Consider the following 125,624-nt stretch of genomic DNA (forward strand, 5'->3'; position numbering starts at 1 on the left):
AACGCCCTGGAAGTGCTCTCCTGCCCCCCCTTCCAGCGTACTGTCAGAACGTTGCTTCAGTGCAGCCGGTGGAGTCGTCACTGAGAAGTGATCTCGTCTGTCTCACAAGTCTGCGGACAGACTGACGTTTCTCAAAATGAACCAGGCTTGGGTGGAAGGCGAATTCCTGGCCCCTGTTGTCGGCGAGAGGGGGACATGAAGTGGCATACACACATTACACCTGCTGCTGCTGCTGTATTTCTTCCTGCTATCTGTGTTTCCACTGCCAGGGAACACATGAAAAGGTGCTTCTGCCCATGCGCCACCAGCTATTTACGCTCACAAATAGCTGCATTTCTGAAAAAAATATTTAATAATTTTTTGTGTTATTATTTTAGAGGTGTCCGGGTTGAAAACTGGGCTGTCCCAATTTTGTATTGGACACAATGTGGGCTTCACGACCGCTGTCTGGAACCTCAAGGTGTTTATTTATGGCCCTGGTACCACCGCTAGGACCCAGGGCCTATTATGTCTCGCTGCCTGCCCTCCTGCTGCCTGCTGCCAGTCTGCCACACACTCCTCCTCCTCACGCTGCCTGCTACTGTATTTCCTCCTGCTGTCTGTGTCTCCACTGCCAGGGAACACATTACAAGGTGCTGCTGCCCATGCACCACCAGCTATTTACGATCAAAAATAGCTGCATTATTTTGAAAAAAAAAACATTTAATTATTTTAGAGGTGTCCGGGTTGAAAACTGTGCTGTCCCAATTGTGTATTGGACACAATGTGGGCTTCACGACCGCTGTCTGGAACCTCATGCTGTTTATTTATGGCCCTGGTACCACCGCTAGGAACCAGGGCCTATTATGTCAGCAGTCACATCACACTGCCTGACACACACTACTCCTCCTCCTGTAGCTGCATTGAACTTCTGCTGTCTGTGTGCTGCTACCACTGCCAGGGAGAACAGAAGAAGAAGTATTTTCTGCTGCCACCCACTCTCCTACCAGCTATTACCACACTACAATAGCTGCAACTACTTCCTCTTCCTGCTGATGTCTGTGTTTTACCACCGCCAGGGTACACAGAAAAAGGCGCTGTGGCTTGCAATGTGCCACTACCTATTATGCCATCAACACAAATATAACTATGGTATTAAAATAAAATATTTCCACAAATGAAGTAAAAAAAAAATATTACAAAAGAAAGGAAAACCAAGACACATAATATAATGATAGAGAAGAAGAAGAAGAAGAAGAAGATACAGAAGAAGAAGAAGAAGATATAGAAGAAGGAGAAGAAGAAGATATAGAAGAAGAAGAAGATATAGAAGAAGAAGACGAAGAAGATATAGAAGAAGAAGAAGAAGAAAATACAGAAGAAGAAGAAGATATAGAAGAAGAAGAAGAAGATATAGAAGAAGAAGATATAGAAGAAGAAAAAGATAATTGAAGAAGATACAAGAAGTAGAAGATGAAGAAGATTCGAGTAGAAGAAGATATAGAAGAAGAAGAAGAAGAAGATATAGAAGAAGAAGATGAAGACTTCCAACTTACAACCATTTTGGACACACCTTCTCATGCAAACACTTTTCATGAAGTTAATTTACTATTTTTGATACCTTTTTTATAACTACTACATCACCACATAATCACTTGATGTTTTTCTTCATAAAAAAGGTGGTTTCATGCATCATTGACCTCCAATACAAGTTTTAAAAGCTATTTAAGGCCAGCTCGAATATTTTACTCGAATACAGACTTGGATGGTGACGTCGGATATTCGCGGTCGAATCGGATATTCGATTAACTCGAATATCGAACTTCGAGTGAATTCGGATAGTTTACTATCCGAATTCGACCAAACTCGAATAGGATAATGAGGTATCCGATCAACACTGATTCAGTGATTCACATGCAGGCATATGATGCTGGCATGCGTAGCCCTGAACCCTGTGTTGTTAAAGTGCAAAGCACACCTACCTACAGGGAGGTAGCCATTTTTTGAGCAAGTATGGAGGTAGTAGCATTGGCAAACATTGGTCAGAGGGTACAAAAAACAGGACTTCTAGCAGAGCTGGTTGTGAGCAATGAAGTTCTAGGTGAGTAAAAACGCAAATGACTAAGCATTGTAAGCTCAGCTGAAAAGCAGTCTGCAGGTAGCAGCTACATGTGTGGGGCATCCTTACTCAGTACATACTGCGGCCGAGTATGTACAGGAGGGGATGAGGTAAGAGTTTTCAGTGAGGTAAGAGCTTCCAAAGATGCAGTCCATAGGAGCATATTTTAAAAAGGTAAGTACTTATTACATTGTACATTAGGTAGTGGAAAAGAGTTTAGCTCCACTCTACCAAAAAGAGTAAACAGAGTTCAGGAGAACTATGAAAAAACGAGATTAATTACGGTATATATTGATCAATCTGAGGTGTACAGAGTACAAGCCGCATGACGAAACCCAAATCATTAATAAACCCAAATCATTAATAAGAATTGATTTGTTTCAGAATCAGAATCAGAATCTGCTTTATTCGCCAAGTGCGACCGTACTCGGAATTATTTGTGGTTCACATAGCATATGCAGGTACAAAGACAGGCACATAGGTGCGCAGGCAGACAAAAACAGACATCTACAAATGTTCAAGCTACATAGACATTAACAGAGTTTGACAGATAAGAACGGCCCCATGGGGCCTGCGTAAAGTCATTTAGATCAAAGAGTCCCAAAGCTGTGTGAGGATCACTCAAAAACAGCTGAGAGGTTTCCTGGCCAAGGTAATTACTGTACTGCTCCACTAGCTTAGCAGCAGAACTGCTTGGGGGAAGAAGGAGTTCTTGCGCCTGGTGGTTTTGGATGGGATAGTTCTATAGCGGCGACCCGATGGGAGGAGATCAAAGTAGCGACTGCCAGGGTGGGAGGGGTCGCAAGAGATCCTGGTGGCCCTCTTCTTCATTCTGGCAGAGTGGAGGAGATCAAGAGATGGCAGTGGTGATCCAATGATTCTCTCTGCCACAGTGATGACTCTCTGCAGATTATACCTGTCACTAGCCGTCATACTAGCATACCAGACGATGACTGAGGAACAGAGGATGGACTCATGGGTTGCAGTGTAGAAGCTGGTCAGCAGTTCCCGTGGCATGCCAAATTTTTTAAGTTGTCGCAGGAAGAATAGCCTCTGCTGAGATTTTTTCTGAATTGTGGTGGTGTTCTTTCCCCATTTCAGGTCGTTGGTAAGGGTTGTTCCAAGGAACCGCACCAATGGTACCCTAGTGACTTCGGTATCGCCTATGCGGACTGGTGGGAGGGGAGGGGGGTGCCTCCTGAAGTCAACAGTCAATTCAACAGTCTTTGCTGTGTTGAGTACTAGATTGTTTTCCTTGCACCAGTTGCAGATTCTTTCGACTTCGCTGCGGTACTCGTGCTCTCCGTTGCTACCAATTAGGCCGATGATGGTGGTGTCATCTGCAAATTTGATGACCTTCACAGAGCCAACGGTTGAGGTACAGTTGTTGGTGTACAAGGAGAACAGGAGTGGGGACAGTACACATCCTTGCGGAGCACCAGTGTTTGTAGTTCTCACGCTGGAGGAGCAGTTGCCGAGCTTGACCTGTTGCGTTCTCTCAGACAAGAAGTCTTTGACCCATGCACAGAGAGTGGGGTCAACTCCGAGCCGCACCAGGTTGGCAAGCAGGATGTCTGGGCAGATCATATTGAATGCAGAGCTAACATCCAGGAACAGGATTCTAGCGTAGGAGTCAGGCCTGTCCAGGTGTTCTGTGATGTATGCCAGGCTGACGTTGATGGCATCCTCCACAGACCTGTTTGCCCTATATGCGAATTGGTGCGGGTCAAGGAGGGTGTTGGTGTAGTTCTTGAGGTGGGCAAGGACCAGTCTCTCCAGGATCTTCATAATGTTGGAAGGTAGGGCCACAGGTCTGAAGTTGTTAAGATCCGTGCTGCCTGTTTTTTTGGGGACTGGTATAATTGTCGACCTCTTGAAACAGGAGGGGACTGTACCTTCTGATAGCGACCGCTTGAAAAGGGAGGTGAGTACAGGAGATAACTGAACTGCGCAGGTTCTTAGGCATACCGATGACACACCATCCGGGCCTGAAGCCTTCCTGGGGTTCAGTTTGCGGAGGTGCCGGAGAACTTCTGCTTCTTGGATGCCAACTGGAGCCGAGGCGCAGAGTTCCCCCTGCACCTTAGCCATGGTTGCAGGGGCCTTGAGTTGCTTGGACTGGAGTTCGAATCTGCAGTAGAATTTGTTGAGCTCCTCGGCCAGCTGGAGGCTGGGGGTCACAGGTTGAGGGGGAGGTTTGAAGTTCGTGGCAGCCCTAAGGCCTTTCCATACTTCTCGTGTATTGTTGGACTGGAGGCAGAGTCCCACCCTTTCAGAGAATGCGCAGTTCACATTTTAGGGCGTTCCTTGCTTTTCTAAACTCCTCAGGGGAGCCAAACTTGTGTGCCGCCTCCTTATTCTCCCGGAGCCGGCGCAGTTTGTCATTAAACCAGGGCTTGTTGTTGGGGAAGACCTTGAAGGTTTTGGATGGTATACATGCTTCTTCACAGAAGCTGATGTAGGAGGTAACATTCTCTGCCCATTCATCCAGAGTGGGTGCCTCCAGGATCCTCCAGTCGGTGGAATCAAAACAAGCTTGCAGCTCCATTTTGGCTTCAACAGTCCATTTTTTTACAGTTCTGATGGTGGGATTCACAGACTCCAGAAGTCTCCTGTAAGTGGGGATCAGATGGATTGTGTTGTGGTCGGAACTTGCCAGGGCAGCTCCCTGGATGGCCTTGTAAGCGTTCTTGTGGACCGTGTAGCAGTGGTCCAGGATGTTGCGATTCCTGGTGGGGCAGGTAATGTGTTGTTTGTAGTGAGGCATCTCTTGACGTAGGTTTGCACTGTTGAAGTCCCCCAGGATGATGAAGAGGGCCTCCGGGAGGGCAGTTTCCCACCGCGAGATGCTGTCGGTAAGTGCCTGCAGAGCAGTCTTGGTGCAAGCGTTTGGGAGAATGTAGACCCCAACGAGAATGAGGGAAGAGAACTCTCTGGGGGAATACTGAGGCCTGCAGTTTATGGCAAAGAATGCAACATCTGGGGTGCAGGTCTTGCTGAGAATGCTGGTGTTTGTGCACCAGGCAGTGTTGACGTAGAAGCAGATTCCCCCCCTCCCCCCCGCTCTTTTTCCCAGAGAGAGCTAGGTCCTGGTCTGCACGTAGGAGGTCGTAGCCTGGCAGTTGCAAGGGGTTGTCGGGGATGCTGTCGCTCAGCCAGGTCTCAGTAAAGCAGAGAACTGGGGTGTTATTGCCAATAAAGGGTTTGCTGCTGAGTAAAAGGAGCAGCTCCTCCACTTTTCTTGGGAGTGAGCAAACATTTGCTAGCAGGATGGCAGGGACAGGAGAGCGTAGGCTTTTTCTCTTGAGCCGCACCTGGGCACCCACCCTTCTCCCTCTGTGGCGGCGTTTTCTCTGAGCTCACTCGGTGGTCAGATGTCGGATGTGGGCTGTGACTGCGTCCCACAGAGGGGTTCTCGCAGGCGGCTGGGGGCTACCCGGGGGTTCCCATTTGAGGAGGTCCTCCCTCGACAGGGTGGTGATGAGGTGTGTTGCCCGTTCCGCACCAATAGCAAGAGTCCCGCGTTAGAAGGAGGAGGGACGTTAGACGTTGACCGGGTTGAGGTGGTACAGGGGTCACACTGGCAGGGGTCAGAGCACATCTTCCGAGACTGAAGCAGGGGTGGTCTGCAGTGACCTTGATGGCAAGGCAGGTATGGTAGCAGGCGGGCAGATAGTAGGCAACTGCCGGCTACTGATCAGGTTGGAGCAGCAAACAGGGCACAGTACAGTGAGCGGCCCAGCTGGTATGCAGCATAGGCAGCGGTGGGACCCAGTTTTAGGTCTCACAGTGTATGGACGTGGGGTACAGAGCAGAGTCCTAGGGTCCCGCAGAACCCGGTATGGTGGATGGCAGGCCAGACTAGAGTGACCAGGTCACAGTGCAGTACAGTGAGTGGCGCTATGGAACACAGCAGCAAGCAGAGCAGTAGCAGGCAGAGTACACTGTGTCAACAGAGACAGGATCTCACTATGTGGGCTCAGCAGATGCTTGAGGAAGCTGGTCTTCTCGATCGCAGGTTCTGAGGGCTGCTGTAGCTGCTGGAGGTGAGCCTGGAGGAGAGGTGTCCAATTTGTCAGGCCCCCCTGGGCCGCATCAGGAGGAGAAGCAGAAGCAGTCCCGATGTGTGCGGACCACGTGGAGCGATGGCTGATGTCAGAGGCCCCTTTAAGCCTAGGCTAATCGGCGGCGAGTGAGCCGGAAGTGTTTTCCGGTAGCCAGAGGAGCTGTCCGCCCCCACCGAGAACTGGGCTGGCTGCAGACGGGTCCCCAAGAGCGGTTTCAGGAGTTTGGCGATACGGAATCGAGAAAGCTGAGGTGCTGGCAGCAGAGACAGAGACAGACATGTCAGTCAGATAAGCAAAAGTTTCCAGAGGCCAATCCTGGTTTGGAGAAAAGCGAGATTTCCAAGATCGGAAAGAGACTAAAAAACTGACTGAGCAAGGCATAATGCAAATTGCTAATGTTTTTCTTTCCCAAGGAGGTGCTCTCATAATGAAGAGTACCGTGCTGATTGTGATCGTAGGCTGCCATTTCACTCTAGGAGACCGAGTAGAGGACATTCTTATGAACAATAAGGGGTTAAGGAGACCACAAGGTCCAAGCATGTTAATGTTTGGAGAAAAAGGTACTGATCCTTTTGCACTTCCCTCTGATTGGCCCGACTGGACCGAACAGGGAAGGAGGAAAAGATCACTTGTGCCAGGTGGAAACAAATTTCATCGCAAAATGTTGGTGAAAGGTATGAAGGGTCAAGTGTGCTGGAAGTGTGATGTGAACGGCAGCTTAAATCTGCTCTGGAATGTCACACTCCCGGAACCAACGCACCGATCCAAAGTTTTGTTAAAAGGTACATTGCAGTACAATGGGTACATGCAAAAGTTGGAGTGTGTTGTTCAGGATTACCTTGTCTTGGTTCTCTGGAGTGAGATGGTTCTAGATTGGAGAGGAACGAGCAGTAAGCGCCACTTCTCCTCGAGGAGAGAAGCAGTGAACAATATCACACTCTGGAGCAACCGACAGAGCGTCTCTGAGACAACTATACACACGTAAAGGCTGGAAAGCAGAAGGGTTTTGGTTCTCGGAACGAGAAGTAAAAATCAAGATCCAGCCACATGTTCAGGTGACAAAGAGGATGTGGAGAGTGATTCCAGGAAAGGGAGAGCCAACACAGGTAACACCATCCTCACTACACGGGTCACAGTATGAGTCAATATTGCACAGTCCATATTTAGCCACTTATTCTCATGCTAGATGGGTAAGTGAGGAGGTACTCTTAACTGAAAGATTGCAGAGAGTACATTCTTCCCGACCTAAGGTACGCATTTTGCCTCAGGACATAAGGGGGGAAAAGGTCCAATCTGGACAGTTGGGAACATCTTTTGTCATTGAGATGCTAATCAATTTCCCAAAGGAAAGAGTACCAACAGGATTCTTCTGGAGAGGGCCACAAGGGTTAGCATGAGTTTAATGGATCAGGGGACTTTTTGGAGTAGAGAGGTAGAATCCTGGGATACATCAGGTAGCACCCAGGGGACTCTCTATGATGGAAGGGTGATGGGACTAAAACGAGGGAGTTTAAAAATAGCGCCCTTAGTCCGGGAGGATGAAGGACCATGGACACACGTTTTTTGCATCCCACAGTCCCTAGAATTTAAAGGTCCAAATAGATCTTGCATAATGAAAAGGGGAACCGTAACAGTAAAAGTAGGGGTTCCCATGACTCCTAAAGCTCAGGTAGTCACACTGCCAGTGACTACCCAGGAACCATACCTACCGTCATGTGATACACATCAAGTTGTAAAAAGTGGCCCTTTTCAGTTAAATCAACTGAGGGCAACTCCAGTTATCATGGAGGCCCAGCTTCAATTGATCACTTGGCAGGTTAACTTAGAAGAGTGGGTAATATCTAATATCTACCCTAACTGCAGCATGCCACCCTGGTACAGGCTTTTATGTCATGGGCACATTCCACAGGGAATAGTGTAGCCAGAAGAAGGTCCCGGGATTTAGCAGATACAATCTTGGGAGGCATGGGCGCTGGAATGGGGGTAGCAAACAGTGTAGACATAGAAGGTAGGTCCGAGGCCATTCAACAATTAGGCACATTGGGACAACAGAATGTGGGTACCCAACATCATCTGAACTTGGTTTTGGAACAGTTAACGCACAACACATATAAAGTTCAGGGGTACACTCAAAGGCACATTCAAATAATTCTTCAGAAGATGATTGCACATGCTAGGGGTAATGCATGGGAAATCGCATGCTTGTCTATGCAGACCGAGTTAACAGCGGATTTTTAGATAATGGCTCAAGCCTTATTAAAAAGGTAAAACTCCTTTAGTGAGACTTGACAAGGAGCGATTTATCGATTTTCCTGGGGAAGGATCTTTTGCATGGAGGCACCGAGATGTCTGGGTAAACAGGTGGAAAGAGTGCGACAATTCTTTATGCACCGCTACTTCCTTAGTTCCTACCGATGGAAAAACACAGGTAGTTTTTCCAGTAGTATCACTGGGGACACCTGTTTCTTCCACACATGTCTTACACCATGACCTGAGAGGTCAACATTTTTTGGTGCTAGACAGGGAGGTGAAACAAGTAGATTTGTCGTTATGCTGGCAATTCTCAGAGAAGTACCTGTGTTTGCCAGGGCAAGTCAGATTTAGAAATTTAGAAAGGCATACAACCTGTTTTGCGATCCCACCTCTCAAGCAACTCTACCAAGTGCAATCCAGTACTTCAGTGCCATGCATTTTCAGTGTACAGTTCCTTTCCTGATTGTAGCACTGGTTGCGGCAGTATAAACAATGGATGACCACCTTGTAAGCGATGTACACGCAGAGGCTCTCTCCAGCCTAGATGCAAACTCTCCTCACAGAGCAGGCTTCCTCATCACAGCCCCCTGCTAGCCATCCATGTACTGCCGCGTGGGAGTCGCTTGTAGGGATCCAGAACGCATGCCTGCAGCGGCTGTTAATGCATTTCGGCCCCCGCCATCTTGGGCCTTCATCGGAACATGCTGCATGCTAACGTCTGTGCTGCATTTCCTTATATCCAAATCTTTTCTCCTGGTCATGTGGTATTCCCTCTGCAGTCTCCTCAGTGACATCATGTGGCCGTTTTTTGTATAACACCACCTTTTTACCAGGATTTTTTTAAACGATAGTTTCATTGAAAAATCTTTTTCCATTATACATAGCTTCTAGTGCCATCTTGTAGACGTATTTTACATTACACTCCATTTAATTTCTCACACAGTTATTCTAATTACTACCTTTCAAAGGGCCATATCTCCACCACAAAGCATGCAAAAACGAGAGGAAGAACACCCACTTTGCAGTAATGTAATATATATATATTTATTTTTAGGTGTCTGGGATGCAAACTGTGCTGTCTGAGTTGTGGGGAGAACTCAACTGCGGCTGTACCGCCATGTCCTGGAACCTCACGGTTGTTTATTTTTGTTTGTGCCGTGGTACCACCGCTAGGTGCCATGGCCTATGCCGTCTGCTGCCACACATCACTACTCCTCCTCCTGCTGCTGCATTTAACCTCCTGCTGTCTGTGCTCACACCACCAGGGTCCACAGAATTGTGTGCTGCTGCTATGCACCACTAGCTATTACGCCACTATAATAGCTAATATTGTGTTGTTGTACACGAAAAAAAGACAACATATTTTTCTCATGCAATTATTATATTATGCGTGAATAGGGTTGTATCGTGGGTGTGATTAGGGGTGTGGCAGGGGCATGGCTTAAGTGTTCCTCTTTTTGATCTCAAAAAATTGGGAGGTAGGCAAAAGTATGCAAGGATGCACTCTTCACAAAGTCTTTCTCCAAAACAGACTTTATTCAAAATCTTCACACGCAAAGCAGTAAAAACATAGCAGGGCCAGGAGAGATCCACAGCAATTAGACAATCATCAGAAATAGCCACTGTCAATCAAAAAGATTACTCTCCCAGATCCAAAAGGCTATAAAAGTGGACAAATGGGTAAACACCAAAGTCACAGCATTATATGTCCCAAACAGATTTGTTTTAGGATTAACGTCCATGTGCAGGTTTCTTGGCTTGAGGATGGGCATTAGGCCCGAAACAGTGATGCTGTGAATGTGTTGTCTACCTGCTTTTCCATTATTGTACCTATTGGATCTGGGAGAGTAAGCTTTTTGATGGACATTGACCATGATTATCCAATTGCTGTGGATCTCTCCTGGTCCTCTGATGTTTTTAGTGCTTTGTATGTGAAGATTTTAAATAAAGAAAGTCTGTTTTGGAGAAAGTCTTTGTGGAGACTGTTGGTCCTTGCATACTTTTGGATCTTTGTCCTGCCTGGTTTTCTGGCGGACTGACCTTGCACCTCTGGTAAGCTGCGGGGGAGCGCGACCTGGAGAACACACTACATCTTAGCCTCTGATTGGCTAGTCTTGATTATAAGCTAAAGCAGATTATAAGCTAAAGCAAGATGTGATCACAGTAAATCAGAGCTTTGCAAATCTATCAGAGAGGCGGCCTCCAATTATTATACACAACACTCTGAGGTACTAAAAATAGTTAACTTATCAGACAAACCCTTGAGTGAGGATGAAGCCTCTGTCCTTCAGAAAGGTCTTTATTTTGCCCCAACTAATCATTTTGATTATTTTGAAGTGTTCAAGGATGTATATCTCTTTTGCAGGTGTCTGGCCCTGAAAAAGATGTTTGACAAACCTACTCATGTTGCTGAACAACTTGAGAATGATTTCCCGGACATACAGGACAGACAGGCTATACAAGATCTGGTGGAACTATTGGAAGAAAATAAAAAAAAACAGGCAGGTGTGACCCCCTTTAATCCGGCCCCTAAATTTATATCAGCCCTTAGTGTGTGCCCCGAGGTAAGATTTTTTTTTTTATTATTATTTAGTGAGTAGAGATTTAGAATCCCTGGATCACCAAAACATCAGGGGAATACAAAATCTAATCTTACGGGAAAGAATGGCTTTCATGCACTGTGGGTGTCTGTGATGCGTACGTTAAAAAGGGGCGATGGGAAAAAAGGGCGCCGGGTTTTTAACGATAAACATGGATTACGTTTAAAAATGTATTTCGTTTAAAAGTAATGTTTTTAAACGTTATAAATCATTAAATAATGTGTATTAAATCGGCAATTGTAAAAACGTTAATCTTTCGTTTAAATAATGAAACGCATAATAACGTTTAAAAAAAAAATTACTAAGTAACCCTCCCTGTACCTACCCCTAACCCCTAGACCCCCCTGTTGATGCCTAAACCTAAGACCCCCCCTGTTGGTGCCTAAGTAACCCTCCCTGTACCTACCCCTAACCCCTAGACCCCCCTGTTAGTGCCTAAACCTAAGACCCCCCTGTTGGTGCCTAACCCCTAGACCCCCCTGTTAGTGCCTAAACCTAAGACCCCCCTGTTGGTGCCTAAACCTAAGACCCCCCTGTTGGTGCCTAAACCTAAGACCCCCTGTTGGTGCCTAAACCTAAGACCCCCCTGTTGGTGCCTAAACCTAAGACCCCCCTTTTGGTGCCTAAACCTAAGACCCCCTGTTGGTGCCTAAACCTAAGACCCCCCTGTTGGTGCCTAAACCTAAGACCCCCCTGTTGGTGCCTAAACCTAAGACGCCCTGTTATTTTTTTCGTTTAAAAATAATGTAAAAAAAAAAAAAAAAAAGTAATGTTTTTCGTTTAAAAATAATGTTTGGAAAAAATATTGTACTGGTTTTCGTTTAAAAATAATATTTAAAACATGTATAAATCATTAAATAATGTGTAATCATGAGAAACAGTAATAAAACATTAAGTCTCCGGGCGCCGCTTTTAAAACGTTAGTTTTCTCCGGCGCCCTTTTTTCCTACCGGGCGCCCATTAAACGATATTTATTATAGAAGTGAATGGCGGCGCCCGATTTGTCCACTAGCCTCAGGCGCCCGAATTTACTGTTTCCGTCTGTGATGCCTATCTATTGCAGTTTGCTGGCCCTTCTCTGACACACAATTTCTTGTATGGATATCGTTTTTCATTCAAAAGAGCTATACATTTTGCAATATATCCTTTGAGTGTGCTGATCCTTTTGGAATACATAGACTTCATTGCCACCTTGTGCTCTGGTGGCCTGATCGTGTGCACTTCAGTTGTGGGAAGGAAAGTGCGGCCATGTATTCCCTCTAGTTGACAACAGGAGTGGTGGTCACACTGGAGGTCTGTGTGGAACCAGTGGCCTCCTGCTTCACCATCAGCTCCATGACAGCCTCTGCCTGCCTCTCCTCAATGGCCCACTGACCCTGGCCAAAGATGGGTGCAAATTTCTGCACCGCCCCTCTCAGCTGCTCCCTCCTGACAGCTGAGCACCTAGCGGCTGGCGGCGGACCAGCCATAGACCTGCCAGCGGCGGCGATGGTGCTGCCTCTGCCCCTGCTCCTGGTGGCAGACATTGCACAATTTAATAAAGATAAATTTTAAAAAAAGGTGAACGCCATTTTTTTTTTCATTAAATGTGTCTGATGACGGTCGGACAAATTTAAATGTGTAAAAGTAACAGTAAGTCAGTATGAACACCAGAACACTAGAGTGTGAGACAACAAGAGAGTGACAGTGAGTGACACTAACACTGTCTGTCACACTTACACTACAGGCAGCAGCTGCAGAATCAGTGACAGACACAGATGCTGCTCTAGTACTGTCTGCTAGTCTAACACTATATTAACTAACAGTACAGATGATAAATCAACAACCCTAATCTACCTACAGGCTAGTAGGGCTACCTAGCTAGCAGTCCTGGCCTGCACACAGACCCCAGATAAGCTAATCTAACTCAGCTTCAATTCTAAGCTAGCCCACAGTATACACACTATACACTACACTGACTGTAAATGACTAGCTAACACTAAATCAATACAATATTTGTGTTGTACAGGTGTAAATGAGGTAAAACGCACTGTTTTCACAGTAAAACCATTGCTCACAGCTAGATAGCACAGAGAAGCTATCAGTTCTACCAGAGTTGAGCAAGGACGAGATTCTCAACATGGCTGCCACCTTATATAGAGGAGGGGAAGGCAGAGGCTCCCCTCCTCTGATTGGTTGCTAGGGCCTCGACTGGGGGCCCTCTAGTTGGCCCAACAACGTAATTTCCATTTTCGAGCTCGTGATCACAGCTAACCCGTGATCATGAGTCTGATTCGGAATGCAATCACGAGTGCATTCAAAACCAGCATTCGTGATCAGGGATGCCAATTTCGACCTCATGATCGCAAAAATCAGCTGGTTATCATGGGGTAGCGGTGATTATGAGCTTGTGGTGAGCACCCTGCTCCAGTTGCGCTTGTTCAACTGTTAACAGTTAACACTTCATATTGCTACTCTGAGCAATTGTGTCTGCCAAACCCAAATCCGGGCACGACCCAGTCTTGCTTGGCCATTAAAAAGAAACCGTAACCAAGAACTGAACTTCATGCCACTAGAACTGAACTTCCCACTAGAAATCAATTCCTTTTCACAAACGGATCATCAGGGACTGTGTATGGCTGATATTGTAGTAAAACCCCTCCCACTGTGGGAGCCTTGTTTCATTGTGGGAAATAACAGCTGTTTCCAACTGCCAAAAAAGCAAGCAGCATCCCCTTCCACTGACATCGCCTGCTAGCAGTAAAAAGGTCACCATGTGATAAATGTCAGAATGTAAATCAGGGAGAGGAAAGATTTTACAATGGGCAAACACTGACTAAATCATTTATACATAATTATTGTAAAAATGAAGTACCTTTTTTATTACATTATTTTTACTGGAGTTCCCCTTTAAAATGATTCTGATTCAGCCTGCATTGGTTGGCTGCCCATTTGCAACATCACTTTGTGAGTACCAAATTCTACTAATTGCTTTGTGAATGTCGCCTTGTGACATTCTACCCCATCGGGGGTCCCGTTTTCTCTGTGAGTTTTTTCTTTTCGGGGTACCCTTTTATCACCCTCCACACCAGTATCTAAATGTGGGGACACCTAGGAATTACCTTTCCTTGCTAAACCAGCCAAGCATCCAGGCCCGGATTTACATCACAGGAGCCTATAGGCACAAATATCCTGGCACCCTAGACTTTGTCCTCCATTTACCTACAAGTGTACTGGTTGGCCCAGCTGTCACTTCTCCCTTAGTTCACTTGCCTGTCATAGGTAAATACAGGTTCCCCTTATTATTAGACAGCCAGAGCTATCCTCCGTATTAAGTAACTAGAGGTGCCCCCAAGCATTAGGTAGCTAGAGGTGCCCCCAAGAATTAGGTAGCTAGAGGTGCCCCCAACTGAATGGAGCAGTGATGCTCGGATGTCTCGATCTACGAATTCGGCAACCACGGCCGTTGTTTTAAAAAAAAAATCCGCCTCCGGCGTGATTGGTTCCGTATTATGAAATGCGTCCACGCCACAACGCCGATTTTCGATCGTGAATGAGGCAATCACGGCCAGATCCATGGCCGGATTCGGATTTTCTTTTAACGTTAATAGCAAAGCCCCCATACACGCTACAATCCCCCAAATTGTATGGATTATCAAGGTGATAGGGGGCTATAACTTAAACAAAAAAAAATCCAAAAATAATTTTTTGTTTTTGAAAAAATGGATTTTAAACTGAAATCAGCATTTTAAATGGGGCTATTAATTGGTAATAAGTGATTTTAAACAGGGAAATACACGTTAAGCAATCACAGAGGTGAAGGTGAGTCCCAATGGCACTTGGCGGTGATGGTACCACTGGAGGAGGATGAGTGGTTGACGCCAAAAAGACCCAGAGAGGTTTTTGTAATTTTTGGGGGTTTTTTTTGCAGCGATTAGCAATGACATAACAGCAGAGTTGTCAGTGGACCCGGGCAGTGTGAACGCAGACTTTAGTAGCGACTGAGTCAGGAGGTCAAAGAGGCCGGTCAGTGCGGCAGCACAGAAGGACCATGGACCATGGCAACTCACTGGTAGTATCATAGTGTAATAGTGCTGCATAGGGATGCTCAAATTTGGCTTCGGGAGATATCCGGATTTTTGCTATCCGGATATCTCCCAGTAATGCTGTGCGGGCTGGGCGGGGGGGTCAAGCTTACCTCTCTGACGTCTTCTTCGGTCGTCCCTCGGCGCCTCCCACGATGCGCTCCATGCACGTCACGTGAGTACAAACACTTCCTCCTTCAACCCGGAAGGAGGAAGTGTTTGTAATCAGGTGACCGCCGCTTGGAGCGCATCGTGGGAGGCGCCGAGGGACGACCGATGAAGATGTCAGAGAGGTAAGCTTGACCACCCCGCCCAGCCCGCACAGCATTACTGGGAGATATCCGGATAGCAAAAATCCGGATATCTCCCGAAGCCGAATTTGAGCATCCCTGGTGCTGCACAAAAAATTTCATGCGTCCGGTGACCCGGGCAGTGTGAACACAGAGTGTAGTAGCGACTGAGTCAGGAGGACAAAGCGGACGGTCAGTTCGGCAGCACAGAAGGACCATGGCAACTCACTGGTAGTACAACAGCCAAAAAATGAACCAAGGTATGCAGGTAGTAACTTTCTTTAGAAAGGCAGGCATGGTTAACACATTGCAGCAGCCACTTCATGTCCCCCTGTGTCCTACAATAGGGGCCAGGAAGGCAGCGTAACATGTGCACACCCATGGGAAACAAGTGGGCCTTGGCAACAAGATATTCATCGTCCTCATAGTCCCATATCACATGCCTGTCCTCTTCCTGTGCCATGTCGTCCTCCCCAAGCCGCAATCCCCATACAGTGCCTGCGGCGCTCTGCTCCTCCTCCTCAGCATTCAGGTTAGGGACCTCCAACTCCTCCACCTCCTCCCCTACCTGTTAGCCCTCGTGTGCTGCCATCTGCTCCTTATCCAGCTGCCTCAGGGCTGCCTCCCCATGCTCAATTAAATTGCACATTGCCTGGTCCAGCAGGCAAACCATGGGCACCCACTGACACACGGAGGCCCGCTCCTCACTCCTCGCTGACCATCTTGCTTGCCTCCAGGAAGGGACTCAGCACAAGGCATGCTTGCTGCATCAGTGTCCAGTGAGTTGCACTGATGATGGGGACTTGCTGTTTGCTGGTGACACTTGGGTCTAAGGGTGGCCACTAATGATCCAATATTTTCATCCAATCTTACCAAATCTATGTAGTAGAAGAGTAAACTGATGGAATATATTAATTGGATACTATAGGCAGTTCCCTTATAAGATAGATATGGTAAGATTGGATGAAAAAGATTGGATCATTAGTTGCCACCATAACATGTAGGCCCTAAAGATGGACGCACGCGATACAATAAAATGATCCGATTTTACAGTAATTCGATAAATAACATCGCATTTCCAGAGAAATCGAAAGCTTTTTTTTTCATTCGAGCAAGAAATCCGATCGGATTTCCCGTTTTGTTTTTTCGATAAAAGTTGATCAGGAGTGCTGGATTTTTCTGATCAATTTTTATGAAAATTGAATGTTGTGTGGTAGATTGTCAGTTTATACACCCAAGCAACTTTCTCAGAGTTTCCAATCATTGTTATCATAATTGAGGAAAAATTGAACATAGGTGTGTGGTACATTGTTCAGATTTTTGAAATGTTACAATCAGTCAGAGAAATTGATTGCAATCCTTGAATTGAACAGATATTTTAAAAAAATTGTATGGTGTGTGGCCACCTTAAGATCCAGCCTGTGCTGACACAGCTGCTCCAACATGGCCCGAGTTGAATTCCGGCGAGTTGGCATATCTGTTATCAGGCGGTGTGGCTTGCCATATTTCTGCTGTAAGGTGGACAGAGTGCAGAGGCAGTGGCTGAGCAGCGGAAAAACCATACCACCTCCTGGGCATCTTGCAGCAGGTCACTCATTCCCTGGTAGGTGCGCAGGAAGCGCTGCAACACAGGATTCAGCACGTGGGCCAAGCAGGGGATGTGCTGGAGGCTTTCCTGCTGCACTGCGGCCACCAGGATGAGTAGCTGACGCCAAAAAGACCCAGACAGGTTGTATATATATATATATATATATATATATATATATATATATATATATATTCTTTTTCTTTTTTTTTGCAGCGATTGCAAGGACATGACTGCAGAGTTGTCAGTGGACCCGGGCAGTGTGAAGGCAGACTTTAGCAGCGACTGAGTCAGGAGGACAAAGTGGACGGTCAGTGCGGCAGCACAGAAGGACCATGGAAACTTACTGATAGTACCACAGTTTGATAGTGCTGCCCAAAAAATTGTATGCATCCGTGGACCCAGGCAGTGGGAACGCAGATTTTAGTACCTAAACACAAGATACAACATGTTTTCTGGGGTCTGAGGCACATATAGATGGTCCCGATCATCATCATCATAGAACTCTTCTCCTGACACCCCCCCCCCCCCCTCACCACCTCTGCCACCCCAACATCCCCAGACACAGACCCCTCATTGTCCTCACCATAAACTTGGGATGCTGGCCCGAGCCCAACCTCCTCCTCCACATCAGGCCCCATCATCACCTCAACGGCAGCCCTCAATAATTGCCCAGACGCCAGACCGAGGGACACAACGCTCTCATCCGGGGAGGGCTGCTGACCACTGGCTGCTGGAGTGGATGTCATAACTTGCGTGGGGCATTGGCTGTTGCTGCTGTTGGGAGTGCTGCTCACAGCGGAGGTCTGTGAGAAACTCCTAATGGGCTCACAAAACGTGGTGAACGAACTGCAGTGGCTGTCTGACTGTCTAGTAACTGAAGCGAATCACTGGCTAACGAGCTGAATAATACCAGTGAGCAGTGAGCAATACAACCTAAGTGAAGGGTATCACTGGGTAATGAGATGATTAATACCAGTGAGCAGAGATGAGATCTAACAAGATGGCGCCGGACCCGGACGCCACGGCCACAGGGCTCCGGGCTTTTCTGCTTTTTTAAGGCAATATCTCTGCCTACACTCACCTCTGAGCTCCGCTCTTGCTGAGGTGGGAGGCGAGAGACATGGGCACGGCTGATCCTGCTCCGAACCGGCCACGGATCGCAGCCCGCGGGTCGGCGTGGGGACGGGGACCATGTGCAGGCATGGGAGAGGCGGCCGCCGCCACCTCCGGATCACCCGCGCTGACTCCACCAGGCACCGAGCGTGTCACCCAGACACAAGAAACAGAAACAAGACCAGATAGCAGCGTGTCACCCAGAAAGGCTCCCAGCATCATTCAGGACAGCTCCACTAGGTGATTACCAGCGTCCACAGCAGTCCCCTGAAGCCTCTGCCCTGGAGACCAGGAAGCCGCCACTATGGAGACCAGGACGCAAGGAGGGAACGCACAGCTGTTCCCCCACCGCTCACAGCCAGCAAGCGCTGCCGGAGGATCCTAGGTCGCTGCACAGAGGTGGGTCACAGCTGGTCCTCCGCTGCTGCCCCCAGCCTCTCAATGCACGTGGGAGAAGCCATGGCAGGCCTCATCCACCAAGGCCTGAGGATCCTTTTTGTCCACACGGCAGCCCTGGATCCCCATGGGCCCTGGAGAGCTTGGTCCTCTCTTCTACATCCCTCATCCACCAAGGCCTGAGGATCCTTTTTGTCCACATGGCAGCCCTGGATCCCCTTGGGCCCTGGAGAGCTTGGTTCTCTCTTCTACAGTCCTGGCTCTGTGGGTTTCAGCTGCCGGGAGCACGGGGTCCCCTCTGCCTGCAACCACCATCCAGACGGATTTTTGGCCCATTTTCCCATCGAGGGATGCTTCACTGCCGCTGCCTCGGGAGATCCCTGCACACCAATTGGACTGATTGTCGGACCCTGGGGTGTTCTTTTTTAATCTGCAGCCCCATAAGGTCCCTGCCTCTGTCTCTCTCTTCTTGCCTTGGTTCTTCTCTTGCTATCCTTTCTCTCTCTCTTTCTCTATCCACTACTTTCCAGGGCAGGACACACTGCGGGGCACCTGGAGCTGTTGTGGAGCGAGCGAGCGCCGTCAGTAGTTGGCAGGCTGCTCCCCTCACACAGCACTCCAGTTTTCCCCACGCGTCCCTCACTACAGTATGGGCTATATGTGTATTTAGGTATTTGCTTACTTGCACCACTGTACCTAATTGTATGTGTTGAATTGCATGCACATGTTGTACCATCTCTGACCCTGTAAAAGCCAAAAATAATTCTGGGTACAACCCCCGTTGTACTTGGCGAAATAAATATGATTCTGATTCTGATTCAGAGTACAACGTAACTGAAGGGTATCACTGGATAATGAGATGATTAATACCAGTGAGCAGTAAGCACAGTGCAACGTAAATGAAGGGTATCATTGGGTGATGATTAATACCAGTGAGCAGTGAGCACAGTACAACCTAACTGAAGGCAGGGTATCACGGGGAAATGAGATGATTAATGCAAGTGAGCAGTGAGCACAGTACAACCAAAGTGAAGGGTATCACTGGGTAATGAGATGATTAATACCAGTGAGCAGTGAGCACAGTACCACCTAAGTGAAGGGTATCACTAGGTAATGAGATCATTAATACCAGTGAGCACAGTACAACCTAAGTGAAGATATCACTGGGTAATGAGATTATTAATATCAGTGAGCAGAGTACAACGTAACTGAAGGGTATCACGGGGTAATGAGATGATTAATACCAGTGAGCACAGTACAACCTAACTGAAGGGTATCACTAGGTAATGAGATCATTAATACCAGTGAGCACAGTACAACCTAAGTGAAGATATCACTGGGTAATGAGATTATTAATATCAGTGAGCAGAGTACAACGTAACTGAAGGGTATCACTGGGTAATGAGATAATTAATACCAGTGAGCAGTGAGCAGAGTACAACCTAAGTGAAGGGTATCAATGGTTAATGAGATGATTAATATCAGTGAGCAGAGTACAATGTAACTGAAGGGTATCACTTGATAATGAGATTATTAATACCAGTGAGCAGTGAGCACAGTACAACCTAAGTGAAGAGTATCACTGGTTAATGAGATGATTAATACCAGTGAGCAGTGAGCACAGTACAACCTAAGTGAAGGGTATCAATAGTTAATGAGATGATTAATATCAGTGAGCAGTGAGCAGAGTACAACCTAAGTGAAGGGTATCAATGGTTAATGAGATGAATAATACCAGTGAGCAGTGAGCACAGTACAACCTAAGTGAAGGGTATCAATGGTTAATGAGATGATTAATACCAGTGAGCAGTGAGCACAGTACAATATAAGTGAAGGGTATCACTGGTTAATGAGATGAATAATACCAGTGAGCAGTGAGCACAGTACACAATGTCACTCACGAAACTTAATGAATGACCAGCACTAGCAGTGGCAGTGTGACTGTCTGTAAGTAGTAGCTGAAGTGTATGACTGGTTAGCTGAATACAAGTGAGCACTCTGAACCTGCCTGCCTGCACTAAACACACTAATCACCAATACACTCTGACTACACTGACTACAGCAATGACTCACTGGCTAGCTAGCTAAATACAACTGACAAGTACAATATAAGAGCACTGTTAGGAGTAAAAACACTGGGTTTTGACTCAGAAAATGCGCTTGCTGAAGGAACAATGGCCTGGTGATGATCCTCTCAGTACCAGAGTCTAGCAAGAACTGAGTTTTTCCATCATGGCCGCCGCTTTATATGCAGGAGGGGAGGGCATAGCCTCCCCTCCTGTGATTGGTTGCTAGGGCCTGGCTGGGGGCCTCTGATTGGGCCAGGATAGTCACTTCCGCCTACTTCCGCTATTCACGACCTAACCACGAGTTCTGCGCCGTTTTCACGAGCCTGAATGCGTTCATTCACGGTCTGCTGAAGCGGATTTTAGTGAATAAAAATTGATTCACGGCGACGAATACCCGTGGTGGAGAGCTGAAAAATGGTTGTGGAATCACGGCAAGTCGTGATCACGACCTCCATCCGAGCATCACTGGAATGGAGATCAGGTCAGTGGAATGCAGAGACTCGGGTGAGTAACCTCTCATTTATACTCTGCTAGGGACTCTGCATTGGTAGGGTAGGAGGGAGGGAGGCACTTGGGGAGGGTAGTAAGCTGCCTTTCCATCATCAGGGGCCTGTAGGCACGTGCCTACAGTGCCTTATGGTAAATCCGGCCCTGCAAACATCTGTAAGCTATGGTGCCTATACACGGTACCATTTTTTCTTTTTTTTTGGAACATAGAAATTTGATTGATTATTCCATTTGGTCGAAATGTTTATCAAATTACTTTCAATTTCTCTTTTATATATATTTACATTATTTTCAAGGTACCATAAACAAACGTTTGATTTTTCCGAAAATCCGAGTAAAGCGATTTTACATGAAGGAATTTTTTTTTAAATCTATTAGTACTTTCTTATACAACCTAACATACACTATACAATTTCACAAACAATCAACCAGATTTTTCCAACCTGTTCGATCAGATTTTTTATCGAAGGAACTGAATAATTGTTTGTATTTGCTTGATCAAAACATTTTTTTTTCGATTTTCACTCTATTTGATCTTTTAGATCGAATAAATGGGAAAATCGAACGTTTTCATTGTACCGTGTATGGGCACCATTAGTAATATAATAAATGTGCTATTTTTTTTTTTTGAAAGTGGAGACCAGTAGTTAATAAGGCAATTTTCTGAGACAAGGCTGTTTTTAATGCATTTTATTAATCATATTTTTGAAGCATTCATCAAATAAAAGCTATGGACTTCAGAATCAAAACAGGAGATTTTGTGTAAATCATTTAGCAATGAATCATTCTAACATTTGCAGCAGCTGATTATTTTGTTGTTGTAGGAAATCACTTTTTGTGACCTGCAATTAAAAAAGAAATACAAGTTTAGTAACTTAAAAAAAAATCACATACTGTAAATGGCAATTTTAAAAATGTGTTAGAGAAATTTTTTTTGTTCTTAAAGGATACCCGTAGTGACATGTGACATGATGAGATAGACAAGTGTATGTACAGTACCTAGCACACAAATAACTATGCTGTGTTCCTTTTTTTATTTCTCTGCCTGAAAGAGTTAAATATCAGGTATGCAAGTGGCTGACTCAGTCCTGACTCAGACAGGAAGTGACTACAGTGAGACCCTCACTGATGAGAAATTCCAACTATAAAACACCTTTTCCTTGCAGAAAATGGCTTCTGAGAACAGGAAAGAGATAAAAAGGGGAATTTCTTATCAGTGAGGGTCACACTGTAGTCACTTTCTGTCAGCCACTTACATACCTGATATTTAACTCTTTCAGGCAGAGAAAGAAAAAAAAGGAACACCGCATAGTTATTTGTGTGCTAGGTACTGTACATACCAATGTCTATCTCATCATGTCACATGTCACTTCGGGTATCCTTTAAAGTGAAACTTAACCAGTTAATGGCAATCAGACGCATTAAAACATCCTGTTCGCCGCTGTTAATGGCAACAGGACGTTTTAATGCTTCTGATCGCTCTGCCGTCGCTGTGCACGAGTGCGCGCGCTCCCGCCGCGCACACACGTTGAGTCTCACAGTTCCGTGATTGGACCAGGGAATCACATGTTCCCTGGACCAATCAAGTGCCAGTAAGTGAAAAAGGCAGATCATTGTTACAAATCAGTAACAATGACCTGTCTTAAAAATGTTTGTAAATAAACTCGTTTTCTCCATCCCAGCTTATCTATCACCTCAGATTGCTGTCAATTAGCATTCAGAGGTGACAGGAGCTGGGAGAGAGAATCTGACTGTACTTGTGGTAGGCTTTTTGCTTTTTTAAATAACATTTTAACCCCATACTAGCCTAATTAACCCCTTAGCCCCCCCCCCTCCTTAGCCATTGACCCCTGTTCTGTTTAATTTTAGTATATTTTAGTACTTTTCTGTACTTTTTCACCCCTCTTGTCTCTCTTCTGCCCTTATTTTGGTATTTCTATCTATACTTTTCTATTTTTTCGTACCCACCTTAGTATAAAGGTTTGTGCGTTATACACATCAGAGAGAGATATTGTAGTGTATGAATCCCTCCTACCCTTCCATGGCAGGTTAGGGATCAAACAATACATCCCAAGTAAGGCTGCAAAGTATGGGGTGACATTTTATAAGGTATGGGAGAGCAACAGTGGCTACACATATGCTTTTATGCTGGCGTACGTACGAAAAGGGCGTCGGGAAAAAAGGGCGCGTGGTATAAACGATAAATGGAAAATATCGTTTATAGAAATATTGTGTAGAATTTCGTTTATAAATAGTGTTTTATGAATTTATAAATCACTAAATAATGTGTATGAGATCGGCAATTCTTAAAACGTTAATCTTCCCTATTTGTAAAGTGAAACTTATATTTACGTTTATTAAAAACCCTCCCTGTACCTATCCCTAACCCCTAGACCCCCTGTTGGTGCCTAAACCTAAGACCCCCCTGTTGGTGCCTAAACCTAAGACCCCCCAGTTGGTGCCTAAACCTAAGACCCCCCAGTTGGTGCCTAAACCTAAGACCCCCCTGTTGGTGCCTAAACCTAAGACCCCCCTGTTGGTGCCTAAACCTAAGACCCCCCAGTTGGTGCCTAAACCTAAGACCCCCCAGTTGGTGCCTAAACCTAAGACCCCCCTGTTGGTGCCTAAACCTAAGACCCCCCAGTTGGTGCCTAAACCTAAGACCCCCCAGTTGGTGCCTAAACCTAAGACCCCCCTGTTGGTGCCTAAACCTAAGACCCCCCAGTTGGTGCCTAAACCTAAGACCCCCCTGTTGGTGCCTAAACCTAAAACCCCCTATGGATAATAATGTTTTACAGACATTAATAAATAAAAACCGTAAAGAAAAAAATGTAAATTATTTTTTTGGGTGGATAATAATGTTTTAGAAATGTTTTAGAAATAGTGATTTAGTATCTTCATAAACGTTATTCGTCACGGGCTCATTTTGTAAACTTAAATCATCACAAACATAGTTATAAATCCTTAAAAATCTCCGGGCGCCGTTATAAATCCTTAAAAATCTCCGTCGCCTTTTTTTCCCTGTTCAGCGCCCATTAAACGATATTTATAATGGAAGTGAATGGGGCGCCCTTTTTGTCCACTTGTCTCATGCGCCCAAATCTACTGCTTCCTTTATGCTGTATGAGGGCAAAGATAGCCATTTACAGCCAGCTGGATGCCCACCATACATGCCAACCAGTGGGAAAATTGTGGTGGAACTATCTAACCCACTCCTCCACCAAGGCTATCATGTGTATGTTGACAACTACTACAGAAGTATTCCCCTTTTTCGCATTTTTATACTCAGCCCAGACTGGTGCCTGTGGGACATGAGGCCAAACTGCAAAGGCCTCCCACCACAGGCGGTTAATAAAAAATTAACAAAAGGGTAAATTGTACAGTCTCAGATGTGGTGAGCTCCTGGCTGTAAAATATAGGGACAAGAGGGGCGTCTTGATCCTGACATCCATTAAAAATGAAGCAATGGTTCCTGTCACAACCTCTGGAGAGCAGATCGAAAAGCCAGTGTCATAATGACTATAATAAGAAGATGGGCGTGGTGGACCTTACAGACCAAATGTTGTTGTACTACCTTTTACAAAAGAAAAAAAGAGGGCCTGGTACAAAAAAAGTATTTTTTTTTTTACCTCTTACAATGCACAAAGCTGTTGTGCTTTTTAGAAAGACAGGCCATGATGACAGCTACCTCCAGTTTCAGCAAGAAGTGTTAAGGTCGATGATTAACGAAAGTGCCCATATTACGAATTAATTCAATCCTATGCAATTGGATGACACAGTTCGCCCAAGTGGAAGACATTTTCCTGCCCTGATCCCCCCGAACGAAGTCAAGCAGAAGCCACAGAACAGATGTCTGGTGTGTACCAAGAACAAGAGGCGGTGTGACAGCAGATACCACTGTCCAAAATGCCCCTCACTGCTGGGACTCTGCGTTGTCAGCTGCTTTGAAGCATATCATACCCTCAGCAGTTATTAGACATCTTTTTTTTTATAACCCTAAATTTTAACTGGACTCTAATTTTTTCTCCCAACTTTTATTTGCCACTTACTGTCCCTCAAAAGAGCTCACAGTTTCCACTAGTGCACATTAACCCTCCACTGTTTTTGGGCTTGTGGGAGGAAACCAAGAAGTTTGGAGGAAACCCAAGACTCTTACAACCTGCAAATAGATTTTTTCCCCGCTTGGACTTTCTGCTGCAGGTTGAGAGTGTTAGTCACAAGACTTCACTCTGCAGACCACTCCCCCCCATCCCCAATAAAGAATTACATTGTTACATTTGGTAAAAAAGGGCCTTAAAAAAATCTAAATGTATAAAGGGTATCATTTTAAACGTGACAAGCAAGAGAAGAGAATTTGGGGTGTTTGATAGATGAGACCTATGTCATGTGAATTTTTTCTGTGCCAAAAAGAAAAAAAAACTAAAAAAAAAGTACAATGATCAAAGTTTTGGTGCAATTTCAGCAAAACCAAGTCCAAATGATACAAATATGTATATCTGAGTAGGTCTGGGTCTCTATAGTTTTCAGAATGGTGCAGGGGCGTAACTAGAAATCACTGGGCCCCCCTGCAAATATTTGGATGGGGCCCCCCCCATAGGTGCCAAATAATCGTAATGGGGCAGCGTTTCACTGTAAATTAATTGTAAAGTGGGCAGCATTTTACCAGACAATCGTAATGTGGGCCAGAAAATCGTAATGTGGGCAGAGTTCACCAGAAAATCGTAATGTGGGCCTTTAGAAAATCATAATGTGGGCAGAGTTCACCAGAAAATCGTAATGTGGGCAGCAAACACCTGAAAATCGTAATGTGGGCAGCAGACACAAGAAAATCGCAATGTGGGCAGCAGACACCAGAAAATCGCAATGTGGGCAGCAGACACCAGAAAATCGCAATGTGGGCAGCAGTGACCAGAAAATCGTAATGTGGGCAGCAGACACCAGAAAATCCTAATGTGGGCAGCAGACACCAGAAAATCGTAATGTGTGCAGCAGACACCAGAAAATCGCAATGTAGGCAGACACCTGAAAATCGTAATGTGGGCAGCAGACACCAGAAAATCCTAATGTGGGCAGCAGTGACCAGAAAATCGCAATGTGGGCAGCAGTGACCAGAAAATCGCAATGTGGGCAGCAGACACCTGAAAATTGTAATGTGGGGAGCAGCCACCAGAAAATCACAATGTGGGCAGCAGACACCTGAAAATCGTAATGTGTGCAGCAGACACCAGAAAATCGCAATGTGGGCAGCAGACACCTGAAAATCGCAATGTGGGCAGCAGACACCTGAAAATCACAATGTGGGCAGCAGACACCTGAAAATCGTAATGTGGGCAGCAGACACCAGAAAATCCTAATGTGGGCAGCAGACACCAGAAAATCGTAATGTGTGCAGCAGACACCAGAAAATCGCAATGTAGGCAGACACCTGAAAATCGTAATGTGGGCAGCAGACACCAGAAAATCCTAATGTGGGCAGCAGTGACCAGAAAATCGCAATGTGGGCAGCAGTGACCAGAAAATCGTAATGTGGGCAGCAGACACCTGAAAATCGTAATGTGGGCAGCAGACACCAGAAAATCCTAATGTGGGCAGCAGACACCTGAAAATCCTAATGTGGGCAGCAGACACCAGAAAATCATAATATGGGCAGCAGACACCTGAAAATCGTAATGTGGGCAGCAGACACCTGAAAATCGTAATGTGGGCAGCAGACACCTGAAAATCGCAATGTGGGCAGCAGTGACCAGAAAATCGTAATGTGGGCAGCAGACACCTGAAAATCGTAATGTGGGCAGCAGACACCTGAAAATCGCAATGTGGGCAGCAGTGACCAGAAAATCATAATGTGGGCAGCAGACACCTGAAAATCGTAATGTGGGCAGCAGACACCTGAAAATCATAATGTGGGCAGCAGACACCAGAAAATCCTAATGTGGGCAGCAGACACCAGAAAATCATAATGTAGGCAGCAGACACTAGAAAAAAAAATGCACCTGTGAAAAAAAACCAATTCACTTACCTGACAGAAGTCTTCTCCTCTCCCGGCATCTGGCGTGCAGCTCCCCGAGTCCTCCTGCAGCACATCTCCCGCGCTGACAGGCAGAGTGCAGGGCTACGGCAAGATGGCTGCCGAAGCCCTGTACTAGAGACACAAATAGTCTCCAGTGTAGGGCTTCTTCGGCGGCCATCTTGCCGTAGCCCTGCTCTGCCTGCCGGAGACTATGCAGGCTGCTGGTGGAGCGGGGCTGCGGGGAATGAACTGGCGCAGCGTCTATTAGACGCTGCGGCCAGTTGAGCACCTTGCTGGGGGGTCCAGAGCAGAGCTCCCCCCCACGCACAGTGAGCGGGCCCCAGAGCAGCCCCGGGCCCCCCTGCGGCTGAGGGGGTCGCATCCCCGGTAGGTACGCCAGTGGAATGGTGACATTTATGACCTGTATCGAATGTTCTGAGACTCCAGGGGCTTTGCTAGGAAAGAATGACTGTATTACTTTTGGTGCAAAAAAAAAATCCATTGGCGCTGCTCAAGGTTAACACTGTATTGTGTGGCAAAAAAAGCTATCCGATTATGTATACAGGGTATCATTTTAACTGTGACAAGCTAGAGAAGAGAATTTCGGGTCTTTGACAGCTGAGGCCTATGTCATCTGATTATAGTGGCTCAACTCCCTTTCCTATACAGTTCTCTGGTGTCTAGTGGTCCACCTTTGCACCCATAAACAGTTCCCTGGTGTCTAGTGACCCCCATCCTCCCCTATACACTTTTATAGTGTCTAGTGCTTTCCCCATATAGCTTCCCTGGTGATCTAGGGCTAGACACTGAGACCAAGTTGCAAGCCAACCTCAATGTCTAGTGGCCTCTTCTCTCCCTTATAAAGATTATAAAGAAGTTCCCTGTTGTCTTGTACCCCCTTGCTCCTCTATAAAGTTACCTGGAATCTAGTGGCCCCTCCCTCCCCTATACACATCCCCGGTGTCTAGTGGACCCATTTCCTCCCCTATAGAGTTCCCTGGTGTGTAGTTGTCCCTTTTGCACCCCTAAACAGCTCCCTGGTGTCTAGTGACCGCCCTCCTCCCCCTATACAGTTCCCTTGTATCAAATGCTTTCCTTCTTCACCCCCCCCCCCCCCCCCCCCCCCTTTCCCAAATGGCTTCCCTGGTGATCTAGGGCTTCACCCCCAATAAAGCTTCCCTGGTGGTCTAGAGTAGGTCAAACATAATCCATAGTGGGGAAAAAACTTGAGAGCCAAATGTGATGGCTCTGCAAGGCCAGATTTTGCCCATGGGCCAGAGTTTGACATGCATGGTATAGATCCATACCAGGGGGTGCTTTTAAAAAGACTAAATAGGACATTAAAGGGAAGGTTCACGGTACTAAAAAAAACAAACTGCACTCACATGGGGCTTCTTCCAGCTCCTGGCAGTCGATCGGTGCCCTCGGCGAAGCTCCTCTCCCTCCGGGCGTCCAGCAGTGAAGAAGCCGACCTCGCCAGGTCTGGTTCCAGGTCGGCTTCCGTGCGCTCCACGGCGGGGGGTCACGTGGTGTAGAGACATCATCGGGTCTCTACTGCGCAGGCGCAGAACTACTGCGCCTGCGTAGTAGAGACCCGATGACGTCACGTACATCACGTGACCCGCGCCGTGGAATGCACATGACGCCGACCCGGAAGCCGACCTTGCGCCCGGAGGGAAAGGAGCTGCGCCGAGGGCAACGATCGACTGTCAGGAGCTGGAAGAAGCCCCAGGTAAGTGCAGTTTTTTTTTCTTTTAAGTGCGCGGATCTTCCCTTTAAGGCTTTCCTATGAGGAGATGGATTAGTCCAAAGCCTGTGGGTAAGAGAATCAGAACAGTCAGTTCAATAATACCTTCTGTAAATTACAGCTACATATGAAATCATTTAATGACATTACACTTTGCTTCAGGACAAATACAGTATACTTTTTCTATGTTAAAAAACATGTATTTAACATTTTACAGTTGTCATCATATTACTCCTTTAACTAAATCTCAAGTTTCATATTTTTGTTTCTAGTTAAGATCTCTAGATGTGGATTTCTTTCATAATTTTGCCCACATGAGGAAAAAAAGAAAATGCAGTCAGACAAATTAACCTTTTTTTCCCGTCTATTTTAAAAAGAAACAAAAAGAAAACAACACACCTCTTCTATTTCTTAATTAAAAATCTTCGTGTTGTGCCTTCATTCTGTGATGTGCTTCCTCCAGCCATTGTCATACCACTTGTACCAGGTAGAGCAAATATTCCTTCACCAGCACCCAGCGCACCACTAAATCCATTTCCATTAAATCCTGCTGCACCTTGTGAACCACCTCCAGCACCTAGTGTACTGCCCCCTAGCATTGCTGTTCCGGTTGCAGTAAGACTGATATCTCCACCGAGACCAGTAGCTCCCATACCAGAATTTAATGAATCACCAACTCCACCTGCTTGCCCAACTAGTCCGCCAAGCAGACTTCCTTTTCCATCTTGTCCACCAAGCAGACCTCCTAGCCCAAGTACTCCACTAAGCAGACCTCCTTGCCCACTTTGTCCACCAAGCACTCCACTAACAGCATTAACAGCAGTATTTGCAACTCCATTAACTATATCTGTCACTGATGTAAGAAGCCCAGGAACCACTTCTGTGACACTTCCAAGTGCATTTCCCACATTAAGTCCTTTTGTTAGTCCTCCTACGGTATTCAGAACCCCTCTTGTGACTCCAGGAACTGCTCCTGCGACATCTCCAAGTATGTTTCCCACACCAAGTGTTCCTGTCATTCCTCCTGAGGGCCTTACAAGTCCTCCTGTGACACCTCTAAGTGTGCTACCCAGCCCTCCAATGGTTTGAGTAACTGGTTTTATTAGACTACTTATCCCCCGAAACACTTCATTAGTCAAAGAGGTCCTTCCAAGTAGCTGTTGAAGAAGGTTGCTCAAAAGTCCCAGATTCTTGGAACCTATCTCAGCAAGAAATTGCTTCGGACCATCTATTCCTGTTGTCCTTCCATCAAGGCTTGGAAGACCAAGGAAATCCTACATAAAACAAAAACAAACAAACAAAAACATCAGAATGCCTTAGCAATAGAAAATGAAATCATTTAAAGTTCGTGCTTTTTGGTAATTATTATTTTTTAGTAATTATACAGTGCTGACATCTTCCACAGCGCTTTACAAAGTATATTGTCTTGTCACTCACTGAGGGCTGGAACCCACAGGAGCGCTTTTGGCAGCGTTTTGGCAGCACTGCGATACGCTAGCAGTTTGCCAAAACGCTGGGCTAATGTTAATGGATGGGGCAACTTCCACAGGAGCGTTTGCGTTTCCCAGAAACGCAAACGCAGGACCTGCAGCATTTTGGGAGCGTTAGCGCTTCAATGTAAAGTATTGAAACGCTAGCAGAAACGCTCAGCAAAACCTAAACTGAGCGGTTTTGCTAGCGTTTTGCGGTTCAGCACACTGTAACAAAATGAAAAATAATTCACAGGACCAATCAGGATAAAAACGCAAAACGCTACGCACCCGCTGGGCAAAAAAATACAATGTTGCAAAACACAACCAAAAATGTGCATGAATCCGCTTGCAAACCGCTCAGACAAAACGCTAGCGGTTGCGTTTTGCTATGCTGATTTCAGTGGGTTCCAGGCCTAACTGTTCCTCAGAGGAGCTCACAATATAATTTCTACCCCAGTCATGTGTCCACCCACTATAGTCTAGGGCCAATTTGGGTGGAGCCAATTAGCTTATCTGTATCTTTTTGAGATGTGGGAGGACATCATTGTACCTAGAGAAAATCCACGCAGACACAGGAAGCCTACAAACTCCATCCAGGTAGTGGAATTCAAACCTTTTCTGCATTACATAAAGTGGAGTAGAGAATCTTCATTTTAAGTGACCATACAAAGGTCAATATTTTAGAATATGTAATCACTTTCATCAATGTTTTATTGATCCTGACATAGCCAATTAATCAGTGCTGCTCAGCAAGATTTCGGATATCCGAGTTACCCAGATAATCCAAATTTTTTCAGTTATCCGACCGGATTTGGATTTTGGATACCTGGGCCCAAATCCGGATAGCAATCCGCGGATAGTTGTGAGGCAATCCGGATATCCGCGGATATCCGAGGATATCCAACTATTGAGATACTCTAACTGAGAAGATGACGTCTATGACGTCATTGAGCCAATCAGAGGGCTCCCAGGGGCTCCCAGCAGAAGCCCTAGCAACCAATCACAGAAAGGATCCCTGGCCAGCCCCACCTGACCTCATTCAGCCAATCAGAGGCCTCCCAGCCTAAGCCCTAGCACCCAATCACAGAAAGGAACCCTGGCCCCCCTGTATAATAAGGAGCGGTGCCATGATGAGAAATATCGTCCTTGCTTGTCACTAGTGCTCACTGAGAGACATGCTCCAGTGCTGCTGGCCTAGCAAGTGTTGTATACAGTGATAAACCTGAAGTTGTTCAGTGATTAACACCTTCAATATCACTACACTATTGTTCTATTGTTTATTAGGTAGCTAGTGGCACTTGGCACGTGGCACTCGGCACGTGTCACTTGGCACGTAGCACTTGCCAAGTGCCACCTGCCAAGTGCCACCTGCCATTAGCCAAGTGCAACGTGTCAAGTGCCACATGCCAAGTGCCAAGTGCAAGTGGAACATGCCAAGTGGCACGTACCACATCCGGCATGCTGCTGCATTGCCCTGCTCCTGCTGCCTTTGCTGCTCCCACCGCCAGGGTGCCACAGGCCACTGCTGCTGTGCTGATACCACCTATATTTAACCCAAAACACAATTGCTGCCTAATTTTTTGGAGGTGTCTGTGCTGAAAACTGTCATGTCCCAGATGTGCGGTTGGACTTTGGATACAATATGGGCTGCACGACTGCTGTCTGGAACCTAGTCCTGATGTTAATTGACAGATTTTTCTTTTTTTAGGGGGGGGGGGGGGGGGAGTTTAAGTCCCCACATCATCAATTAGTGTTTTCCCTAAAAACATGATGCCACGTGCCTCATTTACCCTAAAACGTTTTAAAAGCAATTTAAAGGCCACTCCTACCCGGATATCCGAACCTGGGAGGATATCTGGGATACTGGGTTCGGATATCCGATTTGGATTCCAAAAGTTCAAACTCGGATATCCGATTTGTATTGGATTTCTGGGTATCCGGATCTGAATTCAATTCAGATTTTGAAAAGGGGTATCTGAGCAGCACTGCAATTAATAAACTTCCAATCAATGTGGGACAGTTTATTGGTCTGATCATGCACAGCAGTATATTATCATTAAGTGGGTGAGGGAAGAAGCAGAGGTGGCTTAATGGCCACATAGTTTTGTGCTAAACCAGGGCGTACATATGGCCGTACCGCCAGTGGGCTGGGCGCAGGGTAAGCCGAATGACAGCTCACCCTGCTAAATATCCCGGAGGCACTAAATACTATTCCCCCTCCAAGTTGTGGCAACTCGAAATTCAAGGTCTGGCGATCACCGGATCCCTAAATTACTCTTATGCAGGGGAGCAGCACAGCATTCCTGCTATGACTGCGCCCAGATTCAGCGCTAGGTGCTGGGGGCCGAAATAACCTGCTTTGAAATCAGGGCATATAAAGCTAGTCAGTGCAGTGATTTGAATGACTCCCAATCCTATTTCTACTGACATCTGATAGAGTGGTGCAAGGTGGTACAATGATCACCACTACCCATGTGATTTGCAATCAGGACGTGATTGATCATTTGGCAGATTGGGCCAATATTAATTAGTGTAATCAAACACAAATGTACTAAGCGCTCACATAGCTCTAAGCAGTCACTAGAAAAGCATAAAAACATATAAAACGTCCAGTGTGAACAACATCAGATCTGGATTTAAGTCCTTTCAAATATGATGGAACGTACCTTCCCACTCGTGTAATGGTAGTGCAACATATATTGCAATAGGCTCAAACGCTCAGTGTTCATCTGGTGTAAGGCTATGTTCACATTGTAAATCACCAGCGCTATCGCAAGTGTTTTGTAAAGCGCCTTTCCCTGCGCTTTTAGCTTAGAAAAGTGCTTTTTTAAACACTTTTGCGGAGCGATTAGTTTTTTCACTTTCTGACATCAGTCAGGAAGTGAACTCTTTAACCCGGAAAAGAATATATACAATGGGGTGGATTCACTAATAGCGTGCCTTATCAGAGTTAACACTTATGCCTGCTAACTGGAAATGACGAGAGCTCTACTCGTCCTGATCTGAACCCCAGCGGGTCCAATCACTATATACTGTAAGCTGTGTGTTCTAAATGATGTCAGTATACAGGAATCATGTCTGAGGAAGGCTTCATATTCTTAGTCTTAGCTTACTCCTTTTCCACTAAGTTAGCCAATAAATGGTATCGTCCTGATTCAAAACCACTTTCTTTTACTGACGGCTAACACAGTACAATACTCCACTGCTACTACTTACTTAGCTAAGGCGTATTCCAGCCCCGTAAGCTTGTACGTCCCTCGCTGTCCTCTTCCTGTTTGGCCCTGTACAGTAGCCACGTCAGGCAAGTTGGAGACTACTGTGCATGTACTGGCCTGGTCAGCGCACCTCCTGGATCACGCTATCATGGCCAGGAGCACTCGGCACTTGTGCACTACGATAAGGCTAGTAGCCGCACATGCACAAAATGCGCCCAGGCCATGGGAGTGCAATCAAGGAGGTGTACCACCAGACCAGCGCATGCACAGTAGTCTGTGACTGTACTGGGCAGAACAGTGGATCAAGGAAGAGGCCCGGGAGGACAACAAGGGATATGCAATACTATGGGGGATGGAAGAAACCCCTGTGAGTAAAAGAACACTATTTATGTTCACCATGGGGATTCTTTAAGGTAGTCATACATTCAGGGCTCGTTCCCACTATCGCGAATCTGCATGCGTCCAACGCATGCAGATCCGCACATGTAATGCAAGTGGATGGGCCTGTTTCCACTGTAGCGTTGTTGAGGTGCGTTTTTTTCAGCGTGAAAAAAACGCACAAAAGAGCCAACGATTTCGCCTGCGTCGGGAATCCGTGCGAATCGCCGCTAATGTATTTAATAGTAAAAACGCATGCGTTTGTTACATGCGTTTTTACCCGCGATTTCGCGTGCGATTTCGCACCTTTTTCAATTTTATTTAGCCCTGGCAGTGTCATGGTTAATTTCGCATGGCACCCTGCCATGCGAAATCGCATGCGAAATCGCGGGTAAAAACGCATGCGGAAACTCATCCGCATGCGTTTTTACAAGCGTCGGAATGCGGCCGAAATCGCGTCGCAACAGTGGGAACGAGCCCTCACTGATTTTCCCAGCATATCTGATCACTTTGATTGAAATCGAAGCTCCAATATGTCAGATCAATCGTAATACTTGATCAAAATTCAATCTGACATGACCAAAAAAGGGGGCGAGGCAGCAGCAGCGGATAAGTGGCAGACACGGACAGGTAATGTGTAGTGCACTGGGCACTGTGGGGGTACATTGAGCATTAGGGGGGACAGCGTCGGGTTGGCGAGGTGGCGAATGCAGTGTCACAAGGATGATTCTAGACTGATTTCATGCTGAAATTGATCGGGAATCAGCCTGTGGCGTATGGGCAAGCAACAGATCTCTTTCCAATCAGATTCGAATAGAGAGAGATCTGTCTCTGGGTCAATCTGCCCATTCATTGTCTGCTGTATGGGCATGTTTAGCAACCATGAACGAGTTATCTTGTGTACAATAACTTGGGGCAGGGCTGCTCCAGCTGGCTATACCAAGCTAAGAGCAGTTGTGCTCGGATACCCCCAATCTCAAATTAGAGTGATCACGAATTCGAATTTCACCCACTTACGAATTGCCTACTGATCACGAGTAGAAAGGAATATCCGACTCGAGTGTGGTTTTGAGTGGAATAACCGCATGTAATAACGAATCACGAGTGGTATTCGTGATTAAAAACCCGCCAACTTTAATGGTTAATAGCAAAGCCCCCTTACATGCCAGAAACACCAAATTTGCCAGATATGTTAAGAAGAACAGTAGGAACAAGAGGATTTTTTTTTTCAAAAAGACCTTATCGTTTTCGAGAAAATCTATTTTAAAGTTTCAATTGAAAAATGATACATATAAATGTGGTAAATACTTTAACTGTCATTTACCCCATTTTTTTCCTCTTGTTCCCATTGTTCTTTTCTCAAAAACTATAAGTTATTTTTGAAAAAAAAAATTCCTCTTGTTCCTACTGTTCTTCTTAACATATCTGGCAAATTTGGTGTTTCTGGCATGTAAGGGGGCTTTGCCTGATCGGCATTCGTGATCGAGAGCCAATTACGACCTTGTGATTGGAAAAAATGGCTCATGATCACAAGTTACTCGTGATCACGACCTCGTGATGAGAATCCCTGGCTAAAGGTTCGTATACACGTCCGATAAAGATCGTTCGTTACGAACGATTCGTGACGTTTACACGATATTCAAATTAGACTGAAAAGATCGTTCGTAATGAACGATTGTGTACACACGTGAACGATATAAGTATAAAGTACTGAACGACGAACGATAAAAAAATGCGTGCGCAAACGGAAGTGACGTTATGACAGGCAATAAGAACATGCGTTATCGGACGATCTTTGTACACACTGCAACGATTGAACGATTATCTTTCGAAAAAATCCGCCGGGTTGGATCGGTCCGATTGAACGATAACGATCGTTATCGTTCACAAAAACGATCGTTCACACTTTTTGAACGCACGATTATCGTTCCGATTGTCGTTATCGTTCGTTTTTGAACGATCGTTATCGTACGTGTGTACTCAGCTTAAGAGTAGTGCAGATCCTGCATCCAGAGCAGGTTAATCTCAAGCGCCCCCTGCTGCACTCTGCAATAGGTAGCGGGGTGCACACTGGCAAGCTGGAGAGCCACAAAAGAATGTGGAGTGCATGTAAAAAATAAAAATAAAAAATGGCTGACAAAAGGTAATTATACAGAAACATGCTAACAGCTTTGTAGCAGAAACTTGCAGCCAACTATTAAGCATTTGTATGCACGTTGCAGCTACTATTATCTACAGTACTTATTACCATCTGCACTGAACCTTCTTTGACTTTCCCCAAGCATTCTCAGCAGATTTGATCACTGAGATGGAATTCGCTGATAGTCTTTAGCACAACATGCCACATTGATCGTAATTTTTAGAAAACTTTTTAGAGAATTGCTGAAAATCAATCAAACTTATCAAGCTGACTGGGCGGATAATCTTGATTGATCGAGGCTGGTGGAGCAGCGATGCTTAATCGATAGCCCATAGTCCTGCATTCCATTAAATGGTGCAATGTTGTAATTCAATGGATTTCATGAAAAAACTATGTGTAGTAGGTGAAAGGATTCAATCCCTCTATAGGCCTATACCCACTTTGTGATTTTTACATCGATTTTTCCGACAAGCAATGATTTTGTGAGCGACGAGCAGTCGTTTCCGCGATCTCATGAGGTATGTACAGGCGTGCGATTACACAAACAATGTTTGGTAATAACAACCGTCACAACGGATGGTATTTTTAAGATCCCCGATGGCTCCTGTGCAAAGTACTGCAATCGTTTGATCTCCCGTTCTCACCTGTGTGCAGTTGCGTGTTCCTGCAGGTTCAGAAGATGAATCAGGGAACCTCATTTGTCGGAAGGGGTCGCTGTGAGGTTCACCAATCCAACTTCAGGTGAGTATTTAGCTTAGGATCAGATTCAGAAGATCTGATGTGTATGTGCACCTTTACAGATGTATATAAACAAAAAACTATGAACACACTATTTTATGCTCTGCGACTCTAACTACCCCTCACTGGTGCAAACCAAGAACACTTTTTTAAAACGCTAGCATTTTAAAAAGCGCTTGGCTGATGTATTTGAATGGGATGGATAACACCGGAGCGATGTGTTTTTTCCCAAACGCAAACGCAGGTCGTGCAGCATTTCTGCTGATTTCTGAGCCTTAATGTTAAGTATAGGAAAGTGGAAAATCGCTCTGAAAAGCGCTGGATCAGAGTGATTTTCCAAGTGTTTGTTGTTACAGAAGCTGTTCAGTTCCAGCTCTACTGTAACAAAAAATTAAATAATGCTACACCAAAACGCTCCAAAAATCACTTGGCATAATTAGAAAATCGCTAGGCACATGCCTAGAATCGCTCTGAAAAATCACTTCAAAAGCGCTGAGCGTTTGCGATTACGCTATCGCTTTTTGGTGTGCACTGACCTTAAGTTTCTAAATGTCACTGATCTGACATCTGGGCATGAGACACCTGTCCTCTAAAAGGGAAGGGAAGTGGGCGGGGTAAAAAAATAGGCATTATTAATTTTGCCGTACAAGTAGTATGTACCTCGTAGATATGGAAATTTGTGGATAAAGCTGGGGACAGGGGGGTAGAGTTGCAGAATGTTGTACAATGCTTTTACTCTTTAGGTCCCTTTCACACTAGCACATTTTCATTGCGTTGCATTACCCATTTTTAACGCAGGGTAACGCTACAGCAATGAAAGTCTATGGGACATTTCATACCTGATATGATGCAATGCGGTGGAAGTAGGCAAATTACAGCTAGGGCAACAGCGCGTTATGGGCCAGCATCTGCGGTGACGTTCGTTAGCCAGAAGTCATGTAAGTCAATGGTACCGCAAATATTTTTACTTTTTAGCGTTGCAGTGCGCATGCACTGAAGCAAAATTTGTCAATACACTTGCTTGCAATACGTATTTCCGCCACAAGAAGTGAGAGGTAGAGAGCCTCACTCATACGGCTTGATTCACTAAACCGTGCTAACTCATAGCACGGCCGCGCTAGCGTTTTTGCGTGCAAACTGAACTTTCGCATGCAATTGCAAGTGAAAAGTTTGCCATTGCGCGCAAAAATGTGTGATTGTGTGCGAAAACACGCTCGAAAAAGCTAGCGCGGCCGTGCTATGAGTTAGCGCGGTTTAGTGAATCAAGCCCTAGGTATATTTTACAACATGAATTACAGCATGCATACAAAAAAGGCTGGCACCACAGAATAAAAATAAGCTCTTTATTGAAATGCCATTAAAATGACATAATAGTCAAAAAAATAGGCTTTGCCGCCTAAGCCTATTTTTTTTGACTATTATGTCATTTTAATGGCATTTCAATAAAGAGCTTATTTTTATTCTGTGGTGCCAGCCTTTTTTGTATGCATGCTGTATGGGCCTCATTGGTGCTGAGACCTTTGACTTGCAGGAACGCAGGAATTTCTCCTTTTACTGAGTGCTCCTCCACTCCACGAATTTTACACTATGAATTACATTAATATGCATTACCGCAAGGATCTACGAGATTTTTTTTTAGGGTTGCGGTGCGATCATACGATAGAGGCACATTGAAAACACCAGTTATAGATGTGAGACCGGTCCTAAGGTTTTGCACACACCAACCAATATAATTTTTATTTTCAAAACTGATTTATAGAATAGGAGCAAACATATATATATATATATATATATATATATATATATATATATATATATATATATATATATATATATATATATATATATATATATATATATATATATATATATACAAATACAGAGTGTGCTGCAGCCCCTCTGTATTTGTATATTTCTGATGGAGTCTGGGGACTTCCAGTGCTGCGTGCATGCTTTGCATAGAATTGCATAAAATTTGGTTTGTCCTGCTTATCCCTTGGCATTTATATACCGTATATACTCGCAAGCAAGCCGACCCGCATATAAGCCGACCCCCCAACTTTTACCTGAAAAAAAACAGGAAAAAATGATTGACCCTCGTATAAGTCGGGGGTAGGAAATGCTGGCCGCGTGATCCCCCCAGTGTGTCCCAATATAGCTAGTATAGTGCCCAGTATGGGTAGCTAGTGCCTCAGTATAGCTAGTAAAGTGCCCAGTATAGCTAGTAACCACGGACCACGGACCACATCACTCGCAAGCAAGCCGACCCCCCAACTTTTGGCCCACTTTTGGGGGGTCAAAAATTCGGCTTGCTTGCGAGTATATACGGTATATATATATTATTATATATTGTATATATACATATATTGTATAAACTAGCTGATGGCCCGGCGTTGGCCAGGCATGGTTTTGGCTGGTCACTCCAATATTCACCTAGGTGCTCCTTCAGTGTTGCTAACCTGGATGGGGTAGCTTGCCGGTGCACTCGTTCAGTAGGTTCACCACTCCAGCCACAGTAAATCCCAACAACAATGAGGGCAAGGCACTCCACGAGCTTCAAACTTGCATTTGTTTATTCAGAGCTTAGACACATACATGTTATGGGTCACCTGACTCATCCTCAAGTGAGGGTCAGGTGACCCGTAACATGTATGTGTCTAAGCTCTGAATAAACAAACGCAAGTTTGAAGCTCGTGGAGTGCCTTGTCCTCATTGTTGTTTTGATGTATTTGGCTGGTGTTGGAATGAAACAAATCTGACTGGCTGCGGCTCCACCTCCTTTTCTGAATTTGAACCCCAGTCACCCAACGACCAACTGTACCAGGTTTGAGGCTTGTGCCACTAACAGTGCAAGAATGGCTGCAATTAAATATTCCCCTTGAAAATAAAAAGGTGAATTTTGATTGGCTTTTGTAGGTTCCACCCACTTTTCTGAATACTAATCCCAGTCACCCAGTAACCAGCTGGTCAAAGTTTGAGAACCCTACCATGAGGGATGCTCAAATCCGACCCGGGAGACATCCGGATAGTTGCTATCTGGATATCTCCCAATAAAGCTGTGCGGGGGGGGGGGGGGGGGTCAATCTTACCAGAATGACATCTTCTTTCGTCCGTACGCGTTGCCTCCCACGATGCGCTCCAAGCGCCGCATGCCCCGGTCTCGTAACTACAAACACTTCCTCCATCTTGGGTGGCAACGCGTACGGACGAAAGAAGACGTCATTCTGGTAAGATTGACCCCCCCCCCCCCCGCCACTCTCCTCCGGGACCGGCGCATGCGGCGCTTGGAGCGCATCGTGGGAAGCAACGCGTACGGACGAAAGAAGACGTCATTCTGGTAAGATTGTCACCCCCCCCCGCCCGCACAGCTTTATTGGGAGATATCCGGTTAGAAACTATCCGGATGTCTCCCGGGTCGGATTTGAGCATCCCTGCCTACCATTAACAGTGTAAGAATGACTGCAGTTTACATTTTCCCAGTGAAATTTGTATTTGTCTCTGTCTACTTTTTGGTTATGGGGGTAAAAAGCATCCTATATGCTATTCCAGGTAATGTACTATGTGTGTGCCAAGTTTCATTCAAATCCGTTCAGCCATTGTTGCCTAATTGAGTAACAAACATCCAAACTGTTGCACTTATAATATTAGTAAGAGATATATAATATATATATATATATATATATATATATATATATATATATATATATATATATATATATATATATATATCTTGATTTTTTATAAATACTCATTTTAATGCACCAGTGGTAAACAAAATGACAACATTTTCCACATATTATACTCACAAGATATTTGGATACTTTTTCGACGAGTGGTCGCTGTATAAAGGAAACAAGAGTTGAACATTTTAGATGAATCGGGTTGTCTTGATAATGTACAAAGTACCATAACATATCTGATGTCAGGATATTCAGAACAAATCAGTAAAAGATAAATTCCTATTGTTTTTTGGTTGTTACTTTGAGTTAGGTTCAGCATACACGCAAGGCCGGATTTACCATAAGGCACTATAGGCACGTGCCTACAGGCGCCTGTTGATGGAAAGGCAGCTTACTCCCCTCCCCAAGTGACTCCCTACCTCCTTTCCTATGCAGAGTCCTGAGCAGAGCATGAATGAGAGGTTACTCACCCGAGTCTGGCATTCCACAGTTCAGATCTCCCTTCAGTTGGGGGCACCTCTAGCTACCTAATGCTTGGGGGCACCTCCAGCTACTTAATACTGAGGATAGCTCTGGCTGCCTAATTCTAAGGGGCACCTGTACCTAACTATGACATGCAAGGGAAGTAAGGGAGAAACAACAGCTGGGTCAGCCAGCACACTGGTGTTTGTAGATACATGGAGGGCGGAGTCTAGGGTGCCAGGATATCGGTGCCTACAGGCTCCTGTGATGTAAATCCGGGCCTATGATACACGGGTCAATTACCGCCCAATATGCTAAGTTGGTTGCTGCTTCTCTGGCTGAACTGTAATAGGATAGTGATAAATTCCAATATATTTAATTAAAAATGTATCGAGAATCGATGGAATCATAAAGCCTGGTACACACATCCAATCTTGAGTGGACAATTTTACCACTTCCATGTAGTATGAGCACTTGCCTGAACAATCTGTTCATAGTATTCAGAATCTGTTGGCTCTCATGGTATATGGAGGTGGTAAAAGTGGTCAGCCATTGGCCAATCAAAATTACATGTGTGTACCAGGCTTAAAGGAAACAAAGTTAAATAATGATGGCCGGTGTTACTTACTTTGGGCTTCCTCCAGCCCCCTGTACTTCTCCTGGTCCCGCACAGATGTTCCTCTCTGCTTCAATCAGCAGCTGTGGCCCTCCAAAAGCTGCATAAGCAGGCCCGAGTTGTGCACCTCTTGTTGGCATTCCCAAGGACGGGAGCGTTCTCCACTTGTGCAGCTGTAAAAATTGCATCTGTGCATGTGCCGTACACTCCTGACAATGGGAGTCCAATTGAGGAGGTGCGCATGCGCAGTAGCCTGCCACTGGCTCAGGTGGCCAGCTTTCAGAAAGGCACTGCTGTTGAACAGAGCAGAGCAAAAATTATGGTGAGGGGCCAGAAGGAATACAGGAGGCTGGAAGAAGCCCCAGGTAAATTAAACTGGCAACTTTTATTTCACTTTAGTTACCCTTAAAACGGTGTCATTTGATGTGGCCTTCAATCCCCCACAAGAGCTCCATATAGGGAAACCAGTACTGCAAGCAAGTTTGTTGCTCTGTAGAGTATGCAGCCATATGATGCCCATTAATGATACAATCCTGACTGTACAATCTTACAACCTTTATGTAATATGAGGGAATACCTGAAGTATACATTCAAAGCATATTCAGTCAGTTTACATTTCTACTACATACATTTGTACAGTCAGGATGATATCATTGATAAATACCTTTACACTAAAGCTGCATACAGACACCAGATCATAAAGACCACCTCGGGCAAGAATTAAGCATGTGTGTGTGTACAGAGGTTCTGCCTGCAGGCTAGAGACAAGTTTGTATAGAACTCTGCCACAAACTGTCATTCGAAGGATCAAGCCCCGATCCCTACCGGGGAACAGAGATTAAAGGTGTGTACATAGCTTCAGTTTAAAGAACAACTATCAAAGGAATAGTTTTTCTGTAAACCCCATATTCCTGAAAAAATGTTAGCCAGCAACACTAAAAAGCTTTTCAGACGTCTCTCACCACAGCCAGTATGAAAAAAATGCAGTGTTTACCAGCTGTTTGTAACAATTTTGTATTGGCATTGGGGGGAGGCAGATCTGTACTATGTAGCTAGGTTACACTTCTCCCTGGCTGTAAACTATTTACACTGCTAAGGCACAGAGAGAGACAGAGATAGGATCAGGCACACAGCTGCAGATGATGTTATTTACAAACTATGTGTAGGTATATGTCTGCTTTCTATCATTCTGAACTCATTTTACTCAAAGCATTACTGCTGGTGAGGACTGTCTCTGTATGCTGGATGTGCTGGACACAGTCCTCCATAGTAATCCCCACAGTGAGGACTCTATTCTGTCCTTTTTTTTTTTTTTTTTTTTTTTTGTGGCACAAATGAAAAGATGAAAAAAAAATCGCTTGTATTGCTATTTGCTAGTAATTACTGGAAATATATGTGGCATTTAGAATTTTAGCTAACTTTGATAGTTGTCCTTTAATTTCTTCAACTTGCTACAAATGTGATTCAAATCTACAATTGGCATATGTGTCTTACCACTGGTCTACCGGAAGGTGTAGTTAACAATCCAAGGTCAAAAGAAGCCTGCAATATGTATGAAAAGAAGTTCATAATTGTTAATTAAACATTCTAAACACCAAAACACACACATACACACACATATTTACATTTCTATTTTAAAATACCATCTCCCTCTAATGTCTGTATGTGTACAGAGAGGTACTTCTAAATGTAATATACAGTATTGGAAGACCTGTCTCTCTTAGAGTAATACGCTGTTCATCTTGTATTGCTGCTGGGGCAAAACTGTTTATATAGAACTCTGCCACAAACTGTCATTCGAAGGATCAAGCCCCGATCCCTACCGGGGAACAGAGATTAAAGGTGTGTACATAGCTTCAGTTTAAAGAACAACTATCAAAGGAATAGTTTTTCTGTAAACCCCATATTCCTGAAAAAATGTTAGCCAGCAACACTAAAAAGCTTTTCAGACGTCTCTCACCACAGCCAGTATGAAAAAAATGCAGTGTTTACCAGCTGTTTGTAACAATTTTGTATTGGCATTGGGGGGAGGCAGATCTGTACTATGTAGCTAGGTTACACTTCTCCCTGGCTGTAAACTATTTACACTGCTAAGGCACAGAGAGAGACAGAGATAGGATCAGGCACACAGCTGCAGATGATGTTATTTACAAACTATGTGTAGGTATATGTCTGCTTTCTATCATTCTGAACTCATTTTACTCAAAGCATTACTGCTGGTGAGGACTGTCTCTGTATGCTGGATGTGCTGGACACAGTCCTCCATAGTAATCCCCACAGTGAGGACTCTATTCTGTCCTTTTTTTTTTTTTTTTTTTTTTTTTTTTGTGGCACAAATGAAAAGATGAAAAAAAAATCGCTTGTATTGCTATTTGCTAGTAATTACTGGAAATATATGTGGCATTTAGAATTTTAGCTAACTTTGATAGTTGTCCTTTAATTTCTTCAACTTGCTACAAATGTGATTCAAATCTACAATTGGCATATGTGTCTTACCACTGGTCTACCGGAAGGTGTAGTTAACAATCCAAGGTCAAAAGAAGCCTGCAATATGTATGAAAAGAAGTTCATAATTGTTAATTAAACATTCTAAACACCAAAACACACACATACACACACATATTTACATTTCTATTTTAAAATACCATCTCCCTCTAATGTCTGTATGTGTACAGAGAGGTACTTCTAAATGTAATATACAGTATTGGAAGACCTGTCTCTCTTAGAGTAATACGCTGTTCATCTTGTATTGCTGCTGGGGCAAAACTGTTTAAGGACCACTATCACAAAAATATGTACAGTTTAAAACACATGAGAACACATAAATCAAAAGTACATTTCTGCCAGAGTAAAATGTGCTACAAATAATTTTTCTCCTATGTTGCTGTCACTTACAGTAGGTAGTAAAAATCTGACAGAACTGACAGGTTTTGCACTAGCTCATCTCCTCTTGGGAGATTCTCAGGGTTTTCTTTATTTTCAAAAGCACTTAGCGAACGGCAGTCTGTGAAAACAAGAAGGGGGGTGGTCTGCATCTTTGTATAGTTCTTTTCCAGGGAGTGCTTTTGTAAAGAATAAATTAAATATTCAGAATCCCCCATGAGGAGATGGACTTGTCAAAAACATGACTTTTTGTCACACTTCTACCAACTACTGTAAGAGACATCAACATAGGAGAAAAGTGACAGCAAAACAATTGACAGCGCTCCAAGGCTGCAAATGAAATGAAACCACCGGAGGTGTGCAGATTCCCCCCCCCCCGGGCGAAAATTCACACCTTAAATACAAATCATATGCAAATGATGCACTAATCCCTAATCTAAAAATATGAATGCAAACTGAAGCACATGGATGCAGCTTGCTATAAGTATACTTAGGTTTGTTTTGTACAGTAGGAGAGATTGGCAGCGCTTCCAGACAGAGGCTGCACCCGAATACACTACCTGCATAGTTGTGCAGAGCTCGAAAAACAGGCAAATTACACAGCTTGCATTCAAAACAGGAACAGCAAAGGAGGGTGTTAGCTGCAGCATAAATAATATGTGAACAAATGATTCCCTACTAGACTCTTCCACAGCAATGAAGTGCCCCCACGGAAGAGACCTAACCTCTAGTTAAAACATAATTCTTACCTGGTGCTGCTAGTCATAAAAGGTATATTTTTTTATTTTCAAGAGACAGCAAAAGAGGAGGAGGAGTAATGTATGCCATTTTACTCTGGAAAAAACATATTTCTTATTTGTATGTGTATTTAAATTTTTAGATTTTTTCTTTTTTTTGCAATAGTGGTCCTTTGTGGTATTATAGCAATATAGCACTTGAGCAGTGGCAAGAGTTAGTGGAGGATAGAACAGAACGCATCCCACTCTTCCCTTTTAAGAGGAACTTTACTGAATAGAATGTAATGAGTAAAATTACTTATTTTTTACAATATTTATTTTGTAATTTATTCAGTCAGAGTCTTCCCAATATTTCATCACCCTGATTTGCATTATAAAATGTATCTCAGGAGGTGCCATCTTTACTGCTGGCAGGTACATCACTGCAGAATGTTTGTTTACTATGTGTTCTGAAGCCAGAATAAATAATGCCCTGAGAGAAGAATTCCACATAGATAAACAGCCTAGTCTAAGCAACACTGGCAGGGCGGAGCTACATACTAATATACAACAATACATAGATATAAGGTGTGTTTCTGATGCTGAAACCAGGATAATTCATGTAAAAATTGGGTATCTTGAATATTTTACTATATTCTACTATATGTCCATCTTTTACATATTACTTTATCAGAAGTGATGGGGAATCTCTCCGATCACAGATATAACAAAAAATTGATAGACTGTAAGAGTTGGAATCTTTTATAGGTTTTATGGATGCCACTCTCATTTTTTAGGTCCGAATTCCTAACTCCACAACTCTTGACAAGTTGACAACCACATAAACGAAGGTCCTTTTACACAAAGAGGAACTCCAGAGTAACAAACATCCAAACATTCAAACTGTCGCATTGATAATATTAGCGATATATATGTACATATATATATATATATGTACATATATATATATATATATATATATATATATATTATATATATATATATATATATATATATATATATATATATATATATATATATATACAGGATCTTCTCAAATAATTAGCATATTGTGTTAAGATTCATTATTTTCTGTAATGTACTGATAAACATTAGACTTTCATACATTTTAGATTCAAATACACACAACTGAAGTAGTTCAAGCCTTTTATTGTTTTAATATCGATGATTTTGGCATACAGCTCATGAAAACCCCAAATTCCTATCTCAAAAAATTAGCATATTTCATCCGACCAATAAAAGAAAAGTGTTTTTAAAACAAAAAAAGTCAACCTTCAAATAATTATGTTCAGTTATGCACTCAATACTTGGTCGGGAATCCTTTTGCAGAAATGACTGCTTCAATGCGGCGTGGCATGGAGGCAATCAGCCTGTGGCACTGCTCAGGTGTTATGGAGGCCCAGGATGCTTCGATAGAGGCCTTAAGCTCATCCAGAGTGTTGGGTCTTGCGTCTCTCAACTTTCTCTTCACAATATCCCACAGATTCTTTATGGGGTTCAGGTCAGGAGAGTTGGCAGACCAATTGAGCACAGTAATACCATGGTCAGTAAACCATTTACCAGTGGTTTTGGCACTGTGAGCAGGTGCCAGGTCGTGCTGAAAAATGAAATCTTCATCTCCATAAAGCTTTTCAGCAGATGGGAGCATGAAGTGCTCCAAAATCTCCTGATAGTTAGCTGCATTGACCCTGCCCTTGATAAAACACAGTGGACCAACACCAGCAGCTGACATGGCATCCCAGACCATCACTGACTGTGGGTACTTGACTCTGGACTTCAGGGATTTTGGCATTTCCCTCTCCCCAGTCTTCCTCCAGACTCTGGGCCCTTGATTTCCGAATGACATGCAAAAGTTGCTCTCATCCGAAAAAAGTACTTTGGACCACTGAGCAACAGTCCAGTGCTGCTTCTCTGTGCCCAGGTCAGCCGCTTCTGCCGCTGTTTCTTGTTCAAAAGTGGGTTCATGCTTCCATCTGCTGAGAAGCTTTATGGAGATGAAGATTTCATTTTTCAGCACGACCTGGCACCTGCTCACAGTGCCAAAACCACTGGTAAATGATTTACTGACCATGGTATTACTGTGCTCAATTGGCCTGCCAACTCTCCTGACCTGAGCCTCATAGAGAATCTGTGGGATATTGTGAAGAGAAAGTTGAGAGACGCAAGACCCAACACTCTGGATGAGCTTAAGGCCGCTATCGGAGCATCCTGGGCCTCCATAACACCAGAGCAGTGCCACAGGCTGATTGCCTCCATGCCACACCGCATTGAAGCAGTAATTTCTGCAAAAGGATTCCCGACCAAGTATTGAGTGCATAACTGAACATAATTATTTGAAGGTTGACTTTTTTTGTTTTAAAAACACTTTTCTTTTATTGGTCGGATGAAATATGCTAATTTTTTGAGATAGCAAATTTGGGTTTTCATGAGCTGTATGCCAAAATCATCAATATTAAAACAATAAAAGGCTTGAACTACTTCAGTTGTGTGTATTGGAATCTAAAAATATGTGAAAGTCTAATGTTTATCAGTACATTACAGAAAATAATGAACTTTATCACAATATGCTAATTTTTTTAGAAGATCCTGTATATATATATATATATATATATATATTATGCATATATACTGTATATAATGATTTATTATTGTATTTCAAAGTTTCTTTACCAGCACATCAGCCAGCACATCAGTAATGGCCCTAAGCATATATTGCAGAGTTCTATCCTTATCAGCAGCTAGGTCATTCTGTAATAAAAAGAGCAGAAAGGGCACATTTATTATAGCAGCACAGGTACATGACTGGTGGTATTACGCTTGAACTCCTACATCATAATCAGTGCCAAGGATGGCTACTTTATGCATGTGCAGTATCTGTCTCCAGAATCTGAGATAGAAAAGGAACGTTTGTACTAAAGGGTGTAGAGCAGAAAGCTGTATGACATGAAGAAGATTCCAGGATGATCAGTGGAACAATCTACGACTGCTTCAACCTCTTCACATCGGGAAATGGATATAGTTCACCCATGTAGAGACACCAGCTGTATTTTGAATGGTCCCAACAAACCTTGCTTTTTAGCTTGACCGATGGGACTTGCTAAGTTGCTATCAATTTGAAACCGATTCCTGCTGCATCCATCTGCTGTGTATGTTTCATCTCTAATCTGACCTGCACTCAATTTGAAACCGATTCCTGCTGCATCCATCTGCTGTGTATGTTTCATCTCTAATATATTACATGTGGCTCATTTCTGCTGTCCTGCTCTGCTTTTCATATTAGTAGCGCCTAAGTAACATATTTACATTGTAATTTACTACTTGCTATTGAAATTCTGGCTTTTGTTTCACACTGCTGGCCTATCTGTAATTTCAAACAAAGTTGTAACACCTACAAGCTTGTTTGATTTGCAGGAGACTATAGTGGCCCTCCCCCCTGCTTAATTGCAAATCGTCTGCCAGACCATCCTGATTACTCATTTGCTCTGATGCTGTGTGTATATCAGGAGGTCTGGTAGCCGGGCCGGCCGACTTCGGGTCGTCTTCTAAGGGTCGTTTCAAAGGGTGGAAATTAACCAGAATTTACCAGAATTCAACAGCAATTCAGCAGAAATCAGCATTACACCAAAGTAACTTCCTCAATCTTTTAGCCTCACCTGCATTCCTGATCACTATCCAAACCTCACACACATTGCTTCCTCTCTCCTACTCCATGCATTTTCCACCGTTCTCTACACATCTACCTCTGTCCAAACCACTGCCAGCCTCCTCTCCACACAACGTAATGCACCCCTTCCCCCCAGTCCTTTCTCTGGCTCACCCACACTTCACCCACCATATTATTACCAATCCTTTGCCACCCCTCCACCACTACCACATGCTATTCCTCCACCTGCTTCTCCAGCTGGTCCCAGTGCTTTCTCCCTCCATCCTCAACCCACCCATTCCTAGACCCTCACTGGTCCCCAAACTCCCAGCCAACCCCCTTCCAGCCCCTCCACACTCCTCTTGCATCCGCAGACCACACCATAATAATCTCATTCCCATCCATACAACCCCCAGGCACTCTCTCCCTCTGTTTTGTGGTCTATGGAATGCCAGATCTGTCCGCAACAAGCTCACATCCATCCATGAGCTCTTCCTCTCTAAATCCCTCACCTTCCTCGCCCTCACAGAGACATGGCTCACCCCCTCTGACTGTACCGCAGCCGCTGCTCTCTCCTATGGGGGACTGCATCTCAGTCACACCCCCAGACCTGACAACAGGTCTGGAGGAGGAGTGGGTCTGCTTCTCTCCGCACCATGCACCTTCCGGGTCCTATCACCGCCCCCTTCCCTGCACTTCTCATCCTTCGAGGCCCATGTAATCCGCCTGTACCAACCTCTCCCAGCCATTATTGCGGTCCTATATCACCCCCCATCTGCTCCAACTTCACTCTTCCTGGACAACCTGGCCTCCTGGCTCCCCCACATCCTGTCATCTGACCTCCCCACCATCATACTCGGGGATTTCAACTTACCTATCGATGAGCCTATCTCCACTGCTGCCAAGCAGCTACTCTCCCTCACCAAATCCCTTGGTCTCTCTCAGCACACAAATTCCACCACCCACCGCGCTGGTCATACTCTTGACCTCATATTCTCAAAGTCCACCTCCCTCAGCAACCTGGACATCGCACCTTTCCCTATCTCTGACCATCACCTCCTCACCTTCACTATCTCCCCACCAACAACTTCTCTCCCCACCCCTCAGCCTGGTCGATGGCAGAGAGACCTACGTAATCTCAGCCCAAATGTCCTAGCAAGTCCCCTTCTCTCCCTCTCCTCCCACCTACCCACCCTAACATGCCCCAATGAAGCGGCTGCACAATATAACCTTGCCCTCTCATCTGCTTTAGATCAAGCTGCCCCCTCAATCTTCCGCCCTATCAAGCCCCCCAACCCCCAACCCTGGCACAACACCCACACACGTAACCTCAGGAAAGAAACTCGAGCAGCCGAACGGAAATGGAGGAAATCACATCTCAATGCTGACTTCCTAGATTACAAGGCCAAACTGTTACTCTTCCACACTGCCCTCTCCGAGGCTAAACAAAGGTACTTTGCAGCACTGATTGTAACCCAAGCTTCCAACCCTCGACAGCTTTTTGCTACCTTCAATTCCCTCCTCAACCCCACTCCTCCCCCTCCCAGCTCCTCCCTCTCAGCCAATGACCTTGCCAACCACTTCACCACTAAAATTGCAACAATACGCAATGAAATTTCCCCCCTCCATCCCTCCCTTACCAATGCGTCTCAGGTTGTCCCCTTGCCTTCCCTCCCAGCGGCTCCCTTGTCTCATCCACCCCTCGCCTCTTTTGCTCCTGCCACCATTGATGAAGTCAGCCTGCTGCTAGTGGCTTCCCCCCCCCCCCCCCACATCCTCTCCCTGTGATCCGGTACCCGCGAATACTCTTCGTCCCCACTTCTCTGACCTGGCCCCAGTCCTCACCTCCTTGTTCAATCTCTCCCTTTCCACAGGCATCTTCCCCAAAGCATTCAAACAGGCCACTGTGCTTCCCCTGCTGAAAAAACCCTCACTCGACCCATCCCTACCCTCAAACTACCGCCCAATCTCCCTCCTTCCCTATGCTTCTAAACTCCTCGAACGCCTAGTCCACCAGCGCATTACCCAATACATCAACACCAATGCCCTACTTGACCCCCTACAGTCTGGATTCCGACCTGCGCACTCAACTGAAACAGCCCTCGCCAAGGTGGTCAACGACCTTACCCTTGCCAAGGCCAAAGGCAGTTATTCCATCCTGCTCCTCCTTGACCTCTCTGCAGCATTTGACACTGTTGACCACTCCCTCCTCCTCCAATCACTACAGTCCATGGGCATCCATGGGCTTGCCTTGGCCTGGATCTCCTCCTACCTATCCAATCGCTCCTTCACCACTTCCTTCAATGGCTCCTCCTCAACTCCTGCCCCCCTTTCAGTTGGGGTCCCCCAGGGCTCTGTTCTAGGCCCCCTTCTTTTCTCCATATACACTTCCTCAATTGGCAAGCTTATCTCCTCCCTGGGCTTCAATTACCACCTTTATGCAGATGACACTCAGATTTACCTCCATACCCCCGATCTCTCAGCCACCACCATAAACAAGGTCTCCTCGTGTCTCTCAGCAATTTCCTCCTGGATGTCAGCTAGGTTCCTAAAGCTTAACCTAGACAAAACTGAGCTCCTGATCCTTCCACCCCATGCTGCTGCACCCATCCCAGGTTTCCACCTCACAATCGACAACACAACCATTCTCCCTACCTCCCAGGCCCGCTGCCTGGGTGTCACCTTGGACTCTGACCTCTCCTTCATCCCACACATCCAAAACATCACAAGAGCCTGCAATTTCCACCTCCGTAATATCTCCAAGATCCGCCCATTCTTAACCCCGGACACGACCAAACTGCTCATCCATGCCCTCATCATCTCCCGCCTTGATTACTGTAACTCACTCCTTTCTGGCCTCCCCCTGAAACGCACTGCCCCCCTTCAATCAGTGATGAACGCGGCTGCAAGACTCATCCATTCTTCGCACCGCTCTGCATCCACATCTCCCCTTTGTGAATCCATGCACTGGCTCCCTATCCGTCTCAGGATAAGTTTCAAGATCCTATGCCTGGCGTATAAATCTGTGCACAAAACATGCCCTACCTACATCTCGCAGCTTGTTCACAAGTATACACCAGGTCGCCCCCTCCGTTCCTCCAACGACCTTCGCCTCACCACCCCGCGCATTTCACACTACCATGCCCGCCTGCAGAATTTCTCAAGAGCTGCCCCCACCCTCTGGAATGCCCTTCCACCACCCATCAGACTTGCTCCCTCTTTCAACACATTCAAGCAAGCCCTCAAAACCCACCTCTTTATGATGGCCTACCCACCTCCTACCACACAGTAACTCTCTAAGGAATATTTAACAGCCCCCCCTAGTGTTTCCACCCCTCCCTTTAGATTGTAAGCCTCTGGCAGGGTCCTCCACTCCCTAGTGTAATCTACAGGATCATGTGCTCCTGTCCTATGACAGCCTGTACTTGTATTACTGGGCCTACCTAACCAGCCCATATTGCATGATCATGTATTTTGTACAATTTGTATGTATAACTTTGTTCTATGTGTATAACCCTATGTATGTCATCCTTGTATCATTGTATATATTTATTTTCCAGCGCTGCGTAATATGTTGGCGCTTTATAAATACAATAAATAATAATAATAATAATATCTGTTGCCCAACAAAGTGGCGGCCTCATATGCAGTATGTATAAATAGTTATATCCTAAGCAGAGGATGGTTAGAGTAAGCTGACAGCAGTATTTTTCTAAAAAAGGAACCAATAAACCCATTTTTGGGGGGTCTAATAGTTATTTTCTCATTGCACATTTTTCACCAGGTCTAAAATAATCCTCTAATTTATAGGGTAAGGGTTCTGCTATATATAAAGTCTTCTGTTACATTATTTAGCATAATTGGAATGTAAGAAATACGATGTTACAGTTTACTGGTACTACTGGATCTACATTATTCATATAGATAGGGGTTTTTGTTACACCCCGGTGCCTCCTATGAGCAAATAGGGCAGAATTGTGATACACTTTGGTGGAAAAATGTCCTCACACTGACCCCTATTCAATAAAAAAGACGCTGAATCGAAAAAATAACTTGTGATATAAATTGTATGTGTAGTTGGGATATTGAATAGAACATTAGTAGCAAAGAAAAGAGTCTCTCGGGGAGATACGTAGAGGCCGTACTTCTTTTGCGCAGACTGGCTAAAGTTATGGGACCCGGTACCGAAGAGGGAGAGGACTGAGTACGTCGACGTGGGAGCGATCCGTGCGCATGGGGCTGGAGGAAGCCCCAGGTATGTATAAAACTTTTAGCTTATCTCAGCTCTGGTTTCCTTAAATGCACAGGTGTTGAACTCCAGGCCTGGAGGGCCAGATCCATGCCAGTGTTTAGGATGGACCGAGAGAGAGAGGAATGTGTTCTACCTGCAGGACCACACCTTTCACAATTCAGACCCATCAATTAATTTCAGCCGTGTCAAAAATGTGTGAGGACAGAGAGATCTGCAGCAGCCCATCATATAACTCACTCAGGCTCAGGATTACCGCTCTGAGTTGTGGATTATTATCCCGAGCGTGACTCGGGATTACCGCTAAGGAGGTTAGGAGTAAAAAGGAAAGGCTGAGTTTCAGACCACTTTAAGTTACAGATGTCCTTTAAAAGATGCTTTATTGTTGAGAAATAGAAATATCTCCAGGGAGAAAACTCAGGAATAAATGTAATTGAATAGGGCTCCTTGTTTTTAAAATGCCTCTTTATGCTTCAACGCTGTCCTCCTCCCATTACCACCAAGGGGATTGTGATTCATAAAGACATAGAGGCTCTTGCAGTGTTATTTAAAGTGGTGCTGATAGAGACAAATAGCCACAGTTAAAGCGGACCTGAACTCAGAACTTCCTTTCTGCTTTAAAAGATAAGCAACAACATACTAACTTTTAAAGAAAAATATTTCTTTGTTCTGCTGATACAAATCCTGCAATAAATCTGTAGAATGTCTACTTCCTGCTTTCATGGAAGCAGACATTGGGTTAAGATCCTGTGTTTACAAATTAGCTGCTCTGCTGTGGCAGTCAGATGACACAGCTGGGAGATCAAATTACAACTTGTGATTAGTCACAGATGAGAGGGAATTAGGCTAAACCCGCTAAATACATACAGGGTGCATTTCTCTCTGATTTCCTTCTGTCTAGTGCAAGAGTTCAGGTCCACTTTAAAGAAAAATCTGATCAAACCAGCATCCCAAACATCTGCTGGAGTTTATTCCATGAATAGGAACTGGCCCAAGCTCAACCCAAGCGATACCGACTCACTAATGATGATCAAATGAATGTAAATTATGTTCAAATAAATGTAATTCTGAAAATTATGCAAATAAGCTAAGAAACCATAATATTGTTCTTTGGTCCCAAGAAAGCAACTGCACAATTACCGTATTTTTCAGACTATGAGACACTCCTGACCATAAGGCGCACCTAGGTTTAGAGGACAAAACCAGGGGGAAAAATATATATATACTAAACCTTGTGCATCCATGGTGAAGGGGCATCTTGTGGATTATGCCTCCTTTGTACCTCATCCCCCCTTGTACCTCTTGTGTCCCCCTTGTGTCCTCCTCTGTGCCCCTTTGTGTCCCCCATCCTCCTCTATGCTCCTTTGTGTCCTCCTCTATGCCCCTTTGTGTCCCCCTTGTATCCTCCTCTATGCCCCTTTGTGTCCTCCTCTATGCCCCTTTGTGTCCCCCTTGTATCCTCCTCTATACCCCTTTGTGTCCCCCTTGTATCCTCCTCTATGCCCCTTTGTGTCCTCCTTTATGCCCCTTTGTGTCCCCTTTGTGTCCTCCTCTATGCCTCTTTGTGTCCCCCTTGTGTCCCCACTGTGTCCTCTTGTGTCCCCCTCTATCCTCCTTGTGTCTTCCACTATGCGCCTTTGTGTCCCCCGTGTCTTCCATTTGTCCCCATATTCTCCTCTGCATGGGAACAGTACAGGGAGTCCCCGACACTGCGGCGGATTGGAGGTTCGTATTGTCAGGCATTCACAAGTCAGGAACGCCCTGCATTTGGACTATAATACGCAGTGACTTTATTTCCCAACTTTTGGGTAGAAAAATTTAGTCTCACAGCAGAGCTTCGTCATTCAAGTGGAGATGCGTGCACATCGACACGCGCTATCTACTGCAAAACACACCCCCAGGACTGCACGCCAATTGGCATTAGTCATCCCTGGGGCTGCCAATTGGCGTGGAGCGGTCTTTAAGTACAGTAGTTAAAGAAAGTCAAGATAATCAATGGATCAGATACATACAACTGTTGTGTCGCCCCCCAGAAGACTTTCCAGACGTAATCCTGTCACCATCTGTAAAAGAACAGAACTCTTAAAGTGTGTTGTGATAGGGGTTTGTGAGATATGTACTAAAACATTGCTTAGTGATGTTTGTCTTCTTAAAACAGAAGGAAATTGTGATAATTTAGCTTTAAGTGAACATCCGTGGTTACCCACAATGCACCACTACAGAATATGCAAGTTATCTCTTTATGTCCCTGAAGCCAGGCTTGCATATAGAGCTGCTGGTGTCTAGCAAGCCTATAGCTTTACATTTTACAGAACCACACCAACCCCATACGCAGGCAGCCTGTTTCTGACATTTGGTTCTCCTCAGTGCACGGCAGGGATAGATATGGTTCTATAGGATAGGGCTTGGACCAATACAACAGAGTAACCAAGCAGCTCAGGGTGACTCAAAACCACAAGGGAAGTATATACTTTCCTTGTGGTTTTGGGTCACCCCGAGCTGCTTGATTACTCTGGTGTACTAAAAAAATGTTAATCAATATTTTGTTCTTGACAGCACTGCTGAGCTACAGTATAACCTTTCCTTTTGTTTTTTTGTTTATTTTTGGGCGAATTCTTTATAAAAAATATAACAAATTAGGAATAGGGATCGTCAGTGAGGTGCAAATTGTTACGAGTTGATGCAGGATTATGCAAATTATACGTACACATCTTGAAAATGGACCAATCGCATTCCACCGTGGCAGGATTCGATTGGTACATTTTTAAGCTGCACACATAATTTGCATAATCCGGCATCAAATCGGAACGAGTTGTATGTCATTGACCAACCCTAAGTAGTAATGACAAAATGAGAGCACTGCTCAGCACTAATTATGCTTTACACTATTATTCATTTAAAGTGACACCGAAGTGAAAAAAAACCGTATGATATAATGAGTTTTATGTGTAGTACGGATAATTAACCACTTAAGCCCTCAGTCGTTTTCACTTTATGCATCCGAGCAATGTTCAACTCCCATTCATTAGCCTATAACTTTATCACTACTTATCACAATGAACTGGTCTATATCTTGTTTTTTCCGCGACCAATTAGGCTTTCTTTGGGTGGTACATTTTGCTAAAAGCTACCTTACTGTAAATGCATTTTAACAGAAAGAATAAGAAAAAAACTGAAAAAATTCATTATTTCTCAGTTTTCGGCCATTATAGTTTTAAAATAATACATGCCTCCATAATTAAAACCCACGTATTGTATTTGCCCATTTGTCCCGGTTATTTCACCGTTTCAATTATGTCCCTATCACAATTTATGGCGACATTATTTTATTTGGAAATAAAAGAGTATTTTTTCCGTTTTTTTTTCACTATTTACAAGCTTATAAAAAAATATATATAGAAATATTTCATCTTTACATAGATATTTAAAAAGTTTAGACCCTTAGGTAAATATTTATGTGTTTGTTTGTTTTTTATTGTAATGTTTTTTGTATTTTTTTATTAAACTGTAATGATCCGCTCAGCTGGCTGCACAGGCAGACAGCTGTTTGACCATTCCTTGAGTCTGTGGGATGCAGGTCTCTGGATAATAGACCTGTCTTTGCTTTGCAAGCTTCAGACCTGCTCTGCTGCTGAGGCATTTGCATATACTGATTATGCAAATTGCCAAGTCGCCTCCCTTGAAGACTTGCAGCATAAATACCATGTGATCCCACAATCCTTTGCTGGTCATCATGGTTTGTTACTGTTGAAACAATCCTGGAGTGTCAGCCTTGCTATTGTTTGCTAAAGATTATCTTAGAGTATTCCTGGGGACTGCATTAGGCATCCCTCTAGTACAGTCAGGTTGTATTATTTGTATTGCCTGTTCTGTCTTCTGTTTGTCCTTGCGATTGCACTGTCGCCAGCGGTTGGCAATGGTGAATCGTTTGTTCCAGAACCTAGATCACACTTGCTCTGGCGGAAAGAGCAGTGGATCCTGCTAACTCTGTTTCCCTACTTGGTTCACACTCGCTCTGGCGGAAAGAGCAGTGGATCCTTCCTGTCCTGTCCCTGAACCTAGATCGCACTCGCTCTGGTGGAAGAGCGGTGGATCTTATCTGACCTATTCCTGTTTCTGTTCGTTTGTCTGTCTGGATCGCACTCGCTCTAGCGGTAGCAGCGGTGGTTCCTTTTGAACTCTGTCTGGGAGTGTAGGCCAGAGCTGCGGTTGCTGCTGGCTGCTCCTTCTCTCTGTCTTGTCTGATACAAACGCTTGCTGTAGGCTCGGTGGGGTAACCGTTAAGCAAGCGTTCACGTTCTCTGTTTCGTGTTTGTGTCGCGTTGGTTAGTGAGGGTGGCGTGCTTGTCTCTGTTGCGCTTATCGTGCGGAGACCGTGCCGTAAACGCGTTCGCTGTTGCGAATGAGTGCGGTGTTCGCGTTTAGCTAGCGTTTGTTATTTTCCTTATCTTCTCATTGTTGTTTGCTGTGCTCATTCTCATTGGCAATCGCATCTCTTGCGATTGCGTTTTCACTTGGTTTCCACTGTTGTGTGTTCACCGTCGCAGGTTGGCGACGACATTGGTGGACATAAATACATTCCTTCTCTGTGCTTATTCAGTCTTGTGTCGCTGTTAGCAATAGCCATCTCTTGCGATTGCTTTCCCACCTGATCTTAACGGTTGTGGGTTCATCGTCGCTGGATGGCGACTAGATTGGTGGACACACATACACCCTGTCGCTGTGTGCTCTCTCTTTAAGGGCTATCTTGCCCTGCATTGCTTCTACTCGTACAAACCCTATCTGGCATCTGTGGCTGTGCAGAGGACCTGTTCCTCTGCACTCCACGGCTCCATCTGCCGGCAGGAATTCCCCTCTACAGGTGCATTGCACCTTTTGCTGGGTTCTCTCAGATTATACGCTTGTGGATGATTTCCGCAGTGTCAGCGCGCATCCTGTGCGCTGACTACGGAAAGAATTCCACAATCGTTACATAAACATTTTATGTGGGTATTTTTGGGAGGGTGGGATGTAAATAGTGTTTTATTTGGGGAAATATATGTGCATTTTAATGTTTTTTTACTTTTAGATGTAGTTTTACTTTTTAGCCACAAGATGGCAACCTTGAGTTTGTTTACATGACGTCACACTAAGCGTACAATGTACGCTTGGAGGGACATAGGAGTCAGAAAAAGCGAAGCTTCCGAGAGAAGCTGTCGCTTTTTCTGCGGGGGAGAGGAATCAGTGATCGGGCACCATAGCCCTATTCATTGATTCCTGGGATAACGAATCCATGGCCGGGAGCGCGCGTACATGCGCGCGAACGGCCGCGGGAGCGCGCATGTCATCCTTGAAGTATAACTACGTCAAGGAGGACAAAGTGGTTAATAGAACATTAGTAGCAAAGAATATAAAATATTTTTATTTTCACTTGTATAGCTTTTCTTTTATAACATTGCATCATTCTCTTATATTTGCAATTTGCAAACCACACTCTGTATTTTAAACTATTTAAGAGAGCAGAGCTAATGACCCTTTGAACTTCCCTGTAGTAAAACCTTATCTAAAGCTGTCTGTCACTGTTTCTTTGATGTATAAGTGCTTCAGAATACAGCACTGTAGCCAACCCAAGTTGGGTCGGAGAGCTCAGAGAAGCTCTCTTGCAAAAGATAACAACTGATGTTTCTTAACTCTTCCTGTATTGGAAACAATATGAGACTATTTTTCTAACACTAGCAGAGCATTTCATTTTGTTTAACCTCCTGGGAGTGGGGACCACACATAGCAAATCCTACACCACACTTGTGGCTGCCTAAGCCTGACGCGGCGTAGGATTTACGCCACCTGCTTTTACCGCTAAACAGTATACAATACAATATCCATTTATCATTGTTAAATCTTTCCTCACCCAGATTTCTAGTCTGAAATGTATCACTGGTGGTGACATATTTAAGTCTGCCAGATGATCTGTACAGAATGTCTGTTACTGAGAGTTCTATGCACTGAGGGAGATATTACTTGCTTGGCAATTGGAAACAGCTGTTATTTCCCACAATGCAATGAGGTTCACAGGCAGCAAACTGCCAGGACCCAGGTCATGACATCACACTGTGGGAGGGGCTTCACCACAATATCTGCCACACAGGCCCCGCTGATGACCTATTTGAGAAAAGGTAAATATTTCTCATGGAAAAAGGAATATCAGCTACTAATTGAAATGACGTTTTTGGCTAATTTTACACCAGGACGTTGCGTTAGAGGGGGCGTTAAGGTCGCATAACGTCCCCCTAACGGAACGCCTGGTGGTGCTGGATCTGGACGTCAGAGTGAGCCGCGTTGTGCAGCTCACTCTGGCGTCAGTGATGCTGTGATGCGCACTCTTGTGCGCATGCGGCATCACGTGGTCCCGCCGGCCAATCGCCGCACAGAGCGGCCGCTCCAGGAAGTAAACACTGCACGTCACAACGTGCAGTGCATATTAATTAGCCATGTGCCTGGCCGCTCTCCGCTCCTCCCCAACGTTACTGAGCATGTGCAAGCAGTCTAACGTGGCTCAGCCGCGTCTAAAGTACTGCATGCAGTACGTTGCCTTGTGACGCAGCGTTACAATGTAACGCAACGTGGGCACTGTGAACAGCCCCATTGATTTTTCATTACTGTGCGGTGGGCTGCGTTACAGGCTGCTCTAACGTGCGCCTGTAACGTCCCACTGTGAAACCAGCCTCAATCCTGGGTTCCTCTTTAAAGTAAAATAAAAGTGGAGTCTTACTGGAGTCATTGATGTGTTGTGCATAATTAAAAGGTTTGTATAAATCCAATATTATTATTATTCATCCACAAAAATAGATCCCATTCTAGTTTTTATACAGATAATCATCTTTAAGCTAAAACACTGGTCAAGGGATATTTTGTATTTTAAAGATAAGAAGAAAAAAAATTACCTTAAGATCTCTTATAGAATTTACTAATTCGTCTATGTTGCTCGAAGTCTAAAAAAGGAGGGAATATTGTACAAGTCAGTGTTATGGACAGATGATCGTAATCAGCTAATTACGATTATGCAAATGTATGCGTACATTTTTGCGTTTATGCCTATACATAATTACAAATTGTAAATTTAACCACTTAAAGACCAGAGGTTTACACCCTGCTAGTGACCAGGCCATTTTTCACAATTTAGGCCACTGCAGCTTTAAGGCCTCCCTGCAGGGCCGTACAACTCAGCACACAAGTGATCCCCCCCCCCTTTTCTGCCCACCAACAGAGCTTTCTGTTGGTGGGCTGTGATTACTGATCCTGTGTTTATTTATTTTCTTTATAAATATTTGATTGTATTTTTTAAAAATAAATATAGCTTTTTTTTTTTTTTATTTGGAGGGCAGGCCTCCAGGGGGGGGGGGGGGGGGGCAAGACAGAGGCGAGAAATGCTCCAGCCTCAGGGCGCAGTGTATCATTCCCCTATCATGTTTGAAGCAGAGAGAAATAAGGAAAGGGGATACATGGCAGTGACTGCAAGCCAGATAACTAGAGATTAAAGGGACACTTAAGCCAGAAAAAAAATGAGTTTGACTCACCTGGGGCTTCTACCAGCCCCCTGCAGCAATCCTGTGCCTTCGCAGCCACTCACTAATCCTCTGGTCCCCCGATGTCAGCTAGTTTCGGTTTTGCCATCAGGCCCGACAGGACTGGCCACGCGTAGCTTTCTCCACATTCCCTACTGTAATTAGCGCTATTGCGGGCCACAACGCGTACAAAAATATGTGTTGCCGCATTTCTATGCATTGGTAATGCGGCAACGCGTATCTTTGTACGCATTGCGGCCCGCAATAGCGCTAATTACAGTCGGGAATGCGGAAAAAGCTACGCGTGGCCAGTCCTATCGGGTCTGACGGCAAAAACGAAACTAGCTGGCAGCGGGGGACCAGAGGATTAGTGAGTGGCTGCAAGGGCACAGGACTGCTGCAGGGGGCTGGTAGAAGCCCCAGGTGAGTAAAACTCCATTTTTTTCTGGCTTAAGTGCCTTTTTAAGTTGTTGGGGGGAAGGGGGGGTGGTTGAGGGCCTTGGGGAGCCTCTTACTCTAATAGCAGTCAGTGTGTGGCAGCTGGGGTGGGAGGGATGGGGGGCGCACTTTGGTGTCTCTGCCTAGGGTGCTGGAGGACTTTGTCCCTGTCTCCCTCTCCCCACCAGCCAATCACCGTGATCGGCTGTCAGAGGCATCAGCCTCTGACAGCTGATCTCTCCTGAGCCTGCCAGGGGGACAGCCGTGTCACACTGTCCCCAGTACACCGCTGCCGTAGATCTCAGCACTGAACAGAGTAAATAGACGAGAAGTTTCGCCATCTAACAGTCTCCTAGCGGGACTGATGACAGAGCGGAGCTCCGTCATTCAAGCGGAGATGCGCATGCATCTGTATGCGCAATCGCCTGCAAAATCACGGCCTAGGACTTCACGCCAATTGGCGTTTAGCGGTCCTGGGGCAGCCGTTGCGACCACGCCAATTGGCATGGAGCGGTCTTTAAAAGGTTAATTGACTTTCTATAAGCATTCGTAATTATGCATGAATTTACGCGCCGACTTTGGCGGTGAATAGGCAGTATATTTGGCAATGACTTTGGCGGTGAATAGCAAGTCCCATACATACTATTGCTATCAAAACTGCTACATATGTTAAGGAGAATAGTGGGTACTAGTCAAAGTAATAATTTTTCAAAAAGACCTTGTAGTTTTTGAGCAAATCGATTTTAAAAATGCAAAGAAATTTTTTTTTTTAAACTCAAAAAAAAAGTCAGTTTAACCACTTGAGGACCACAGTCTTTCTTCCCCCGTAAGGACCAGAACCTTTTTTTTCCATTCAGACCACTGCAGCTTTTACGGTTTAGTGCTCGGTCATACAACCTACCATCTAAATGAATTTTGCCTCCTTTTCTTGTCACTAATACAGCTTTCTTTTGGTGCTATTTGATTGCTGCTGTGATTTTTAGTTTTTATTATATTCATCAAAAAAGACATGAATTTTGTCAAAAAAATGATTTTTTTAACTTTCTGTACTGACATTTTTCAAATAAAGTAAAATTTCTATATACATTTTTGTCCAAATTTATTCTGCTACATGTCTTTGATTAAAAAAACAAAAACATTCAGTGTATATTTATTGGTTTGGGTAAAAGTTATAGCGTTTACAAACTATGGTGCCAAAAGTGAATTTACCATTTTGAAGCATCTCTGACTTTTCTGAACACCTGTCAGGTTTCATGAGGTGCTAAAATTCCAGGATAGTATAAATACCCCCCAAATGACCCCATTTTGGAAAGAAGACATCCCAAAGTATTCACTAAGAGGCATGGTGAGTTCATAGAAGATTTTGTTTTTTGTCACAAGTTAGCGGAAAATGACACTTTGAAACAAAGATAAAACAAAAAAAGTTTCCATTTCTGCTAACTTGTGACAAAAAAAAGAAATCTGCCACAGATTCACCATGCCCTTCTCTGAATACCTTGGGGTGTCTACTTTCCACAATGGGGTCATTTGTGGGGTGTGTTTACTGTCCTGGCATTTTGTGGGGTGCTAAATTGTAAGCACCCCTGTAAAGTATAAAAGTGCTCATAGGACGTTGGGCCCCTTAGCGCACCTAGGCTGCAAAAAGGGGTCACACATGTGGTATCGGTGTATTTTTACACATACCCATGCTGGGTGGGAGAAATATCTCTGTAAATGAGATTTTTTTTTATTTTTTTTTTTTACACACAATTGTCCATTTACAGAGAGATTTTTCCCACCCAGCATGGGCATGTGTAAAAATACACCCCAAAACACGTTATACTACTTCTCCTGAGTACGGCGATACCACATGTGTAACACTTTTTTGTAGCCTAGGTGCGCTAAGGGGCCCAACGTCCTATGAGTACCTTTAGGATTTCACAGGTCATTTTGAGGCATTTGGTTTCTAGACTACTCCTCATGCTTTAGGGCCCCTAAAATGCCAGGGCAGTTTAGGAACCCCACAAATCACCCCATTTTAGAAAGAAGACACCCCAAGGTATTCTGTTAGAAGTATGGTGAGTTCATAGAAGATTTTATTTTTTGTCACAAGTTAGCGGAAATAGATTTTTACTGTTTTTTTGTCATTTTCCGCTAACGTGTGACAAAAAGATAAAATCTTCTATGAACTCACCATAAAACTAACAGAATACCTTGGGATGTCTTCTTTCTAAAATGCGGTCACTTGTGGGGTTCCTATACTGCCCTGGCATTTTAGGGGCCCTAAACCGTGAGAAGTAGTCTAGAAACCAAATGCCTCAAAATGACCTGTGAATAGGACGTTGGGCCCCTTAGCGCACCTAGGCTGCAAAAAAGTGTCACACATGTGGTATCGCCGTACTCAGGAGAAGTAGTATAATGTGTTTTGGGATGTATTTTTACACATACCGATTCTGGGTGGGAGAAATATCTCTGTAAATGGACAATAGTGTGTAAAAAAAATAAAAAAAAATTGTCATTTACAGAGATATTTCTCCCACCCAGCATGAATATGTGTAAAAAATACACTCCAAAACACATTATACTACTTCTCCTGAATACGGTAATACCACGTGTGACACTTTTTGTGCAGCTTAGGTGCGCTAAGGGGCCCAACTACCTATTCACAGGTCATTTTGAAGCATTTGGTTTCTAGGCTACTAACGGTTTAGGGCCCCTAAAATGCCAGGGCAGTATAGGAACCCCACAAGTGACCCCATTTTAGAAAGAAGATACCCCAAGGTATTCCGTTAGGAGTATGGTGAGCTCATAGAAGATTTTATTTTTTGTCACAAGTTAGCGGAAATTGATTTTTATTGGGTTTTTTTTTTTCACAAAGTGTCATTTTCCACTAACTTATGACAAAAAATAAAATCTTCTATGAGCTCATAATACACCTAACGGAATACCTAGGGGTGTCTTCTTTCTAAAATGGGGTCACTTGGTGGGGTTCCTATATTGCCCTGGCATTTTAGGGGCCCAAAACCGTGAGGAGTAGTCTGGAAACCAAATGCCTCAAAATGCCTGTTCAAAGGTATAAGCAATTGCAAATTTTGATGACAGGTGGTCTATGAGGGGCCGAATTTTTTGGAACCAGTCATAAGCAGGGTGGCCTCTTAGATGACAGGTTGTATTGGCACTGAAGTGCAGGAAGCGCAGGATGTTCTCAAATCGTGACCTGGACATGGCAGCAGAGAACATGGGCATGTGATGTATTGGGTGCGTAGACCAATAAGACCGCAATACATTATTTTTGACTAAACCCATGTTAAGGAGAAGGCCCCAAAAAATGTTACTTTGGGAATATTGGAGTGGCTTCCACCGAAAAGGCTGGGCATAGTAGCTTCTTGGATTGGCGGTTGCGTATTGTGTGGTATAATGGTTGGTCTCGCCACAATTGAGTCGTACCAGCAGTGATCAGTAAAAAAAATTCTGTCACTGCGGTGGGGCGGGTGAGGGTTTGGCCGGGTGATCAGAAGCCTGCAGGGGGGCAGATTAGGGCCTGATCTGATGGATAGGAGTGCTAGGGGGTGACAGGTGGTGATTGATGGGTGTCTCAGTGGGTAATTAGAGGGGAGAATAGATGCAATCAATGCACTGGGTAGGTGATCGGAAGGGGGTCTGAGGGTGTGGGCCAGTCATTGGGTGCCCGCAAGGGGCAGATGAGTGTCTGATCTGATGGGTATGATGGGTATCAGTGAGGCTGGGCATAGTAGCTTCTTGGATTGGCGGTTGCGTATTGTGTGGCATAACGGTTGGTCTCGCCACAATTGAGTCGTACCAGCAGTGATCAGTAAAAAAAAATTCTGTCACTGCGGTGGGTCGGGTGAGGGTTTGGCCGAGTGATCGGGAGCCCACACGGGGAAAATTAGGGCCTGATTTGATGGGTAGGTGTGCTAGGGGGTGACAGGAGGTGATTGAATTGTGTCTCAGGGTGTGAATAGAGGGGGGAATAGATACAAGCAATGCACTGGGGAGGTGATCGGGGGTATCTGAGGGCGATCTGGGGGTGTGTGCCGGTCATTGGGTGCCCGCAAGGGGCAGATGAGTGTCTGATCTGATGGGTATGATGGGTATCAGTGACAGGTGGTGACAGGGGGTGATTGATGGGTGATTGATGGGTGATTTGGTGCCCGCAAGGGGAAGATTAGGGTCTAATCTGATGGGTAGCAGTGACAGGTGGTGACAGGGGGTGACGGGGTGATTGATAGGTGATCAGAAGGTGATTACAAGCGAGAATATATGCAAGCAGTGCACTGGCGAGTTGATCAGAGGGGGTCTTGGGGGCTATTTGAGGGTGTGCCGGGTGATTGGGTGCCCGCAAAGGGACAGGGGGTGATTGATGGGTGATTAGTGGGAGTTTAGAGGAGAGAACAGATGTAAACAATGCACTTGGGAGGTGATCTGACGGCGGGTCTGCGGGCGATCTGAGGGTGTGGGTGGGTGATCAGACGCCCGCAAGGGGCAGGGTTAGGGTCTGTTCTGATAGGTAGCAGTCACAGGTGGTGACAGGGGGTGATTGATTTGTGATTGACAGGTGATTGACAGGTGATTATAGGGGAGGATAGATGTATATAGTACACAGGGGGTGGGTCTGGGGAGGATCTGAGGGTGTGGGGGGGTGATCAGGAGCCCCCAGGGGGCAGTCAAGGGGTTAAGCTAAAACATAGCGTTGACAGATAGTGACAGGGAGTGATTGATGGATTATTAGGGGGGTGATTGGGTGCAAACAGGGGTCTGAGGGGGTGGGCAGGGGAGGGTCTGAGGGGTGCTGTGGGCGATCAGAGGGCAGGGGGGGGGGCAGATCAGTGTGTTTGGGTGCAGACTAGGGTGGCTGCAGCCTGCCCTGGTGGTCCCTCGATCACTGGGACCACCAGGGCAGGAGGCAGCCTGTATAATATGCTTTGTATACAATACAAAGCGTATTATACGCTTGTATTGCGGCAGATCAGGGGTTAACAACCCACCGGCGCTTCCGAACGGCCGGCGGGTTGACGTCACGGGTGGGCGGAGCCTATTGTCGGCGGATGCGCGCGCAACGAGCGTGCGATCCCCGGCAGCACAAAGCAGAATGACCCGCCGCCAATCGGCGTATTACGGACATTCTGTGAGCCACTTTGCTGCCGCCCATCGGCTGTGGGCGGTTGGCAAGGGGTTAAAAACTATTTTTGTTTGTATATTTAAAATTGATTTTCTCAAAAACTACAAGGTCTTTTTGAAAAATTCTTTTTTTTTTGTGTGCCCACTACCCTCTTTAACCTATGTAGCAGTTTTGATAGCAATAGCATGTATGGGGCTTTGCTATTGCAAAATCAGCACAAAATTATGCGTAAATTCATGCGTAATTACGAATGCTTACAAATGCATACAAAATTAATAACGCTTTTCCCCAAAAAATTCTCATTACTATTACGTTGCGTAAATGCGAATTATGATGCGTAATTACACATAGGCGTAATTTCTGCTTATCCCTATAGACATACTAATACAGAACTATGTGGAAAGGTGAGCAACGCACCCTAAGAATAAAACACAGAGACAACAGGAAACCAAATGCTGCAGAACATCTTAAAGTATAACAAATTAAAATGTAGGCGAAATGAATACTCACAAAGGGAGGTTGCAAAGAAAGCAACCAAGCACTGGAAGCAGGTGGAGATTAGTGTTGGGCGAACAGTGTTCGCCACTGTTCGGGTTCTGCAGAACATCACCCTGTTCGGGTGATGTTCGAGTTCGGCCGAACACCTCATGGTGTTCGGCCTTTTTAGTTCGGGTTCGCCCGAACAGCTCAATGCCCAGCCGAACAGGCCGAACAGGGCCCCTGTTCGGCCGAACAGGGCCCTGTTCGGCCGAATACTGCCCCCCTATGGGGTCGCAGGCATAAGGGGGGAGCATGCCCCGGTCACGGGGGGGGTCGGAAATTCCCCCCCACCCCCTCCGCTAGCGCTCCCCCCTCTGCCCGCTTCCCCATAAAAAAGTTTGATGAAAGTACCGGTGGCTGGCCTGGCAGTAGAGTGAGTGAGGAGGAGGAGTCCGGAGAGTGACGCGTTGAGGCTGGGCAGCGGGCGGTTCAGCGTTGTACCCTTGTGGTACTTCCGCCCTTTCTCTGACCTCACGTCCTCTGCATACGAGGGTACGCGTCACGCGTACCCTCGTATGCGTCATCACGTAGAGGACGTGAGGTCAGAGAAAGGGCGGAAGTACCACAAGGGTACAACGCTGAACCGCCCGCTGCCCGGCCTCAACGCGTCACTCTCCGGACTCCTCCTCCTCACTCACTCTACTGCCAGGCCAGCCACCGGTACTTTCATCAAACTTTTTTATGGGGAAGCGGGCAGAGGGGGGAGCGTTAGCGGAGGGGGTGGGGGGAATTTCCGACCCGCCCCCGCGACCGGGGCATGCTCCCCCCTTATGCCTGCGACCCCGTAGGGCCCCCAAAAGCGGGATGTTCGGGGAGTTCGGGGTTCGGGCCAAACATGCCGAACATCTGGCCCATGTTCGGCGAACGGACCCGAACCCGAACATCCAGGTGTTCGCCCAACACTAGTGGAGATGCACAAACCTGACTCAGACCCATAGAGAGTGGTGATGGTCGCACTCATGAAAAACAGCAGTAAGGTCCTGACATGTGGCATCAGCCATGTGGTGACCAGACTTAGCCCTCACAAGCACAAAGGGGGTAAGAGGCGCTCTGCGTCTGACTTATGAAACCCTTTGGCACTTTATTTGGCCTGACGCTGTAGGCAGAGACTTACAAAACGTGTTTCCTGTGCTTATTAAAAATGTATTATATTTTTTATAAATAAATTTGCTGTTAGTGAGGTAAGCCACCTCCTCTTTTTTTCTATTTTATTTGTTTTTAACTAGTTTTATACACGCCTGGGTGCCTCTTATCCCTTTTATACTAATACTAAACTTTTGTTTTGAGAAGGAAAAATTATCATTTTTTTGAAAAATAGAAGTATATGTAAGATTTTTGTCAATTGCCAAATCATCACAAAACATAGGTTAAAAAAAAAGAAAAAGGAAGAGGCGTGTCCGTGCTAGGCGTGTGGTGCTCTAAAGCCTGTACAGAAATGGAAACATTGTTGCCTAAAAATGACCATTAGTGATCATTTTAGGTGACAGTTTTAGGAAACGTCATTCTACAGACACTGCTGTGCTACAGCCAAGCAGACTCTTCTGCTCTTTGGAGAGGGTATAAGGGACAACAAACGAGAGGCACCAACCAATTGTAGTTGTTCATGCCAGGCAGCTTCTTCCTGTTGTGCTTATCCACATTTTGTTGGTATGAATAGGGTATGCCTTTAGAAATTGGAATATGAAGCTGGTATTAATAATATAGCTGACTGACCTATTCGGCAAATCTTTGGACTCTGTATCTCAGTAAGTACGGACGGTATATTCCAGAATGTATTACACTCACTTACGTTAAAAATTCATTTTCTTACCTTACTTCTGTCATAGGCATCCAGGAAGTTTATTAAGGCGTTAATGACTGGGATGCCATTGATTTTCTATTAAAAAGAAAAAAGAAAGAAATTTTATTTTGGAAATCATGTTGTTAAAGCCAGGGTCGGACTGGGACACCAAGGGCCCACCAAGGAAGTTTCAGCTTGGGCCCCCCCCCCCCTCTCCTCCCCCCCCCCCCCCATTTTGGGCTCACATACACATGTACTCTAGAAATTTTGCATGACTTTATGGTAGGGAATAGATTGTGAGCAATGCTGATGACAGTCTCCAATAGGGATATGTTTAAATGCGGCGCGTGCAGCGAAACTAAATGGGTGTCACCGCGCACTGAAACATCGGCATGGTCATGATGACGCTGTAGTGACGCTGTCCAATCACGCTCTCGCAGGAAGTCCTGCGAGAGCGTGATTGGACAGCGTCACTACAGCAGACAGACAGAGACCAGCAGGGCAGCAGCATGCGGACTCGGAGCGGAGCGGAGCTAGCATCAACTCTGTAGCTATTCTCCGCTCGCTGCTGGCTGCACTTCTGGAGGAGGGGGGTGCGCGGAAGGGGGGGCCCCTAGGTGAGGGAGGGGGGGACGCTTCCCCCCCTCCCCGCCGCTCTGTGCCCAATTCCTCCCCTTCCAAGCTGTGCCCCCCTCCCTCTTAGCTCTGGGGCCCCTAGGAGGAGGTACAGTCGGGGCCCACCGATGGGACCATCGGTGGTTCGGTGGCTCAGTCCGAGCCTGGTTAAAGCCCAACTAAGGCCTCTTGCACGCTACATGCGATTCTGATTTTTTTTATCTGATCCGATTTTTGATTCTGATTAAAAAACATACTGCATGCAGTGTGTTTTTTAATCGGAATCAAAAATCGGATCAGATAAGAAAAAATCTGAATCGCACGCAGTGTGCAAGAGGCCTCAAAGAGTTTTTTTGATTGTGGTAAGTATGCTTAGCATCCCACACAACTTGTGAAAATAAATAATTTACTGTACAGACACTCATCAGCTAAAACAGAAAAACCTGCCTAGTATCTCTTTAAGTTTTCTTGTAGTGTTTCTTTAATTTTTTTATATTATGTAGCCCTCTAGTAATGATTGGCTTGGCCACGTACCCCTACTGTGAGGAACATCGCCTTAAGTTCCCCTGGATGCATTTATATTTGTTAGGGACGTTAAACATGATTTACCATTGTTTTTGTCTCAACACTTACTATAATGGATTGTCTTTGCCAGGTTTAAGTACTTCCCTGGGCTTTCCTAACCTACCCCTGGGGAACACCTACCATATGGTGAGAACCTAGGGTATACAGAACAAAGGCATTAACAGAATTACCTGCAAGCTACTAAGAGGGGACTACACTGAACTTTTCCCCCAACACATCCAACAGATGCTCAAACAAATTCGGATCTAGGGAATTTAAAGGCCAAAGTAAACATGAACCATCAGACCTGGTCACCTTCTATTGCTCCACTATCCAGTTCTGAAACTCATGTTCCCATTGTATGTGTATGTGGACAGGAGACAGAATGGGCACTCTGACTGGTAAGGCAAGATGCCTTGTATTTTCTGGCACTCTTTTTTCATATCCAGCATCACATTTTTCAACAATTTGTGCTGCAATAGCTCTTCTGTCCCAAGAACCCCTCATTTCCCATTTCCCTGCACACCAAACTCTTTCCAATCCTGTGTCGTACTACATCCAACATTGGCATTTTGCTCTGTATGTCCAAATGTGCTAAGAAGATTCATGTTTGCTTGACTATAAAGGCCTGATCAGATGAAATAGCGTTAGATGGAAATTATACTTGTGACTGTTCATATTTTTTATGATAAGCAAATATAATTTTTAATATAAAAATCATGTACTCGATGCTCCAATTTAATGTGAGGTACCGTCAATCTATAATCACTGTTATAGAGGGGTTCAGACCCCACTATGCCTGATATAATGGTTGCAGTGGTTTAAAAGCTGGTTCTTTCACTAAGTTAGAGAACAGGGGTGTAGCTATAGCCATAGCAGCCATAGCAATTGCTATGGGACCCTGGAGCTGAGAGGGCCCAGGTGGTACTTGATGTTTTCATTATTAACTTTCTTTTTGTTTCTCCTCCCTCTCATTTTATCTCGGTGCCCATGGACTATATGCAGTGAAGATAGCATGAGAATGTAAACTGCCCAATTAACTCATATCCATAGGGTAGGGGCAGGCGGCATTGCTCTAGAGTGCCTGCATCTGATGGCCCTATGACATTTTTTGCTATAGGGCCCAATAATCTCTAGCTAAGCCACTATGTTAGTGATAACGCTAATGCAGAGCCAGATCAGGCAATATTAGGCAGTTGCCCAGGGCCTGGAGAGAGTCTAGGGGCCTGGTGGATGCTCACCCCCACCGCCAGGCAGTGGCGTACCTAGGGCATTTGGCACCCGGTGCTGGGTATTAAAAGACACCCCCCCCCCAAAATGTGCGTGGCCACAACCTGCGGCGTGCTTTGCGCGCCGAGGTAAAAAATGAGCGTGGTCATCACCGGATGAGGGCGAAGCTGTTATTTAAAGTATTAGCTAGTATAGTTGCCCCAGTATAGTTCCCCCCAGTATAGCTAATATAGTTGCCCCCAGTATAGCTAGTACAGTTTCCCCCAGTATAGCTGTCCCTAGTGAAGCTAGTATAGTTGCCCCCAATGAAGTTAGTATAGTTGCCCCAAGTATAGCTAGTATAGTTTCCCCCAGTATAGATGCCCCCAGTATAGCTAGTATAGTTGCCCCATTATAGCTAGTATAGTTTCCCCCAGTATAGATAGTATAGTTGCCCCCAGTATAGCTAGTATAGTTGCCCCCAGTATAGCTAATATAGTTGTCCCCAGTATAGCTAGTATAGTTGCCCCAGTATAGCTAGTATAGTTGCCCCCAGTATAGCTAGTATAGTTGCCCCCAGTATAGCTAGTATAGTTGCCCCAGTATAGCTAGTATAGTTGCCCCAATATAGCTAGTATAGTTGCCCCCAGTATAGCTAGTATAGTTGCCCCCAGTATAGCTAGTATAGTTGCCCCAGTATAGTTGCCCCCAGTATAGCTAGTATAGTTGCCCCCAGTATAGCTAGTTTAGTTGCCCCCAGTATAGCTAGTTTAGTTGCCCCCAGTATAGCTAGTTTAGTTGCCCCCAGTATACCTAGTACAGTTGCCCCAGTATAGATGCCCCAGGAGAGGGGAAGCAGCGCTAGAAGGAGGGGCAGTGGGGGCAGCGGTGGGGAGGGGGGACATATTCCCCCCCTCCCTCACCTGGGACCCTTCCTTCTGCCTCTCTCCCCCTCCATAGATTACCAGCGGCAAGTGAAGGGGTGGCAAGGAGGCATGCAGAGAATTACTCACCGCTTTCACGGTCCAATCGCCGGCAGCGTCATGTCGTCACAGATCTCCGCCTTCAATGCCGCCCACTGTGCTACCGCTAATCAGGAAGCACAGTGGGTGGCATTGAAGGCGGAGATCTGTGACGATATGACGCTGCCGGCGCTTGGAACGCTGACGTAGTGAGTAATTCTCTGCATGCCTCCTCGCCGCCCCTGCACTTGCCGCCGGTAATCTATGGAGGGGGAGAGAGGCAGAAGGAGGGGTCCCAGGTGAGGGAGGGGGGGGATATGTCCCCCCTCCCCACTGCTGCCCCCACTGCTCCAACTTCTAGCGCTGCTTCCCCCTCCTGCTCTGCTGCTGTGGGGGGTTGTGGCGACACCCCCCCTAGCCATCCGTCACCCGGTGCGCCACGCCCCCTGCACCCTATAGTAGGAACGCCACTGCCACCAGGTGATCATCAGCAGTGAGCAAAAGCTGCTATCTTGCCTAGGTAGGGCCCAGAGCCGGGACAAGGTCCTCCAGCACCCAAGGCTGAGACACCAAAATGCGCCCCCCCCATCCCTCCCACCCCAGCTGTCACACACTGAGTGCTATTAGACCAAGAGGGCCACAGGGCCCACAACCTCCCCAACACCTTAATATCTAGTTATCTGGCTTGCAGTCACTGCTATGTATCCCCTTTTCTTATTTCTTTCTGCTTAAAACACAATTAGGAATGATAGCTGAATGAATTCTGCGCCCCCTCCTACACTGCGCCCTGAGGCTGGAGCCTCTCCAGCCTATGCCTCGGCCCGGCCCTGGTAGGGCCCCATTTCATCCTAATCCTTTTCTGTGCTAAAGGCAAGATCCACGTAGGTAGGAGGTAGTTGCTTTTTTTTCTCAACAAAAGTAGAGTTTTACCTTTTTTTATTATTATTATTATTTATTTATTTTTTTACTTGACTATGCATTGGACTTACCACGGCATTCAGTAGAAAGGACCTTTCATTATTATTGCTTTGTCGACATTGAGAAGCACATGTCTCCATGCAGTTAGCTGCTGCTGTGCCTACAAGGAGAAGTTTTCAAAAAGTTACCGTAAATATTATTTACATGTGCACTATATATGAAGCATCCACTTATCCAATGCATTTTTTTTCAAACAGTATTTTAGACTCTAAACCAAGCTTGGCGCCAACTTGAACTGTAAATAAGCTTAAAGCAAACCTGAACTGAAAATTAAAAGTGAAAATAAACATATACACATCATGCTTCTTCTTATCAAACTCTTTCTCCTCTCCTACTGTAAGTACCATTTGTTCACTGTGATCAATGGAATTATCCATCCTCCATTTTAAAAATGGCAATTACTCTATAACAGCTTCCCGATCAGCACACTGTTAGACTATAATATCGCCCACATGAGTCATAGGGAAACATGGACATTACCTTGCACATCAGTTGTTCTTTCAGTTATAACTTCAGTTCTGACAAAATCTTGTCAGAACTGGAAGGAATTATTGTTAGAAGCAAATGGAGAGCTTCTGAGAGGAATCAATGGCGAGGTAAGTATGTAATATTTATTTGCAGGTGTATCATATGTTTATTTTAAATAATTTTACTCGGTTCAGGTTTCTTTTAAGAGATCATTAATTGTCTGAGTAGTAGGAATGGTAAATAGAACTTTCCCCAGTATCTCATATCTGTATTTTCAATTCAAGGGCTAAAGTTTTATCTTTGAAATGTAGACCACATCCAAGTCAATGTGCATACAATCTAGTTCATTCGGCTCCCAAAAAAGAAAAATAATGAGCCTTTGAACCACTCAGCACTATCTTCTCATCAGGACTCTTTGGCTTTACTAGCCTTATTAAAATTAATCTTTAAGCAGCCCACAATAAAGAAAAAAATATATACAATTTAATAACGTGCTCATTAAACTATATGTAATAAAGATATCCAGTTCAGTCATGAAACCTGCTTCATCTAATTTCCTTCACAGAAGCAGTCAACCTGGCAGCAGGAAGGCAGCGCTGTGTGCCAATCAGCTTCTACTGCCTTCTACAATAATGATTGTCTAACAGTGATTACAAAGCGCAATAACACATGCAGTTCTGACAGTAAGTACCTAAAAAAGTGACTATTGAATCTTCTATAATAAGCCATACAATAGCAATGCAAAACTTAACTTACTGAAGCAGCAGCTGATGGCAACCACCAATATGCACACAACGGTCTTCATGGTTGAAGGATGTATGTGGATTCCTATCAAACTGCTCCCCCATCTCACTCTATATATACCCCACTGGACAAGCAGCTCATCACTATTCCAGGAAGTAAAAGCTGAAACATTAGAAGTGTGATTAAGTTAATTGTAAATGTCTTGGTTATGATACTTCCATTGGTCATGGTCTGTACAAAGATGATTTCAAGAATATTTCCCTCTTAATTTTTAATCTCGTCTTGTGGAACTAATCAAAAAATGAATGAAAAGGTCAGACTAAATCCTAGAAGATCTGACATGTACTTGGGAGTGTGTACATGTTTTTCCCAGAAGCCTAGAGTTGCTAAAGGAAACCTGAAGGTGGATATGAAGCTACCATGGTGGCGTAGTGGTTAGCGCTCTCGCTTTACAGCGCTGGGTACCCGGTTCGAATCCCAGCCAGGTCAACATCTGCATGGAGTTTGTATGTTCTCCCCATGACTACGTGAGTTTCATCCGGGCACTCCGGTTTCCTCCCACATCACAAAAACATACATATAAGTAAATTGGCTTCCCCCTAAAAATTGGCCCTAGACTATGATATATACATTACTCGATACATACATAGACATATGACTATGGTAGGGATTAGATTATGAGCTCCTCTGAGGGACAGTTAGTGACAAGATAATATATGTACAGTGCTTCGGAAGATGTCAGCGCTATATTAATAATAATAATACATATCTGAGTCTGAAGTAGGTAATTTTGGTGCTAAAGGCACTGCAGAGGCTTGGGGGTGACCATAGGTGCTCCTACAAATATCATCTACAGGTAGAAATTTGGGCAACGGGGTGCTGGAGCTGCCTGCTATGCAAACTGCAGCTACAAATAGCATGCGCTCTCACCTCCAGTATATTTTTTATTTTAGCACCGGGAAAGGAAGGGGGGAGGGGTTAATGTTAGGTGTTAGCAAGGGGAGTTTGAAGGTTAGGCATCAGGAAGGGGGGTTGTTAGGTTAGGCCTGAGGAAGAGGGGTTTTAAGGGTGGGAAAGTGGGTCTTAAGGTTAGGCATCGGGGGGGGGGGGGGGGTTGGGATTAAGCATCAGCAGAAGGGTGGTTAGGCATTGGCAGGTGGGTGGTTAGGGTTAGGCATCGGAGGTGGGAGGGTTCTGTGTAGGGTTAGGTTAAGCTGTAGTAACATATTGGTAACATTTCTTGAAATGTTACCATCTGAATTATCACTGTAAAATAGAATAATATTGGTTAGTGTTACCAATATTCTATTTTTGGCTCTTTCCATGGTGCCCAAATTTCCTTGCACCTATATTTTGTGTACACGTCTAAGCCATATATTGGGGACAAGCATGCAACTGGTAGAGACGAGCCTCGCACATATGCTAGATGGTTGTCAGTCGAGGTGTCCAGTTTGGGCTGTCTCTGCCGATAATCTAGTGTATACATAGTGGCCCCCGCTCCTTCGCAAGGTGTCGCCACGAAATCCAGAGTTTCAGATAATTTCAGCCAAGTACAGAACCTGTGCTTTGATCTCCTCCTTACCAGTTTCGCTTTGTGTGCATGTCGTTCATGGCAACAGACTGCTAGCTAGAGTAGGGTACCGATGCTCTGTACAGCCCTCAGCCAGAAAACATTGCCCGCGGGATCCCTGCAGGTGACATTAATTGAGTGTGTGTCTGCAACTTAAAGAGGAACTCCAGTAAAAATAATGTAATGAACAAAAGTATTTAATTTTTACAATAATTATGTATAAATGATTTAGTCAGTCCTTGCCCATTGTAATATCTTTCTTCTCCCTGATTTACATTCTGACATTTATCACATGGTGACATTTTTACTGCTGGAAGGTGATGTCAGTGGAAACAGCTGCTGCTGGCTTTGTTGGCAGTTGGAAACAGCAGTTATTTGCTACAATGCAACAAGGCTCCCACAGTCCCTCATCACAATGGTCCTGACTTCACACTGTGGGAGGGGTTTCACCACAATATCAGCCATACAGAGCCCCTGCCCTGATGATCCATTTGAAAAAAGGAAAAGATTTCTCATAGGAAAGGGGGTATCAGCTACTGATTGGGATGAAGTTCAATCCTTGGTTACGGGTTCTCTTTAAGAATAAACTCAAACTATGAGGGACCCTGAATGCATCTAGCAGCAGTGAGAGGTTTTGTTTTAAATGCTCTACCTCACAATTTGTTTTCTTCATTTACTATCAATCATTCACTGCTTCTTTCAGTTGTTGCATAGGCATGTTCATATCTTCACATACACTGTATATCCTTCTTAGCTTCTGCTGCCATCTTCATCTTTTGACATCAATTTTTCCAATTATCAAGGATTTTTCCAAAGAATCCTTTCTTCTCATTATGTGACAAAAGTATTTGAGTTTAAATAGTAGAAACCAGATTTCTATGGAATAATCTGGCCTTATTTCTTTATGTTTACTGGTTGGATCTTATAGCAGTCCAGGGAACCCTCAGTAGCTTCCTCCACACCCACAATTCAAAACAAAAGCATAAATGTTTCTTCGCATGCCCTTATTTATAGTCTAACTTTCACAATCATATGTTTCTGCTGGGAACACCGTAGCTTTAACTAATGTTAAGCAGTAGACAAGCTTTGGCACTTTCTTGTTTAACATTCATGACTAGGCTCTTCAATTCTTCCTCAGTTTCAGTCAGAGTGCTATCATCGGCATATCTCAGATTGTTAATATTCCAGCTATTTTAATTCCAGCATGTGGCTCATCCAAACCAGCTTTTCGAATTACATGTTCAGCATCTACCATACGTTTCTGAATATAAGACACTGAAAAGTAGGACTATAAGACGCACCTAGATTTAGAGGGCCAAAAAATTACTAAACCAGGTGCGTCTATGGACAGGGGCATCTTATGGACCTTTTCCTCCCAGTGGAAGGTTGTGCAGTGGCTGCAGCCTGAAGACGGAGACTGGGGAGGAGGCGCATGGCAGCTGGGGTCCTGATGTGTAAAGAACGGCACCCTCGATGATCAGAGCGTAGAGTGTCCAGATGATCTGAGACGGAAGTGGAGAGGAGCGCAGCAGCAGGATCGGTAAGTGCTTCTCTGCGCACTCTGCACCATATATTCTGAATATCAGATGCACCAACTTTTTCCCTCAGTTTTGGGAAAGAAAAAGTCCATTTTTTATTTGGAAAAATATGGTAAGTTAAATAACGAGACAATATTCAACCTTGTTGCCCTCCTTTGACAATTGTGAACCAATCAGTTATGCCATACTCAGTTCTGTTGCTTCTTGGTTTGAATATAGATTCCTCAAAACACAAATGAGATGGCCTTGTATCTTCATTGCCATGAGAATCTGCCACAGTCTTCCATGATCTACACAGTCAAAAGCTTTAGAATAGTCAATAAAGCAAAAGTAGACATTCTCTGGAATTCCCTTGCTTTCTCTATTATTATGTCTGTTATTTTCTCTATTTGTCTATTATCAAGCTTTGACCAAAACTGAAACATACCATAGCCTCTCCAGCCTTGACCAAAACTGAAATATAGTATAGGCACTCCAGCCTAGACAAAAACTGAAATACACCACTTGGCTATAATGACCCATCAACATGTTCATTTTATCTCCGCTTTCTTCACATCCGTCTTTACAATGTAATAAATACTGTTTAATTTTGTCCACTCAGTATCCAGTTTCAAAATTATCCAGGAACTACACTAGAATACCAAAGTTCAAATTAAACACTTTTCTAAAGTTACCTTTGACACGTTCTATTTGCAACAAGTCAAATACACCTTAGCTTCATGTCCTGCCAAACAAAACATGTTAGCCAATGATATTTATTCCGGAGCTTTAGTGCAAAAACATTTTTCCAAGACGCGAGGAAGATTGCAAGAGCTTAGGATTAAATGTCATTCCCATGCGTAACAACACTCATAATGAAAAAGTAACACTTTTAGGAGCACCTAAAAAGAACTGCCCTAAATCCAACAAACCAGGCAAATCTCCTAAACCTAACAAACCCCATGGAAAACCTGGGAAGGGCCCTAATGGGGGAGGGGGTGGTTGGACCACAGAATCAGGGTCAGAAGTTAGTGGGGCAAAGGATGAAGCTACACCTAACACCGGTGAGAGTGGTGGTAATAGTTCTGGACCCAGTAAGAAGGGGGGAAATCACCCTTTAGGTGTAGGCAAAGAATGGGCGGGGGAGCTATAGGAGGACTACCCAATAATAGGAAACAGATACAGTGGAAGGGCCAGGAATAGTGGTTGATTTACACCCTGAAAGTACCAATAGTAAGGAGGAACAAGAACTGAGTCATTAATTTATCCTACGTAGTGCTGTCAAAGGACTGCCTTAGTGTGAGGATCCGGTTGGCTGCCTGCGCAGGCAGGCAGGCAGGCAGCCTTTTGACCACTGTTCAAGTCTGCATTCTGCAGGTCTCTAGAAGAGAGACCTTTTGTCAGTATTGCAGCTTGCTGCTGACGATTGGATACACTCGTTATGCAAATCCCCTACCTGCTTCCTTTGATGACTGGCAATATAAAGAGCTATGTTTCCCAGAGTCCTTTGCTGGTCATAAGGGTTAGTTCCTGTGAAACACTTGGTGGAGTGTCAGCCTTGCTCATCGTTGAAGAATAGCTTAGAGTAATTCCTGGAACTGCACTAGGCAGTTTCCCTAGTGCAGTTAGGATTGCATATCTGTTTTGTTTGTCTGTTGCGATTGTCCTGTCCCAGCGGTGGTCGACAGGAAATCGTTCTGTGTGTCTGGGTGCTAACCGGAACATCGGTTGTTACTGGTAGCCCCTTCTGATCTGTCTTGCCTGAATCGCACTCGCCTTGCGCTAGTGCTGTGGATCCTTCTGGTCTGCTACTCTCTTGCTGTACTTGGATCGCACTCCACTTGCGCTAGTGCTGTGGATCCTTCTGTCCTGTCTTCCTGGATCACACTAGCCTCTTGCGCTAGTGCTGTGGATCCTATCTCTGACTTGTTCCGGTTTTCGTGTATCTGTCTTGTCTGCTACGAACGCTTGCTGGAGGCTCGGTGAGGTAACCGTTAAGCAAGCGCTCGCGTCCTCTGTTTCATGTTTGTCTGTTGGTGGTTAGTTAGGCGTGCTTGTCTCTGTTGTGCTTATCACGCGGAGACCGCGCATAAACGCGTGCACTGTTGCGAATGAGTGCGGTGTTCGCGTTTAGCTAGCGTTTGTTATTTTCCTTATCTTCTCATTGTATGATTTGCTGTGCCTTTGCTACTCTCGTGCTCTGCCTTGCTGTAGCCTTGTGTCACCTCTGGCAATCGCCTCTCTCGCGATTGCGTTTCTACTTCATACCTGCTGTTGTGTATGCACCGTCGTGGGTTGGCGACTAGTTTGGTGCACACACATACAATCTGTCCCTGTGCTCATTCTCTTTCGCAATCGCTTCTCTTGCGATTGCGTTCTTACTTGGTTTCCTTTGTTGTATGTCCGCCGTCGCAGGGTGGCGGCTAGATTGGGGGTCATACATACATTCCTCATCTGTGCTTATTCAGTCTTGTGTCGCTGTTAGCAATCGCCATCTCTGGCGATTGCCTTCTCTCATGTTCTTCATGGTTGTGTGTGCAGTGTCGCGGGTTGGCGACTAGATTGGTGCACACACATACCCTCTGTCGCTTTGCTCTCTCTCCTTCAGGGCTATCTTGCCCTGCGTTTCTTCCCTTCATGCAATTCCTGTCTTGCATCTGTGGCAGGGCAGAGGAGCTGTTCCTCTGCACTCCACAACTCCACCTGCTGACAGGAATTTCCCTCTACAGGTGTGTTGCACCTTTTGCTGGGTTCCCTCAAATTACACGCTTGTGGAGGATTTCCGCAGTGTCAGCGCACGTCTTGTGCGCTGATCACGGAGAGAATGCCACAATCGTTACACTTAGCTTACATTATTATCTAAAGGACTGAATTACTGCATTACAAGTGATTTTGACATGTGTCGGTTTGAAGTAGATCTTTTGGAAGCCATTAAGAAAATAAATGTGCACAAATTCTTTAAGAGCAAAAATGAATCGAATATGGTGAATCCAAGTGTGGGTCTATTGGGTTTCAGCACCAGTGCCGCTTTTGATGCCAAACATGAGGAAACATTGGGGTTCTTAAGAGAGCTCCTTGAAGAAGGAGAGGGTCAAAAAAGAAAGGGGGAGGGAGAGGAAAGGAAAGGAGTACAGACAGGGGACCTAGATCCTTTTGTAGGTCAACCTTTAATCCGCCAATTACCCCAGGAAGCCCTATAGATATATTCCATAAATGGATTCTTAATAAAATTAAGTCCTGTATCTATTTACTCAATGAATATTACAGAAGGCGAGAGAAGGGCATTTGGTTGGCTGAAATCCAGGACCGACGTTATTTGTAAGCCTGCCGATAAGGGGGGAGACCTAGTCATCCTTTCTAGGGAGATGTATCTAGAAGAGGCATATCGCCAATTGGGAGATGCATCTACCTATATGGAGCTAAAATCTAGTCCAATAGAAAAATATAAGGGCAAGCTAAGGAGGCTACTTAAAAGGGGGTGGAGTCAGGATTCCTAAGCCGTAAACTAGGCGAAGAATTGTTTGTGGAAAAAAACAGATTCCCCCTTTGGTACTATCTGCCGAAGATGCACAAAACATTGAAAACCCACCGGGGAGGCCGCTTGTCTCCGGGGTGGGTTCTCTAACAGAGGTACTGTCGAGATACTTGGATTATAGGTTAAGACCATGTCTCAGGATGGTTAAATCATTGGTGCAGGACACTGTTGACATTTTGAATGTCCTTGAAAACTTTGAGTGGAAGGAAAACTATCATCTGGCCACAATTGATGTGGTCAGCTTGTATAGTAGTATTCCACATGCAGCGGGTCTGCTGGCACTAGGTTGTGTTTTGGAAAAATATGGTAAAAGTGATGAGTTCTCTGATTTCCTATGTGAATGTTTGCAGTTTATCTTGGAACAGAATTCCTTTATTTTTAACAATAGATGGTATAAGCAAGTGTCAGGGACAGCCATGGGGACTCCAGTGGCCCCAACCTATTCCAATCTCTTTCTGTCAGTATGGGAAAATGAGACCATTCGGTCCCCCATTAACCTTTAAACAAATTGAAGTTGTGGCGTTTATACGTGGATGAGGTCCTTGTAGTCTGGGATGGTGACAGCGAGGAGTTTGCTCAATATATGGAGATGATTAATTCCAACCAAATTAATATGAGTTTCACATCTCACTTTGGGGACAGGAAAGTTGAGTACCTAGATCTCAAGGTGGTGATTGAGAACCAGGCGGTTATTACCAAAGGTTATAGGAAGGAAACCGCCGCTAATAGCTTGCTCTATTCAGCTAGTTACCATCCTGTGAGGAAACACGGAAAAGCCGCCGTCTCTCAAGCTGAGGCGGCTGTTTCCGCGTCCAGCAGGGCGTCACAACGCGGAAAAACCGCCACATGCCGCTTAGGCAGAGCGGCGGAATCCGCATTGGGAACGGCGGAATCTGCATTGAGAACGGCGGAATCCGCATTGGAGGCGGCCCCCGCAAGCGGTTCACAAGATACATTGCAAGACAGTACTGGTGTGGCTGGGACTGATAGTCCACCAAGATTCAGAGTGACACGCGCGCGCGCACAGAGGCTGAGTTTAAATAACAGCCAGAAGTGAGTCAGCTGACCAGGCAGGTCAGCTGACATTTTCCACAACTCTCATTGGTCCAGCAATTAGGTAGGCCCTGGAAAGGTCCTTGTGTATATATACTGCTGGCTGTTCACTTGCTCCTTGTCTGGCGTTGCGATCACATACGTGGGAGCACCCAGATCCGTAGTCAGATCCGCAAGTGTGCCGGGACCAGCTGGAGCTGTAATCCTACACTTAGCTAGATTCTGTTGATAGCTAAAGTACTAGTTTGATTGTGATTATCTGTTATGACCTTTGCCTGCCTTGACTATCCCCTTGAACTCTGATCTTGTACCTCGATACTTCTGATACTCTGTTGCCGAACCCCGGCTCGTACCTAGACTCCGCTTCTGCCTCCTGATTCTGTACCTCGCTATATCTGATTCCCCGTTGCCGAACCCTGCCTGTTCTTAGACTCCGCCTTTGTCTTCTGATCTTGTACTGTATCTGTCCGTGTGTGTACTACCTGGCTTGTCCGACCTTCGAGAACCGACCTTACCGTTAGAGGCAGTTCCTCGCTCTGTTAGCGACCCTTCCTCCTGAGGGTCACTTTCAGACAATCCTTCCTACTGTCAGTCTGACTCCTCCCGTCTTGGAGAGCTCAGGTCTGCGGAAGGAATCTGTGCAGTACGCCTTGCTGCACTGAGGCTTTGTCCTCTAAGTATTACTGTTACACCAAACACTACATTCTAGGCAGAGGCTCAGTCGAGGATTACGCGGCGGAATTTCGTAGATGGTCAGTCACCGCCAGATTTGATAATTTTGCCCTGATGGATTACTTCTTGTCTGGGTTATCGGAGGAGGTCTCCGATCTAATGTTAACCTTACCCGAGCCCAAGACAGTCGATGAGGCCATCACATCGGCCATTCGAGTCGACCGTCGATTACGCCATCAGAGGCAGATTCGGGGCAGTCACCGTGTCAGGGTGACATCTTATGCGGTATGCTCCGCTGCACCCCTAGTAACGCCATCTCTGTCTGTCTCACCCTCTCCGGCCTTGCCTCCACCCAAACCAATGCAGATTGGTCGATCGAAACTGACCCAGATGGAGGGAAGGCGGAGAATGACGGAACAACTGTGCTTATACTGTGCAGAAGCAGGGCATAGGGTGCGAAACTGCCCGAACAAGTCGGGAAATGAGTTTTCCTAGGAGTAGTGGGGGGTGACACCCTAGGCACACAATTTTCACCCCTTAAAGAAAAGAAATTACTTCTCCCCTGTACGATTACATGGGAGAATAAGTCTGTGGCCACTGAGGCTTTTATTGATTCTGGCTCAGCGGCCAATTTTATGAACTTTGAGTTTGCTCAGGAGTTGGGTATTCCCCTCACCCCTGTGAGACCCCCCATTCAGGTCACGGCAGTAGACGATTCCCCTCTGCAACGGAATCGTGCTCTGTCACAGACTCCGGAGGTGAAGGTCACCATAGGGGAACTGCATGGGGAACAATTATCTTTTTTTGCATTGCACATGTCAACCTACACTATTATCCTAGGCATGCCGTGGTTGCAAGTCCATTCACCTCAAATAGACTGGGCCACGGGTCAGTTAACTACTTGGTCACCTCGTTGTTTTCAACGGTGTTTGGGAAAGTTGATCTTGGCGCAAACCAGAATTCAGGTGGGAGGGGTACCAGACCAGTACTCTGAATATTCCGACGTGTTCTGTCCCAAGGCAGCAGACAAATTACCCCCACATCGCCCTTTCGATTGTCCCATTGATCTCCGTTCAGGTTGTGTACCCCCCCGGGGTCATTTGTACAATCTGTCGGGGCCCGAAAAATTAGCCATGCAGCATTACATCCATGAAAATTTGGCCAAGGGTTTCATTCGCCCGTCCTGGTCGCCTGCTGGAGCAGGTTTCTTTTTTGTTAAAAAGAAAGACGGAGGTCTGCGACCCTGCATCGACTATCGCGGCCTTAACAAAATTACAGTAAAAAATCGCTATCCGTTGCCACTGATAGACGACTTGTTCACACAGATTACAGACGCTAAGATCTTTTCTAAGCTTGATTTGCGGGGTGCGTACAACCTGATACGCATAAGAAAGGGCGATGAGTGGAAGACGGCCTTTAATACACCAGACGGGCATTATGAGTACCTGGTGATGCCCTTCGGGCTATGTAATGCTCCGGCCGTTTTCCAGGAACTCATTAACGAGGTATTCAGGGAGGTGTTGGGGAGATTTGTTTTAGTCTATCTAGATGATATCCTTATCTTCTCCAACAACCTCTCTGAACATAGAAACCATGTGAGGTTTGTTTTGAATCAGTTAAGGCAGAACTCTTTATACGCAAAGCTTGAAAAATGCATCTTTGAAGTAACATCTGTCGCGTTCTTGGGGTACATAATTTCCACCACGGGCCTATCTATGGATCCTGCCAAGGTCTCCGCTGTTCTGGAGTGGCCGCAGCCGGTTGGGTTGAAGTCCCTTCAGCGCTTTCTTGGCTTCGCCAACTATTATAGAAGGTTTATAAAGGGGTACTTCACGGTCATTTCTCCCCTTACCAGTCTCACTAAGAAAGGGGCAGATACCACTCACTGGTCTCCTGAGGCTTTACATGCTTTTGCCACCCTGAAGGGCCTATTCTGTTCAGCACCCATCCTCAGACATGTGGATACGTCTTTCCCGTTCATTGTGGAGGTGGATGCCTCGGAGGTTGGGGTGGGGGCTCAGCGGTCAGGCTTGCAGGGTAGAATGCACCCGTGTGCCTACTTCTCTCGCAGGTTCTCCCCTGCAGAGAGGAATTACGATATTGGCAACAGGGAGCTCCTGGCCATTAAATTGGCTTTCGAGGAATGGCGACATTGGTTAGAGGGAGCTGAGCATACCATCACGGTTTACACCGATCACAAAAACTTAGAGTACATCGAGGGGGCTAAGAGGTTGAGCCCTCGTCAGGCTCGATGGTCGTTATTCTTCTCCAGGTTCAGTTTCATTATCACGTACACCCCGGGGAGCAAGAATGTTAAGGCGAATGCTTTATCCAGATGCTTCGAGTCAGAGACAGCACATCCCTCCGTTCCAGAGACCATTATTCCCCAGAGGTTGATACTGGCAGCCACTGGAACTTGGGAGGATTGGAGGGAGACGTTGATTCCCTTTCAGCAGGACATCCCGGAAGGGAAGCCCGCAGGGGTTCTGTTCGTTCCTCTGCCATTTCGCCTCCAGGTTCTAGAGATGTTCCATGCGCATAAGAATGCAGGGCATCCTGGGGCATCTAGAACACAGGATCTGGTAGCCAGATGCGCCTGGTGGCCTTCCTTGGCAGCGGATTGCAAGGAATACGTGAAGGAGTGTGTGATATGTGCCAAGAGTAAACCCTCCCGGCTGGCACCTGTCGGTACCTTGCAGCCTTTGCCCACCCCGAGTGAGCCGTGGACCCACCTGTCCATGGATTTTGTGGGTGAGCTTCCCAGATCTGAAGGTATGGCGGTCATTTGGGTGGTAGTCGACCACTTTAGCAAAATGGCCCATTTTGTGCCTTTGAAAGGACTCCCCTCGGCTCAGGAATTGGCCGAGTTGTTCATCACTCATGTCTTCCGATTACACGGCATTCCCGAAGACATAGTCTCAGACAGGGGAGTCCAATTTGTCTCACGATTTTGGAAAGCTTTTTGCCAGCTCATGGGCATAAAGCTGTCTTTCTCATCTGGCTATCAGCCACAGACCAATGGCCAGACTGAGAGGATAAATCAGTCTTTAGAACAGTTTTTAAGGTGTTATGTGGCAGAGGCGCAAGACGATTGGGTCAGATTCCTGCCCTTCGCAGAATTTGCCCAAAATAATTTAAAAAACTCGTCCTCCGGATTTTCCCCTTTTCAGGTAGTGACGGGGAGATCACCCAAATTTTCCCCATTACCTATAGCCTCCACTCCGTTCCCAGCCCTGGAGGCCTGGCAAAGGTCATTTAAGGACCTTTGGGGAACGGTAAGAAGTAACCTGGAGAAGGCCTTTCTGAGTCAGAAGGGTCAAGCCGACAAGAGACGGTCGTTGGAGTGGAGGTTCCGACCAGGAGACTTGGTCTGGGTGTCCACACGTCACTTGACCCTAAGACAACCTTCTAATAAGCTTGGTCCCAGGTTTGTGGGTCCATTCCCGGTAGCCAAGAAAATCAACGATGTTACTTATACCGTCGATCTTCCCACTAGCATGCGGGGGGTAAGGTCCTTCCACGTATCCCTTCTTAAACCAGCAGTCCAGGTGGGTCCCACTCCTCCTCCTCCTGTGTTGGTAGATGCCCAACCCGAATATGAGGTGGAAAAGATTCTAGATTCACGCACTGTACAAAACTCGGTACAATATCTCGTACACTGGAAAGGGTACGGCATTGAGGAGAGGCAATGGGTACCGGGGACGCGCATGCATGCAGACGAATTAAGGAGGGAATTTCATGCCTTACATCCCGAGAAACCTGGTGGGAGTTGTCCGGAGTCCACTCCTCGGGGGGGGGGGGGGGGGGGGTACTGTGAGGAAACGCGGAAAAGCCGCCGTCTCTCAAGGTGAGGCGGCTGTTTCCGCGTCCAACAGGGTGTCACAACGCGGAAAAACCGCCGCATGCCGCTTAGGCAGAGCGGCGGAATCCGCATTGGGAACGGCGGAATCCACATTGGGAACGGCGGAATCTGCATTGAGAACGGCGGAATCTGCATTGGAGGCTGCCCCCGCAAGCGGTTCACAAGATACATTGCAAGACAGTACTGGTGTGGCTGGGACTGATAGTCCACCAAGATTCAGAGTGACACGCGCGCGCGCACAGAGGCTGAGTTTAAATAACAGCCAGAAGTGAGTCAGCTGACCAGGCGGGTCAGCTGACATTTTCCACAACTCTCATTGGTCCAGCAATTAGGGAGGTCCTGGAAAGGTCCTTGTGTATATATACTGCTGGCTGTTCACTTGCTCCTTGTCTGGCGTTGCGATCACATACGTGGGAGCACCCAGATCCGTAGTCAGATCCGCAAGTGTGCCGGGACCAGCTGGAGCTGTAATCCTACACTTAGCTAGATTCTGTTGATAGCTAAAGTACTAGTTTGATTGTGATTATCTGTTATGACCTTTGCCTGCCTTGACTATCCCCTTGAACTCTGATCTTGTACCTCGATACTTCTGATACTCTGTTGCCGAACCCCGGCTCGTACCTAGACTCCGCTTCTGCCTCCTGATTCTGTACCTCGATATATCTGATTCCCCGTTGCCGAACCCTGCCTGTACTTAGACTCCGCCTTTGTCTTCTGATCTTGTACTGTATCTGTCCGTGTGTGTACTACCTGGCTTGTCCGACCTCGAGAACCGACCTTACCGTTAGAGGCAGTTCCTCGCACTGTTAGCGACCCTTCCTCCTGACGGTCACTTTCAGACAATCCTTCCTACTGTCAGTCTGACTCCTCCCGTCTTGGAGAGCTCAGGTCTGCGGAAGGAATCTGTGCAGTACGCCTTGCTGCACTGAGGCTTTGTCCTCTAAGTATTACTGTTACACCAAACACTACACTCTACTCAGGTGAACAGAGGTTAGCTTGTATATCGGATTATCGGTGATACTGCAGATCACTTATAATCTGGTATACATCTGTATTCCCAGTGATACTGCAGATCACCGGTAATCAGATTCTCTCTGTGCTTCACTGATCGTTACACATCCCAGACAGGTCAAGGACGCCAACCCGTATGGCAAATGCCTGCGCCTCAGGAGAAACCATAAGAGTGAGGTAAATTTTGAGACTCGGGTGAGTTAATTATGCGAACGCCTTATGAATAGAGGGTACAAGTCAGAACTGGTTCTTGGGGTCCTAGCTAGAGCCCGGGAGGTTCCAAGAGAGCAGTTGCTCACCAGGAAAAATCGGTCACGTCCAAAAGTAAATCGGTGTAATTTTGTGTTTGATTACTCACCCCTTTCTAAAAAGATTTGACAGGCCATCCAAAACCAATGGCAAATTTTAAAGATGGATAGTAGTTTGAAAGATATAACTATCTTACCCCCTAGGGTGAGTTTTAGAAGTAACTAACAATCATACCTTATTAGATTATTAGATAATTTATGATGGATTTTTGATCACCTACTGTTGCACAAATGGGGTTTGATTTGTAAATAACTGATTTATTTGTAAATAACTGGCTGTGATGTTGATCTATTCCTAGCACCTCTTAGTCTTGTTTTTTATGTTTGTTTTTTATAGAGTTCTCCTTGTTCAATTGCCTGATGAAGCGGGATGCTTGGCCCGTGAAACGCGTTGCAGCATTTTTTGGAGAATTGTTGTAAAATAAAATGTTTTGGCCATAAACGGTTTATACTGCTTGGTCATTTATGTACCTGAGGGAAGTGAATCCACCCATTTCCTTCTTTTTAGACTGCTTTTAATATATTTTACCCTACTTTGGCGCCTCTGTTACTACTTTTTGCATTATCTAAGTCCACCCTTGGTGGAGGGGTGCATCCCCATTCCTTTTCCTATCTACAGAGAGCGACTTTTTAGCCTGAGTGGGGTCAGGTGATAATTCTCCCCACCTGCTTTTTCAGTGGTCGCCTGTTTGGTGACCTAGACTTGTGAGTATATTTTCATTATCCTTAAACTTATCCAAAATCTGCAGTAAATACTACACCAGATTTGGCTCTCGGCAGGGATGCTCAGCAGAGCTCGAATATTCGAGTAGCTCGAATAATCGAGCTCTTTTTCAGCTATTCGAGCTCGGTATTCGAGCTCGAATAGCTGCAGCTATTCGAACGGGCTATTCGAGTGAACTCGAATAGCCCATTCACTATTCGCGCTATTCGAGCAAACAGCGGTAGTCGAGCTGGAATACCGAGCTCGAATAGCGTCATAGCCCAGATTGATGTCCTTAGAGCCAATCAGAGGGCTCCCAGGCCCTCTGACGGCAGCCAATCACAGAGGGGGACCCTGGCCAGCCCCTACCCTATAAATAGCGGCCGCCATGTTAGGTTTTTCCGTCCTTGCTTGAGACTTGTACAGAGAGAGATCTGCTCCTTTGTGCTTTGGCTTAGCAAGTGCTCTATTGTGGTCAATCACCTAGCGTTTTTGCTCACATACACCTGCTATACGCACCTATATTGTTGTTAGCTAGATAGCGATAGTATTTGAGTTAGTAGCTTGTGTGTTACATAGAGACAGCTGCTGCTGCAGGAAAGCTTACAGGGCCTTGCCTGTGTGGGCAGCTGTCATCCTGTCCTCTGTTTATTTCTCATCTATACCTATGTTTGTGCTGTGTATTCTACCCTGTCTTGTCCTTTACTACTGATTATTGTATTTTGTAGTTGTACTGTACTAGGGACACTCACTGTCACTGTTCATAGCTCCTGCGTGTGTGTGTGCATGCACTGTCTGTAGTGTACAGTACAGCAGCTGCGTCAGTGGCTAACATTCCGCCTATAGCCACTGGCCGTGGACGCCTTGGGCGCCCAGCAGGACCATCTGCAACTCACGCTGCAGAGACACAGCAGCAGCAGCATGTAGTACCTGCTCCTATTTTCCTCCAGCCGGGTTGGAAACGTCCCATTGAGGAAAAGGATGCAGCCACTGTGATGCAACTGATGACGGAGGATGAGCAGCCCGCCATCAGCTCTGCATCCGAGGCCTCCACCCTCACCACCACCACCACCACCCCTGTTCGCAGCAGCCGCCCAGCAGGGCCTGGGGAGGAGGAGGAGGCCAGTTCACCGTCACAAGTTGGCGACCTGTCATTCAGCAGTATTTTGACCCCAGGCATCATCAGGGAATTGTCTGCTGTTGTTGGCGATTTTGAGGAGGAGATGCTGATGGGCACTTTGGGGGAGGAGGGATTGGACAGCAAGACTGTGGCGACAGTCAAGCAGCCCATCCATGCATCAGGAGAGGAGTTTGGGGGGTCATCATCCCAGCAGGACATGTTTCAGGAGGGGGAGGATGATGATGATGACAGGGTGACGGGCAAAGACTAGGTGCCACCAGCTCCTGGGGATGTCATCATCAGCAGCTCTGAGGAGGAGGAGGAGGATGCGCTTGTGGGCCTTGCAAGGAGGCGCATCATTGCAAGCATTGGCAGCAGTAGGCAGGTCCCACAGCCAGCTGGTGTCTCAGGCTCAGCAGCAGCATCTGCCAGTACCACCACCAGCCGCACCCAAGCCCCCCCCCCCCCCCCCAACCACCACAGGGAGACAGGCAGCAGCTGCTCCAGTCTGTAGGGGGGCTTTCACATCACCAATCTGGCAATTTTTCAACATGCCCACAGTTGACAGCAAGTACGCGACTTGCAACCACTGTCAGCGGAAGCTGAGCAGAGGTGCAGACCCCTTAAAGTACAGCACCACCTCTCTTCTGAACCATCTTGCTGCTAAACATTACCACCAGCATGAGGAGTTCAAGAGGCTGAAGGCATCTGGCGCTGGCAGTGGCACCACACCCACCACTGCACAGCCTTCAGCAGCAGCAGCAGCAACAGCAGCCACCTGCCCTCCTGCTCCTCCAGCACCACCAGCAGGAGTGCGGAAACGCACTGCTCCTCCCCCCTCTGCAACTCCTGCCGCCGACACTGAGGCCTGTTCTGGCAGCCAGTCCTCAGTGGCCTCCTCTGCTGTCTCCGCTGATTCCCGTTCTAGCAAAAGGCGACGCCAGAGCCTTTTGAGCGAGTCCTTCCAGGGGGTGGTTAAGGCTCTGCCTCCCAGCAGCCGTCACGTGCAGCAGCTGAACGGCTTGCTGGCACGGCCATGTGCTCCGAACTCCTGCCGTACACGCTCGTGCAGGAGGGGAGCGACATGCGTGCGCTGCTTGCTTGTGCAGCCTCAGACTGGCAGAGACACTTCTTCGCCCACAAGGTCATGCCTGCACTGCACCGCTTTGTGATGGCCAATGTGGAGCGAGGGCTGGAGCACGCAGTTGGTGAAAGGGTCCAAGTCACCATGGACTCCTGGAGCAGCCGCTTCGGGACAGGCCGCTACCTGTCCTTCACTGTCCACTGGGTCAGCTTGGTGGAAGGGGGTGAGGATGGGAGAGCAGCAGCGGGCACAGCAGCAGCAGCAACACAGTGGGTGGTGCCACCCCGCAGGGTCAGGTGGACTGCAGCAGGTTCCTCCGATCCTCTGCCATCCTCCGGCACACCTGGCCAAGCCCCCCGCATAAGCAGCAGCATGAAGCCACGCCACTGCCAAGCTCTGCTGCAGTTGGTCAGCCTTGGTAAGACCAAACTGATGGCAACCCATGTGTTGGCCAAACTCCAGGAGCAGGAGAGGAGTTGGCTGACCCCCAGAGGCCTCAGAGTCGGAGAGGTGGTGGCCGACAATGGGGCCAATCTGGTTGCCGCAATCGACAGGGGAAACCTGACCCACATCCCCTGTCTTGCCCACGTGCTGAACCTGGTGGTGCAGAAGTTCTTGCGCACCTACCAGGGGATGGACGAACTGCTGGAAACGGCAAGGAATGTTGTGCGTCACTTCCGGCGCTGGCCTGCAGCCTCTGCGAGCCTGGAAGGCGTGCAAAAGGAGCTGGAGCTTCCACGCCATCGGCTGATCCTTGACGTTCCAACTCGCTGGAACTCCACCCTGGTGATGTTGGAGCGTCTGGTTGAACAGAAGCAAGCTGTCAACCAGTACCTTGCCCTGGCCACTGTGTCCGCCCCTCAGAAAAGGGACAAGACCAGCAACATCCCGTCCATCGTCCCCGATGACGACTGGGGGCATATGCAGCAGGTGTGCTTAGTGCTGCCTTTCTGCAGGCCACCAACATGGTGAGCAGGGACCATGCTATGGTGTGCGAGTGGGTGCCCCTGGTTTGTCTGCTGAACAGGGCCCTCGATGCTTTGCTGGAACAGGGAGCGGCAGCCTTGGCCCAGCAGGAGTGGCATGCAGCTGCACAGTCCACCTCTGAGGGGGAGGAGGAGGAGGAGGACTTGGTGGAGGTCCCTGACCTTGCTGCTGATGAGGGGGATCAGCACAGTGCAGCTGAGTTGGTGCGGGGGTGGAGAGAGGATGAGGCTGAGGAGGCAGAGGAGGAGGATGAGGACAGCACTGCCGTCGATGTGCCAGCACACGTGACCCGCATATTCCCAATGGCAGCGCACATGCTGACGTGCCTGCGCAGGGACCCCAGGGTGATCCAGATGAAGCAGAGGGATGACATCTGGATCAGCATGATGTTGGACCCACGCCTCAAGGGGAAGTTGAGCCAGTTCCTGCCTCCTGCAGGATGAGACCCAGCGCAACAAATAAGGAGCTTGCAGCAGGCCCTTGTTGAGCGCTTGGAGGAAGCCTTCCCCCAGCCTTCCACCCCCATTGTCCAGCCAGCACAGAGGCAGCAGCAGGTGCCTGCATCCAGCAGCAAGCGCACCACAGACCTGCTGTCTCTCAGCAACGGGCTCTACAGGACTGTAGAGGCTCCAGCAGTGACTAGAGAGGAGGTGCATGCAGCATCCTCCTCCTCCGGTCACAGCCAGCGCCTGACCCGCATGGTGGCTTACTACATGGGGTCCTACAGCGGGCTTGACAGTGATGCCCCTGTTGACCCCATGGAGTATTGGGTCAAGCGCCTGGAGATCTGGAGCGAGCTGGCGAAGTACGCCCTGGAAGTGCTGTCCTGTCCCCCTTCCAGCGTGCTGTCCGAGCGCTGCTTCAGTGCAGCTAGCGGCATGGTCACCGAGAAACGCTCACGTCTGTCTCACAAGTCTGTGGACAGACTGACGTTTCTCAAGATGAACCAGGCGTGGGTGGAAGGCGAGTTCCTGGCCCCTGTTGTCGGCGAGAGGGGGACATGAAGTGGCTGCCGGAACCATCGTTAATATGCCTTACCACCCTTTACCACCTCCTGGCTCATGCTCACTAAGCCAGCCTGGTTCACTTTGACTATTACGTCGCCTGCAGCCACACATTTTACACCTACAGTGGGCTGCTGTGTACTGCCCTTCTGCTGTCTGTCTGTGTTTCCCACTACCAGGGTACACAGAATTACCATCTGCTGCCATTCTGCCACCAGCTATTACGTCCAACAATAGCTATATGTGTAATTTGCTGTAAAAAAAAAAAAAAAAAAAAAAAGGTTTAATTTTTCTGAGGTGCCCGGGTTGAAAACTGTGTTGTCCCAGTTGTGTATTGGACACGATGTGGGCTTCATGACTGATGTCTGGAACCTCATGCTGTGTATTTACGGCCTGGTACCACTGCTAGGTACCGCAGCCTATTATGTCTCGCTGCCTGCCTCATTGACTGCCTGCTGCCACACACTCCTCCTCCTCCTCCTACTGCTGAATTTACCTCCTGCTGTCTGTGTGTTTCCACTGCCAGGGAGCACATACAATGGCGCTTCCACCATGCGCCACCAGCTATTTATTACATTCAAAAATAGCTGCATTTCTTTAAAAATAAAAAAATATATACTTTTTAATACTTTTTAATACTTTGTGATATTATTTTTAGAGGTGTCCGGGTTGAAAACTGTGTTTCCACTGCCAGCGAGCACATACAATGGCGCTTCCACCATGCACCACCAGCTATTTATTACGCTCAAAAATAGCTGCATTTCTTTAAAAATAAAAAAATATATACTTTTTAATACTTTGTGATATTATTTTTAGAGGTGTCCGGGTTGAAAACTGTGTTGTCCCAGTTGTGTATTGGACATGATGTGGGCTTCACGACCGCTGTCTGGAACCTCATGCTGTGTATTTAGGGCCTGGTACCACCGCTAGGTACCACAGCCTATTATGTCTCGCTGCCTGCCTCATTGACTGCCTGCTGCCACACACTCCTCCTCCTCCTCCTACTGCTGAATTTACCTCCTGCTGTCTGTGTGTTTCCACTGCCAGGGAGCACATACAATGGCGCTTCCACCATGCGCCACCAGCTATTTATTACGTTCAAAAATAGCTGCATTTCTTTAAAAATAAAAAAATATATACTTTTTAATACTTTGTGATATTATTTTTAGAGGTGTCCGGGTTGAAAACTGTGATGTCCCAGTTGTGTATTGGACATGATGTGGGCTTCACGACCGCTGTCTGGAAACTCATGCTGTGTATTTACGGCCTGGTACCACCGCTAGGTACCACAGCCTATTATATCTCGCTGCCTGCCTCATTTACTGCCTGCTGCCACACACTCATCCTCCTCCTCCTTCTGCTGCTGAATTTACCTCCTGCTGTCTGTGTGTTTCCACTGCCAGGGAGCACATACAATGGCGCTTCCACCATGCGCCACCAGCTATTTATTACGCTCAAAAATAGCTGCATTTCTTTAAAAATAAAAAAAATATATACTTTTTAATACTTTGTGATATTATTTTTAGAGGTGTCCGGGTTGAAAACTGTGTTGTCCCAGTTGTGTATTGGACATGATGTGGGCTTCACGACCGCTGTCTGGAACCTCATGCTGTGTATGTACGGCCTGGTACCACCGTTAGGTACCACAGCCTATTATGTCTCGCTGCCTGCCTCATTGACGGCCTGCTGCCACACACTTATCCTCCTCCTCCTCCTGCTGCTGAATTTACCTCCTGCTGTCTGTGTGTTTCCACTGCCAGGGAGCACATACAATGGCGCTTCCACCATGCGCCACCAGCTATTTATTACGCTCAAAAATAGCTGCATTTCTTTAAAAATAAAAAAAATATATACTTTTTAATACTTTGTGATATTATTTTTAGAGGTGTCCGGGTTGAAACCTGTGTTGTCCCAGTTGTGTATTGGACATCATGTGGGCTTCACGACCGCTGTCTGGAACCTCATGCTGTGTATGTACGGCCTGGTACCACCACCATAATAATAAGAGGAAGAAAAATAAAAGGAAAAAGAAAAAAGATATAGAAGAGAAAGAAGTGAAGAAGAAGAAGAAGAAGAAGAAGAAGAAGAAGAAGAAGAAGATATAGAAAAATAATAATAAGAAGAAGAAGATATAGAAAAAGATGAAGAAGAAGATATAGAAAAAGAAGAAGAATAAGAAGAAGAAGAAGATATAGAAAAAGAAGATGAAGAAGATATAGAAAAAGAAGAAGAAGACGAAGATATAGAAAAAGAAGAAGAAGATATAGAAGAAGAAGCTATAGAAGAAGAAGATGATATAGAAGAAGAAGAAGAAGAAGAAGATATAGAAGAAGAAGAAGAAGAGAAGATATAGAAGAAGAAGAAGAAGAAGAAGATATAGAAGAAATAGAAGAAGAAGATGATAAAGAAGAAGAAGAAGATATAGAAGAAGAAGAAGAAGATATAGAAAAAGAAGAAGATATAGAAGATAAAGAAGAAGAAGAAGTATATACAGTACTGAACAGAACTTTGGACACACCTTATCATTTAAACTTTTTTTTTTTTTTTAAAGGAACATCCCCACATAATCACTTGCTGTTGTTACTTGGAAACGAGGATGTTTCTTGCATCATTCACCCCCAAAACAAGTGTTGGAAGCTATTTAAGGGCAATTCGAATAGTCAGCTCGAATAATGAGCTCGAATATCGACTCGAATAGTGAGCTCGAATACCGAGGTCGAATCGAATAGTAGAAAATATGCGACTCGAATATTCAACCTAACTTGAATAATTTACTTTTGAATTCGACCTAACTCGAATAATAAAAAGGGGTATCCGAGCATTCCTGGCTCTCGGCTTCTTGATTTTTGTCTTTAAAGTGATGTTAGGAAGAAGGAGGAGGAATCTGGTAATTGGTTAACAAAGAAAAAATGAGAAGGAAACTTTGGTTGCGGGCATTGCAGTGCCTGTTGTTCTATTAGAAAGGGTAAAATTCTCCAAGTGATAGGACCAATCTGAACGATTGGTCCTATCACTTGGAGAATCAGAGAATTCATCAATTGCCATACTAAGTACGTTGTTTATTGTGTGTGATGTCCATGCGGTCGCTATTATATCAGCAGAACAGTCCAGCCATTAAAGGAGCGTTTTCTTCAGCCCATTCGGGTAATGCTGATTGTCTCTCCTTTGCTGGACTGGAGATTGTACAAGGCAACGGTAGGGGCGGTTCAAGAGATGACTAACTCTCAAAAAGGGAGGCCTGGATGATCTCATGTACTGAGGCTCTGGGGAATCTGGGTTTTAATGAGAGGGATGAAGCCAACGCTTTTTTTTAAGTAAAGGTCTAGGTGGGAATTTATAGACTCCTGATCTAGCATTTGCCCCTCCCCACCCCCCTGTGAGAGAGAGGTTAGGTGGTGGGAGGGGTTACCTGCATATAGGTGGGGTAGGAATAAAGGGTGACAGGCCCCACTTGTCCTGAAGAGGCGTGACACTCATGTGAAACAGCTGTAGACAGACAGTAGGGGCTTTCTGCTGTACCTGTTCTATGTGGCTGAAAGTAAAAGAAGACTTACTTGTAGAGTGAAGGAGTCCGTGCTTTTTCTTCTTGCATAAGAATGAAAATGTAACACTTTTATCTCTGGGGGAAAAAAATGTGCATAGCACAGATTTTTCTGAACTATCTTAACATTTTTGCTTTACAAAAAGTTGTAGTTTTTGAATTGACTTTTAAACTAGAAGTTTAGAAATGTTTTGTTTTAGCAGTCAATAGACTCTATGGAGTTCTGTGCTAGTTGGGTAAACAGTGTGCCATGTGGTTTGTAGAGTGAACTGCGAAAATGCGCAGGCTCATTTGTGAATGGATGTATCCTGTTGAGAGCACCACCAACACATGCACATGCTTTGGCACAAACATCCTCAACATGAACGCACACTCAAGCTTACTAGAGATGGACCGAACGGTTCGCCGGAGAACTTGTTCATGCAAATTTAGCTGGTTCGAGTTTACAGTGAACCGCGAACACTTAGCGAGTTCGACCTGCCCCGATACTTTGACCCTCTACATCACAGTCAGCAGACACATGGCAGCCAATCAGGCTGCACTCCCTCTTGGAGCTCCCCCTCCTCCTTATAAAAGGCAGCAGCGTCGGCCATGTTCTCATTCTGTGTGCTGCTGTATTAGTGAGAGAAGGTAGAGATGTTGGAGAGATAGGAAAAGCGATAGTTAGGAGGTCTGTTAGCTTGCTCCTTGCTGATATTTGTTAATGAAAAGCACCCCAAAACAGCTCTTTTGAGAGCTAATGTTCTTCTGATGTGTTTTTTTGTGTGTGTGCCCTCTCTGTCGCAGCTAGCCCTTGCTAATTGCTGTACTGCGCCAGGCCCAGCACATTCAGTGCATACCTTTCACTGCCTCTGTGTGACTGCACTTTGTATTATACAATACCACCACCAGTCAGTGCATACATTTTCCCTGCACCTGTGTGACTGCACAAATGTATTATAGCAGCAGTCAGTGCATATCTTTTCCCTGCACCTGTGTGACAGCACAATTGTATTGTAGCAGCAGTCAGTGCATACCTTTTCCCTGCACCTGTGTGACTGCACAATTGTATTATAGCAGCAGTCACCTCATACATTTTCCCTGCACCCGTGTGACTGCACAATTGTATTATAGAAGCAGTCACTTCATACCTTTTCCCTGCACCTGTGTGACTGCAAAATTGTATTATAGCAGCAGTCAGTGCATACCTTTTGACTGCACCTGTGTAACTGCACATTATATTATACCACCAGCAGTCAGGTCAAAAAAGTGTTCAGTACCTCACCTTTATCAAAATGAATGAGGCATGGATGCCGGAGTGCTACTGCCTGCCGAAAGACTAAGTCGGTTCCCACACACAGCATCTCTGCCTGCAAGCCGTGAGACTGCCTGCCCCAAGACTAAGTCAGTCCCCACACAGCATCTCTTCCTGCAGACCGCTTGACTGCCTTCTCTTCAACCACCAACAGGATCCAGGACTTCAGGTGGATTCCTGAATTTTTATGGCCGAATTTTTATGGCCGCTGCTGCTAGCAGCAGCTGCTACCAAACATAATAATAATTTTTCTGGTGCGTGTACATGCCTAATTTTTCTGGCTGCACTGCAGCTGCAACAACAAAACAAAAGGCATCTACATGTGTCAATTCCCCTTCGTTACATTGCCATGGTGAAGGGGCTTGCATATCACAATGAAGCAATGACCTCTATGAGTGTGTTGGAGGGGAGGGGGGACACCCAAGATAATGAGGTAATTGCCTCATTGTGGAGAAACCAAATTCTATCAGCTGGACAGTCACTGTTGTTCTGTCGTTGAGCTACCTCAGCCCGACCATATGGGCTTGAAAACCACCATTGCCTGCACTCTCGCCATGGTGTGCACCAGTCCAGCACGGCCATCACTACACAAACAGCTGTTTGCGGTGTGTTACACAGTGAGTTTGGTCTGTCAGTGTGAAGCAGTACACTACTTACACTAACTGCTGATCCACGTATACACATGCAAGATGTTTTCAAGCACTTTATGCATCCAATTTAGCAATTGTGATGAAACGCGGAAAAGCCGCTGCCTCTCAAGGTGAGGCAGCTGTTTCCGCGTCCAGCATGGCGTCACAACGCGGAAAAAAAGCCGCATGCCGCATAGGCAGAGCGGCGGAATCCGCATTGGTAACGGCGGAATCCGCATTGGAGGCGGCTCCCGCACTCGGTTCACTGGATACATTGCAAAACAGTACTGGTGTGGCTGGGACTGATAGTCCACCTAGATTCAGAGTGACGCGCGCGCGCACAGAGGCAGAGCTTAAATAACAGCCAGAAGGGAGTCAGCTGACCAGGCGGGTCAGCTGACATTTTCCACTACTTTCATTGGTCCAGCAATTAGGGAGGTCCTGGAGAGGTCCTTGTGTATATATACTGCTGGCTGTTCACTTGCTCTTTGTCTGGCCGAACCCCTCGTCCTTAGACTCTGCTTCTGCCTCTTGATCTTGTACCTCGATATTTCTGATACCCTGTTGCCGAACTCTGCCTGTACCTAGACTCCGCCTCTGCCTTCTGAATCTGTACTTTATCTGTCCGTGTGTTACGATCTGGCTTGTCTGACCTCGAGAACCAACCTCACTATTGGAGGCGGTTCCCCGTCCTGTTAGTGACACTTTCTCCTGATTGTCACTCTCAGACTTCCTTCCTACTCGCAGCCGGACTCCTCCCGCCTTGGAGAGTTCAGGTCTTCAGAAGGAATCCGTGCAGTACTCCCCACTGCACTGAGGCTCAGTCCTCTTAGTGTTACTGTTATACCAAACACTACACTCTACTCAAGTACAGAGGTTAGCTGGTATATCGGATTATCGGTGATACTGCAGATCACTTGTAATCTGGTATACATCTGTATTCCCAGTGATACTGCAGATCACCGGTAATCAGATCCTCTCTGTGCTCCACCGTTCGTTACAGCAATGCAATGTGATTTCTGCCTTTTAGGGATTATAACCCTGCTGTGCGTCAAGTCCGGGGCTTTAGGCATGTATCCCACTCCGCCATGCCCCTCTCCAGGTGTTAGACCCCTTGAAATATCTTTTCCATCACTTTTGTGGCCAGAAACAGAGTTTGTAATTTTTCAAGTTCGCCTGCCCATTGAAGTCTATTGCAGTTCGAAAAGTTTGCAGGTTTGTGAATTTTTTCGGAAGTTCGAGTTCGAGGTTCGCAAACCGAAAATCAGAGGTTCGAGCCATCTCTAAAGCTTACTCCTAAGTGGCGGTTTCAGCCAGGATTACTATTCAAAGGTCATGCAGCATGTATTCAACAGTGTGTGTGCAAGATTTTAGAACCTTTCAAAGCTCTCAAATTTTTCAAATCCCAAATCTCTCTAATCCTGTACACAGGGCTCAATTTACCATAAGGCACTGTAGGCACGTGCCTACAGGCACCTGATGATGGAAAGGGGGCTCACTCCCCTCCCTGAGTACCACCCTCCTTCCCTATGCAGAGTTCGGATGAGAGTGTAAATGAGAGGTTACTCACCCAGCTCTCGGCATTCCACTGACGAGATCTCCCTTCAGTCTGGGGCACCTCTAGTTACTTAATACTGAGGGTACTTCTAGTTACCTAATACTAAGAGGCACCTGTAGCTACCTATGATCACGTGATCACGAGCCATATTTTCACAATCATGGGCTCGGTATTCGGATCCTGTGATCGATAATGATCACAGGTCCGAATTCGAGTTAACGCGTGATCACCAATCCGGATGACAGCGGTATCCAGGGGATGTCGTCATTGGACCAATTAGAGGGCCCCCAAACGAGGCCCTAGCAACCAATCAGAGGAGAGGAGCCTTGCCCTCCCCTCCTCTATATAACGCGTCGGCCATCTTAAGGAACTCGTCCATGCTTGTGACTCTGGGGTACTGAGAGCATCTCCAGTGCTATTGTTGGTCTGAGCAAGTGCTTTTCACCTTGTAAACTAGAGTGACCAGACGTCCCGGATTGCCCGGGACGCGTCCCGGATTCGGGGTCCGCTGTCCCAGGCAGCATGAGGTCCCGGGAAACGTCCCGCTTTCAGCAGCGGGACGTCCCGGCCTCGGGACTCTGGCCACTCTCTCCGCATGAACTGGCAGCGGCGTCTATAGACGCCGTGCCAGTTCATTGCCTGCAGCCCCGCTCCAGCCTCCTCTTCCGGTGTCTGCTCCGACACCGGCAGGCGAGCAGGGCTACGGCAAGATGGCTGCCGAAGCCCTGTACTGGAGACTATGTGTCTCCAGTACAGGGCTTCGGCCCCCATCTTGCCGTAGCCCTGTCAGCGCGGGAGACCAGAGCACTGAGAGCAGGAGGAACAAGACGGTCCCGGGACGGAGCAGCGCGCCAGAGGAGACTTCTGCCAGGTGAGTAAATGCTTTCTTTTCCAGGTGAACTTTGCCCGCATTACGTTTCTTGCCTGGTGAAATGTTTGCCCGCATTGCGTTTCTTGCCTGGTGAAATGTTTGCCCGCATTGCGTTTCTTGCCTGGTGAAATGTTTGCCCGCATTACGTTTCTTGCCTGGTGAAATGTTTGCCCGCATTGCGTTTCTTGCCTGGTGAAATGTTTGAACGCAATGCGTTTCTTGCCTGGTGAAATGTTTGCCCGCAGTGCGTTTCTTGCCTGGTGAAATGTTTGCCCGCAGTGCGTTTCTTGCCTGGTGAAATGTTTGCCCGCATTGCGTTTCTTGCCTGGTGAAATGTTTGCCCGCAGTGCGTTTCTTGCCTGGTGAAATGTTTGCCCGCAGTGCGTTTCTTGCCTGGTGAAATGTTTGCCTGCAGTGTGTTTCTTGCCTGGTGAAATGTTTGCCCGCATTACGTTTCTTGCCTGGTGAAATGTTTGCCCGCAGTGCGTTTCTTGCCTGGTGAAATGTTTGCCCGCAGTGCGTTTCCTTTCTGGTGAAATGTTTGCCCGCATTGCGTTTCTTACCTGGTGAAATGTTTGCCCGCAGTGCGTTTCTTGCCTGGTGAAATGTTTGCCCGCAGTGCGTTTCTTGCCTGGTGAAATGTTTGCCCGCGCTGCGTTTCTTGCCTGGTGAAATGTTTGCCCGCAGTGCGTTTCTTGCCTGGTGAAATGTTTGCCCGCATTACGTTTCTTGCCTGGTGAAATGTTTGCCCGCAGTGCGTTTCTTGTCTGGTGAAATGTTTGCCCGCAGTGCGTTTCCTTTCTGGTAAAATGTTTGCCCACATTGCGTTTCTTGCCTGGTGAAATGTTTGCCCGCAGTGCGTTTCTTGCCTGGTGAAATGTTTGCCCGCAGTGCGTTTCTTGCCTGGTGAAATGTTTGCCCGCAGTGCGTTTCTTGCCTGGTGAAATGTTTGCCCGCAGTGCGTTTCTTGCCTGGTGAAATGTTTGCCCGCAGTGCGTTTCTTGCCTGGTGAAATGTTTGCCCGCAGTGCGTTTCTTGCCTGGTGAAATGTTTGCCCGCATTGCGTTTCTTTTCTGGTGAAATGTTTGCCCGCATTGCGTTTATTTTGTACTGACATGTTGCCCGCATTGCGTTTATTTTGTACTGACATGTTTGCCCACATTGCGTTTATTTTGTACTAACATGCTTGCCCGCATTGCGTTTATTTTGTACTGACATGTTTGCCCGCATTGCATTTATTTTATACTGACATGTTTGCCCGCATTGCATTTATTTTATACTGACATGTTGCCCGCATTGCGGTTATTTTGTGCTGACATGTTGCCTATTGCGTTTATTTTCTGGTGTCCGGGGTAACTGTTACTGCATTTATTATTTAATGGTCATAGATGGCTATGTTTGCTGCTTTGTGGTTACGGTATACTATTAGCATCACACAGTTTCTGCACACCCATGATGCAAAGTCTCGTTTGTCCACATCATGGCGTAAACACTGCTTTCGTATGCCTCGCTGTTACATCATTACGTTAGCTCCGCCCATACAATGTCATGGCCACGCCCATTTTTCGCCGCGGCGCAGCCCCCCCGCCCCCGGTCTTCGGCGCTGCGCGCTCCTCAGTCCTCCCCACTTTTCCCCCCACGCCCCCCTCCCCGTCCCAGGTTGGACCCACAAAAATCTGGTCACTCTATGTAAACCCAATTTTTTTTTTGCTACTTCACACATTTTGAACACATTTATTGTACTGATTTATAGATAGATATTGTTTTGAGTGTTATAGTTTTCAGTCAGCTAGTGTATACTGCAGTGTACAGTGCTACGCTAGCTTTTAGGTGTGTGCAGGCTAGGCCTGCTAGCCTAGGTAGCCTTAGCCTACTAGCCTGTAGGTAGGTTAGGGATTAGGTAGTTGTTGTGTAGTGTAGTTCATTTGTACTGTTAGTTGATTTAGTGTTAGACTAGCAGCTGCAGTACCAGTTAGCAGGCAGACCAGCATCTGTTTGATTATTTCTGACTGCTGCGGCTGCCTGTATTGAGTATGTGTGACAGACAGTCTTTTAGTGTCACTGTCTGTCACTCTTGTCTCAGTTAAGTGTTGTGCTTGTAGTTCATTCACTGTTACTGACCGTTTACGATTTGTGTACTTTGAAAAAAAAAATCTCTGTCACCACAACCACCTTTTAGAATTTAAGTATTGTATGATTGAATTCTTGGGCCTCAGTTACTTTAACTGAGTTTAGTTAAAATACTTGATTTGCAGAGTCTCTGTTTAAGTAGCATTTCTAGAAACACTGGAACATGGTTTTGTGTCTTACACAAAACCAGCCAAGGTTAAAGAGTTTATCTAGGCCCGATGGGAAGACATTGAGGCAGTCTTTTCTGTAAACATTGAGTGTTTGCATATTTTGTGGGATTTGTGTGGCTGGACTTTGCGGGAGTTTGTGAGACGTCCAGCAGGGTAGAGATTGTGTCTCACAAACAGCGTGTCTGAGAACAGAGATTTTTGAATCAGGAAGATATGTATCAGTCACATGTTAAAACTGTCAATGTGTTTGCATTGTTTTTCTCTTTTGTCTGTCTAGCCGATAATGGGCTGATTGTAAGACAAATAGAAGACTTGCGGTAGGTCTGTCTGGCATGTTCCAGTTTCCAAGATGGAGACACAGTTCATGGAAAGGTTGCCCCAACCTTAGTGACGTAGGTGGGAGGGGTGGTGCTGGAAGCGCCCACGTAATGGCATGCCCTCAATGAGAAGCTGGCAAGCTAGCGTCATGTCAGCGAGGGTGGGGGCCATGGATCCAGGGATCAGGGCTGTGTAAACGGGCACCTTGCATGGGGCAGCTGATCGGGGATCCATAGAGGGGACAGAGACACTCTACAGAGTATCTGAGTAAAGAGTATTTTCCCAGAGTCTGGTCACGGGGAGAAAGAATGCCAGAGATGTGAAACATGCAGTTGCTATGAGACAATCATAGTTGCTGAGGTTATAGGAAAGTGTTTTCCAGCACGGTACATGGAGAAACATAAATGTCAGATATTTCCCGGGAAAAAAGGAGTTTACCAATGCAGGTTTCTGTTGCCACATCTGCAGTGCGGTAAACCTTTTTTTTAGGTTTTTGTCGTGGACAGGCCCAGAGCTTGACAAAGAGGTCAATCCTGGGCTGTTTAGGTGCTTTTCCTCATCCACTGATTGGTCATATATATATTTTTCCAGCTCCTACCAAGTTTAGCACAGAACAGAACTGAAAATAGTTCATAGGGCAATTACAAAGAAGCAAGGCATTGCCATTTACAGAGTGACAGTGTATCAGTACAGTGTTTGCCATAGGACTACCTACCCAGTGGGCATTCAGTGTAGTGATGCTCATCCGAGCTAGGATATCCGAGATACTCGGATATCCTAGCTCTTTTTTCACTATTCGAGCTCGAATACCGAGCTCGAATAGTATTAGCTATCCGGGCTGTGCTATCCGAGCGCACTCGGATAGCAATCAGAGATATCCTAGCTATCCAAGCTCAGATAGCGTCATCCGCTCGGATAGCGTCACGTCAGACATCACCTCGAGTCCTCACAAGCGAATCAGAGGGCTCCCAGCCCTCTGACTGCAGCAAATCACAGAGGGGGGGCCTGGCCAAGCCCCCCTCTATAAATAGCGGACGCCATGTTGCCTCACTCGTCCTGCTTGCGACTTACTGACTGACTGTACTGACAGACTGCTCCAGTGCTTTTTGTCTGTGCAAGTGCATTTATTGTTCAATACACCTAGCGTTTTTACACTCCAACACTTGATATCCACCTGTATTGCTTTGTATTGTAGATAGATTGTATTTTAGGCAGTTTAGTTTGTGTGATTAGGGACTAGGGAGGAAGACTGTCACTGGTGCTGCTGCAGCTGTGCCCTGTGCCTAGGCAAGGCAGCCTGCCCTGCTCTGTGCTCTAGTCTCTACTAGTTACCTTACCTGTGCTCTCACCTGTCCTATTCTACTGTACTACTTCTGTGTTAGATAGATTATTGTCCTATTTTGTAGTTAGCAAGGCCCAGCTTTACTGCTATACCTGTCCTGTATCTGCTCTCTGTAATCTAGTCACACCTGTTCTATTCATTGTTTAGCTAGATTCTTCTATTGTTTAGTTAGTACTGTAGTGTACTCCAGTCTGTGTATAGGGACCGTCCGTCACCGCGTTACCTAGGGTCTTTGTGTGCGCAGTGCACGTCTGCGCTGTCCGCACCCTCTCGTTAGTGCTACACCCGTCCTATTGTTTATATTACTTGTATTGTGTATTCGCTGAATTGTACTGTACTGTAGTCTGTGTATAGGGATACCGTCAGTCAGCGTCAGCTAGGGTCTTTGTGTGCACTGCGCACTCTCTCGTTAGCGCTACACCAATCTCTGCTGTAGAGTACACCTGTCTGTCACCTCACACCCACCACCACCACCAGTCCCACCCCATTAAAGTACCCCACTTGTCCCACCCGCCTATACATAACTTTTTTTTTTCATTTGTATAATATTAAAAATATACGATGTCTGGCACTGGCAGCCGCGGTTTGGGCAGGGGCAGCAAGGGCAGCAAAGGCATCGGCAAGAGAGGAGGTCGTGGGCGTGGCAGCCGCGCCACCACCACCACCATGCACAGTTCTGCGTCTGCACCAGTGGCTATTCCACCATTAGCCACTGGCCGTGGACGCCTTGGCCCCCAACAGCTGGGAGTCACACTGCAGAGACACAGCAGCAGCAGCAGCGTGTGGCGCAGATGTTCCTCCCACCGCCAGGTCGTAGCCGTCCTATTGAGGAGAAGGACACAGACTCTGTGGTGAAACTGATGGTGGATGAGCAGGCCACCATTAGCTCTGGAACCGAGTCCTCCACCTCCGCCACCACTCCTGTTCGCAAGAGCAGCAGCAGCCGCCCAGCACTGCCTGGGGAGGAGGAGGAAAAGTGCAGTTCTCCAGCCCCAGAGGGCAACACCAGCACCCTGTCACTTAGCACCTTCTTATCCCCAAGCACAGCGGAGCTATGGAGTGCTGTTGCGGCAGAATTGGCAATGGAGGAGGAAGAAATGCTGATGGGCACTTTGGGGAATGATGCTTTGGACAGTCAGACAGTGGTGACTGTCCCTCAGCCCATGCATGCAGAAGGGGAGTTTGTGGGGTCATCCCAGCAGGACATGTTTGCGGAGGGGGAGGATGATGATGACAGGGTGAAGGACAGAGACTGGGTGGCAGATCCTGGGGATGTCATCAGCTCTGAGGAGGAGGAGGAGGATGCATCTGCGGGCCTTGCTAGAAGGATCAACATCACAGGCATAGGCAGGATCAGAAGTGGGCGTGGTATGCAGGCCACACAGGGTGCTGATCCAGGGGCGGAGAGTTCTGCCAGGGCCACCAGCCGCACCAAGAACCCCCCCAACCACCACAGGGAGACCAGCGGCAGCAGCACCTTCCAGCCGAAGGGGCAACTTCACCTCCCCAATTTGGAGTTTTTTCACCCTGCCATATGTGGAGTGCAAGTATGCCACCTGCAACCAGTGCCGCCAGCAGCTCAGCAGAGGGAAGGAGCCCTCTGCGTACGGCACCACCTCTCTGGTGAACCATCTGGCAGGGAAACACTTCCATAAACATGAGGAGTTCATGAAGTTGAAAGAAGCTGGCAGTGGCAGACCCGCCACCACTGCGAAGCCGTCGGCACCCACCCTCCTCCACCTCCTCCAGCAGCACCAGCAGGAGTGCGTCAGAAACGCACTGCTACTCCTCCCTCTGCAACTCCTGCCGCTGACACTGAGGCCTGTTCTGGCAGCCAGTCCTCAGTGGCCTCTTCTGCTCCCTCCAGTGATTCCCGTGTCAGCAAAAGGCGTCGCCTGACCCTGCTCAGCGACACCTTCCAGGGGGTGGTTAGGGTTCTGCCTCCCAGCAGCCGTCGCGTGCGTCAGCTGAACGGCTTGCTGGCATGGGCCATGTGCTCCCAACTCCTGCCTTATTCCCTTGTGCAGGAAGGGAACGACATGCATGCGCTCCTGATGTGTGCAGCCCCTGATTGGCCAATCCCCAGCCGACATAATTTTGCACGCACGGCCATCCCTGCACTTCACCGCTCTGTGATGGCCAATGTCGGGAGAGGGCTGGATCACGCGTTGGGTCAACGGGTCCACGTCACCATGGACTCATGGAGCAGCCGGTTTGGGACAGGCCGCTATCTGTCCTTCACCGCGCATTGAGTCAGCTTGGTGGAAGGGGGTGAGGAGGGGTGAGCAGCATCGGGCACTGTCAGAGCAGCAGCAGCAACAACGCAGTGGGTGGTGCCACCATACAGGTTCAGCGGAATTGCAGCTGGTTCCTCTGATCCGCTTCCATCCTCTGGCACACCAGCCCAAATCCCCCGCCTCAGCAGCAGCGTGAAGCCCTGCCACTGCCAAGCGCTGCTGGAATTGGTCAGCCTGGGGAAGACCAAACTGACGGCGAACCATGTCCTGGCCAAACTCTGAGAGCAGGAGAGGAATTGGCTGACCCCCAGAGGCCTCAGAGTCGGAGAGGTGGTGTCCGACAATGGGGCAAACCTGGTTGCTGCAATCAGCAGGGGAGACCTGACCCACATCCCCTGCCTGGCGCACGTCCTGAACCTGGTAGTCCAAAAGTTCCTGCGGACCTAGCAAGGAAGGTTGTGCGTCATTTCCGGCACTCGCCTGCAGCCATAGCGAGCCTGGAAGAGGTGCAGAAGGAGCTGCACCTGCCACAGCACCGGCTCATGATCGATGTTCCAACTCGCTGGAACTCCACCCTGGCGATGTTGGAGCGTCTGGTTGAACAGAGGCAGGCTGTCAGCCAGTACGTTGCATGAGCAACAGTTGCCGCTATCACTGCAACTGGGCGTGCCGCCACCAACCTCCCGTCCATCATCTCCACAGAGGACTGGGGGAACATGCAGCAGGTGTGCTCAGTGCTGGCACCCTTCCTGCAGGCCACCAACATGGTAAGCAGGGACCATGGTGTGCGAGTGGGTCCTCATGGTGTGTGTGCTGGACAGGGCCCTGTATGCACTGCTGGAAGAGGGAGCGGCAGCCTTGGACCAGCAGGAGCTGCAGGCAGCTTCACAGGCCACCTCTGAGGAGGAGGGCTTGGAGTTGGTGGAGGTCCCTGACCTTGCTGCTGATGAGGGGGAGCAGCAGAGCGCAGCTGGAGTGGTGCGGGGTGGAGAGAGGGTGAGGTGGAGGAGGCAGAGGATGAGGAGGACAGCCCTGTCGGCTCTGGGGCTGCCGATGATGTGCCAGCAGACGTGACCAGACTCTTCCCAATGGCAGCGCACATGCTGAGGTGCCTGCGCAAGGACCCAAGGGTCATCCAGATGAAGCAGAGGGGGGACATCTGGATCTGCATGATGCTGAACCCACGTCTGAAGGGGAAGCTCAGCCAGTTCCTGCCTGCAGGAGGAGACAGTGCGCAACAAATGAGGGATTTGCAGCTGTCCCTTGTTGAGCGCTTGGAGGAAGCCTTCCCTCAGCCATCCACCCCCACTGTCCAGCCAGCACAGGGGGAGCAGCAGGTGCCTGCATCCACCAGCAGCAAGCGCACGCGCGCCACAGACCTGCTGTCTCTGACCAACGAGCTCTACATGAGTGTAGAGCTGCCAGGGACTAGAGAGGAGGTGCCTGCAGCAGCATCCTTCTCCGGTCACAGACAGCGCTTGACCCGCATGGTGGCTGACTACATGGGGTCCTTCAGTGGGCTTGACAGCGTTGCCCCTGTTGATCCCATGGAATATTGGGTCAAGCACCTGCCGATCTGGAGCGAGCTTGCGCAGAACGCCCTGGAAGTGCTCTCCTGCCCCCCCTTCCAGCGTACTGTCAGAACGTTGCTTCAGTGCAGCCGGTGGAGTCGTCACTGAGAAGTGATCTCGTCTGTCTCACAAGTCTGCGGACACGACTGACGTTTCTCAAAATGAACCAGGCTTGGGTGGAAGGCGAATTCCTGGCCCCTGTTGTCGGCGAGAGGGGGACATGAAGTGGCATACACACATTACACCTGCTGCTGCTGCTGTATTTCTTCCTGCTATCTGTGTTTCCACTGCCAGGGAACACATGAAAAGGTGCTGCTGCCCTTGCGCCACCAGCTATTTATGCTCACAAATAGCTGCATTTCTGAAAAAAAAAATTAATAATTTTTTGTGTTATTATTTTAGAGGTGTCCGGGTTGAAAACTGTGCTGTCCCAATTTTGTATTGGACACAATGTGGGCTTCACGACTGCTGGCTGGAACCTCAAGGTGTTTATTTATGGCCCTGGTACCACCGCTAGGACCTAGGGCCTATTATGTCTCGCTGCCTGCCCTCCTGCTGCCTGCTGCCAGTCTGCCACACACTCCTCCTCCTCACGCTGCCTGCTACTGTATTTCCTCCTGCTGTCTGTGTCTCCACTGCCAGGGAACACATTACAAGGTGCTGCTGCCCATGCACCACCAGCTATTTACGATCAAAAACAGCTGCATTATTTTGAAAAAAAAAACCATTTAATTATTTTAGAGGTGTCCGGGTTGAAAACTGTGCTGTCCCAATTGTGTATTGGACACAATGTGGGCTTCACGACCGCTGTCTGGAACCTCATGCTGTTTATTTACGGCCCTGGTACCACCGCTAGGAACCAGGGCCTATTATGTCAGCAGTCACATCACACTGCCTGACACACACTCCTCCTCCTCCTGTAGCTGCATTGAACTTCTGCTGTCTGTGTGCTGCTACCACTGCCAGGGAGAACAGAAGAAGAAGTATTTTCTGCTGCCACACACTCTCCTACCAGCTATTACCACACTACAATAGCTGCAACTACTTCCTCTTCCTGCTGATGTCTGTGTTTTACCACCGCCAGGGTACACAGAAAAAGGCGCTGTGGCTTGCAATGTGCCACTACCTATTATGCCATCAACACAAATATAACTATGGTGTTGTTATTAAAATAAAATATTTTCACAAATGAAGTAAAAAAAAAAATATTACAAAAGAAAGGAAAACCAAGACACATAATATAATGATAGAGAAGAAGAAGAAGATATAGAAGAAGAAGAAGAAGATATAGAAGAAGAAGAAGAAGAAGAAGATATAGAAGAAGAAGAAGATATAGAAGAAGAAGACGAAGAAGATATAGAAGAAGAAGAAGAAAATACAGAAGAAGAAGAAGATATAGAAGAAGAAGAAGAAGATATAGAAGAAGAAGATATAGAAGAAGAAAAAGATAATTGAAGAAGATACAAGAAGTAGAAGATGAAGAAGATTCGAGTAGAAGAAGATATAGAAGAAGAAGATATAGAAGAAGAAGATGAAGACTTCCAACTTACAACCATTTTGGACACACCTTCTCATGCAAACACTTTTCATGAAGTTAATTTACTATTTTTGATACCTTTTTTATAACTACTACATCACCACATAATCACTTGATGTTTTTCTTCATAAAAAAGGTGGTTTCATGCATCATTGACCTCCAATACAAGTTTTAAAAGCTATTTAAGGCCAGCTCGAATATTTTACTCGAATACAGACTTGGATGGTGACGTCGGATATCCGCGGTCGAATCGGATATTCGATTAACTCGAATATCAAACTTCGAGTGAATTCGGATAGTTTACTATCCGAATTCGACCAAACTCGAATAGGATAATGAGGTATCCGATCAACACTGATTCAGTGATTCACATGCAGGCATATGATGCTGGCATGCGTAGCCCTGAACCCTGTGTTGTTAAAGTGCAAAGCACACCTACCTACAGGGAGGTAGCCATTTTTTGAGCAAGTATGGAGGTAGTAGCATTGGCAAACATTGGTCAGAGGGTACAAAAAACAGGACTTCTAGCAGAGCTGGTTGTGAGCAATGAAGTTCTAGGTGAGTAAAAACGCAAATGACTAAGCATTGTAAGCTCAGCTGAAAAGCAGTCTGCAGGTAGCAGCTACATGTGTGGGGCATCCTTACTCAGTACATACTGCGGCCGAGTATGTACAGGAGGGGGATGAGGTAAGAGTTTTCAGTGAGGTAAGAGCTTCCAAAGATGCAGTCCATAGGAGCATATTTTAAAAAGGTAAGTACTTATGACATTGTACATTAGGTAGTGGAAAGGAGTTTAGCTCCACTCTACCAAAAAGAGTAAACAGAGTTCAGGAGAACTATGAAAAAACGAGATTAATTACGGTATATATTGATCAATCTGAGGTGTACAGAGTACAAGCCGCATGACGAAACCCAAATCATTAATAAACCCAAATCATTAATAAGAATTGATTTGTTTCAGAATCAGAATCCGCTTTATTCGCCAAGTGCGACCAGAGTCGTACTCGGAATTATTTGTGGTTCACATAGCATATGCAGGTACAAAGACAGGCACATAGGTGCGCAGGCAGACAAAAACAGACATCTACAAATGTTCAAGCTACATAGACATTAACAGAGTTTGACAGATAAGAACGGCCCCATGGGGCCTGCGTAAAGTCATTTAGATCAAAGAGTCCCAAAGCTGTGTGAGGATCACTCAAAAACAGCTGAGAGGCAGGGTTGCCAACCTAATTTTTAATTATTGACGGACAAAAGGCCCAAAAAAGCAGGACACCCCAAATTTTGGACGGACAGGGGGTGGAGTTAGGGGCGGAGTCAGAAGCGCACTTTTAAGTAGAGTTGTTGGTGGGGCTAAGCACTGGCCATTATTTTTTAAGTGTTTATATAGCACTGACATCTTCTGCAGAACTTTACAGAGTACATAGTCATGTCACTGGCTGTCCTCAGAGGAGCTCACAATCTAATTACCATAGTCATAGTGCAGTTATGACTGCCAGCCAGAAAGGGGAAACCAACCAAGCCGTCTGGATTCTGTATATCGCATCAAACAGTGGATCAATGAAGAGGACCAGGAGGAGAGCGAGGGACCAACAAACCTATGGGGGCTGGAAGAAGCCCCAGGTAGGTAAAAGAACACTGTCTATATTCACCTCTGGTATGTTAGAAAAAGTTATATACTACCTTATGTAGAGGGAAGGCTCTGGATCCTATAGAACCTTCCGTGTCCTCTCTCTGTGGAACTGTTCCAGCGCTGAACCTAATTAAAATTTGCCACCTCTGGAAGCTCTCCTGTACCCGAGTACTTCTAAAGACGAGCGGCTTCGTACTACACATGCGTAAGTGTGCAATCACATGGTATGGAACTGCCTGTCTTCTGAAGCACTTGAGGACAGGAGGGCTTCCAGAAGTGTCAAATTTGAATTAGGTACAACGCTGAAACAACTCCACTGAGAGAGGACAAGGAAAGTTCTATAGGAGAGTATGCTCTCTATATGTGAAAGTATATGACTTTTTTCAAGTTGCTACACATTTGGCATTCTTTATACAGACATTCTAAATGCTGGAGATTCCCTGTGACATATTCCACTCACTGTCACACAGACTGACAGTCTGACTCACTTGCTAGCTTCTGAAGCTGCTGACTGTGGCTTGCTAGAGTGTACACCAAGTCTGCGTGTCTCCCCTCCTGCAGAGCAGTCTTTTCACAGCATTATGAGGGAGAGCCAGGTCACCGTTCTGCTGCTGCCCAGAGCACTTAACCTCATTCCTGTCTGGCTTTGATGTGGACGGAGCTGCCAGTGACAGTGCTGGGGATGCCCCTCTCTCTCTCTGAGTGACTGGAGAGAGGCGCCAAAAAGATAAACAAACGAGAGGCTCACTTAGATGCATGGTCGGAGGGAAGAGAACGATAAACTGACTGCAGTCACTGCCTCCTCTCCGTGACGTGTGACTGGCTGGGCTGGGCTGCCTGCATCACTTCAAGCTGCCTCTCTCTTATTGGGCAGCAGAGGAGCCGGCACCAAAATCTGATCTGTCATTGGTCAGGACTCGGAGGAGAGAGGCTGAGAGAGGGGAGGAATAGATCAAAGGAATTTATGTGTATTTAGACGGACGAGTGCCCAGGAAATACGGGCACTACGGACAGCAGTTTTTTAAGAGCATTTTTACTGACAGTCCGTCTTTTTACGGACGCTTGGCAACCCTGCTGAGAGGTTTCCTGGCCAAGGAAATTACTGTACTGCTCCACTAGCTTAGCAGCAGAACTGCTTGGGGGAAGAAGGAGTTCTTGCGCCTGGTGGTTTTGGATGGGATAGTTCTATAGCGGCGACCCGATGGGAGGAGATCAAAGTAGCGACTGCCAGGGTGGGAGGGGTCGCAAGAGATCCTGGTGGCCCTCTTCTTCATTCTGGCAGAGTGGAGGAGATCAAGAGATGGCAGTGGTGATCCAATGATTCTCTCTGCCACAGTGATGACTCTCTGCAGATTATACCTGTCACTAGCCGTCATACTAGCATACCAGACGATGACTGAGGAACAGAGGATGGACTCAATGGTTGCAGTGTAGAAGCTGGTCAGCAGTTCCCGTGGCATGCCAAATTTTTTAAGTTGTCGCAGGAAGAATAGCCTCTGCTGAGATTTTTTCTGAATTGTGGTGGTGTTCTTTCCCCATTTCAGGTTGTTGGTAAGGGTTGTTCCAAGGAACCGCACCAATGGTACCCTAGTGAGTACTAGATTGTTTTCCTTGCACCAGTTGCAGATTCTTTCGACTTCGCTGCGGTACTCGTGCTCTCCGTTGCTACCAATTAGGCCGATGATGGTGGTGTCATCTGCAAATTTGATGACCTTCACAGAGCCAACGGTTGAGGTACAGTTGTTGGTGTACAAGGAGAACAGGAGTGGGGACAGTACACATCCTTGCGGAGCACCAGTGTTTGTAGTTCTCACGCTGGAGGAGCAGTTGCCGAGCTTGACCTGTTGCATTCTCTCAGACAAGAAGTCTTTGACCCATGCACAGAGAGTGGGGTCAACTCCGAGCCGCACCAGGTTGGCAAGCAGGATGTCTGGGCAGATCATATTGAATGCAGAGCTAAAATCCAGGAACAGGATTCTAGCGTAGGAGTCAGGCCTGTCCAGGTGTTCTGTGATGTATGCCAGGCTGACGTTGATGGCATCCTCCACAGACCTGTTTGCCCTATATGCGAATTGGTGCGGGTCAAGGAGGGTGTTGGTGTAGCTCTTGAGGTGGGCAAGGACCAGTCTCTCCAGGATCTTCATAATGTTGGAAGTTAGGGCCACAGGTCTGAAGTTGTTAAGATCCGTGCTGCCTGTTTTTTTGGGGACTGGTATAATTGTCGACCTCTTGAAACAGGAGGGGACTGTACCTTCTGATAGCGACCGCTTGAAAAGGGAGGTGAGCACAGGAGATAACTGAAATGCGCAGGTTCTTAGGCATACCGATGACACACCATCCGGGCCTGAAGCCTTCCTGGGGTTCAGTTTGCGGAGGTGCCGGAGAACTTCTGCTTCTTGGATGCCAACTGGAGCCGAGGCGCAGAGTTCCCCCTGCACCTTAGCCGTGGTTGCAGGGGCCTTGAGTTGCTTGGACTGGAGTTCGAATCTGCAGTAGAATTTGTTGAGCTCCTCGGCCAGCTGGAGGCTGGGGGTCACAGGCTGAGGGGGAGGTTTGAAGTTCGTGGCAGCCCTAAGGCCTTTCCATACTTCTCGTGTATTGTTGGACTGGAGGCAGAGTCCCACCCTTTCAGAGAATGCGCAGTTCACATTTCAGGGCATTCCTTGCTTTTCTAAACTCCTCAGGGGAGCCAAACTTGTGTGCCGCCTCCTTATTCTTCCGGAGCCGGCGCAGTTTGTCATTAAACCAGGGCTTGTTGTTGGGGAAGACCTTGAAGGTTTTGGATGGTATACACGCTTCTTCACAGAAGCTGATGTAGGAGGTAACATTCTCTGCCCATTCATCCAGAGTGGGTGCCTCCAGGATCCTCCAGTCAGTGGAATCAAAACAAGCTTGCAGCTCCATTTTGGCTTCAACAGTCCATTTTTTTACAGTTCTGATGGTGGGATTCACAGACTCCAGAAGTCTCCTGTAAGTGGGGATCAGATGGATTGTGTTGTGGTCGGAACTTCCCAGGGCAGCTCCCTGGATGGCCTTGTAAGCGTTCTTGTGGACCGTGTAGCAGTGGTCCAGGATGTTGCGATTCCTGGTGGGGCAGGTAATGTGTTGTTTGTAGTGAGGCATCTCTTGACGTAGGTTTGCACTGTTGAAGTCCCCCAGGATGATGAAGAGGGCCTCCGGGAGGGAAGTTTCCCACCGCGAGATGCTGTCGGTAAGTGCCTGCAGAGCAGTCTTGGTGCAAGCGTTTGGGAGAATGCAGACCCCAACGAGAATGAAGGAAGAGAACTCTCTGGGGGAATACTGAGGCCTGCAGTTTATGGCAAAGAATGCAACATCTGGGGTGCAGGTCTTGCTGAGAATGCTGGTGTTTGTGCACCAGGCAGTGTTGACGTAGAAGCAGATTCCCCCCCCCCCCGCTCTTTTTCCCAGAGAGAGCTAGGTCCTGGTCTGCACGTAGGAGGTCGTAGCCTGGCAGTTGCAAGGGGTTGTCGGGGATGCTGTCGCTCAGCCAGGTCTCAGTAAAGCAGAGAACTGGGGTGTTATTGCCAATCAAGGGTTTGCTGCTGAGTAAAAGGAGCAGCTCCTCCACTTTGCTTGGGAGTGAGCAAACATTTGCTAGCAGGATGGCAGGGACAGGAGAGCGTAGGCTTTTTCTCTTGAGCCGCACCTGGGCACCAACCCTTCTCCCTCTGTGGCGGCGTTTTCTCTGAGCTCACTCGGTGGTCAGATGTCGGATGTGGGCTGTGACTGCGTCCCACAGAGGGGTTCTCGCAGGCGGCTGGGGGCTACCCGGGGGTTCCCATTTGAGGAGGTCCTCCCTCGACAGGGTGGTGATGAGGTGTGTTGCCCGTTCCGCACCAATAGCAAGAGTCCCGCGTTAGAAGGAGGAGGGACGTTAGACGTTGACCGGGTTGAGGTGGTACAGGGGTCACACTGGCAGGGGTCAGAGCACATCTTCCGAGACTGAAGCAGGGGTGGTCTGCAGTGACCTTGATGGCCAGGCAGGTAGGTAGCAGGTGGGCAGATAGTAGGCAACTGCCGGCTACCGATCAGGTTGGAGCAGCAAACAGGGCACAGTACAGTGAGCGGCCCAGCTGGTATGCAGCATAGGCAGCGTTGGGACCCAGTTTTAGGTCTCACAGTGTATGGACGTGGGGTACAGAGCAGAGTCCTAGGGTCCCACAGAACCCGGTATGGTGGATGGCAAGGCTAGTTCAGGCCAGACTAGAGTGACCAGGGCACAGTGCAGAACAGTGAGTGAAGCTATGGAACACAGCAGCAAGCAGCGCAGAGACAATAGACCCCACGTGTGTGGTCAGTAGCAGGCAGAGTCCTAGGGTCCCGCAGAACCCGGTATGGTGGATGGCAGGCCAGACTAGAGTGACCAGGGCACAGTGCAGTACAGTGAGTGGCGCTATGGAACACAGCAGCAAGCAGAGCAGTAGCAGGCAGAGTACACTGTGTCAACAGAGACAGGATCTCACCATGTGGGCTCAGCAGATGCTTGAGGAAGCTGGTCTTCTCGATCGCAGGTTCTGAGGGCTGCTGTAGCTGCTGGAGGTGAGCCTGGAGGAGAGGTGTCCAATTCGTCAGGCCCCCCTGGGCCGCATCAGGAGGAGAAGCAGAAGCAGTCCCGATGTGTGCGGACCACGCGGAGCGATGGCTGATGTCAGAGGCCCCTTTAAGCCTAGGCTAATCGGCGGCGAGTGAGCCGGAAGTGTTTTCCGGTAGCCAGAGGAGCTGTCCGCCCCCACCGAGAACTGGGCTGGCTGCAGACGGGTCACCAAGAGCGGTTTCAGGAGTTTGGCGATACGGAATCGAGAAAGCTGAGGTGCTGGCAGCAGAGACAGAGACAGACATGTCAGTCAGATAAGCAAAAGTTTCCAGAGGCCAATCCTGGTTTGGAGAAAAGCGAGATTTCCAAGATCGGAAAGAGACTAAAAAAACTGACTGAGCAAGGCATAATGCAAATTGCTAATGTTTTTCTTTCCCAAGGAGGTGCTCTCATAATGAAGAGTACCGTGCTGATTGTGATCGTAGGCTGCCATTTCACTCTAGGAGACCGAGTAGAGGACATTCTTATGAACAATAAGGGGTTAAGGAGACCACAAGGTCCAAGCATGTTAATGTTTGGAGAAAAAGGTACTGATCCTTTTGCACTTCCCTCTGATTGGCCCGACTGGACCGAACAGGGAAGGAGGAAAAGATCACTTGTGCCAGGTGGAAACAAATTTCATCGCAAAATGTTGGTGAAAGGTATGAAGGGTCAAGTGTGCTGGAAGTGTGATGTGAACGGCAGCTTAAATCTGCTCTGGAATGTCACACTCCCGGAACCAACGCACCGATCCAAAGTTTTGTTAAAAGGTACATTGCAGTACAATGGGTACATGCAAAAGTTGGAGTGTGTTGTTCAGGATTACCTTGTCTTGGTTCTCTGGAGTGAGATGGTTCTAGATTGGAGAGGAACGAGCAGTAAGTGCCACTTCTCCTCGAGGAGAGAAGCAGTGAACAATATCACACTCTGGAGCAACCGACAGAGCGTCTCTGAGACAACTATACACACGTAAAGGCTGGAAAGCAGAAGGGTTTTGGTTCTCGGAACGAGAAGTAAAAATCAAGATCCAGCCACATGTTCAGGTGACAAAGAGGATGTGGAGAGTGATTCCAGGAAAGGGAGAGCCAACACAGGTAACACCATCCTCACTACACGGGTCACAGTATGAGTCAATATTGCACAGTCCATATTTAGCCACTTATTCTCATGCTAGATGGGTAAGTGAGGAGGTACTCTTAACTGAAAGATTGCAGAGAGTACATTCTTCCCGACCTAAGGTACGCATTTTGCCTCAGGACATAAGGGGGGAAAAGGTCCAATCTGGACAGTTGGGAACATCTTTTGTCATTGAGATGCTAATCAATTTCCCAAAGGAAAGAGTACCAACAGGATTCTTCTGGAGAGGGCCACAAGGGTTAGCATGGGACGTGAGTTTAATGGATCAGGGGACTTTTTGGAGTAGAGAGGTAGAATCCTGGGATACATCAGGTAGCACCCAGGGGACTCTCTATGATGGAAGGGTGATGGGACTAAAACGAGGGAGTTTAAAAATAGCGCCCTTAGTCCGGGAGGATGAAGGACCATGGACACACGGTTTTTGCATCCCACAGTCCCTAGAGTTTAAAGGTCCAAATAGATCTTGCATAATGAAAAGGGGAACCGTAACAGTAAAAGTAGGGGTTCCCATGACTCCTAAAGCTCAGGTAGTCACACTGCCAGTGACTACCCAGGAACCATACCTACCGTCATGTGATACACATCAAGTTGTAAAAAAGTGGCCCTTTTCAGTTAAATCAACTGAGGGCAACTCCAGTTATCATGGAGGCCCAGCTTCAATTGATCACTTGGCAGGTTAACTTAGAAGAGTGGGTAATATCTAATATCTACCCTAACTGCAGCATGGTCGCTGCCACCCTGGTACAGGCTTTTATGTCATGGGCACATTCCACAGGGAATAGTGTAGCCAGAAGAAGGTCCCGGGATTTAGCAGATACAATCTTGGGAGGCATGGGCGCTGGAATGGGGGTAGCAAACAGTGTAGACATAGAAGGTAGGACCGAGGCCATTCAACAATTAGGCACATTGGGACAACAGAATGTGGGTACCCAACATCATCTGAACTTGGTTTTGGAACAGTTAATGCACAACACATATAAAGTTCAGGGGTACACTCAAAGGCACATTCAAATAATTCTTCAGAAGATGATTGCACATGCTAGGGGTAATGCATGGGAAACCGCATGCTTGTCTATGCAGACCGAGTTAACAGCGGATTTTTAGATAATGGCTCAAGCCTTATTAAAAAGGTAAAACTCCTTTAGTGAGACTTGACAAGGAGCGATTTATCGATTTTCCTGGGGAAGGATCTTTTGCATGGAGGCACCGAGATGTCTGGGTAAACAGGTGGAAAGAGTGCGACAATTCTTTATGCACCGCTACTTCCTTAGTTCCTACCGATGGAAAAACACAGGTAGTTTTTCCAGTAGTATCACTGGGGACACCTGTTTCTTCCACACATGTCTTACACCATGACCTGAGAGGTCAACATTTTTTGGTGCTAGACAGGGAGGTGAAACAAGTAGATTTGTCGTTATGCTGGCAATTCTCAGAGAAGTACCTGTGTTTGCCAGGGCAAGTCAGATTTAGAAATTTAGAAAGGCATACAACCTGTTTTGCGATCCCACCTCTCAAGCAACTCTACCAAGTGCAATCCAGTACTTCAGTGCCATGCACTTTCAGTGTACAGTTCCTTTCCTGATTGTAGCGCTGGTTGCGGCAGTATAAACAATGGATGACCACCTTGTAAGCGATGTACACGCAGAGGCTCTCTCCAGCCTAGATGCAAACTCTCCTCACAGAGCAGGCTTCCTCATCACAGCCCCCTGCTAGCCATCCATGTACTGCCGCGTGGGAGTCGCTTGTAGGGATCCAGAACGCATGCCTGCAGCGGCTGTTAATGCATTTCGGCCCCCGCCATCTTGGGCCTTCATCGGAACATGCTGCATGCTAACGTCTGTGCTGCACTTCCTTATATCCAAATCTTTTCCCCTGGTCATGTGGTATTCCCTCTGCAGTCTCCTCAGTGACATCATGTGGCCGTTTTTTGTATAACACCACCTTCTTACCAGGATTTTTTTAAACGATAGTTTCATTGAAAAATCTTTTTCCATTATACATAGCTTCTAGTGCCATCTTGTAGACGTATTTTAGATTACACTCCATTTAATTTCTCACACAGTTATTCTAATTACTACCTTTCAAAGGGCCATATCTCCACCACAAAGCATGCAAAAACGAGAGGAAGAACACCCACTTTGCAGTAATGTAATATATATATATTTTTTTTAGGTGTCTGGGATGCAAACTGTGCTGTCTGAGTTGTGGGGAGAACTCAACTGCGGCTGTACCGCCATGTCCTGGAACCTCACGGTTGTTTATTTTTGTTTGTGCCGTGGTACCACCGCTAGGTGCCATGGCCTATGCCGTCTGCTGCCACACATTACTACTCCTCCTCCTGCTGCTGCATTTAACCTCCTGCTGTCTGTGCTCACACCACCAGGGTCCACAGAATTGTGTGCTGCTGCCATGCACCACTAGCTATTACGCCACTATAATAGCTAATATTGTGTTGTTGTACACGAAAAAAAGACAACATATTTTTCTCATGCAATCATTATATTATGCGTGAATAGGGTTGTATCGTGGGTGTGATTAGGGGTGTGGCAGGGGCATGGCTTAAGTGTTCCTCTTTTTGATCTCAAAAAATTGGGAGGTATGCAAAAGTATGCAAGGATGCACTCTTCACAAAGTCTTTCTCCAAAACAGACTTTATTCAAAATCTTCACACGCAAAGCAGTAAAAACATGGCAGGGCCAGGAGAGATCCACAGCAATTAGACAATCATCAGAAATGGTCACTGTCAATCAAAAAGATTACTCTCCCAGATCCAAAAGGCTATAAAAGTGGACAAATGGGTAAACACCAAAGTCACAGCATTATATGTCCCAAACAGATTTGTTTTAGGATTAACGTCCATGTGCAGGTTTCTTGGCTGGAGGATGGGCATTAAGCCTGAAACAGTGATGCTGTGAATGTGTTGTCTACCTGCTTTTCCAGTATTGTTCCTATTGGATCTGGGAGAGTAAGCTTTTTGATGGACATTGACCATGATTATCCAATTGCTGTGGATCTCTCCTGGTCCTCTCATGTTTTTAGTGCTTTGTATGTGAAGATTTTAAATAAAGAAAGTCTGTTTTGGAGAAAGTCTTTGTGGAGACTGTTGGTCCTTGCATACTTTTGGATCTTTGTCCTGCCTGGTTTTCTGGCGGACTGACCTTGCACCTCTGGTAAGCTGCGGGGGAGCGCGACCTGGAGAACACACTACATCTTAGCCTCTGATTGGCTAGTCTTGATTATAAGCTAAAGCAGATTATAAGCTAAAGCAAGATGTGATCACAGTAAATCAGAGCTTTGCAAATCTATCAGAGAGGCGGCCTCAAATTATTATACACAACACTCTGAGGTACTAAAAATAGTTAACTTATCAGACAAACCCTTGAGTGAGGATGAAGTCTCTGTCCTTCAGAAAGGTCTTTATTTTGCCCCAACTAATCATTTTGATTATTTTGAAGTGTTAAAGGATGTAGATCTCTTTTGCAGGTGTCTGGCCCTGAAAAAGATGTTTGACAAACCTACTCATGTTGCTGAACAACTTGAGAATGATTTCCCGGACATACAGGACAGACAGGCTATACAAGATCTGGTGGAACTATTGGAAGAAAATAAAAAAAACAGGCAGGTGTGACCCCCTTTAATCCGGCCTCTAAATTTATATCAGCCCTTAGTGTGTGCCCCGAGGTAAGATTTTTTTTTTATTATTATTTAGTGAGTAGAGATTTAGAATCCCTGGATCACCAAAACATCAGGGGAATACAAAATCTAATCTTACGGGAAAGAATGGCTTTCATGCACTGTGGGTGTCTGTGATGCCTATCTATTGCAGTTTGCTGGCCCTTCTCTGACACACAATTTCTTGTATGGATATCGTTTTTCATTCAAAAGAGCTATACATTTTGCAATATATCCTTTGAGTGTGCTGATCCTTTTGGAATACATAGACTTCATTGCCACCTTGTGCTCTGGTGGCCTGATCGTGTGCACTTCAGTTGTGGGAAGGAAAGTGCGGCCATGTATTCCCTCTAGTTGACAACAGGAGTGGTGGTCACACTGGAGGTCTGTGTGGAACCAGTGGCCTCCTGCTTCACCATCAGCTCCATGACAGCCTCTGCCTGCCTCTCCTCAATGGCCCACTGACCCTGGCCAAAGATGGGTGCAAATTTCTGCACCGCCCCTCTCAGCTGCTCCCTCCTGACAGCTGAGCACCCAGCGGCTGGCGGTGGACCAGCCATAGACCTGCCAGCGGCGGCGTTGGTGCTGCCTCTGCCCCTGCTCCTGGTGGCAGACATTGCACAATTTAATAAAGATAAATTTTAAAAAAAGGTGAACGCCATTTTTTTTTCATTAATTGTGTCTGATGATGGTCGGACAAATTTAAATGTGTAAAAGTAACAGTAAGTCAGTATGAACACCAGAACACTAGAGTGTGAGACAACAAGAGAGTGACAGTGAGTGACACTAACACTGTCTGTCACACTTACACTACAGGCAGCAGCTGCAGAATCAGTGACAGACACAGATGCTGCTCTAGTACTGTCTGCTAGTCTAACACTATATTAACTAACAGTACAGATGATAAATCAACAACCCTAATCTACCTACAGGCTAGTAGGGCTACCTAGCTAGCAGTCCTGGCCTGCACACAGAACCCAGCTAAGCTAGCCTAACTCAGCTTCAATCCTAAGCTAGCGCACAGTATACACACTATACACTACACTGACTGTAAATGACTAGCTAACACTAAATCAATACAATATTTGTGTTGTACAGGTGTAAATGAGGTAAAACGCACTGTTTTCACAGTAAAACCATTGCTCACAGCTAGATAGCACAGAGAAGCTATCAGTTCTACCAGAGTTGAGCAAGGACGAGATTCTCACCATGGCTGCCACCTTATATAGAGGAGGGGAAGGCAGAGGCTCCCCTCCTCTGATTGGTTGCTAGGGCCTCGACTGGGGGCCCTCTAGTTGGCCCAACAACGTAATTTCCATTTTCGAGCTCGTGATCACAGCTAACCCGTGATCATGAGTCTGATTCGGAATGCAATCACGAGTGCATTCAAAACCAGCATTCGTGATCAGGGATGCCAATTTCGACCTCATGATCGCAAAAATCAGCTGGTTATCATGGGGTAGCGGTGATTATGAGCTTGTGGTGAGCACCCTGCTCCAGTTGCGCTTGTTCAACTGTTAACAGTTAACACTTCATATTGCTACTCTGAGCAATTGTGTCTGCCAAACCCAAATCCGGGCACGACCCAGTCTTGCTTGGCCATTAAAAAGAAACCGTAACCAAGAACTGAACTTCATGCCACTAGAACTGAACTTCCCACTAGAAATCAATTCCTTTTCACAAACGGATCATCAGGGACTGTGTATGGCTGATATTGTAGTAAAACCCCTCCCACTGTGGGAGCCTTGTTTCATTGTGGGAAATAACAGCTGTTTCCAACTGCCAAAAAAGCAAGCAGCATCCCCTTCCACTGACATCGCCTGCTAGCAGTAAAAATGTCACCATGTGATAAATGTCAGAATGTAAATCAGGGAGAGGAAAGATTTTACAATGGGCAAACACTGACTAAATCATTTATACATAATTATTGTAAAAATGAAGTACCTTTTTTATTACATTATTTTTACTGGAGTTCCCCTTTAAAATGATTCTGATTCAGCCTGCATTGGTTGGCTGCCCATTTGCAACATCACTTTGTGAGTACCAAATTCTACTAATTGCTTTGTGAATGTCGCCTTGTGACATTCTACCCCATCGGGGGTCCCGTTTTCTCTGTGAGTTTTTTCTTTTCGGGGTACCCTTTTATCACCCTCCACACCAGTATCTAAATGTGGGGACACCTAGGAATTACCTTTCCTTGCTAAACCAGCCAAGCATCCAGGCCCGGATTTACATCACAGGAGCCTATAGGCACAAATATCCTGGCACCCTAGACTTTGTCCTCCATTTACCTACAAGTGTACTGGTTGGCCCAGCTGTCACTTCTCCCTTAGTTCACTTGCCTGTCATAGGTAAATACAGGTTCCCCTTATTATTAGACAGCCAGAGCTATCCTCCGTATTAAGTAACTAGAGGTGCCCCCAAGCATTAGGTAGCTAGAGGTGCCCCCAAGAATTAGGTAGCTAGAGGTGCCCCCAACTGAATGGAGCAGTGATGCTCGGATGTCTCGATCTACGAATTCGGCAACCACGGCCGTTGTTTTAAAAAAAAAATCCGCCTCCGGCGTGATTGGTTCCGTATTATGAAATGCGTCCACGCCACAACGCCGATTTTCGATCGTGAATGAGGCAATCACGGCCAGATCCATGGCCGGATTCGGATTTTCTTTTAACGTTAATAGCAAAGCCCCCATACACGCTACAATCCCCCAAATTGTATGGATTATCAAGGTGATAGGGGGCTATAACTTAAACAAAAAAAAATCCAAAAATAATTTTTTGTTTTTGAAAAAATGGATTTTAAACTGAAATCAGCATTTTAAATGGGGCTATTAATTGGTAATAAGTGATTTTAAACAGGGAAATACACGTTAAGCAATCACAGAGGTGAAGGTGAGTCCCAATGGCACTTGGCGGTGATGGTACCACTGGAGGAGGATGAGTGGTTGACGCCAAAAAGACCCAGAGAGGTTTTTGTAATTTTTGGGGGGGTTTTTTGCAGCGATTAGCAATGACATAACAGCAGAGTTGTCAGTGGACCCGGGCAGTGTGAACGCAGACTTTAGTAGCGACTGAGTCAGGAGGTCAAAGAGGCCGGTCAGTGCGGCAGCACAGAAGGACCATGGACCATGGCAACTCACTGGTAGTATCATAGTGTAATAGTGCTGCATAGGGATGCTCAAATTTGGCTTCGGGAGATATCCGGATTTTTGCTATCCGGATATCTCCCAGTAATGCTGTGCGGGCTGGGCGGGGGGGTCAAGCTTACCTCTCTGACGTCTTCTTCGGTCGTCCCTCGGCGCCTCCCACGATGCGCTCCATGCACGTCACGTGAGTACAAACACTTCCTCCTTCAACCCGGAAGGAGGAAGTGTTTGTAATCAGGTGACCGCCGCTTGGAGCGCATCGTGGGAGGCGCCGAGGGACGACCGATGAAGATGTCAGAGAGGTAAGCTTGACCACCCCGCCCAGCCCGCACAGCATTACTGGGAGATATCCGGATAGCAAAAATCCGGATATCTCCCGAAGCCGAATTTGAGCATCCCTGGTGCTGCACAAAAAATTTCATGCGTCCGGTGACCCGGGCAGTGTGAACACAGAGTGTAGTAGCGACTGAGTCAGGAGGACAAAGCGGACGGTCAGTTCGGCAGCACAGAAGGACCATGGCAACTCACTGGTAGTACAACAGCCAAAAAATGAACCAAGGTATGCAGGTAGTAACTTTCTTTAGAAAGGCAGGCATGGTTAACACATTGCAGCAGCCACTTCATGTCCCCCTGTGTCCGACAATAGGGGCCAGGAAGGCAGCGTAACATGTGCACACCCATGGGAAACAAGTGGGCCTTGGCAACAAGATATTCATCGTCCTCATAGTCCCATATCACATGCCTGTCCTCTTCCTGTGCCATGTCGTCCTCCCCAAGCCGCAATCCCCATACAGTGCCTGCGGCGCTCTGCTCCTCCTCCTCAGCATTCAGGTTAGGGACCTCCAACTCCTCCACCTCCTCCCCTACCTGTTAGCCCTCGTGTGCTGCCATCTGCTCCTTATCCAGCTGCCTCAGGGCTGCCTCCCCATGCTCAATTAAATTGCACATTGCCTGGTCCAGCAGGCAAACCATGGGCACCCACTGACACACGGAGGCCCGCTCCTCACTCCTCGCTGACCATCTTGCTTGCCTCCAGGAAGGGACTCAGCACAAGGCATGCTTGCTGCATCAGTGTCCAGTGAGTTGCACTGATGATGGGGACTTGCTGTTTGCTGGTGACACTTGGGTCTAAGGGTGGCCACTAATCATCCAATCTTACCAAATCTATGTAGTAGAAGAGTAAACTGATGGAATATATTAATTGGATACTATAGGCAGTTCCCTTATAAGATAGATATGGTAAGATTGGATGAAAAAGATTGGATCATTAGTTGCCACCATAACATGTAGGCCCTAAAGATGGACACACGCGATACAATAAAATGATCCGATTTTACAGTAATTCGATAAATAACATCCTTTGTCCACATGGCAGCCCTGGATCCCCTTGGGCCCTGGAGAGCTTGGTTCTCTCTTCTACAGTCCTGGCTCTGTGGGTTTCAGCTGCCGGGAGCACGGGGTCCCCTCTGCCTGCAACCACCATCCAGACGGATTTTTGGCCCATTTTCCCATCGAGGGATGCTTCACTGCCGCTGCCTCGGGAGATCCCTGCACACCAATTGGACTGATTGTCGGACCCTGGGGTGTTCTTTTTTAATCTGCAGCCCCATAAGGTCCCTGCCTCTGTCTCTCTCTTCTTGCCTTGGTTCTTCTCTTGCTATCCTTTCTCTCTCTCTTTCTCTATCCACTACTTTCCAGGGCAGGACACACTGCGGGGCACCTGGAGCTGTTGTGGAGCGAGCGAGCGCCGTCAGTAGTTGGCAGGCTGCTCCCCTCACACAGCACTCCAGTTTTCCCCACGCGTCCCTCACTACAGTATGGGCTATATGTGTATTTAGGTATTTGC

The 125,624-nt window shown here is 46.5% G+C and overlaps 1 protein-coding gene across 4 annotated transcripts; it reads right to left on the reverse strand.

Moving 5' to 3' along the window:
* Nucleotides 1-21,720: 21,720 nt before the first annotated feature.
* Nucleotides 21,721-118,790, reverse strand: LOC137564232 (WAG22 antigen-like). 4 transcript variants are annotated; one of them, XM_068277830.1, is made up of 12 exons: nt 118,470-118,790; nt 73,986-74,135; nt 72,773-72,861; nt 68,464-68,529; nt 59,936-59,983; nt 55,028-55,078; nt 47,794-47,871; nt 44,000-44,047; nt 42,998-43,045; nt 40,552-40,584; nt 29,202-30,076; nt 21,721-21,887 (listed from the first exon to the last, which is right to left on the reverse strand). In XM_068277830.1, exons 2-11 carry the CDS (start codon nt 74,032-74,034, stop codon nt 29,207-29,209), a joined length of 1,380 nt encoding a protein of 459 aa, XP_068133931.1. In that variant the 5' UTR covers nt 74,035-74,135; nt 118,470-118,790; the 3' UTR covers nt 21,721-21,887; nt 29,202-29,206. The 4 variants fall into 4 exon arrangements, with proteins under 4 accessions (XP_068133931.1, XP_068133930.1, XP_068133932.1 ...); XM_068277829.1 differs by lacking the exon at nt 118,470-118,790 and adding an exon at nt 111,719-111,932; XM_068277831.1 differs by lacking the exon at nt 73,986-74,135.
* Nucleotides 118,791-125,624: the final 6,834 nt, after the last annotated feature.

The sequence above is a fragment of the Hyperolius riggenbachi genome, chromosome 3 (genome assembly GCF_040937935.1).
Source record: "Hyperolius riggenbachi isolate aHypRig1 chromosome 3, aHypRig1.pri, whole genome shotgun sequence".
Lineage (NCBI taxonomy): Eukaryota > Metazoa > Chordata > Amphibia > Anura > Hyperoliidae > Hyperolius > Hyperolius riggenbachi.

Excerpts from the sequence above, each read along its gene's own strand:
- LOC137564232 (XM_068277830.1), bottom strand. The coding sequence starts at position 74,034 with ATGAAGACCGTTGTGTGCATATTGGTGGTTGCCATCAGCTGCTGCTTC. Across the intron at positions 68,530-72,772 it reads CCTTTCTACTGAATGCCGTG|AAAATCAATGGCATCCCAGT; the intron begins GTAAGTCCAATG and ends TCTTTTTAATAG. Across the intron at positions 40,585-42,997 it reads CACCTTCCGGTAGACCAGTG|CGACCACTCGTCGAAAAAGT; the intron begins GTAAGACACATA and ends TCCTTTATACAG.